At 34.2% G+C, this 144,179-nt stretch overlaps 12 protein-coding genes and 1 pseudogene across 16 annotated transcripts in view; 8 read left to right on the top strand and 5 right to left on the bottom strand.

Annotated features, from left to right (window-relative positions):
• Nucleotides 1-6,032, top strand: part of LOC131602700 (pentatricopeptide repeat-containing protein At5g14770, mitochondrial) — an 8,463-nt gene extending 2,431 nt beyond the window's left edge. The window contains exons 1-3 of the mRNA XM_058874871.1: nt 1-1,415; nt 1,775-2,699; nt 5,719-6,032. The exon at nt 1-1,415 is cut by the window's left edge and continues 2,431 nt beyond it. Of these exons, the coding sequence (XP_058730854.1) occupies nt 1-1,173 (1,173 nt within the window). The 3' untranslated portion in view covers nt 1,174-1,415; nt 1,775-2,699; nt 5,719-6,032. The remainder of the gene's footprint in view (nt 1,416-1,774; nt 2,700-5,718) is intronic.
• On the bottom strand, nt 2,276-4,573 carry LOC131602701 (probable glutathione S-transferase). The gene is made up of 2 exons (XM_058874872.1): nt 3,853-4,573; nt 2,276-3,692 (listed from the first exon to the last, which is right to left on the bottom strand). Exons 1-2 carry the CDS (start codon nt 4,159-4,161, stop codon nt 3,333-3,335), a joined length of 669 nt encoding a protein of 222 aa, XP_058730855.1. The 5' UTR covers nt 4,162-4,573; the 3' UTR covers nt 2,276-3,332.
• Nucleotides 6,033-17,606: 11,574 nt separating the features above from the next.
• On the top strand, nt 17,607-21,007 carry LOC131602699 (clathrin light chain 1-like). The gene is made up of 3 exons (XM_058874870.1): nt 17,607-18,045; nt 20,065-20,218; nt 20,315-21,007. The coding sequence occupies exons 1-3, from the start codon at nt 17,729-17,731 to the stop codon at nt 20,774-20,776; spliced, it is 933 nt and encodes a 310-aa protein (XP_058730853.1). The 5' UTR covers nt 17,607-17,728; the 3' UTR covers nt 20,777-21,007.
• Nucleotides 21,008-23,236: 2,229 nt separating this feature from the next.
• LOC131602696 (putative serine/threonine-protein kinase) lies at nt 23,237-28,041 on the bottom strand. The gene is made up of 7 exons (XM_058874867.1): nt 27,676-28,041; nt 27,087-27,202; nt 26,469-26,581; nt 24,534-24,744; nt 24,199-24,436; nt 23,914-24,064; nt 23,237-23,795 (listed from the first exon to the last, which is right to left on the bottom strand). The coding sequence occupies exons 2-7, from the start codon at nt 27,160-27,162 to the stop codon at nt 23,481-23,483; spliced, it is 1,104 nt and encodes a 367-aa protein (XP_058730850.1). The 5' UTR covers nt 27,163-27,202; nt 27,676-28,041; the 3' UTR covers nt 23,237-23,480.
• Nucleotides 28,042-37,630: 9,589 nt separating this feature from the next.
• On the top strand, nt 37,631-54,200 carry LOC131602693 (mediator of RNA polymerase II transcription subunit 16). 4 transcript variants are annotated; one of them, XM_058874862.1, is made up of 16 exons: nt 37,631-38,274; nt 38,635-38,703; nt 38,919-39,007; nt 39,987-40,099; nt 40,168-40,269; nt 40,871-40,961; nt 42,774-43,364; nt 44,719-45,337; nt 45,508-45,587; nt 46,789-46,871; nt 47,647-47,883; nt 50,166-50,337; nt 51,041-51,549; nt 51,718-51,894; nt 52,281-52,655; nt 53,482-54,200. In XM_058874862.1, exons 1-16 carry the CDS (start codon nt 38,000-38,002, stop codon nt 53,626-53,628), a joined length of 3,729 nt encoding a protein of 1,242 aa, XP_058730845.1. In that variant the 5' UTR covers nt 37,631-37,999; the 3' UTR covers nt 53,629-54,200. The 4 variants fall into 4 exon arrangements, with proteins under 4 accessions (XP_058730845.1, XP_058730846.1, XP_058730848.1 ...); XM_058874863.1 differs by lacking the exon at nt 37,631-38,274 and having other exon boundaries at nt 38,651-38,703; nt 40,197-40,269; nt 40,876-40,961; XM_058874865.1 differs by lacking the exons at nt 37,631-38,274; nt 38,635-38,703 and having other exon boundaries at nt 40,197-40,269.
• An 8,159-nt stretch (nt 54,201-62,359) lies between these two features.
• Nucleotides 62,360-68,548, top strand: LOC131602694 (uncharacterized). Its single transcript, XM_058874866.1, has 12 exons — nt 62,360-62,834; nt 62,929-63,013; nt 63,312-63,442; nt 63,548-63,650; nt 63,940-63,954; nt 65,296-65,441; nt 65,810-66,005; nt 66,341-66,415; nt 66,645-66,761; nt 66,939-66,983; nt 67,790-67,888; nt 68,023-68,548. Exons 1-12 carry the CDS (start codon nt 62,563-62,565, stop codon nt 68,041-68,043), a joined length of 1,305 nt encoding a protein of 434 aa, XP_058730849.1. The 5' UTR covers nt 62,360-62,562; the 3' UTR covers nt 68,044-68,548.
• Nucleotides 68,549-69,042: 494 nt separating this feature from the next.
• On the bottom strand, nt 69,043-70,659 carry LOC131602698 (uncharacterized; annotated as a pseudogene).
• A 1,635-nt stretch (nt 70,660-72,294) lies between these two features.
• Nucleotides 72,295-74,596, bottom strand: LOC131605546 (uncharacterized). The gene is made up of 5 exons (XM_058877891.1): nt 74,361-74,596; nt 74,066-74,257; nt 73,869-73,979; nt 73,690-73,765; nt 72,295-72,408 (listed from the first exon to the last, which is right to left on the bottom strand). Exons 1-5 carry the CDS (start codon nt 74,519-74,521, stop codon nt 72,295-72,297), a joined length of 654 nt encoding a protein of 217 aa, XP_058733874.1. The 5' UTR covers nt 74,522-74,596.
• Nucleotides 74,597-95,688: 21,092 nt separating this feature from the next.
• LOC131602697 (E3 ubiquitin-protein ligase AIRP2-like) lies at nt 95,689-99,330 on the top strand. The gene is made up of 5 exons (XM_058874868.1): nt 95,689-95,997; nt 96,292-96,442; nt 96,526-96,592; nt 96,764-96,998; nt 98,706-99,330. Exons 1-5 carry the CDS (start codon nt 95,918-95,920, stop codon nt 98,914-98,916), a joined length of 744 nt encoding a protein of 247 aa, XP_058730851.1. The 5' UTR covers nt 95,689-95,917; the 3' UTR covers nt 98,917-99,330.
• Nucleotides 99,331-109,318: 9,988 nt separating this feature from the next.
• LOC131602691 (general transcription and DNA repair factor IIH subunit TFB2) lies at nt 109,319-115,612 on the top strand. The gene is made up of 15 exons (XM_058874860.1): nt 109,319-109,813; nt 109,992-110,159; nt 110,770-110,838; nt 111,170-111,263; nt 112,163-112,263; nt 112,384-112,429; nt 112,513-112,572; nt 112,659-112,727; nt 112,875-112,958; nt 113,131-113,214; nt 113,897-113,982; nt 114,304-114,394; nt 114,863-114,943; nt 115,020-115,094; nt 115,179-115,612. The coding sequence occupies exons 1-15, from the start codon at nt 109,701-109,703 to the stop codon at nt 115,311-115,313; spliced, it is 1,356 nt and encodes a 451-aa protein (XP_058730843.1). The 5' UTR covers nt 109,319-109,700; the 3' UTR covers nt 115,314-115,612.
• Nucleotides 115,613-116,210: 598 nt separating this feature from the next.
• On the bottom strand, nt 116,211-118,748 carry LOC131602692 (uncharacterized). Its single transcript, XM_058874861.1, has 5 exons — nt 118,600-118,748; nt 118,463-118,516; nt 117,217-117,320; nt 116,897-116,935; nt 116,211-116,541 (listed from the first exon to the last, which is right to left on the bottom strand). The coding sequence occupies exons 1-5, from the start codon at nt 118,736-118,738 to the stop codon at nt 116,404-116,406; spliced, it is 474 nt and encodes a 157-aa protein (XP_058730844.1). The 5' UTR covers nt 118,739-118,748; the 3' UTR covers nt 116,211-116,403.
• A 6,583-nt stretch (nt 118,749-125,331) lies between these two features.
• On the top strand, nt 125,332-129,364 carry LOC131602690 (uncharacterized). Its single transcript, XM_058874859.1, has 5 exons — nt 125,332-125,880; nt 125,996-126,983; nt 127,076-127,600; nt 128,087-128,551; nt 128,655-129,364. Exons 1-5 carry the CDS (start codon nt 125,426-125,428, stop codon nt 128,700-128,702), a joined length of 2,481 nt encoding a protein of 826 aa, XP_058730842.1. The 5' UTR covers nt 125,332-125,425; the 3' UTR covers nt 128,703-129,364.
• Nucleotides 129,365-137,821: 8,457 nt separating this feature from the next.
• LOC131607491 (stress-related protein-like) lies at nt 137,822-142,639 on the top strand. Of its 2 annotated transcripts, none has more exons than XM_058879493.1 (2): nt 137,822-138,380; nt 142,465-142,639. In XM_058879493.1, exons 1-2 carry the CDS (start codon nt 137,933-137,935, stop codon nt 142,524-142,526), a joined length of 510 nt encoding a protein of 169 aa, XP_058735476.1. In that variant the 5' UTR covers nt 137,822-137,932; the 3' UTR covers nt 142,527-142,639. The 2 variants fall into 2 exon arrangements, with proteins under 2 accessions (XP_058735476.1, XP_058735478.1); XM_058879495.1 differs by having other exon boundaries at nt 137,822-138,425.
• Nucleotides 142,640-144,179: the final 1,540 nt, after the last annotated feature.

The following is a 144,179-nucleotide window of genomic DNA, read 5'->3' as shown; positions in this document are numbered from 1 at the left end:
AATGCTTTGATTAAGGGGCTTTTGAGGCTGGGGAAATATGAACCTCAGTATGTTTGTTCAAGAATGATAGAATTGGGCTTGGCTCCAGATTGCGTTACTTATAACACTATAATTAATACATACTGCATAAAAGGTAACATAGGAGAGGCTTTGGATCTCTTGAATGAGATGAAGAGCTACGGGATAATGCCAAATGAAATCACTTATAATATTCTGATTGGTGGGCTTTGTAAAACCGGTGAAATTGAAAAGGCAATAGATGTTTTAAATGAAATGTTGGTTATGGGGTTTGTGCCTACACCAATTACTCACAGGTTTCTTCTTAAAGCATCTTCAAGGAGTAAAAAAGCAGACGTGATTTTGCAAATTCACAGGAAGCTTGTCGCCATGGGCCTCGAACTAAACCAAACTGTGTATAACACACTAATCATTGTATTATGCAGGTTAGGTATGACTAAAAAGGCAAAAGTGGTCATTGATGAAATGGCAAAAAATGGAATTTCAGCTGATTGTGTTACTTACAATGCCCTTATTCGTGGTTACTGCACAAGTAGTCATGTGGAGAAAGCATTTGATACTTATTCACAAATGTCGGTTGATGGAATTGCTCCGAATATTACTACTTACAATACCCTTTTAGGAGGTCTTTCAAATGCTGGTTTGATGAGAGAGACATATAAATTAGTTAGTGAAATGAAGGAAAGTGGATTTATCCCAAATGCCGCTACTTATGACATATTGGTTTCTGGCCATGGTAGAGTTGGAAATAAACAAGATTCTATAAAACTTTATTGCGAAATGATAACGAAAGGTTTTGTTCCCACTACAGGAACCTATAATGTGCTCATTAGTGATTATGCTAAAGCAGGAAAAATGCGGCAAGCTAGAGAACTTTTGAATGAGATGCTGACGAGAGGAAGAATTCCTAACTCTTCAACATATGACATTCTAATCTGTGGATGGTGCAAATTATCGTATCAGCCAGAGATTGACCGGGCACTTAAACTGTCATATCGAAATGAGGCGAAAAATTTGCTGAGAGAAATGTGTGAAAAAGGACATGCGCCATCTGACAGCACCCTCTTATTTATCAGTTCCAATTTCTGTATACCAGGAAAAGAGGCTGATGCTAGAAGGTTGTTGAAGGTATTTTCCCAAAAGAAGAATGTGTGACAGATGAAGTGAAATGGTAGCTACAATCAACCCTAAACCATACCCGGACCAAGTGTGGTGAGGATCTTGTGAGATGATCGCACAAGAATAAACCACAAACATTCTCCACTTGTCACTTCATGTTTGATAGATTCTCTGCAGTTTCCTCCCCAAACATTCTCTTCTCAATGTTTTCATGTACTGATGTTTGGCATTCCAATTTTTGTCTTTTCTGCTTCGTTGCAATCTTCTTTGCAATCATTGTAAGTATTTTGCCTCTGTTATATTCATCATTGTATGCCTATATATATAACTTTATTTTCTATTAATTCCCGTTTATCATTCTGTCAGTTAATTGTAGTCTTCTTACAGCATGCCTGCACAATTCTTATGATCAGTTTGTCATAAATTTATTCTGCTTCTTTATATCAAAGACTCCTAAATCTTGGAAGCAAAAATCAGAATTGAGTTTAATCCTCCTCTGGCATGTTTCAAACTGATTTGAATTTTTATTGATAGGCCTGGTTTGCATTCATTTAGAATCGATTCCTTTTATTCTTTCACTGAACAAGAATTATCAAACTGATTCCAGCTCTAAGAATTGTGTTCCCATTTTCTGCAGCCAGGGTATACTACCTGAGATTGATGCAAGGACCTTAAAGTTTTTGGTTTCAATTAGTTCTATCTACAAAAGTACAGTAGACAAAAAAATAAAGGACCATTCTCTTTGGCTTTTTGGTGAAATTCTAGTGATCATTTCATATCTGAAACATCTGTACACGTTGAATGATATTGAACAAACCATAGTGGAGATTGAAAATATCTTTATCACGAAGCCTCCAGTCCTTCTGTACAAATGTAAACCGCAGTTGGCTCGCTTCCTCACGGGACTTGTTGACATGGAGTTTTTAGAAAGTGATGCCTCTGATGCAAAAAGCCGCGGTGCATGGAAATTATTTCAATTGATCTTGACAGATCGGCACTGGGCATTCACTCACTTGGCAATAACCGCATTTGGACATTTTGCTGCTAACACAAATTGCACTCAGCTATGGAGATTTCTTCCACCGAATGCAACACTTTCATATGATATAGTTTCAGGATTAGAGGTAACTAATGAGGGATTTATGGCTGTGCTTAAAGCATTTTATAGTAAGCAAATTGCTCTTCTGACAATCGCACCAAGTCCTGAACAGCTTGAGCTGCTACAAAGAGAAGGTCTTATACTAAAGCAGATGGTTCATAACATTTCAGTCAGTGCTGTACAGAGAGAGGGATGTGAGGGCATGGAAATTGATGACAAGAACCAATCAAATAGCATGGAAGTTGACGACAAAAACCAATCAAATAAAAAAAGGAAACTTCCAGATGGAATTAGCAAAGGAGTGGAATTGCTGAAAAGTGGTTTGAAAATTATTAGTGACGGCCTTTCAGAGTGGCAACTTAATCAATTTGAAAGCAATGAACTGCATGTCAAATATTCCACCCAGTTTTCTCAACTTGAAGATGCAATTATGCACTTTGAGGAATTGGCTGGGAGTGGTGAGGTATGTTTATCTCCTATTCAAAGCAATTTGCGGGGTTGATTGCCTGTTGATGCATGTTTTATTGTAAAGAAATCTGATACATCAACAAAATCTACTGTATGTTTCTGAAGTGTCAAATGTTAAGCAAACTTTAATTCTTGCTTACCCCTTTTTATCTTACATTCTAGTGATTTAGTATTTATGTAGCAACTACTCCCTTTGTTCGTTAACTTGATATTTAAGTTAAGTGTGCACATTAAAAAATGATGAACAAATATTTAGTTGGAAATAATAATGATAATTAGTCAGACTTATGAAGTAATCTTGTGTACCAAATACCTCTATTTTGGTGGAAAACAAAAGTATAAGACAACAAAACTATAACTATTGCTCTTAATATTAAAAGAAAGAAAAGTATAAGGCAACAAAACTATGACTTTTACTCTTAATACTAAAAGAAAGAAAAGTATAAGACAACAAAACTATGACTTTTACTCTTAATATTAAAACAAAAGTATTCAACTAAACTATAACTTTTACTCTTAATATTAAAAGAAAGAAAACCATATTAAAAGAAAACCATTTTAATCTTTTATTATTGTAGACAACAAAAAGAAATACTAATGCTTTGTATATATCAATTCATAGAAGCCATCATTTCCTTGCAAATTTTTTTTCAGTAAGTGGCTTTAAAAGAGCAACCAATTTCTCTTTACTAGGAGTGTTTTCTTTGATGATTGGAACATCCTTGAAATTATTAAACCATAATTTCAATCGTGGGAACCTCTCACTTTGCAAGATCTCCATTTCAAACATATCCTCTTGAACATCAATAACTTTGACAAAAGATCCAAGAGCTATGTCTACAATGTTAATGGTGTCTCCCCTATAGAATTTCCTCTGATCTCCCAAACACTGATCCTCAACAACTCCGAGTCGCTCCCATATACTCTCTTTGGCCTTCTCTCGTTCTTCATCACTTCTGCTATCAAGGAGTGCCCCAATTGCTGTAAACTTTAAATATTGATCAAGATATTGTTGTTAGTTTTAATCAAGCTGGTATAGTTACAACAATAGAGTAAAATAAATTATTCATGATTATATCTATAAAATGATCAGAACATGTATTGTGCAAGTATACAAATATGATGATTAAGCTTTAAAAAATGGTTACCATGTCATCAACATATTTAACCCAAAACCGGGCTTGAGCTCTGTCATAGGGATCAGTAGGAAGCAATGAGTTCTGAGGCCATATCTCATCAATGTATTCAACAATGAGCATGGACTCACATATGGGTTTTCCATCATGAACTAGCACTGGAATATTTTTGTATACCGGATTGTATCGAAGAAGTTGAGGACTCTTATTGAAACGATCTTCTTCTATGTGCTCATATAGTATACCCTTCAGATTTAGGGCCCATACTACTCTAAAATTAAAAGGACTATACCAAAATCCATGCAGTTTCACCTCTGCCATCTTAGCTTATGTATTCCTAAACCAATTCTAGCTCTTTTGTAGATGGTGATTCATGGACAGAAGAATATGGGAAGAAATTTTCTCCCATGGAAATTTCATCAAGTGATAGCCTAACCACATGAAATTATAACAGATAAAAAGATAGCAGAGTAATTAGTCAACTTTTTTTTAATAAGATTCATTCATTCTTCAACTACCTTTCTTGGGGCATTGTTTTCCACACGTTTATTTTTCAGCCCCACCGGCATTAGTATATTTTCATTTTGGTAACAAGTATTATTTTTGGTGTCTTTTGAATCGATGTCATAAGTGCTTGCATCACTAGGAGATAAATACTTGATAGAGATAGGAGTACGTTAATTATAGAATTCATACTAGGTTTCTTACTACCATAAGGAGTACATCTATTAGAGATTAGATTTATTTGTAACTTACTAATTTGTTTCTATCTCAAAGTTTGTTAGAATAAGTTAGTTGCTATTTTAAATTAGTCCAAGCTTCTCCTAGTTTATATAGTTTATACAAATATGGAGAAAATTTAGATATAATTCTTTAAGGGTCTATTTGGTTCAAATGAGAAGGAGGGGAAGAGAGAAATTTTAATGGAGGAAAGGGAATGGGAGGGGAGGGAAAGAGAGAAATTTTAATGGAGGAAAGGTATTTTCCCAAAAGAAGAATGTGTGACAGACAGATGATGTGAAATGGAAGCTATAATCAATCCTAAACCCCAAACCCTACTAGGTCCAAGTGTGGTGAGGATCTTGTGAGAAAATTGAGATGCAGTGGACCAACGATAAATTTTTGTGGCATAATTGTGGTCAAATGCTACCAGGATGACGAAAATATAGCAATCAGTGTACTGAAGTTGATCTTAAACCGATTTTTACGGCAATTATGATGAATACTACTTATTGATGAAATTTCGGAAGACTTTGTTTTCTGTGATTTGATTTGAAGGGACCCAAAAAAAATGTATAAATCGGTGGTGTATCAAGGGTCTGGTGTTGGTGGTGGGGGGAACAACAACAAGGACTGCGACATGAAGGAAATCCAAATTACTCACTTTTCTCAACCCAGTGAGGTGTCCACAACTTGCTGTGCTGGTTAAGGTTTTTGGTAAAACACAATTCAAATTTAATGAAGATTAGGGAGGGTTACTCTCTAATCTAAAGTGTAAAAAATGATTGTTTTGGTGCTGACTTGAACATAATAGCAATTCTGTCCACTGTGTATCATACTGAAAAGATGGTTGGGTTCTTTATGATATCAAATTGTTTTGGCACTGTGTGCTTCTTTGGCATTTCCCAAACTCTACTGGCTTACAATGGGCCCTGCCTTTTCTGCGCTGACTTACTTCAATTTATTCCTTACTTTTTAAAACTTATTCTGTCATCAGTTTTACCTTTTACTTCTTTTTTTTTTAAATTTTCTTGTTAAATATTAATAATTCATTGCTTGCTATTGTTGTTTTGTACTTCATCAGAACCATATTTTTGTTAACCTCGGTTCAAGTTTGTGCTTCTAACATGGTATAATTTCTGCGTTTAATTTCTTCAGTGCATGATGGAGGATCTTGGTGTCAATTATCTATCAGTGGTCTGAACTAATGTCATTGAACTGCAGAATGATTATGCTTTATTTCTAAACCTGTGAGTTTTAGCTTTTCATTCCTTTGAGGGGCAGAAGGAAAAGATTAGAAGACATCTTTTGTTGAGATTTCAGAGAAAAACACTCAATTCTGATATGCACCAATTTTCATGTATATATATTATATCCAATTATTTGATTATCTTCTTGTATCTACTTTGGCATCTTGTATATTGTCCACCTTCTTATATAGTTTCTCTCATTTGATATTTCTAGTCCCCCCCCCCCCCCCCCCCCCCCCCCTCATTTGGTCATGTAAAATATATGTTAGTCTTTAGTTGCTTTGTCAATTACCTCTTCTCCAAACAGTCTCACAAAACTTTTGCTAGTAAATAAACTCAAATTATTTAATCCAAACATGCCATGAAAAGGCACATTCAGCAAAAGAGAGTACGGAGAGAGAAAAGAGACGATTCTCATACACCGTAAGCTTAAGCACAACAAAAAAGACTTCAAATTTGATCCATTTTTCTAGTATGAAGTTATGCCACATTATTGTAGTAACTAAAATTTTCTACTTCCAATGAAAAGTTTGTGTTGTTTGCTTTTGTTGATCTCTTCTTCCAATGCAGTGTAATGCTGAAAAACTGATCTTGAAGATGCAACTGGGAGCCTCACATATTGTACTCATTTTTTGTGGCTATCTGAATGGACATCAATGCAATAATGCTTTACACTTGGTTGACCAATAACACTGTTGGATGTTGTCTGTATTCTCCAACCTAAGAAGCTAACATTGTTTAATCCTACTAGCTCTCCAACCTAAGAAGCTAACATTGTTTAATCCTACTAGCGGGATACCCGTGCTATCGCACGGGGCCGTTTGGGTTTAATATTACGTGGATAAGATTTATCTTATAAAGTTATTCCGTATATATTTAAACAATACACATATTAATTGGATAACTATCGGAATAAAATTTAAACATGTAGTATGTTAAATAATAATTAATGATGTAAGAGCTAATAATACATCCAAATTTTAGCTATTTAACTAAAACAACAATTACACGTCGCAATATGTCATTTGTCAGTTTTTAAATTTGTTTTACGGGTCATAAACATTCACATAATCACAAATATAAACAAAAAATATGTAGCAACCTTTATGCATTGATTAAAGTAATATAGCAACACTATACTTATTTGATCTAATATAAAAATACTTAGAACTCGTTTATAAAAATAGTTAATAGATTTTTCTTGTTTATTAAAATATTTGTAACTTGTTTCCGTTTATAAAAATAATTGTATCACCAATATACTTTTTCGCATTTATGAAAATATTTTTAACTTATTCACGTTTATAAATATAATTGTATTAATAGTAGACTTTTCCCGTTTATAAAGTTATTTGCAATTTATTTTCGTTTATAAAAATAATTGTATCAACAATAGTCTATTTTCGTTTATAAAAAAGATTATATCAACAATATACTATTTTTGTTTATAAAAATATTTGTAACTTATTCCCGTTTATTAAATCAATTTTATCAATAGTTGACTATTCCGGTGTATGCAAATATTTGTAATTTATTCCGGTTTATAAAATCAATTGTATAAACATTAGACTTTTACTTTTTCCCATTTATAAAAATATTTGTAATTTATTCCCTTTTATAAAATCAATTGTATCAACAATAGCTTTTTTTCCGGTTATAAAAATACTTATAACTTATTCCAGCTTATAAATATAATTGTATCAATAATATTTTTTTTTCTAATTTATTAAAATATTTGTAACTTATTTCCCTTTATTAATATAAGTGTATCAACAATAGTATTTTCCCTTTTATAAAATATTTGTAATTTATTTCCGATTATAAAATAAGTTAACGGTAAACTTTTCTCCGTTTATAAAATATAAAATAAAATATAAAATATTTATAACTTATTCAAATTTATAAAATATTTGTAACTTATTCAAATTTAAAAATATTTGTATCAACAATAATTTTTTCCCTTTATAAAAATATTTGCATCAAAAATAGATTTTTTTTATAAAAATGTTTATATCCAAGATACATCTTTTTCCGTATTTAAAAAGAATGTCGTTTTAAAAAAATTGGATCAACAATATACATTAAAAAATAAAGTAACACTTAGGGTGTGTTTGGATTGGCGGTGGGGAGAATTGATTCTAGCGGAATTGAGTCTGATAGAATTGATTCTAACAGAATTGATTTTAGCAGAATTGATTTATGTTTGGATACATTTATGTAAAAGTGAGTTGAACAATAAATTTCAGTCTAAAAATTACCCAGAATCAATTCTGGAGGCAGAAGCTACAAATTGTAGCTTCAAGTAGAATCAATTCTGGAGGCAGAATCAATTCTACTTTTGTCTAACCAAACATATCAAAATCACCCAAAAGCAATTCTACACTTCTAGAATTGCTTTTGGCCATTCCAAAAGCTAATCCAAACATGCACTTATAAATTGGTTCATTAATTGAGGCTAAAATTTTTAAAATAGATGGTAATGTTTTTAATTTAAACGTGTTTCCCATATACTTATTAATTTTCTCATAAAAATCTAAAACATTAAAAAAATATCTTTTATTTTGAAAAAAGAATCTCTAATTTTAAATTTGTATAAATGATTAAAACAAAACTAATTTGTAGTATTAAAAACATAAGGACCAATATACGTTATAAACGTATCACATTAAAATAAATAAGTAAGAAATTGTAATTACAATATTAAATGATATTTTAACCTTTATTATAGTTGTTATAATTTAATTGCATTTAAGATCTAAACTATTAAAAATTGAAATTAAAACTTAAAAAATTACATTGAAAATTTGCATTTATTAAATGATAATTTGACCATTATTATATTATTAATTATTTGAATTTCCATTGAAAAGTAAGTGAATTATTCATAAATATGGTAATTTACATTTTTTATTTTTTTAAAAATGCTATAATATCAATAACATTAATAAAGTTTTAATGATATACATTTCTTCCATTTTAAAATAAATATTTTTCATTTTAATTTTTAAACGTATTTTAAAATAGAGTATGTAATATTATAAATTATATATTAATTTTTAATATTTTTATATCTATTTAAAAATAGAAGTATAAATTTATATTTAAAATTATCAAATTTTAAACTATTTTTAGTAAAGATGTTTCATATATATCTACAAAAGCTCAAAATAAATTAATCAAACACTGTTTTTGTAAGATTTATTTTTTTTATATGATTAAATACATACATAAAAATCAAAAATTATATTTAAACTTCATTTCATAAAAACGATTAAATTCTTTTATTACAACTTTTATTGTTATAAAAATAATTTATTAAATTTTGTAGGAGTAAACTTGTTATTATCAGTCAAACAAAACAAATGAACGTGATATATAAATCAAAATATTTTGACAATTAAAATTGTTTAAAAAAATAATTAAACTATAATTTTTAGTAATAAAGTCTATATACAAACATCATAAACGGATTGATTTGCATAAAAAAAATAACGCGTAAAATTACCATAATATGATTTAACGGATTGATTTGCATAAAAAAAACAAACGTGTGAAATTATTATAATATAATTTAGTTTCCAATTCAATAATAATGGTTGAATTTTTATCGTATATAAAAATACTTGTAACTTATTTCTATTTTAAAAATAATTGTAAAACTAAATATTTGTCATATCATCTTAAATTTATTTATTCAATAGTGATAAATATATATCTCATAATTAAATATGTTTATAAATAATTATTGTCTACTAGTGATAAATATTGAATTTTTTATATATAAATAATTATCATCTATTAGTGATAAATATTGTTGTCAAATAAAACAAAGATTTTAACTAATTAAAAAAATATTATACAGAAAAAAAAGACAAATTTAGTCACTTATATTTTTCATTATTTTATAAAATTTTATGGATGAAATAAAATATTATTTTTTATTATATTATGAAGATAAAAAGTAATTTTAATCACTTATTATTTTAATTTGTGAATACATTTATCTATTGAGAAAGTATGATTAATATTTGAGAATAATAATTTTAATAATACATTCAGTTTTGCTTTAATATAAATTTATTATAGATAATAAAAAATTACATTATTAAATAATAATATAATATTTATTATTGTAGATATCAGTATGAAAAAAATAAAAAATTAGATATAAGAATGTCAAAAAATAAATTATAATATTAAATAATAATTTAACATTTATCATTGTAGATATTAGTAGAAAAATCACAAAGTAGATCTAAGAATATCGAAAGAGAAAACGAAAGAAAAGAGAGAGTAAAATTGTTTTTATTGATTACTAAGTTTTTCTTCTTAATAATAATTTATTATTTCTTCTTTATTTAATTTATTTAATTTGACAATTTATTTGTAGTGTAATTTAGAATGGCTCAATTAAATAGTGGCTCAATTTTTCACATTGATTGTAGTGTAATTTAGAATGGCTCAATTAAATTATCATGACTACCCATTAACATATTTTTAACATGATTACAATTATAAAGTTAATTTGAAAAAATTCTGAGAAGTTTTAGATATTTCATAAGTTTACAAAAATTACAAAATCTCAATTGATTTTGTTTTGTTTTATTAACCTTTCTATAAAAGTCTAAATAATTTTAAAATATATTTTATCTCAAATAAGGATCTAAATAATTAGAAAATAATTTTTATTCTTATATTTTTATAATGAAAAACTAAATATTTAACTTTGGAATTATAAAAGTTATAAGTTGTAGTAAAAAGTTACAAATCGTTAGATATGAGTTACTACTTTCTTAAAAAAAAACACTTTTGCAAAAACTAAATTGTTAGATATTTGATAGGATTATAAAGCCTTATTTATTGGGAAGAGATTTTATAGAGTGCCTACCTATTCGGTTCCAAATACAAATACTAAATGTGATTTTAATAGGGTTTAAATGTTATATATATATATATATATATATATATATATATATATATATATATATATATATATATATATATATATATATATATATATATATATATATATATATATATATATATATATATGACAAAAAACATCTTGCAAAAATTCAATTTTATAATACAAAATATATAACTTTATTAACTATGATGCATTTAGAAATTTAGAAGCAAATCTAGATTAAAAAGGTAGGTAGATATTACCAAAAAAAATTAAAAAGAACAATTTTATGGCCTAATATTATGTATGATATGATTTTTCCCGTCCATAATAATTATTAAATAAATCCATAAAAATCATTTTTAATTATCATTTTTTAAAATTATTATTTCTATATCAATAAAGAATACCATAAAAATAAAACAATTTTGTGTTTATTGTTTTTTTTAGTATTCAACACTTGCACTTTGAAGAACAATTTGGCAGAAGCATTCACACATAAAGTGTTTCACAAGAAAAATCAAGTTTTTTCAAAAACCAAATTGAATCTTTTCAATTATAACAATTTGATATACCATATCAAACCGGAATTAAAAGTTTCTCTCATTTAATTATACAAACAAATTTAACAATCAAATTAAGAAATATCTTCGACTCATCTGATTTATATGGTTCAATAAAATTGAATTAAATTCAATAAATTTATTTTATAACTTTTAAATTATAGACCCGTATAATTTATAAAAACAAAAAAGAATTAGTCTAACCCGTAAACAATATTCTTATTATAATTCTAAAACATATAAATATTTTATATTATGTAGAAAATAGAAAATCAATATATTCTTCACGTTACTCGTTTTTTTCTCAATTTTAGTAAATTATTGTTTTTTTAAATGTAAATATGTATGATTTGTTTATTCTATAACTATTATCATGGATAAAAAAAACTTTTAAAATAACATTTATGTCTTGATAAAAGCTTAAATTAATTTTGAAGTTTTTTATTGGCATTTAAGATAATCTACTATTTTTTATCTTGATATATTACCGTAAATATATATATTATATTATTACTATAAAAGAAAAACTAAATTTATTGCAAATAAATGAAAATATTCCAACTAAAAAATGGTAAACATTCCAAATTAATTTGTTTAATTCATTTTTATTTTCAATACATTTCAATATTCTTTAAAACATTTCAATATAACAATTTTTGTCATTCAAGTTTTAACACAACACACACATCTTGCAGTTCCAATATAGAATCCAAAGTCTCCTTAGACGATGTTATCAAATCTGCATATGAAACTCTAATTGTCACGTCTGATTCACATAATGAAGCTGCTAATAATTCCTGTAGACAATTTAATGTTGCTTGCTCTAAAAGATCTTTCACTGCAAAAACCTTAATGTTGCTTGCTCTAAAAGATCTTTCACTGCAAAAACCAATGAAGCTGCTAATAATTCCTGTAGACAATTTAATGTTGCTTGATCTGTTTCACTGCAAAAACCATGTCATGCAAGATTTTTATTTGCTACCAAGACAAAATTCAAAACTAAATTATAAAAATAATTTGCAGTAATATTATTAAAATGGATTAAGTTACTTGAAGTGATGAACTGCAGAGAAAGTATTGTTGCTTCGTCGTATGAGTTTCCCAACTTCTATGTCATCGCTAATAAAGCGAATATTTCAGCCTCTGGATCTGAAAATGGAAACAAAAACATATAAATTAGTATTTAGACGAATAATCTCAATTAACCACCAAATTATTTCTATTCATAGTGTCAATTAATCCCAATTAATATAAATATTATTATTAAACTTATGTCAATTAAATAATACATTAATTAAATGGGAAAAATAAAAGGGGATTAGGGCTTAACTTGTTTGTGACCATTGAAATCTCCTTCTTCCTTCTCACGAACGGCGGCCGACGCCACTCCCATCTCTGTCTCGACTTCAATCGATCTCCCATCTCCGTCTCATTTTTCTCATCTCTCTGATCTCTCTAATCTCTTTGATCTCTCTGCTCAAGCTCACTTCTCAAGCTTCTTCTTCAGACGGACGTGACGGCGTCGGAATCCTCAGGCTCTTTCGCCTTGATTCAAGAATAGGACGCCTTCGTCCTTCATCTCAATCTTCTCATGAACCTAACGGCGCTTCAAAGTCGTTATCGATGGAATCGGAGATCCACAACCTTTGATAGAGAGTTAATATAATTTATTTAGTATTTTTATATTAGTTGTTATTTTGTAATAATTCTAGAATGTTCTTAGGATCTTTAAATGTTGAACTGGGCTTTAACTAGTATGGGCCTTTAGGTTATTATCCATTAGTATTATTATATATATATATATATATATATATATATATATATATATATATATATATATATATATATATATATATATATGTAGTGTGTGTGACACTTGAAAATCAATCAAAGAAATCAAAGTTTATCTTTATCTTTATTTTTATCTCTCTATTTTCTTAGTTTATTCTAATGTCTTTATCTTTTTATTGTTGAAACCCTAATCCTATTGTCTTGGTAGGAATTTCTTCCTATCAACCTTTCACAGGTGCTCAGATATTTCTTTATGTCTATCTTCTTCCTCTTTCTCACGATTTCCTCTTCTTCTTCTTATTTTCGTTGTTGCTGAAGTTGTTGCGATGATGATGATTGTGCCGATGATCTCTGTTATAATATATTTTTTCACGTTTCTTGTTTCCCTGCAAGTTGAAGGTTGAACGGAGGTAATGAATTGGTGGTTCCAGATGAAGGTTGGAGATGCTGAGAGTTTGAAGGAGATTAAGAGAAGAATGAACTCTTCTGGTTTTTGTTATTGCAGAGAATGAAAAAGTATGCGATGAACAGATGTTGGAGATTGAAGGTTGGTTATTGAAGAGGTGATGAAGATGTTGAATTCAGAGGATTAGAGAAGATGAAGTTTGTGGTGATTGAAGGTTAAGGAGAATTTCGGTTGTGTGTTTTCAGAGAAATTCAGAGAGTGAAGTTTGATTGATGAATAAAGTTAGGATAATGATAGCAATAACTTAGGAAATGACAAAAAATTTGAAAAACGTGTGGGAAGTTGTGTGCATGTCTTTGAATACTGTGTGGAACAGTTATTCACGCTAATATTTATTGGTCTGCAGACTAATGAGTTTTTTTTGCCCCAAAACCTTGATTATTTTGTGGGATAATGGATGTAATTAAAATAAATTAAAAAGGTATTAAAAAAGCAACAAAAAATACTATCTTGACATGTCAGCAAATTTTGAATTACAATCAACCATATTGCATTATTTAACAAAAAGACTAAGCTGCCCTTAATTATTAGATTAGTTTAAGTTAGACTCGGTTTGGGTATACTTGGAAATTCCAGGTACTTTAACTTTTATATATTGTTAATAGATTCAATGAATAATTCACCATTTATCTCTTTCAAGATCAACATAAAAGGTGCAGATTTTGAGGTTAATGAATTTGAACAATATATTATCATTGGTGTAAATGTAATTTAATCTTCAGTTATATGTATTTTTTTATCCAATGGCTATTGCAATATGAATGGGGCAGAGAATGATGAAACTTGTTTCAATTTGTACAAGATATTAAAATAAATGCTGAAGATGAGAATGAATCTGAATCATTAAATTTTAAAATAGATGGTGAAGATTATGTATCATTCTTAGGATTAAATGACACTAATGTGTCAAAATTTAATTTGATATCAAATCTCAACTGTTAATAGTACTTGATCAAACGATCATATAAATAATATATTTTTTAGGAAAAAAAATAGGCTAAATGTATATTTTTTAGTTTTTTATTTTATTTAGTATTATCGTTTGATCAATTCTTTTAACGGTTAAGATTTGATGTCAAATTACACTCGAGAAGTTAAACTACAAGTTGCACTCGTTTGTAACTTCATTTCAAATAAATATTTCTTTAAATCAACCATTGGATTAAAACATAATATATTTTTTAGAATCAACCGTTGGATTAAAACATAATATCATCAACTGGGAAAGACAACAAGAAGGAATATGCGAAAGACAACAAGATAATTTACTGTAAGTTATAATTTATATGTTTTAGATTTTGAGTATGAAGCATTAGTGTGCCATTCACATTTCCTTTATTTTTGTTTTGCTGCAAATGTGTTTTGATTTTATTCAGATTTGATATAACCATAAAATGAAAGTTGATAGATTAGTATGTATGAGAAATGAGTTCTTGAATTCTTTGAAATCATAGAATAAAAGCCCTAAATTAATTGTAACCTTAAATTGATAGATAAAAAACCATAGAATAAAACTTTCCTTAAATAATCTTACAAAAGTGTCATTTTTTATTAATCATATTTAAATCTTCTAGTTGAGAGAAAGTTTGACCAAGTATAATCTGCTTCATCATCATCATCATCAGAATCGATGACTGGCCTTTTCACCCTTCTTCCTTTATTCTGGGTCTCAAAGGTTGGGTAGCAGGGTCTCTATCAATGACTTGGATCTCTACAGTCACAACAACTTATGTTCTTTCAGCATTTGATGAAGTACTCATTTTGTGTCTTGGTTCTTCCTCTTCTCTGATTTCTTTGGATGAAGTTTTAGCATAAGTAATCATTTTGATTCTTCCTCTTCTCTGATTTCTTTAGATGAAGTTCTTTTTGTGTTTTGGTTCAACGAGGTTTTCTGCTTTCATATTGGTTATTCTGATTCTTCCTTGTCTCTAATATTTGAAAGTCTATAAGTCAAAAGATTTCACGCATGTCAAGTTTCCTTCTAATTATTGTTTATTTAATTCTCCACCTTTTCTTTTCTTGGAAGTTGGAAAGATCTTATGGTTGACTAGCTACCTCGAGCTGTTGAATAATTACATCTCCTTGTCTTTTCAAATTTCTTTTTCCCTTCTTTGATATCCCTTCCACTCTTTACGCATAATTTGATGTAATGATGTGTACATTGTAGGTTGTTTGCGCCATCCAGTTATGAAAATAATAAAAATGTTGATGTTGGGAATCGAGCCCACATGCAGTTAACTTTACCCCTTGGTGTTTTAATATCCGAGGTGATAAGGGATAGCTTTTCATGACACCCTTCGTTACCTCGCTTCCGTAGTCGAGGTCAAATGCATTCGCGTCCGACGTTAGATGTGTTGTTTGTAGTAGAAGAAGATTTCCTGCATAACGATTCATTTTAGAAATGGGGTGATGCACCTCCTGCTTAACACAAAGAAATATGTAACAAGTCAAATCAATGCCTGAACTTGTCACTAATGACTGACTGGTTTGACCAACATATCAACGACATTCTCTGAAGTAAGAACCTTTTCAAGTAATGTTTGTCTAGATGCAAGTAACTCTATGATAATGTGAAATTTCAAATCAATATTTTGGTCCTGGTATGATATACCTGATTGTTTTCCAAATAAGCGACACTCTGACTATCACAAAGAAACCAAACTCCAACTTGCCCGACATTCAATTCTCTCATCAATCTTGTAAGCAATAAGGCTTCTTTGACAGCTTTGTCTGCCACCATGTACTCTGCTTTAATTGGGACATCATGGATTAAACTGATGATTTCTAACAAATATGTCTTCCTGCTAAAGTAAAGACATGTCGTGTTGTAGTCTTCCTATCATCCATATAACCAGTATAATCCGAATAAATATATCCTACAACTGAATGATAACCATGTTCATTGCTAAACACGATACCATAATTCGTAGTACCCTTCAAGTACGTGAAAATCCAGTTGAATTTTTCCTAATGATGCTTTTCTTGTTTGGACATAAATTTATATATTTGACTTAGAGCTTGTGTTAAATATGGTTTAGTGCATACCAAAACATACATTAAACAACCAACAACGCTAGCATAAGGAACATTTGACATATACTAAACTTCTGCATCTGTCTTTGGACAGTGATCCTATAAGAGTTTAAAGTGATTCGCCAATGAAATACCCACAACTTTCGAATTACTCATGTTATACTTGTCTAACACCTTTTCAACATAGCTTTTCTAAGAGAGCCATAATTTTTTAGCACTCCTATCCATGTGAATTTTCATACTAAGAATCTTCTTAACAACACATAACTACATAAGTCTTTCATGTCAAACTCCTTTCCCAACATGATTTTTAGTTCATTTACATAATGTAAATGATTAACAACAGTCAACATATCATCAACATACAATAATAAAAAAAAAAATTAAAGAGCCATCATCAAAAAGCATGAAAATGTTTACTATTAGGAGCATGAAGTGCTTACTTTGAAATAAGAGAAGGAGAACTTGCAAGCTCGTTCGAAAAGATTGATAGAGTGAGTAAATAATATAAAATTTAATTAACATAAACCAAATATTAAAGCTCTTCAAATCGAAAGATGAAGACAAATTTAAATATAGATATCGAGAGGTTAAAGCCTGAATTTAAAAAAAAAAATTGAATAGAAAAGTTGAGAAATCTCTTAAGACCGCTATAATAGAGATCAAATATCTTTGTTAGAATAATAGATAATTGAAAGTCTATGAAATTCTAAGAAATTAGAGTGTGAATAAGAACCCTTAAAATAGAATGTTTAAAAATTGTATTTTAAAATAAACTTAGAATTTCAAAAACAATGATAATAAATTTTTTTTTTAAATGTGTAGTTGTAACTTCATGTTTTTTAATCAAAGAAGATAAATATGTGTAGTGTAACTATCTGTATATATCTGTTAATGATGTAGCATGAAAGTAAAAAAATTAGAGATAGCAAGATATAAACAATTGTGTATAAATTAAATCTACCTTAAAAAATATATTTACTCTAATACTAGTGTGTGAAAATTAAATTAAAATAAAAATGGAAAAACTCCTTAGGTAGATGCACTGTATTGTTAAAATCAAAAGACGATTCTCTTCTCTCAGTCTTTCTATCAACTTTCTCCATTCCGTTCAAACCGTTTTATCATTATAGAAACTGAGACACCGCAAATCGCAACCATGTCATTCACCATCGACGAACACCACTTCGCTGCCGGTGACGACACTTACTCCGAATACGGTGGATTCTCCAGCTTCTCCGGCGAAGAAGTCCCCGTAGATCACACACCCGCTGCGACGGAATCGCCTGAAATATTCGGATTCACCGATCAGGATTCAAGTTTCGCTCAGTCTCCCTTCGAACCGGTGCACGTAGTGGAAAACGGAAACGGTTACGGAGGTCATGATGAGGATATTTTTGCTTCCGACGGACCGGTGCTTCCTCCTCCCGCCGAGATGGAGCCAGAGGAAGGTAACGTCCTTCGGGAATGGCGCCGGTGAGTATTTCAGATTCGTTCTCTGTCTCTGCTTTTGTTTTTATGTTTGTGGAGTTGAGGATCTCGTTTGAATCTGCCTAGATCTCGTTTGAATCTGCCTAGATCTAAGCAAATTTTGCTTTCATTGCTAATTGCTTGATCCCAAAGTTTCCTATTACACTTTATGTTTTCGCTTGATTGCTTGTGATGTGAACTGTGATGTGATAGCTTAGGATTATGAATCAGGAATTAGGAAGTAGAAAGAACTGAATTGAACTTTGATTGTTCCAATTTCACTTAAAGTAGTTACTTGAGCTGTTGTAACCGAAAAATATTGATGGTTGAGATTTAGTAAACTATGTGCTGATTTGCATCCACCGGTTCTTACTGTTTGCTTCACCTATATGGAAGATGGATCTCAGTGTTTATTGGGTTAGTTTTGGAGATGGATGTTTGGGTGGCAGTTTGGAGTTGGACTTAAAAGTTCAAAACCAATCATTTTTGTCAATTGAAACATTGGATGAATATATCTGTTGGCCAATTGAAGTGAGATTTAAACTTAGATCTAGCTAGTGATTTCTGAGTAGCAGTTGATGATAGAGCTTGATGAGAGAATAAATAACATCGAACCGTCCTGAAAACTTTTTTTTTTGGTTATAATGAGAGTGCTGAGGGAAATAAGAGAAGCATGTATGGTATGTTTGAAATCACAAGACAAGTAACTATGGACAAAATATCCATTCAAATCCGCAGGAACAGTGGAGTTCCTTTTGCTTCAAATAGACGATTGTGTGCTTCTAACAGTTTTCCAAACATGTTCATGGTGTGTGTTTTATAGTAATTTTCCGCGTTGGCTGAATCTTGTAAGACTTGGTAATGCATGCATATGCATATTCATCAAGCATGAATTTCTCATTCAGTTATTCCTTGTGTGATTTTTGCATTGAGTTAGTCCCTTATGTAGTTTTACCATTTTACGATATTCCTCTCTTTGTTACTGCACATTACCCTTTATTTCTATTCAATTTTTTTTCCTTTGGATTTGACTTCATTGCATGAGGGATTCACTTTCAATGGAAAAGTATGGATGTGTATCCATTGATTAAAAAAATGCTATTGACTATCAATAAAAGGTTGGACCCATTATGGATCTTTTGTAGGCAGTCTAACCATGCATTGGTGAGATGTGGATTCCATGACTCACTCTTGACCTCCAAACGCATGCTAGAGACTCTAAAATTGCACCACAGCTCCACTCAACTAAAGCACAAATTTTGTCTAGTAAAAAAATGGGATGCAAGTTAAGCCGTAGGTACCAAAACTTTAGTATAGAGGTGGAAATTAGACAGCATACCATATCACAAGTCTCATGGTTTCAGTCCATCATATAAAATGATGGGAGATAGACAAAGACATCAACCATAAGATTAAAGCAAGATAGATGAAATTAAGGAATGCTTGGAATATGGATTTAGTAGTGTCACTTGAGCATAAAGAAAAACTTGCCTCACAGCTATAAGAGCTGCAAAGTTGTGAATTTAATGTAAGATGGTAAATAGCCCATAATTTATATTTTTTTGCAGAAATAAAATCATTAAAATAAAAATTGAAGTAGGTCCTATTGTAGGGTTTTTTTTCCTTAGGTGGTTTTGAACATGTGTTAAAAGGCTTCATAAAAGCATCTATAAGAAGGGTTAAGCAAATGAAGGATAGTCCAATAATCTAAAGTAGAATGGAGTCAAAGTAAACTATATGTCAAATGATTAAAAGGGATTTAAATGGTCGATCTTTAAACATGGTCTATGACAAGATATTATGGTATTGTTTGATCCATGTAACGAATCCCACTTAGTGAGTAATTGATTTGGTGGTTGTTACTAATCATGAATACACATACTATTTGTTTGGTTATTTGAGGCGAAATTATTCTCAACCTAAATTGTAGTACAAGTATTTGCTTGCAATCTGAAATTTGGAGATTTAAGATCTAATATATGTTTGCTGTACTTGGTTGACAATGAAAATGAATTCATTATGCAGTCAAAATGCCATTCAGCTAGATGAGAAGGAGAAAAGGGAAAAAGACATGAGATTGAAGATTATTGAGGAAGCTGAAGACTATAAAGTGGGTTTCTATGAGAAAAGGAAGCTCAATGTTGAGACTAACAAGGTTCAAAACAGAGAAAGGGAGAAGGTAAAATTTACCGATTCCACATTAAAATTACTTTCCACAATATGATTCTTGCTTTGTTCTTCTAATCTTTAGAGATGAACTGTGTTTGTGGAACAGTTATACTTGGCTAATCAAGAAAATTTCCACAAAGAGGCTGACAAAAATTACTGGAAAGCAATTGGGGAGATAATTCCTCGTGAGGTTGCCAACATTGAGAAGAAAAGAGGCAAAAAGGATCAGGATAAGAACCCATCAGTTACCGTCCTCCAAGGCCCAAAGCCGGGCAAACCCACTGATCTTTCTAGGTTGCGGCAGATATTGTTAAAGTTGAAACATACACCACCGCTTCACATGATCCCTCCTCCACCTGCACCTGCTAAAGACTCCAAAGATGCACCTGCTAAAGACTCCAAAGATGGGAAGGAAGGAAAAGAAAACGGAAAAGAAACAGCAACTAAACCTAATGGATCAGCACCAGAAGTTGCACCTGAAACACAACCAAAGGATGCTGCCAATATTGAGGCCACAGATTTACCTCTGAAAGAAGCTCCTGCCACTGAGGAGCAGGCTGCTACATAACTTTGTGTATCATACTTGAGTTTTCACAATCTTCTGTTACTTTATCCTTTGCATTCTTAACTTTTTTTTTTTCATGCTTATAGTTTGTATGGCCTTTTTTGGTTTTATTTCCAACGTTCTGGTTTTGTATCAATTAAATCCATTATGTCTATTATGACCTTGGAAATTCAAATGCTACATTGGTTTTATTACATTCTTTATAAATAATGAAGTGTGTGTTTTTTACTTTTATGATTAAGCTGCGTTATAACGTTATTCGTTGAAAAATAAAGGACAGCGCGACACAACTTCAGCTGTAATGTTTTTTATTTTAAAATTAATCATGAGATAGAACGGAAGGCAAAGGACTAGACAAAAGTTGAAAATTTTGTCCCACTAAATCATGAGGCTCGTATGCCGATACAAATTGTATTTGAACTTTATTATTTAAAAAATAAATTTTTTGATTAGTTCCGTCGTTCCGATATGGTGGCGACATGTTGCAATACATTGACGGTACTTCAACGATTTCGAGCGGATTCATGAGTATAATTGGGGATCGCTTGTTTGGTCAACTTGTACTCTAAGTTATCTGAATGTTGAATGTGAAAGACGAAACAGGTCAGAGACAACATCACACAATTGATGGTAATATTTATTGGTCTTTTAGTATTTGAATGTCATTAACGATGTAATTAATGATTCATGTGTTCTAACACTTTTCAGGCTTGGATCCTCTAGCACTTCTCACGCATCTCCGACTGGTCATGTGTACCGACCTATATTGAGGATATGCCACGTGTTTCAGCATTCGCCCCGCTCAGAGAGAATCAGGCGACAGAGTCGTTCATAGTGTATCTTGATCACTTGGTAGCAAAGCATATACACTTACATACTTACGTCGATCACGGTGAGACGCGTCCTTTGACGACATAGTCTTATACTCAGGATGGTTGGCTTGCGGTTCACGTGTGATATTTTCTCATATGCCTGAGTGTGTCATGCGCCTGTTCGACTACATGCAATACATTCCCATAAACCCTTATGTGTTTGCTCCTCTCGTTATGACACATAGAGATATGTATGCTATATTTGCTTATTATCTTAATCATCTAATACCGGGGGAGGCATGAAGTATCATAGCCAAGAGCGACTGGAGCTACACACATGGTTACATCCGGTGGTTCTTTAGGGTGTCACATTCTTATATGATACATGATCCTCCATAAGATCCACCAAGGTCAACTCATTAGGAGATACTATAGGAGGAGCAGGCTAGGGCATATCATGATGTTGATGTCTTGCCTATATGTCATCGTATCATGGAGATTAGGCAGACGGGTACTGATAGATGACTCTTTTCAGATGGCTTTGAGGCCACGGACGTTGTAGATGCAATGATGATGGAGGCACGAAAGACACTGCAATATAGGAGGCAACTTAGGAATAGGGGGTCCGGAGTCGGAGTCTATCAATACCCAGTAGTTTATAGTATCTGTACTCTGGATTTATTTTTTGTTGTATTTTATTTTGACACTTTTCAACTTCATTATTTACTCATGATTTATAACTTTATATATGTCATTTTTTGCGTATCGATTGTATGGTCTAATTCATCATAGTATACATTTACTATATTGTCAATTTCATCTGAGCATCGCTAAAACAAATTTGAAGTTTGCTGTCTGATTTAGTTACGAAGATGCATCTTCGAATTTTGTCTAGTGTGACTATGGAGATGCATATTCAAAATAATCTATGATAGAAAGGGGCGTTTCAAAGAGGAGTGTATAGGGTGTAAGTTGAACTATTACGGAGATGTATTTTCGAATTATTTATTGCAAAATATATTATATGTGGCTCAGTCTTAACATGTTGATTGAAAACAATAATGTGTCCGGAGATGCGTCTCTAAAATTTGATGGACAGTTTTGAGTTTTTATAAGGTGTTTTTCTACAATTTAGGTTAGAGTTTATTTCTCAAAAATAAATTGTATTCATTCAAATTTTAATATTAGTTAGAAGGAACACTAATTATAAAATATTCTCTCATGTGATTAATACGTATAAAGGTCAAACTAAAATATTTTAATTACAAGTCAAGAATAAGATACCATTTAAGGCTATGCTTGGTAAAAGGTGGCGAATGAATTTTTTTTTTTTGCTATTTGCACCGGTGTCGACCCACCACAGGTGGGCCACTAATCCGGCTCGTGCGGAGAGGCATGCGCACTGGCCAAACAAGATTGTTCCGCCTGGGAATCGAACTCGGTATTCCCCGAATACGTCCTTGGACGGGGCTCCTTGCCAATGGAGCTCAACCGCTTGGTTGGTGGCGAATGAATTTATAATGAATAAATCAGTTAATGTGAATTTAAAGCATTGTGTAAAATTTGTGGATGAACTAACTCAAAAATCTTAAATGCCTAAAAAAAATTCTAATGTTTAAAAATTTTAAACTACGATAGTAATGGTAAAAAGGACTGAAAATATGATTCATAAACTCAAATGCTGCTTGAAGGAGCATCTAAAGAAAAAAATATAAACCCGTGAGAGAAAAACGTTGCTATAGATAAACAAAAGGGAAAAGATAGATAAAAGAAGACCAAAAAAATCTATTAAACTAAAAATGAAGATGGAGAAATCTCCTTTTGATTTTTTTTTTCTTTTCACTTTTTCATCTATTTATCAACTCTGCAATTCACACAATACTTTGATTCCGGCATCACCGCGGGCTGACCTGAGTAAAACTGGCAGGTACAGAACTAAACTGATGGCTTGTGGACTCAAAGGATGACTTCTTTAGAGAGGATTCTCCTGAAGCCTGGAAGAATCCTGGTGCTGTTAATTGCTTTTCATTAAGCCTTATATTCTTGGAAAGCATATCAACAACCTGTGACATCATTGGTCTTCTGCTTGCAGCTGCTTGTGTGCAGAAAAAAGCTACTTTCATGTACCTAATCACTTCATCCTTAGGATATTCAACCATGTCTGGATCCACTAGCTCCAACAGTTTTCCCTCTTCATGAAGTTGCCAGGCCTGTTATTGCCGAAAAAGTATCATTGGTGGTATGTACTGTCAGTGTAGAAAAGTTATACTCGTATCTCACTGTGTACATATTTGCGGAAATATTTAAATACTAAAGCTGAAAACGTACCCATTCCAAGAGGAATTTATTCGAGCCTCCCCAGTTTGTCTTGGCACTGCTTTGGCCGCTAATTATTTCAAGTATTAGAACGCCAAAACTATATACGTCAGCCTTCAGGGTTAACTGGCCACCCATTGCGTATTCGGGCGCTAAGTAACCGCTGTGCATATTGAAACAAAAGTTGTTTTTCATGAGTTTGTGGTGCAACTGTAGATTGAACAGTTTTCAAAAGATCGAAGCCATGGCAAAACAAAAAGCGTAAAAAATAAAATGCGGATCTGCTATATAACTTACGTTGTTCCAGCAATTCTTGTGCTAATGTGGGTGATGTCGTCTGGAAATAACTTAGCCAACCCAAAATCTCCTATTTTTGGATTAAAGTCTCTGTCGAGTAATATATTGCTAGCCTTGATGTCTCTGTGCACAATGCGAGGAACAACTTCTTCATGAAGAAATGCAAGACCTTTAGCAGTACCTTTGCATATGTTAGATCTTTTTCCCCAGTCTAGCTTAATGTTTGTGCTTGTATTTCCTACAAAAGAAAATGGGAGAGGAAAGTTTATGTTTTCTGATCTGCATATGGATCTAAACTAGTGAATCCATAATTCACATGATTTTGTTAGATTTACCTAGTAATGCACGATCAAGGCTGTTATTTTCTACGTATTCGTAAACTAAAGTACGATTAGGTTCTTGAACGCAGCAACCAACCAATTCAACAAGGTTTGGATGCTTAACATGAGATATAGTTTTAATTTCAGTTAAAAATTCACGAACTCCCTGCTTTGAGCTAGCTGAAAGGCTCTTCACTGCTACTTGTCTTCCATTTTTTAAGGTTCCCTAACAAAATTTCAACACGTGTATTTAGTATTAGCTTAACAATCAATAAGATCATAACATGATAAAAGTGTGACATTATAAATAAAATAGCCTATTGGTTTATAAGCATTACAACACAATGTGTGTGCATATACATATAACTGAAATAATACAAGTGAAATAATATAACTGAAATAATAGAAGTTTGAATTAGCCTAGATTAGTTAAAAACTGATTCAGATATGATTTATTTTGTTTTATCTCTAATCCTTTATATTTTTGTTTTCTGAACTGTAGCAGATTGTTTGGTATTTTCCTATCCAACTCAGCCGATATATTTTATCCTTGTATAACCTCGAATTAACAATACCTAAAATCAGCGTTTCTTTTCCACAAATTACATGGTACTGAAGCTTCATGCTGTGTTCCTGCGACATATAAAGGTGTCTTTTTTAAATTTAAAAAAAAGTTGTGTACTGTTGAAACATATATTAATGTGGTGTAGTAAAACACAAAACATGGTTGTGCAGACTCAAAGATGATCATCAGATACTACACATTTATGTGTGATAATTTGGTCATATGGCAGAGTAAAACACGGAACATGGTTGCAAGAAGTGCTGAACCAGAATATAGAGCTATGGCTCAAGAAATGTGTATAAAAAGGACTCTTGAAGAATTTCAATTTCCCTATAAATCTAGCTTTGTGATATTAAGACTGCTACAAGTATGGTTCAAAACCTAGTGCAGCACAACTGAGTTAGAGAAAGTTATGATCCTAATAATTACATACTGATCACAACATCATTAATATGATGTTAATCTCATGACCTTAATTGTAATGATCTAGTCCCTGCGTGTGTGCAGCTATCAGATGCAATATGCGTATATAAACACAGTATGTCAAATGAATATACAACAACTTCAATTTTCTACACCATTTTCTATTTAACCAAAATTATGAAAATTCAGACACTTAACAAAAGGGAAAAAAGATGACAGAGCTATATGCATTTCATTTGTTCCAGCCACTCAACAGCTAGCACACACCCCTTGCCCACGGGGTTATTTCAACCTAACTTTGAACTTCTTGAAAGCATGTTGGTCAAGATTGAAATCTATCTATTCACCAACTTGAGAGGGTATAAAGATAGCTTGAAGTTGAACTAGTGTAGATCAGTGTTACAGAATATCGGCCATGCCCATGGCGGCATAATGGCTGGTATTCGTGGTGGTTTCTGGGCTTGCCTCAATGGTAAATATTGGCTGATATCGTTGATTTTTCCGCCATAACCCACTACAATGGTGCCACAAAGCGGACAGTTCAGTATGGATTAGGTTAAGATCTGAACTATTTGATTCAGCTCTTGTAATTTACTTTGTTTCATATGGTAAACTTTGTATTTCTATTTATGCATCCTAAGCTGTAGCAAATTAGTTTGTATTTTATAACCAACTCTGCCTGTATATGTTTTTATCCTTGTATTTGTATATAACCACAAATGAACAAGATATTAGTTATAATTTCTTCTCTGAATACTACAGCGGCGAGTGTGTCTCCTCTCCCTCTCTCAAACTAGTTTGCCATATGAGCCTTTATCTCACAGATTTTTTCATAAAATTACAAATAGCCCTCTTGTAGCAGGAAGCACCTCAGAAGAATCATTATGATTAAGTTCAACTAATTAACAAGCAAACTAATTCCATAATGTTGTAATTTATGCAAGAATGGGTGACCTGAATACCTGGTAAACTGTGCCAAAACCTCCCCGTCCTATCTTTTTGCTTGGATGATAATTATCAGTGGCCAGTCTCAAGTCTTTTTCAGAAAAATGCATAATATTATCAAGTGGATACCCTGAGCAACAACACCTTGCATTAAGTATAGTGCTAAATGGGAAAAAGTTCTAGTTACAAAAAAAAGAATTGCTATCAGAACATTTCTGAACATCGTTGTTATAATACATGTCCAATAAAACCTAACTAGTAAAAAGATCTACAAAGGAGGTCTTTGCCAATACTTAAATTATGTTTCCACTTAAGTATGAACTAAATGAACACAATTAACATTTTGAAGTCTACAACTTCATGGTAACTTTTTTTGTTGCTCTTGTTAAACCTTCACATGACATCTTGATGTGCGCTAATCAAATTGAAATACTACTAACTATGTCTCTTTAAAACAAGAGAACAATTTGTCATGGTAAACCTAGATCCTCTCCTTCTCTCCTAATTGATTAAATTGTGAGCATCTGAGTTATTTTCTCAGGTAAACTAGTCAAAGTCGTCAAAGGGAAATTATACAATGGTCTACCACTATTGATGCGTGCAAAATATTAAAATTATAAACCACAATCCCTCACCATCAATTTCATTAGGAGTATTAGGTGGAGTCTTTTTCTTCTTGAGAGTTGAGGCTCCAAAGCAGCCACAACTCATAATGATCCAGGTATGTAATGTAACTACTCTTCTGATATGCCTGCATTATATACCGTATTACAACATAAGCAAAGTGTCATTCATTCATTCATACATTTTAATTCCAAACACAAGGAGTTATAAGCAATAGCATGCAAACTGCAAAGACATGGGAATCTGGAAGAAAGAAACTCAAAAGCACACGGCAACAACTGGGAAAGCAAGAATATGAAGTTTTTTCCAACAAATTGAACCCGATTAATAGATTCCAGAACAGAAATTTCAACAGAAGTCAACTAATTCAAATTTATTTAATAGTTCCTTAGAATCAAAGATAGTGCCTTCAAATGAAAACATGAAACAAGAAACTAAAATCTAGGTTACAAAATGTTCCAATTCCATCACAATTTAAGTAGTAATCAAACTATTTAGCTTAAACCCCAAAAAGGAAAGAAAAAAAACACAGAAAAAAAGTCATGAAACTAAGCTGATGATATGAAATCAAAAGATATGAATAGGATGGGGAAGAATCACCTTGAGAAGCTAAACAGGAGAGACTGAATGGGATGAATGAGAAAAAATGAATGTAGAAATGTGAAGAGTTGAAATTGGAAATGTTTGAAAGAGGTAATTGTGAGTGTTTGGTTGGTAGTAAGGTGGGGTCAGATGAAGACTAGTTATGTTCTTCGTTCCATTCTCACTCGGTTATTAACAACTGTGGCTGAAAGTGATAGATTCTGAGTTCAGTTAGACAACCTACGATTACAGAACGGGCTTGTTTGCTGAAAGATTACCTTTTGATGCAATGAAATTAAATTCACCGCAAAAAGGTTGTTTGTTTCTTAATTGGATTCATTGTTTGTTGTCTCTGTCACTCGAAATATAGACTAGTAGTTTCTTGCATTTGACCAACTCCGTAAAAATACGGGATAAGTCTCCATATTTTATGTTTGCAGTATTATTTATGTTGCCCCAAATTATATATCTTATTCAATTTAATACTACTTTTGTATTTTTGTTATTAAAAGCTTTTACATTAAGTCATATCGATAATGGTAAATTGAATTTCCTATTTGAATCGGGTTCTCATTCTTATTTATTGTTTACCTAACCTCTTAAGAAATTTATGGTGGATATTTAATGTCAATGTCTTTTGAATGCATGAGTCTATTGATACTTCTTTGACTTCGGATTCACTAAGAATTAATATTAGAGTTATCATTAGATCTGGTGATCGAAAGTAGCCGTCGGAGTTTGACATTAGATCCGTGATCAGAAGTGGTCATTGGAGTTTGTTTTTGAGAATTTTGATGATAGTTTTTGTAACCTATTTTCTTTTCTTGTAACAAGTCTTGGAAATTTGGATTCTATGCATGGGAAAATTCGTGAAACTATATTCCTCATATATGTTTTCATAGTCAAGGTTATAAACTTCTTAAAATTTTTATCATAAAAAATTAACTTTGAAAAAAAAAGTAAAGAATGGTCCATGTTTAAGTTTGTCTATGTTGTGAACGAGACAGGCCAATTCAAGTGTTGTCAATATTACATAATGTATCATACCAACGTGTCATCCAATGGAAATGTGGAAAATTCACGACCACAAGTTTTAGAAGGATTCCTTACAACACAAATACGTACGAGGAATGTTTTCCCCCATATGAATATTTTATGTTTTCCTCTATATATCTATTGTTGTTACATTCACATAATTTGCGAAAAACTAATTATTCGCAATGACATATTCTGCTTCAGTTGCAATGCTTATTTATTTCTTATTATGTCAAGAGACAAACGAGTTTTCAAATAAATTATACGTATCACTTGAATTTTTTCGAATCAATTTACAATCAGTTGAATTACAATTAGAATACTCAACTAAAATACATTACGTCTCTTTTGGATACCATAAACTCATAAGTGATGTGCTAGTGAGGTATCTCATAATATGTTTGACTCTAATAAAATGTGATTATTTGCTGTTTGTGTAGCTTTTAGGACAATAAGCAGTAAAATAAATAAGAAAGCTTATTATACCTCAATATCTACTTTCTTTAATGGGGACAACTTTTTTACCCACTTCAAAAAGTTGGATAGTGTACATTCCACCAATTACATTGCATCATTTAGTTTTATCTTATTTAATTAATTATTAAATAGTATATTTTTTAGTTGTTTCTAAAACATTTTACATTGAAGGTAACTTTTACCCAACTTTTTAAGTTGGGTAGATAAGAATTCACCTTCTTTAATTGACTTTTCTTCTTTGTCCTTATCTAAAATGCAACAATAACTTTTATTATTCAATATGGAGGCTATTGCCTTGATGAGAAATCTACATGCCATTCTCTTTTTTATACTTGCTACCCCCCAATTTGCGATATTTCCAAAATACTTCTTATACTATTAACTCAAATTTTTTACCATTTTTGAAAAAAAACTACTGTTGGGAAAAACTAGCCAAAAAGTAAATTTCCGGTACCCTTATTTGTGCGATACCGGAAATTATTTGATTTTAACAAATTTTTGGTACCTTATTTGTGCGATACCAAAAATTATTTAATTTTAACAAATTTCTGATATCTATTTATCAGAAATTCCAAATTTCCGGTGCAATTTACCAGGTATTTTAAATTTCCGGTACTTTTACGAAACTCATTACCCCATACCGGAAATTTCCCAAATTTCCGGTATATAACCAGCTACCGGAAATTTCAAATTTTCGGTGTGTACCTGAAATTTTCGATATATATGACAGATGAAGTTTTATATCTTTGCGGTCCTGAACCGGCAGCTTCAGCTTCTTCTACAGATTCTTCATTCTTGCAGTGATCTTACGCAGTGCTTTGTGACAGATATTACTTCATACACATTTTTTTTGTTTTTATAAATTAATGCAGTTATGTAATTGTACGTTTTTGTGATTGTCAGATTTTTGAATCACGAGATAAGGTTCTAAAATGGACACGTGCTATTAGAAGAACTCGTGGTGTTGTTGTTGTTACAATCCGATCCGATTATGCTAATGGAATGCGAGGGAGGAAGGATAAATTAATTATGGGTTGTGACCGAGGAGGAATTACAAAAAGAAAAATGAAGTTGCGGCCCCTTCTGATGGCAATTTTACTATGAGGCTTTGATGCCCATTTAGAATGAGATTTGCTCTGAGTGGTGTTGGTTGGAAGGTGGTGGTTAAATGTGGAATGCATAATCATAGACTATATAAGGATATGTTAGGTCATGACATCTTGGGGTGTCTAAAAGATTATGAGTCCTGGCGAGAGCAAGTGGGATTTAGAAGAGGAGTGCGAAGAGTTGAAGCGTCAATTCAGTACTATGAATATTGTGGGTCAAAGGGCGTTGAAGAAAAAAGTTCGTGATATTGCCTATTCATCCACATCTTCAATGTGTCCACCGCGGTGAAATACAAGCCAAAGAGAGGAGTTAAGAAGAGTAGAAAATGGGAAGAAAGTGATGTGCATCGTGATCCAAGTCAATGGGAATATGTTGATGCTTCGCAGGGGAGTCAGACTACAAAGAGATCATGCACACAACCAAGTGGGAGTCAATCGTCAATCATGTCGATTGGTAAGCAACCTTCTATCAATTTTGCAAAAGCCAAGTACTTGTCACAATTTTCTGCTTTATATCATCCATACATCGATGACATTGTTGATGTTGAACCGGATGGAAATTGTGGTTTTCGTTGTATTTCATTTGCATTAGGATGGGGAAGATGCATGTTATGATGTTCGAAGACAGCTGCATACTCAAATCCAGCAACACACAAATTTGTTTTCCAAGTTGTTCTATGACACTGCCTCTGATGTTAGTAATTCATTACTCGTAAAACACTTGGGTCTTCAGGGTTAAGAGAAATGGATTATGATTCCCGATATAGGTTATCATATTGCTTCTAAATACAGTGTTGTATTTGTTTCTCTTTTCATGTTAATGAACATAACATTATTCCCGCTTCTCATAGCTCCACCCCCATACACGAGTCGGCATACGATCATTGTTGTTGGTTTTGTCAACGGTAATCCTTGGGTTCAGATAAAGTTGAGACTCGATTGTCCACTGCCTCCTGTTACTGATCATTGGAGGAATAATTATTCTAATAATGCAAAAGTTTGGGAATTAGCATATGCGGGGTCCGTTCAGACACTGGAAGAATTGGCTGGAAAGTCAGACATTGCGAATAATGTTTCTAAGGATGCAAAAACTATTATAATGTTGTAATGATAGATATGTATGACATTTATTCTATTTATATATTAAGACGGTTCGTTATTTTACCGATATTTATTCTATGTTATTCAAGTTTTAAAAAAAAATTAAGTCCCAGTATTACCATAAATTTAAAATTTTTTGGTATTTTTCTTTTACCGGAAATTCAAAATTTTCCGATAGTTTTATACACTGAATTCATACTGGAAATTTGAAATATCCGGTAAAATTTACAGTACCAGATATTTCAAATTTCCGATATGGATCATCATGCGCAGTAATTTGGTAAATCCAACCAAATATCCAGTACATTTGTGAAATTTCCGGTACGGAACCGAAAATTTAATAAAATTTGGTATTTTGCAGGGGTAATATGGTAAAAACTTATCCCTTATGGGATGACAAGTATAAAAAAGGGGTGACATGTAGATTGCTCCTACTTTGATAGTTCAAGAACAGTTACAGACCTTGTGATACAAAAGACAACAACAATGACAAAAGTAATAGTAATTGCTAATAATTTCTCTTGAACACCTCTAAAACTTATAGAGTCTACATTCACCCAAACCACACCCAAAATAACAAAATTAATGACTAGTAAATTATAATTCTTATTATGTTTAAACACAACTAACCACCTTAAATGAGATTAATTATGCTGCATAGTTAGAAGGTTGAAATTAACCTTCAATACTACAAAAGGAAAATGAATACAAGTACATCAAGATTATAATGTTATTAGAGCATGAAAAACTATTTAACTTCATGTGCAAATAAAAAAGTTACCTTGTCTAAAGAGGCACATAATTACCATTATTGTTTGAAAAATTGAAGAGAAAATAAAATGTGAGATAATGTTTCAAAGCTTGCAGATCCACAAAATGAAAATGAAAATACAAGCACACAATTATAAGCAAAATAGGAGTGTACCTTTCCCATGAATATAAACCAGACCACTCCCTTGACTAAAATTCACACCAGGGTTATACTTCTGCAGCAACTCAATATCAACTTTAGTCTTATTGGAAATTAGTTCCAAAGAATCCTCACTTCTAAGAGGATAAGTAATAAACAAACCACTTTCTATGATTTTATTAGCACCTGGATCCATTAAGTAACTTATGTTATGTGCTGAATTATGTTGATTTTTTATTTTGGGGATCAAATTAAATTTAAATAACTTAGATAAAATTTAGGGGAAACTTACAAAACTCAACCTATGAACTATTAGACTCAATGAGGGGGCTTACAAACCTCAAACTCTTAATTTAATTTGTCAAGTTATTAAAACTAGTTTAAGTAACTTGGATAAAACTTAGGGGAAACGTACAAACTCAACCTATGGACTATTAAACTTGGGGGAGCTTAAAACATCACTCTCTGAAGTTGTTAGTTTATTAAAATTGACCAACCATTGTTCTTAAATACTTATGTTTGTCATCATCAAAAAGGAGAAGATTGTTGGAACAAAATTTGTTCATACTCCTTGGGTTTTAATGATACTTCTCAATGCTTAACAACTTAAGAGTGAGAACAAAAACTCAACTAATTACCTAAATTTTTTTGAGTGAGAACAGATAGCTTGACAAACAGTCGAGCAACATACAATCTGTCACACAGTATCAGAAGATACGTGGGAGACTTGAAACACAAGAGACTCTCAAAACAACAAACCTATGACTTTCCCTAATTTGCTATTGTTAAGTTGTACATTTACATTAGGTTAGAGTTCTCTTTAAATAGTCTGTTGCAGTCCATGAGCTTCAAAACCTTTTCCCTAATTCTTCACTTAATCCACACGCTAGAGACTGCATCAAATCTACAAAGGCATATTTTAGAATCATGGAACAAATCTTCAAGTCTCCTAAATTGTTTAATCAACCAATTTTAGAAACTTTAATTCCGACTTGATTTGATTATATTGTTCCAGATTAAATCTTCTTGACCTGCGAGTTATATTGAGATATATCTGAAAGAAATATCACAAAATCAAATCAAATCTGTTATGATTTAAAATAACTTGTACTAATGTTCTGGTTCAGAATATCATGACATCTGTTAGAACATTTGTCTTCAATATAAGCTCAAATTCAGTTGCATCAGTATAGTTAAGATGTTACCACATCTTGCTCATCATCTGTCAAGAACCGTGTTTTAGCAAAATTGTTGTCAACCCCAAAATCATGAAACTAACATTATTGACCGTTGGTTCATCGTTAACTGGTGCTTCCTTAAAGATAGTTTCTTCATCATTATTTGTTAGTACCTCATTGGCAGTTTGTATCATTGATTGTTTGTTCATCATTAACTGTTGCTTCCTTAGTGACGGTTCCTACACCATTATTTGTTCCCAATTTTTTCTTCTTTTACTAACCTGTGCCATTGTTGACAGACCCCTTAGGCCTCCATTATTAGAAACAAATGCACGGTTATTACACACAATCTTAACAACACACAAGAAGAAAATCAAAGATTTAGTACAATACACTTTTTTTGGTGCCAAATGGACTTTGCTAGTCTGACTGACCTATGTAGGTAAGGGTGGCAAACGGGCATGCCCGCCCCGTTTAGGCCCGCCCTGCAAAAGCTCGCGAAAAAAACGGGGCGGAGCGGGGCGGACATTTTTTAGAGTGCGGGTCTAAAACATTGCCCATCCCCGCAAAAAAGTGAAGGCGGGGCGGGGAAAGCCCGCGGACATTCATCTTTTTAGGCCTAAAAATAGTAAAATTCTATGAAAAACTAATGCCCGCAAAAGCCCACAAAGAAACGGGGCGGGGCAGACACATTAAAGAGAGTGGGCCTAAAACCTTGCCCCGCCCCGCGAAAAAGTGCAGGTAAAACGGGCTTTCCCCGCGGGCCGGGCCCGTTTTGCCACCCCTATATGTAGGCATCTCCTGTCTAGGAAGACGATCTGTTGTATTTGCAGGCCCCTGTCTAGGCACTTCATTTATTGTATTTCCAGATGGTACAACGAAAATTTGCTTATTTTCCTTGCAAGTCCTTTTGTTGTGGCCTAGATCAAAACATGTTTTGCATCCATAGCTAGTATTTGTTCTTTGCCATTTTGCTTGGTTTACCTCATTAGATTCTCTCTTACGTAGTTTTTTGGGCCTTCCTGAGCCACATTTGAACAAGGGTGATAACATAATAGGATTATATGCTCTAGGTCATTTGTTCTGACCATTTAATAGGGTGATCATTTCATTGTAGCATTTTTCATATGTGCTCCTATGATAGCATTTATGCAGATATAGTTATCTACTTTATATGTATTGCAGACATAACATGTCTGCATTGTACCCCCACTAGTTCTCAAAAATTGCATGAGCATTTTTGTTTTTTCTAAATCCACTACAAAGCTACCAGTGAAAAGGACACGTGTAACTTGAAAAGTTAACCTACCAACATAAGTTAATGTCCAGCTAGCACTTTTCTCAATTTCTCCATCTAATATCCTTAATGGTTTGGTCATTATCTGCCATGTATAACCATTTACCTTTTCTCAAAGGGTTGAAACTTTTCCATTAGATAATTCCTAATCCACACAAACATTGTAATTATTGGTTTGTCCCTTTGTAATAGAATTGTTGCATTAAGAGTCTCACTTAGGTTGTTCATTAACACACCACAATTTGAGAAAAAAAAGGAAAAGCATGCTTACACCATTCGAGTTTTGGAATAGCCTCCAACCATTCATAAGCATCCAAACCGACCTCCTTTATCACAAGTATTTTTGCTTCACGTGCTTCAAAATAAGTAGCCTTGGCAGTAACCATTATAAGATCCATACACAATGTTCCTCCTCCAAACTTGTTTTTGAAGTTAGCACATAAGTGCCTTAAACATAATATGTGTTCAAAACCTTGATATTTCTCTTTAAACACGTGAACTATACCCTACTCCAACAAAATAACAAGTCTTTTAGTGAAAAAAAACACAATTATGCAACACAGTTAATGATAGACAAATTTACCTTTTACTAGTCAGCTATGAAACACCATCTGCCATCTCCAATGTCTTCTAGCAGCAATTTAATGAACCAACTCCATGAATCTTTTGTTTCATTCTCAACAACACCAAAAACAAAAGGCAAATATTGGTCATTTGGATCTCTTCCTACAACAATTAGTAAGATACCACCGTATTTGTACTTCGAATGACATCCATCTAAGCTAATAAATTATCTACATGCTTTTGCCAATGCTTTCTTGGTCCCATTAAAGCATATATAACACCTCTCAAATCTTGGTTTTAAACCTTGAGATGGAGAACTAGTGTTGATATTGAAGGTATTTCCTTAGGAAACCCTTCTCAACTCAGCACCATACGATCGTAACAAGCTAAATTGTTTGCTAGAGTCATTTTCCACAATTTTCCTAGCAATATGCCTTGCCTTGAAAGCTCTACAACCTGGGATTTTTGTGGCATACCTACGTCTAACACATGTTACCACATTATTTAACTTCATCTTTGTGTTATTCTTCAACTCATCCTCAATGACCTTAGCAACCCACTCAAGTTAGCACTTTTATTGACGAATTATCTTCCACACCTATACTTTGAAAATAATGTTTTATCCTAAATGTTGTGGAGGTTAAAACTCTACTACACAAGACAATATAGTTACACTTTTTTGTTATCCTTGCATACCACCCCACATCTACTGACATCATTTTTCAAACCTAACATCCCTACCACTCAAAATATTATGCTCTAGTATAACAATTTTTTAAATCTTTTAATGAACAAAACTCCATTCCAACCTTGAAATTAAAATCCTTACTTAGAGCATCTTCTTCATTGAACCTGGTTACACACGACCTTTCATCACAATTGTCATCATCAGCCTCACTATCTAGTTCACCAGTCATGTAGTCCTCTTCAATGACGGGTGCCTTGCTCATTTCTTTTGTGATAACATGTTCTTGACTAGTTCACCTGGGGGCTCACTATTAGCAACAATTTCAATTCTAAGTTCACCATCAATACATGCACAAACCCCTTCATCAAATCCATTCATTATCTCCTATTCACTATCATCAAAGTGTACACCCGTCACAGATTCATCACTTGAATCACCACTGCATTCACTTAATTTTTCATCCTCTTCATCACATGTATTACCCTTGCATTTCTCTTCAACCCCATCCATAAAGATAACCTCTTTTTTATCTGGCTTTGACTCATAAAATATCTGAATTTCACAATTACTTCCAACCACATACATAACTAACTCAGAAGCATCTCCATCATCCTTAAGTGGTTTTAAATCTTCTTCACGAGATCCTTCATCATGTTTTCACCATATTTTAATAGCATTAACATCACATTTTGGGCCAATTGATTTCACTAAGTCACAAGCTTTAAAAAAAAGACCAATAATCAAGATCTTGACTACTAAATGCACATACTTCCCCACCACCTTATCTTTGGTTAGGGTCTTTTACAAAATAGCCCTTTGTATAGAAAACAACCTTAAATTTACTCGTTTCATGTACAATTAATTCACTTAGGTTTTAAATCTACCAAATTAGGTCAAACAAAAACGATAAGAACTAGAAATACTAGTTATCTACGGATACAAATACAAAATCGTTATTATTAACAGAGGAATTATTTTTATACACACATACAAATACGGAACAAAGTGAAATACTTGAGACCACTGAATGCAACTAACCTGGACCATGCTTGCTTGCAAGTGAAAGGAGGGAACAAAGACAACGACAGACTTGTTCTTGAGAACATATGAAAGAAGCTTTGTTTCGGGACCACATAAAGGTTTTCAACGCATATGAAGACTTTGTTGTTCTAGGGCTTCACTCACTCTATCTCTCGCGCTGGAAATGTTGGTTTTGTTTAAGTCTATCAAGATGATAAGTATTATAAGATAATAATCTCATAATGTTATCAACATATCCACGTTGACGAATTAGTATTATAAATATCCATGTGAGCAACATAAGATGTTAGGCGTAAACCTCCGTTACTGGAAGCTAAATAAGTTAAAAAGTATCGTATTAGAGGAAATAAAATCAACATTTATTTCCTTTTTTTTATTTATTTTTAATTCTTTTTATTTTGATTGGCTAACTAAATGAATAAAACATGAGAATCTATATTTATAACTTCCACACAAAAGTAAATTTTACTACCACAAAACAAACACATTTATTAGTATCTAACCAATGAGTGTTTATTACTATGAAAAGAAAAGAAAAAAACCATTCTTTGGCTATCCATATAGTGTTGTTCATTTTTCTGGTTGTTAAGTTGCTTGTAAGAAACAAACTCGCATCAGAATTTCATTTCATCTCATTCCACATCCACAAACCTCAACCGACCAAAAGTTAAAAAAAAAGTGAAAAAAACACAAAAACAAGACAGTCTCAACGCAAGAAAGCAAATCTGGAATCAGTGTCTGTGGTTTGTCCACCACTAACACCCAGCACAAAAACCCTAACCTCAAATTCCCTCCTTTTTATTAAACTAATCCCTTCTTTCTCCCCTTTCCCACTAACCCCACTTTCTCAATAGTCTCATCTGTCGCCTTCAATTACGACTTTCCTTCCCACCACTCCCTCTCTCTCTCTCTATATATTAAAATTAGGGTTTTTTATTCTTCGCTATGAATCAAACTACTGCCACTAAAGACTCTGAAGAAGCCGAGCCCTTGCCTCTGTCTATGCCCCAATCTCAAGAGCTTCCTAACGAATCCGATAACAACGAATTGGTCTCTGCTGAAGAAGAGCAAGAGGTTGTTGAAGAGGACAAGTTGCCAATTGATCAACCAATGGAGGAGGATTCGGTTAGTCCTTCCACTGTTTTCACTATCAGGCTTAAACAGTCTAAGTCCAATTTGCAGCATAAGATGAGTGTTCCTGAGCTATGTCGCAATTTCAGGTAGGAAAAATGTTTTTTTTTTTTTTTTTTAATGTTTAATGTTTTTTTGCATATAGTAGATTTTAACTTTGCTACCATTTATGAATTGATTGAGCTGGAAATGTTAATGGATTGTAACTTGATTGATCATTTGGTTTATTTCCACTTGAGGATGATATCTACGTGGTGTTGAAATTGATTATATTGAATCAAATTTGGTTATTTGTGCTTCTTCTTACTCTAGGTTGTGATACTTTAAGAATCTATTTAGATATAATTTAGATTTTGTTTATTTTGGTATTGTGTTGAGTTTAAGTTAAGTAAATTTGTTTGTGTATTATTTTAGGTTCAATATGGTAAATAGTTTTCCTTTTTCTGCAGTGCTGTTTCCTGGTGTGGAAAACTAAATGCAGTAGCTTGTGCTGCCGAAACGTGTGCCAGAATTCCAAGGTTTGTGTTTTTTTAACCTATTTGGACAAGGTCTCTTCCTGGAAATCTTACCATGTGATATACATGTTAAGATAAATGAAGGGAAATTTTAAAGTAGAAGAATTGATTTGCATCATACTCTATTGGCAAATTCAACCAACTTAGTTTAGTGAATAAACATTTCAAGCTTTATAATTCTATTTGTAATGCTTATCAATGTTTATCTTTTTTCATAGTTCAACAGCTAATCCACCATTTTGGATCCCTATACATATTGTGATCCCAGAGAGGCCGACTGAATGTGCGGTATTCAATGTCATAGCAGGTATTTTTTATGTAATTGCTTCATTCTTGTTCCATTATTGCTGTATCTTTTGACAAAATTTTAGGAAGTTTAAGTTAAACTGGTGTGAAGTTTTCATAGTCCTCTTTTGTTATCAATTTAAAGCTTATGCTAATACGAGGCAATCGGACTGTATTGGCTAGTATTCACAGTATTTAGATTTTTTGGTAAAGTAGGAGTTAAGACCTGTATTCCTTTAAGAAGAAATTTTGTAATTCTTGAATACATTGAATCAGAATTGTCAACTACAAATCACGGAAAATAGTGGGTTGTTCAAATTCCATTATGAAATAGTGTTATAGCACCACTACACTACGGCTTCCATTTTACAATATTTTGTACAAAGTAGCGTATCATGGAGCAATAGCAATTTGTTCTAATTCCGCTACGCAATAGGGCTAGAGCACCACTATTGCTGATTTTAACAACAATGATTGAACCCGGAAAGATCCTTGATATATTTAAACTTTATGAACATTATACATCATATATCTGTCTGTCCACTTGTTTTAATTGAATTACTGTTGGAAAGTTATTAATGGCATGTCCCTTCGAACTCATTCCATTTAAATAGGATATCCAAGAAGGTAGTTTAATTGATTAACATGCAATTCTGAAGGATTTTTCTGATGGAAAATGCAAATTTATAGATATAATTGTTATTACACTTACTAAAATGTAAATAAAACCAATACTCAAAGCTTTCATCATGTTCAGATCTGAAGAGGGTCAAGGCCATTACAATAAAATGCAAAATAAAATCTGAATAAAAAGTATATACTAGGATTCCTAAACTGGATTTTGAGCTCCTGTATATGACTATATGGCATAGCTGAAGTTAACTAGAAATTAGCTGATGTGTATATTTTTCTCTTCCCTTAAATAAGATGGTGCTTAATTGGCATTACTTTTGTGGTTTTGTTTTCGGAAGTATAATTTTTTATAATTACATCTTCTGCAGATTCTCCTCGTGATTCAGTCCAGTTTATAGAATGGTCCCCCACCTCTTGTCCCCGTGCATTACTGGTTGCAAATTTCCATGGGAGGGTCACTATTTGGACTCAACCTTCTCAAGTAAGTGCTAGCTCTTGTATTCCACCTCTGTGTTATATATTTGTTCTTCTGATAGTTTCTTCATTCAGGGTCCAGCTAATCTTGTCCGTGATGCTAGCTCTTGGCAGCGTGAGCATGAGTGGCGGCAAGATATTGCAGTTGCTACAAAGTGGCTATCAGGAGTGTCTCCGGTATGCAGCTATCTAGTCTTATGCTGATGGCATGTTCAAATATTCTGTACATTTCTTTTGGTGAAATCCTGTGTACATTTTGATTTGTCTATCTTTCCCCATGAACCTTTGTGGTTTTATAAGGGATAGATATATGTTCTTTTTCTCTCCTCTCTTCTCCTTTCTTTCCTTATTTGGTACTAGTAGTTCACAACTAAAAACTCTCAACGGTAAAACCTTTGACCAAATAGGCATCTGGATCTCATCATTCTTCAGTATAATAGACCATAGTTTGAATTGCAATATGAATCTATTTTCATGATAAAGATCTTAAGCATTGCTTGAGAGACGGTTAGAACCAAGTTTTGCTTACCCTTAAATTGAAGAAAAATAGGAAACTGTTGTATTTCTGTTCCTCTTATCACTATTTCTCTTCTCTTCTGGCCTCCTCTTACATATCGACCCCTCCATTTACCCTCTGTACAATTAATACTTGATAGTATATTTTGGATATCATTTTTTTGAAATTGTGGAGATTCTAATCCCATATGATTTAAATTGAGCAAAACTATTATTCAATAATTCATTTTTAGTCTGAAGCAACTGTTTTATGAAAAAATAGTATAGGTGGCTATCATCCAAATCGAGTGCTGCTACAAATCCAAAGCTTACATTTGAGGAGAAGTTTCTCTCACAGCAATCTCAAACTTCAGGTGATTTGTCCTGTGTACACTGTTTCTGTTTGCCTTTTTTTAGGGTACTTGAGAGATGTAACTTTTGGGGAGGGAAATAGTTGCCCAGTTGGATTGTTGAACATCAGATTCAACTTTTAAAACTTGGTCTGTTGTGGGCTACAAACTCGTTGACTACGATTGATTTTTTCTTACGTCAAACTTTGTTAGTTGTTGGTGATAATGCAATGTATAGATGATATACTACTTTTTATATTACTTTTGAATTATTGCCATTAGCATTCCATGTTTTGACATAGGGAACCATATGAGAAGTCATCGACTTAACCTTTTTCCTTTTTTTAGTGGATTTGACTTTTGAGATTTAATGTTTATAATATTGCTTTTATGATTTATAAAGTTTCTTTATGGTTTCTTTATGGAGGTTAGAACCAAAAAACAAGTTTCTATATGGAGGAAAGGAAACTCATACAAGACTTTTAGAAATTCATGGGTTTTGTATCTTTATTTTCCTTTCCCCCTGTTTTGTTGATAATAACTTCTCCATTGGATCGTTGTATTCTGTGCATTTATGTATCCCCGATGTTTTGAGGTTTTTATTGCTTATGAAAATAGGGAATTCTGCGTCAGGCCAAGCCCTCACTTTAAGCCTCTAAAAATTCATTTTTCCTAAGAAACAAGGCTCCCAAATAAAAATATTGTTTAATATTAAAGCTTGTAACTTGTCTTTTTATCATGCTCAACTCAACTATAGTACAAGCAGACTTGTGAAAAATATAAAAACAGCACTGCAAAAGTCTTACACCGAGTTTGAACCCTAGTTCTAAACTTAAAGCAAAGTTATTTTCCACTGTAATGACTTACTACATTTGAAATATTCAGAACACTCACTAAAATAAGCTTCACTTGAAAAGTTTGCTTTAGGCCTAGCCTACAAATGTGTTGGGCCAATCCTATGCATTTGTGTTTAGGGCATCTCGAACTTATCTCTTTCTGATTCTGCTACCTGGTAAGGTAAAGGGGGCGTGTGGCATGGTAAATGGTCAAACCCCTGGATCCTAATCTTACCCTAGTCTTTACCAAAGGCATGAAGGATAAGTTGATGCTGGTTGACATAAGCTGTCTCAGAATAAAGGATAAGTTATTTTCGACAAAGGAAAAATAAAAGAGAAATCATGGGAAGAGATAGTATCTGGTTGCAAGGCAATTCATATCCAAGAAATTCCCTTCCAAGAATTAGAGGGTTTGGTCTCTCCCAATCAATATCCAGTCACAGTTAATTGCTTTCCGATTTTTCTGTCAGCATCCCTATCTATTCAACTACTGTCTAATGACATAATTGCTGTCTAATAAAATTATAACTACCTTATTGGTTTGGACCATTCACTTTAAACATCTATGCAGCCACTCATAATGTTTTTCCAATAATAGACCTAACACTGTCCCTTTAAATGTCTAGCTGAATGGAAGTATTGACTAGGTGTCATAACTCATAGTTGTGTCCACACCGTGTCAGAGCCAACAATTTTCCATGTTCCGAACTCCAATACTGGAATAAATTTCCTGATGCGTGTTTTATGGATTCCGTACTGCGTCTAATGTTTGACACCTGCACATGCTGATGTTCGACATGTATTGTTTACTTGTCACACCTCAATCTGAAGGGTCAGTAGTGCTAATTAGATTGCCATTTAAAAAGTACTACTTAGAAGCCACAATGGCATATTGAGTTTCTTCTATTTGATTGCACGTTGCTTGGTCATTCCTTACTATGCTGTACATATTAAATATTATATCCTTGTGTATCTGATGCATGCAGTTATTTTGTTTCAGCTAGATGGCCCAATTTTCTCTGCGTCTGTTCTGTGTTCTCATCTGGCTCAGTTCAACTTCACTGGTCCCAGTGGCCTCCTAGTCAGAATGGCTCAACACCGAGGTGGTTTTACACCAGTAAAGGACTTTTAGGCTGTGGGCCCAGTGGCATTATGGCTGGTGATGCCATCATAACAGATAGTGGTGCCATGCATGTGGCAGGTGTACCGATTGTTAACCCGTCCACCATCGTTGTCTGGGAGGTCACACCTGGTCCTGGAAGTTTCCAAGCAACTCCAATGACAAGTATCACACCTGGTGTCCCACCACTTATCCCACCCAACTGGGCTGGCTTCGCACCTTTAGCTGCATATTTATTTTCTTGGCAAGATTATCTATTATCTCAAGCAAAGCAAGGAAATAAGCTGACAGACATTAACATCAGTGATGCTTTACTTCTATACTGCTCGCCAGTTTCAAATTTTTCAGCATATGTGAGTCCTGAAGCTGCAGCTCAATCTGCTGCAACCACCACATGGGGTTCTGGTGTAACAGCAGTCGCCTTTGATCCAACTTGTGCTGGTTCTGTGATAGCTGTTGTGATAGTTGAGGGTATGAAGCTGCTTCTGACTATTTTTTTTTCTGGTTTTGTTCAAACAAATTTGAAACTTACTTTGTTGTTAACATGTGTGCCTCAGCTGACAATGGTTCTGTTCCTCCATCTTCAATTTTTTGCTGCCCCCTTCCCTGTTTATTGTATTTTGCCCCCTCTCTTTAATATTGTAAATTTCACTGAATTTTATTGTACTTTTTTTTTTGAGGAGTTGTGATGAAGGTAAATAGGTTCTGTGAAGTTCAGTCATGTTTATCCTTAGTTATCAAAAGTTAAAATACACTTTAGGCACTTGGGACCCATGTTTCCCCCACCAGAAATCCTCTAATATTCCTCCATTTGTTTTACCATCTACTTTTGCACTCCATTATATCCCTCAATTTAATTAATTATGAACTAATTGGTATGGATATATATGGGGATAATATGATTAATCCATTACTCTTCTATCCTTTATATTTTTGCTATACAATTGCCCTTTCATTATTGCTTCCTTCTTCTATAGAAAAGTTGCTGCTTTCTTGATTTAGTGTTGGCTTTCGGCCTACCACGGTCTTTGTTCTTCCACCCCTGCCTCAAATCCAGGTCTTTATCTTGATATGATTTTAAGGTTTACAGATGATTTGAGCATATCGGTGTGGAATTTGGGATTTGTAACTTCAACCTATTTACATACCTTATGCTGTGGTTAAAGCCATTTGTTGTCATTTGGAAAGTAGTCAATCTGTTATGAAGCAAATCAATTTGAAGTATCCCCAATTGACAAAGAAAATTTGAATGTCAAATTACTGCTAGCTAATGGACCAGAATTCATAATTATGCAGTTCCATCTCTTTTTAGCGATGCTTACATTCTGATATATATGTTTGTGTTCCTATTCTCTTCTGTTGCTTTATGTTTTGTGCTGATGCCTTGGTCCATTAAGCTAGGTACATTATGGATATTTTGTGCAGCCTCTTGCACATAATACTCTTTCTTCTTTTTTTTTTTTTTTTTTTTTTCTGGTTAGCATTAGTTGTTAGTTATATTTTCTGTTGTATTTAGTTTATAAACTGAAAGTGGATAGAACCTCTACAAAGAGAGGCACATGTTATTATTATGAATGTTAAAAATTATAGTTCAGATTGGACTGAAGTTTCTCTCATTCTCTCTACATTTCCTCGTTTTGACTTTTTCTCACACTTTCCACTCACTGATTCAAGCTTACAATGTTTATCTATCTAGACTTCTTTTCACCTTGAGGTTGTGATAATGCTGATTATAATGCATGTTTGACAGAATATTATACCAGAGGTTTCATGTGAGCAGATAATTGAACTGAAAAATGATGCATAACTGATTGTACCTTTACAGGACAGTACATGTCTCCTTCTGATCCAGATGAAGGCCCGTCAATTACTGGATGGAGAGTGCAACGCTGGGAATCGTCTTTACAGCATGTTGTTCTCCATCCTATATTTGGAAGCCCTACCTCTAGTATGGGTGGACAACCTCCTATGCAAACTGTTTGGCAATCTAAAGTGAACCTGAGCATACCTCCAACAAACGATTTCAAGAACCATCAATCGCCTGCTAATGGAATTGCTACTGATGTGCAAAAGGTATCTGAACCTATTCCTGATAAATCAAAGCGGGTCAATTTTGATCCATTTGATCTTCCAAGTGATGTTAGGACACTTGCGCGAATTGTTTACTCTGCTCATGGTGGTGAAATTGCAATTGCTTTCCTTCGGGGTGGCGTCCATATCTTCTCTGGTCCAAATTTTACACCAGTAGACAACTATCAAATTGCTGTTGGATCTGCAATTGCTGCTCCTGCTTTTTCTTCGACAAGCTGCTGTTCAGCTTCTGTTTGGCATGATACTAGTAATAATTATACAATATTGAAAATAATTCGGGTTCTTCCTCCTCCCATTCCTGTTAGTCAAGTAAAGGCCAACTCATCAACTTGGGAGCGTGCAATTGCTGAAAGGTGAATACTTTATCCCGTTTTATTACGCGATAAGTTCTCTATTTCTTAATACTCTTTTAGATTTACAGCTTCTGCTTATTTTTTATTAACTGTGTCAGGCAGTGGAAGTTGTGATTTGTTTATTTTATCAATGATTTGCATGGATTCACTAATATCTGTTAGTAAACCAGGTTTTGGTGGAGCCTATTGGTTGGAGTTGATTGGTGGGATGCTGTCGGCTGCACCCAGAGTGCTGCTGAGGATGGTATCGGTAAGGAATTGCTTCTTCTTTGTAACTGAATTCAGTTACTGTTTTGTTTGCTAATTGCTAAGAACCTGGCAGCCTGCCCATCCTACTGCAGATTATTTGTGTATCCTCCTGATCTGTTAGTACGCATATAAATAGCTAGCTCTCCATGGTAAATTTGCATTAATGGGCTATCTTAGATTTTCCTTTCCTTTCTAGTACTTTCTTTCACAGTTCAGCTTATAGTATCTGAACAACAGTGATCATTGTTTTGCTTTCTAGAATCTGTTGAGCTCAACAGCTTTTCATTCTTTTTACACACTCCTTCAGCTCTCAAAAACCTTCTCATAGTTCCTGACATAACTAAAAACATACTATTAGCAAATATATTTGGGATAAGTCAGGATTTCTCTGAGGTACTGTTGGAAGGCTGACTTTGTTAGGATGACCGTAGTTTTTCAGTAATCTCATGATTCCTTATGCATTGTCTACTGTTGATAATAACTCCTCCCTACTTATTTCCAATTAAATGCTCAACACTATGCCTATGGCACCCATTATGCAAAGAATGTGACTCTAAAGACTTGTTCATCCATTTTATCCGGGCATGTTCTTTAGACAAGTCCTAAGACAATGAACAAACCCTCAGGAAATTCCTGAGACAATGTAATCTGTGTGCACTTACATGGTTAAATTTTTTTCATGCTGTTTCTTTCCTGCCATCTTCTACTTAATGCTGTTCGTACATTGTATTGACTCACTGCCCGCTTGAACCTCCTACCGCAGAATAGTTATAGATATAATAATCAGTGAGGACTCTTTATGAATATCCATTTCCCTGCATTTGAGACTAACTTCAGTAATCTCCCTTCCATACAGTCTAGTGATTTTTCATCAATCATAAACTAATTTGAGATTTTCCTTTCTATTATTTTCTATCATTACAAAGTTTCACAACTAAGTCCTTTCTGTTTTTTGATCTGTTCTAGACTTCTAGTTTGTTCTTGAGAAAGAAACAATGATATGATTTCACATTTCCTATGTGAGCTGTTGGAAAGCATCTGCAAGATCTATACCATTCTAAAGGGTTGATACTGTTCATTATCAGAATGAGAATTTGAGAGGGAGAGGGGGAAAACATTCTTGTATTGATAGACACACCAGCAGCTACTAGAATAGTATATTCACATACATTGACAAGCAATACTTTCTTTTCTGGTTTCAGTTTCACTTAACAGCGTCATTGCGGTTTTGGATGCGGATTTCCATTCTCTTCCTTCTGTGCAGCACAGGCAACAATATGGTCCTGTATGTTATTGTTAACTATCACTATTTCAGCATTCTGTTAGTTGCTTCTATAGTTTTCCCTAATTTGTTATTCAACTTATTAGTAGTTAGCGGTTTCATTGCTTTTCTGTTACCTATGATGAGATAGTACTTTGTTTCATATTAACTGTTCGAGTTTTTCATGGATATTGCATAGCCTGGGTTCAAACAAATATTAATACTGACAATCTTTTATTTATTTGTTGAAATTTCTACATCATTGGGCAGCATATGTATTGTTTGTTCTCAATCATTCCTCACTAAATAACTTAAAGATGATTCGGATCTAAATTTGATGTTTGACGTCAGTTAAATGCTAAACTCTTTTAAAACCCCCATGTGGATTTTAGTGTGAATATAATTTTCAAATTCCAGATAATTTAAGGTCCAAATTTCTAATGCCTATGTTTTTTTGATGAGAGAATTCTCATTATAATATAAACAAGGGTCATGCTAACGTGTGCCCTAAGGGCACATGTTAAAGATACTATAATTAGAAAAAATTAAATGTAATTAAATGCAATTAAGTCATATTTAAAGTTTCGATACATTGAATGCACGCGTTCCAAGAAAATATTTCTATAAATATTTCATTATCTTGTGCCCTTGGGGCACATGTTAGCTTTTCCCTATAAACAATATTGATTTTCTTCTAGTTAAGGTACTAGTATATACTATTTTCAGATAGGCATGTTATATTCTCTTTTCTATGTTACAGCTTTTTAACTTAAGTGAACTTGTTTCTATATGTTTGCAGAGTCTTGACAGGATAAAGTGTAGGCTACTGGAAGGTTCAAATGCCCAAGAGGTCAGGGCCATGGTTCTGGATATGCAAGCCAGGTTGTTGTTGGATATGCTCGGGAGAGGGATTGAGTCTGCATTAATAAATTCTTCAGCATTAGTGCCTGAGCTTTGGCAAGCATCCAGCGAAACATTGTCCAACATTGACCCTGAAACAATGGCTGTCGAGCCTGCATTAATTCCTAGCGTTCAGGTCTGTTTTGGTTACAGTATGGAAAGTTGTGCGTTTTTATTTTATTTGTTGATTTATAAAATATATAAAATGCAATTTGCTGTGCTTCATGGTTGGTCTTTGTCATTCAGCATACTTCTCATCTATGCTTTCTCCAGTCTTCCAATAGCATAGTTGTCAATCTTTTGAGTAGCAAAGTGTTAATGCAAAAATGCTAGCCAGAAATTACAAAAGTACTGTAACTATACTTGACATAATAAATACTCAAATAAAAAAAAGGAGAATGCTATCCTGTGTCCAATTAGCCCTTAGGGCTCAAGTTAAGCAACTCAATATAGTTATATTCTTCTTAAAAGCCGTGCATTCAACTTTTTAAAATCAAATATTGTTTCTTTCAATGGTAAAGTTCCACTTTTGGATACCTTAACGCACAAGTTAGCAAGACCCATATATAAGAGTCCAAAACTGAAGAATACAATAATCAAGATTCTACCAGTGTCAATATAAGGCAATATAAGGCATAAGAAGCAAGTCCATTATGATGAAAAGAGACTACATTTGAGGTCATGAAATGCTGTGTTGGGTTGGTTGTGACTGAGATGATGTCACGGCTGCACCAGCAGAATAAGGGAGTCCCAGCTTCAGTTTCTTCAGGGGTGATGAGGAGAGAGAACCGCAATCTGCATAATTCTTTAAATAATAATGAAGGGTTTTGAACTCATTTTAATTCTGGTGGGGGAAAACAAAAAATGAGGGATAGTTTTATTAAAGTGGGGGAAAAGGGGGATTTAATGGTCTGCTAACCATAGCAGCTGACATATGCAATTTATCTGCATTTTGCCCATCCCTTAAATCAAGCCACTATCTTCATTTCACAAGATGTGACATGATACTTCACACAGTATTGTACTCCATTATCATGTTAATGATGCTATTTTGTTAGTAACTGCTATATGCCTTTACTACTACGGTTTTCAATCATATGCAGTAGCTGCGTAATGGTTTGTACTGGCCCCAAGCTGCTGCAGTGCCATTTGTAATGTCGAGGTTCATTGTTGTGAACATTGTGACCGTTTCCTTGACAAAAAAATGCAGGAATTGCAGAATATTAGTGCCACACCGTAAGTTCAAACTGAAATTTCAAAAAAGCCCTGCAAAATTAATGTTTGAGCTTTTCTGGGATATCGGAAGAAAAACTAGAACAAGAACCCCCTCAGGTTTGCAACTGAGGCTTAAATTTCAGTTTCTCCTTTCCTCTCTCTTGGTCCTTAGACCAACCAACTTTCTCTGACTACCAGCCATCTCAGAGAACTGGCTTTCTTTTGTTTGCGTCTCCTTTCTCTCCCGTGCTTTTCTCTCCTGCAAAAACTCACTGATTTTTTAGTTAGATTTTTAGATTGAGTCTGCATCATCCTTACAAAATCAACTTGAAAGATATTGGGTACCATTTCTTAAAGAACTCTAATGTGAGACTTGGATTTTTTCCGATACACCTCCGCACGCCGAATGCTGTTAGGCTTTCATGGATAATATTTCCGCGTACCAGAATCACTACAACACACATGATATAGAAAAAAAATAATTAAAATGCACTACTCCTGGAATAACAATCTACTGTCGATGATGAAAAAAGGACAGTGCTGTAGATAAGTAGATCCCATATCTACATAGCAATTCTCTTACAGGAAAAGGTATCTCTGCCCAAACCTTCTAAGGTCGTAAATGAAATTTTCTCAATGATCCCTCTTCTCTCTCTCTATTCAGTCCCTATGTGTTGGAAAACATGCACTCCCCATGCCCTGCCACACCAGCATTCCCTTTCTTCCATCTTTGATTTTCTTATCATAAATTTCCACAGTGGGCTAGGATATATGTGTCATATGAGCCTATGTTAGCCTTTTGCATTGGGCTGACTCATCCTTAAAAACTAGGTTGTAAGGTGAGAGGTGTTCTTTATAAACTCTAATGTGTGGCTTCGGTTTTTCCGTATGTTGTTATAATAAATGTGATGAACAATAATTTTATCATTTTTGAGAATGCATATGTATATAGTTCATAAGCTCTAGATTTTTTTGGAATAGTTTTCTTGGGGTTGGCAGGATCAGTAGCATTGGTTATTTAAATTTTTAGTATGCTTGCATTTAATTATACTTGTTGTAAATGAATATGCTTATCATCCTATCTGTGTGTTTGTACATGATGGAACCCTTTAGAGTTTTTTGCTTCTTTATGAGTTGTTCTCTGAGGTGTTCTACATTTGATTGTCTGTAGCTCTCGTTTCTCATTTGTTTTAATCTTTACAGGCTTATGTTGATTCAATTCTTGATTTAGCTTCACACTTTATTACTCGTTTGCGACGTTATGCAAGTTTCTGTCGCACATTGGCTAGTCATGCTGTGACTGCAGGCACCGGAAGCAACCGCAACATGGTTGCCAGTCCTACCCAAAGTTCAGCATCTCCTGCAACAAGTCAGGGTCAGTGCTCTTATCCGATATTATTTTTTGGAGTTTAAATTGCAGATTCCTTTTTCTTATTAATTTTCTGTTGAATTCTAATATTATTAAAGCTATAATTGGATTCCCTTTCAAAAGCTTGCTCTGTTGTAGGGTCCTTGAATCCAGTCTCCAGTTAAAGGCTTTGAAACTATACGGACCCATTTAAAGATTTTAAAGTATAAAGCACCTGTTTGAAAATTCTTAAAAAAGTATTAGGATCTCCAGATTAAAACGAATTAGGATCTACAGATTAATTTAAGTTATATACAGTTTTCCTTATCATGCCTCCGAATGAAGATTCTATGCAGCCAATGTAACTGTTTTATGGAGTAAAAATATATATATACTTGGGGAAAATCCTCTGGTTGGGCTTGGGCTTGTCCCTCTGGGATCTTGACATGTCAGAGGCTCTCTGAAAAATAATCTGAGTAACCTATCCGTATTGCTGTTCTGTTTTTTGAATTGTAGGTTGGCTCAATTTGGTTTCATAATGGGTCCTTTTTGGTTTGTTTTCGAACAGCATATCATAATGGATCTACGTTAGAAGCATAGATTTAGTGCTTCTCTTCTAATGGTTGTATAAAATAATCAGTTATCTTCTCTGAACTGCATTAATAATTTCACCTTTGGTGTGATCTTTTTTGTCTTACAATTTAAATATCAAGCTAACAATATTTTCCAGGAGGTCAAAATGGCGGCACCAGCTCTATGGGAAGCACACAGTTGCAAACCTGGGTACAAGGGGCTATTGCCAAGATTAGCAACACAACTGATGGAGGGTCAAACCCAACTCCTAACCCCATCAGCGGCCCTTCATCATTTATGCCTATTAGCATTAATACAGGAACATTTCCTGGAACACCTGCAGTTAGACTCATTGGGGACTGTCATTTCCTTCACAGACTATGCCAACTTTTGCTCTTTTGCTTTTTCTTTCGTCGAACACTACTTCCTCGCTATATGGGGGCTGTAAATAGAACTACTGATACAACTGTACAGAAGTCTAATGCTCCTGCTTCTGGCAAAGTGGAGGAGAATGCAAAGCCAGTTTCAACCGTGGCCAAGTCAGAAGACGGTCTGATGGGACGACCTGGTCAGCTTATGTCTGGGCCAAAAGGAAGTGAAGAAGCTCCTTCTGGACGTTCAAGATTGGGTAGTGGAAATGCTGGCCAAGGATACACGTTTGAAGAGGTATAAACTATACACAGATAAGTTTTGTGACTTATCTGAATGACTCAAGTTTTTTTTGATTTGTGACTTACATCAACGTGTTTCTAGAGTTGTATTCTTACTTTTACTACCTGAGACTATAAAGTAGATTGTAATTTTACTTTTCTTTTCTCACTGATTTTAATGCAGGTCAAGGTGCTTTTTATGATGCTTATGGAACTATGTCGTCGAACAGCTGGGCTGCAACACCCACTGCCAGTATCTCAGGTTGGGAGCAGCAACATTCAAGTTCGGCTGCATTATATTGATGGAAACTATACTGTACTGCCTGAGGTTGTGGAGGCATCCCTTGGTCCGCATATGCAGGTAACTTCAGATTTTTCTACTTAGGGTGCGTTTGATTTGTTAAAAAATAAGGTACTGGAGAGGACAACTTTTTTTGTCCCCTATTTGATGTATAAATTAATCATGGTACTGGACAAAACATATGGCAAGGGACAGAACAAAACCATGAATTATTGTCCCCCTCTAAACCATGGAACAACTTTTTGTCCCCAGGATTTTTATTTACAACACAATTTTATTTCTAGTTCGTTGATACTAGATAATTTGTCTGATTATTTGGTGCTGTTGATGATTGGAAGTTAAGCTTTTATTCCTAGTCAGTTGTTTTTGTTTGGTTCTCTGTTTTTTTTTTTTGGTTGTACAACCTTTCTTTAAACTCCCTTGCTGAAACAGAATAAAATATGCAGAATATGCCCCGTCCCAGAGGTGCAGATGCTGCTGGTCTTCTACTACGCGAGCTAGAACTTCACCCTCCAGCAGAAGAGTGGCATAGGCGGAATATGTTTGGTGGACCATGGTCTGATCCCGAGGATATGGATTGTGCAAATGATCAACCTAAAGTTGTTTGTTCTGATCCACTTGATTTTAGCTCAGCGGAGCATTGTGATGCCTACTATGGAACCCATCACTTATGGCCAAGGAAGCGCAGGCTGTCTGAAAGAGATGCAGCTTTTGGGTTGAACACTTCTGTGGGCTTGGGTGCTTATCTTGGTATAATGGGATCTCGAAGAGATGTTGTTACTGCAACTTGGAAAACTGGCCTGGAAGGGGTCTGGTATAAGGTTAGAAAAATATATCTTGTTCATTTGTTATTGTTCTATGTCCATATGTGCATTTATAATTTCTGTAGTATGTGAAACACCAAGCAAGTAGTTTTCTTTGGTTCGTAACACTCTAATGGACATATTGGAGAAATATAGATATACTTTTTACTGGTGATAGATGTTCTTGCGGCGGTGTTCTACAATGGTAGTGCTCGTGAGTTGAAAAATAATTCTGATGAACCTTGTAACTTGACATACAGCAGCTTTAGATTGATATAAACATAAAAGATGGAATATGTGACTGCGAGCATCCTGGTTTTACTCTGTTCAACTTTGTCTAACATTTAAACACGGGGTTGAAAGTGTTGACATTTGACTCTATACCACTTTCTTTCAGAGATTATAGCTATAGTTGATAGTCCGATGATGGCTTTTATATATCCAACTTATTCCTCAATCTAGAAGGAAAATATAGTTGAAATATATATAAACTGTAAGCTCAGTGCAGTTGTTTGCTGAAATCCAAAATAACTTTCTGGTGACTTGGTATAGTGAGTTCAAACATTACTTGACCATTTGTTTAATATTATATGAAAACTACTTGAGTACTTGACTTTTTTACTGTTTTTAAGTATTATTAGTGACTGGTAAATCAAAGTGTCAGACTTGTTTTTGTCATCAGTCTGTCATAATCAATTTTGAAAGCAAAGTCATTCCCTTGTTTAAGATTTTAAATTCGTAGAGGACTCTTGTTTATTTTTTAATTAAAAAAGATGTGATATTTTTAATTAAAAAATCTGCCCGTGTTTTCTTCTATGTGACTTTGTTTACTTCCATTATGCAGTGCATAAGATGTCAGCGGCAGACTTCTGCCTTTGCTTCTCCCAGTTCTACTACATCTCCTAGTCAGAGTGACAGGGAATTCTGGTGGATCAGCCGATGGGCATATGGCTGCCCAATGTGTGGTGGAACATGGGTTCGAGTTGTATAGATACTTCATTATGGTATTTTTATATTAAGTTTCATCTTCCGGAAATTGGAGGGATGGGAAATATTTGTGGCTAACTATGAAAAAATACAGATACTCATGGAATGCTGACTGGATTTGTACAGGAGAGTTTTAGGTTTGCCTGCCAAGTTGGTTTTCTGTATATATTACTACTGAAGGTGGCCATCCTATTTTGGATTTGAATATTTTTTCTACAATCATTCTGCTGGGGCTTCAATCAGTCAAAACTCCATTCATTCATATCTGGGTTTGTTATAGAGGTCACTAGACATTAGGTGTACTTCACCATTTCATCAATGTCCATGGTCCTACAGAGTAGTTTGTTCAACAGAAATGGTGTAATAATTAGCTTAGTTTTGCAGTAGTACATTAGTTGCACTTATATTTACTGCAGTGACCAATATGGATTTTTTGTCATCAGGTCTATTGCACAATCTAATGGTTCTGGTTGTTAGTTGGACATAAAATCCAGTTCTATTCTGGCCTAGCTTAAGTCTGATGGTTGCTTTCTCTGTTGTGCAAAACTGAGTTTAAATTGCAGTGTTTGAGGGTCATTTGTTGGTGCTATTAATTTGATATATAGTCACATGATGTTTCTTTTGGGAAACAACATTTAGTATATCATAGACAGACGGCTACTACGATGCGCGGTCCTAATAGGTTTCATACCTGTACAATTTATTTCAGTCCTTTGGTCTATATCACACTACAATACGAGAATAAAGTGATCATCATACTCTTACCATAGCATAGCCTTGCCCCATCACCAAGCTTGAAAACCTCAACAAGTTCTTGGAAATATATACAACATTCCATGAAAATCAATGTTAAATGTTTAGCTTAATGAAGTATACTAAGAAATCAACATTTTGCATTTCGAATAAAACTTATAATGAAATAGTTCATTTAGTTATTTCGAAAGATACGCTGAGAATCTCATTCAAAAGTATAATATACTCTTTGGATCAATATAGTCTTTAAGCTTTCATTGTTCTTGGAAACATTTTTTTAAAATTACTATGATTCCCACAATAATCGAAATTTAACCCTTCACCTTTTTGAAATTCACACCTTCGGCTTTTGGACAACTTCACTACCGCGTGAACAATTTGAAGTAGAATGATCCATAATTTCAACTTATAGTAGAAATACAAATTTTCAATATTTTCTTCACTATTCATTTAATCCCACAATTAATATTTTGAATCTATCTCTTAGTGTTGATTTTTTTTCCCATAATGTTTTGTATCCCTTAAAAATCTTAAATTCTATAATTTTTTATTAATGAGCTTTCAATAAGATGAAGAGAGCTTGAAAAACTCGCAGAAGTATTATGAGAGAAAAATAAGTACTCGAGAATTTAGAAAAAGTGGTTTGGATATGCATTTTCGTAAACACCCAAAGACATTTTGAAAGTGTATAGTCGAAAACATGAGGGTGGCTTGAATCCTTTGGGGATGGGCACTTTCCATATTTCGTCTGAAACTGGTCATGGATTCAGCACTTATATCTCTTCTGAAGGTTAACCTCTTGTTGAAGTTGTTGGATTTTGAGGACGTTATGCTCGAGACTCTGATTCTGACAACGGAGTTTGTCGAAGGCAGGCACATCTTCATGGGATTGACATCACTTCTACCTCAGAGACATAAGCATTTGAAGAGACACATGTTTTTTAAATTACACTCACAGTGTGTTTTTTTATAAAAGTATGATGGAGGGTTTCATTCTTTACTTTCACACCGTTTTAAATGAAACAAAACATAGTTTATATGACTTTTTTTTATAGTAATTGTATTTTGATAACGCGAAAACGTATCGCATTTTAGACTTAATTTATATGAATTATTTATCCGTTTTTACCGATTATCTTGCTTCACGTTGGTATTTCTCTCTGATTTCAGGTATTTATTTATAATTCGAGCTTATATAAGATATTTGAAGTTATGTGAAGAAATGTGAAAGAAACAGACAATATAAACACTTCTGCTAAATAGCAGAAGTGTCCTGCAAGAAACTCAGAATTCTCAACCTGTTACGAGTGTAACAGGGGCGTCGCGACCGACATTGTTTTAAGTTGTGCCCCTCGACACAACAATGTCACGAACGACACAGGCTATTTCCTACTGAATTGCGAAGCCCATAACAGAAGCACGTGTCAGTAGCCCACTTCTCCTATTTTCACTCAAGCTGAAGACTCCTTTTGGGGGAATTGACGTGAGTGCTCCCTAAATTGGTGGAGACTTAGGTCATACTATTGAAACATATATATACTAGTCAGTTACCAACTGAAGACTCTCTCCGCTCTTGCTTCAAGTTTCTAGTTTCCAAATTTGTTTTTCTACAAGTTTTAGTTTTGACAGCAATTTCCTTTTTGCAACCCTTTCATTTAAGCTCTTCTATTTCACCATCCAAAGCAATAATCCTTTGCATTGAGGGATTATTGCACTTTAGATTAGTTTGTAGTTTCTGCAATTTCAAATTCTATATCGAAGAATACTCTACCGTTGGAGCAATCTGGCAGTTGAAGTATATTCAATTTAAGCTAATTTTACGGGTTCTTATTTATATGCTAAATTCGTTTTATAATTTGATTGCCATGTTATTATTATCATCTACGTACTATTTATTTTGCATGATTGAAATTTATAACATGTCTGGCTAAATTAATTTATACCGGTATGTAAGTCATGGTACTGAGGGAATTCGGTAATAGTACGGTTTAATCTTTAAAACAAAATAGTTTTTCGGTTTTAGATTTCTATGCTAAATTTAACTACCCTTGTCACGAGAGTGAAAGGATATTTAACACGATTTTGTCACGAGAGTGAAAAATTAATTAAGGCTAGAACCCGCACACTAAAGCGTGGGGATCGATCCAGATAGTAGTAAATCGAACATTAGTTTTTAAATACACGAGAGTGCTTTAAGAGTCTAATTAGTTTTTGTTGGTTTTCAAATAGTATTATTAGATTTAAAGTGCATCCACTAGGTCTAGTAACATAACCTTTTCTATGGACATGAAAATGCTAGTTAATGGTTTTTAAATGAATAGTTACTACTGAAAAATATTTTCACAAATTACTAATTAAGCCGAATGATTTATTGAACTACCGAAGTCCGACTTTTGCATACCAGTATCTTAATATCTATTTATTTAATCCTATCTTTATTTAATTTCTGTTTCCCCCAAAAATCAACAACTCGATAGCTTTAACTGAATTAGTAACATAGATCGCACATTAGTGATTCAAAGTATCTGGATAGACACATTAACTACAAGTTAGGCATTTAGGATTTTCACAATCAATTCCTTATTTGAAAATATTTTTCCTATGAGGTGTTTGTTTGATGGATTCAAATAGGATTCCCAGGAATATGGGGTTAGGAATCTCATATTCCCATGTTTGTTTGAAGTTTTAACAAATTATTCCTAGGTACGTTTTATTCCTTGGAATATAATTCACTCATAAAATTTTAAAGATTTATTCTCATGTCAAATTGTGAGAATCTTACATTCCCACGGGAATAAAAAGTAATAAACTATAACTACCCACTTATATTTTATTTTAACACATTTGTATTTATTTTTAAAATTATAAATAAAATAAATTTTAAAAATATTTCTAGGAACCTAAATAACTTGTCAAACAATTTGATGGGAATTATATTCCCAGCAATAATATTTTTAGGAATAACATTCTCATGATTGTAAATTTAATCCATCAAATAAACACACCATTAGAGTTCTCATATGACTCATGATATAGGTAAAACATTTTTGCATTTGATTTATTTTCTCTTCAAGTTTCATTCTGTAAAGTTCATATTAGGAGTTAATGTGTCCACCTTTCCCCTTTTACCTCAGTTGTTCCTTAATGAGTAATTTGGAAGATATCCTACATTTCTTTTGCAGTCTCTAGTGAGAAACTAGCAAAACTTCATCAAGATCAAGAGCGGGAGTGATTACAATTTTTGCCTCAAAACTGTGATGTATATTTCGTTATCATCTTTGGTTAAATCCTTTTCAACTTTATTTACTACAACACCATTAACTTCGTACGGAGGAACAAATGAGCATTATGTCACAGCCTTCCAAATATCATAACATGTCCATTTTACGAAAAAACTTCTTTTTCATTTTCCACAAACTATACATTTCTCCATTAAAGAATGAATGTATAGTAAGATAATAACTTGAAGTAATTTTTCTTCTAGAATGATTAGTCTTTAAGACGAGTTAGACTCTAATGCCACTTGTTGGACAAGTGACTTCAGGCACAAGAGAATGAGTGAATTGTGTTATTCAAATTTCTTGATTAATTTAAAGGTTTTATTACTTAAAAAGTAAATTGTGTTAGCATCCACAAAAATCAAAGATAAAAGTAGTGGAAAGAAAATAAGAGCATAAAGTAAATAACAATATTTAAATACATCGATTAAAAGAGATAACACTAGAGAATTATCTAGGTTTGGTCTAGTGTTGGCCTAGTCTTTTCTCCAAGAGATCTTCTTGATATTTCACTATAGTATTGAACTTTTACAGGTTATACACATGAACCATTTTATAAAGGTGAACTCACAGATTAAGTAGAGATTTTACCTGCTAATCACAATAACCAAACAAAACTTTTTCAGACTAGGTTCTATAACTAAGAAGTAATTTTACAATGGTTGTACCAATAACCAAACCGAGTTCTTCAAGAGTATCACACTCTTAAAAATAAAAATTCTAACACAACGCTAGCATAATACTTTACTCACAATTAGTTTTCACTCACAGAGCACTAATTCAAATTTAGTGAAGAAAATATTTAAATAAAAATAGTGGCACAACATAGTACAACACTTTATTCACAATTAGTTCTCACTCACAAAGCATTAAGACAACATCTTAATCGATTATATAATAGATTTTGCTTATTCTAATCTATTAACTTTAGGCTTTAATCAATTAGATAGTTCAAAAAGTTATCTTTGATGAAGTGACATTTTCCTATTCAATTGGTTAAGACTTAAAAACATTTTAGGTGTTTTGTTAGTTAAAAATAAGTTTCAAAAGATATTTTAAGTGTGTGTATGAGTTGCCTTAATATCTTAGGAGTTGCTCACCTACTTTCATAAGACTCTAGTCACTCAGAACGACACGACCATTCGAGTTTTCACACTTCCTCTCTTTAATAATTCAGAGACTTTTAAGCTCCTTTGACATATATATCGGTCAAACAAGCACTTAAGTGGAACCTTGAGTCCCTTTGTGGATTATACTTGAGGTGTATTCAAGTTAATCACCATCACCAAGGAGTTGAAAAGATGTTACCACTGACTTCAACAATGATTAGTGTTATTGTCATCAAAATTCTTCTAGGGATTTTCTGGAGATTCATTGACTTCATACAAGCAAGCACATAGATCCAATGTTTCTTCCATCTTCGCCTTGTCGCCCTCAAGCTTAGTTTGGGGGCTTTCTTCTAGAGACACATCAAGTTTCTCAGAATGTAAAATTTTTCCTTCCTCCACCAATTGGATGTCGTATATCACTTTGAAGATATCCAGTTGGCTCAAGTCTATCTCTAGATGGAGGAATGTTACCTGTTCCTTTGCCCGATTAAAATATACGTCAGAGGTATCCATTAACTCGTCTTTGAGCGTAAACACCTCCTTATCTTCCAGTATCTTCTTGGAGCAAAGGGCTTCCTCAAGGGACTCCTTAAGGTTCTTTTTAAACAACAAGATCCCATGCATTTTACTCATCAATCTCAAGTTTAGTTGCCAAATCCTCCTTCTCCTTAAGCAAGGTATTCAATATTGCATGACCTTAGGTGACATTCCCTTGGGAAACCAAGAGATTGTACTTCAGCCCCTTCACAAATTTGGCATGTTTATCATGATTACCCCACTCCATCCACAAGACGCTCAACAAATGATTCTCCTTCAAATTAGATAATTTTTGAGGTGTCTCGTTGGAAATGTTGCTACCTAGAGAATATTCGTCAAAAGGAAGGATAGTGCTAGTGAATTTTATGTCGTCAAATGTAGGATCATTCCACATAGAGGGATGATGGGGTGGATCCTTCCTCGCTGACGATGAATGCTCACCCGCCTTGTCGTCCTCGAGGATCAAGATCACCTTGTCCTTTAAAGAAAATAACAATTCGAAAAATCGTTTGCAGTGTATGGGTATTAACTTGGGGAAAAACATATGAGATCCAAGTCGAAGATGCATTCAATGACTCCTCACATCACACGCTTGAAGAATAGCGGGTGGTCACAACTGTTCTACTATATAAGTGGAAAACTGATCATTCTCTAGGTGTACATAAAATATCCTTTAGAAAATAAAGATGTCAAATTAATTAGGATGCATGGTCTTACGTCATTAGATTTTTTTTGGGTATGTAGATGAAATGTTAATAATCATTAGGGGTGTTCGTAGTGCAGTTTGAATGCTAAAAGTCATCCAAACTGGAAGAGAAAAAACGTGCGGTTCAGTTAGGTTCGACAAACTTTTAGAATCAAACTAAACCAAATCAATGGAGTTTGGATTTGTTTGATTTTTTTACAACATTTAAATTTGACCCATACATACACATATATAGGACAACATAACTTTGTGGTTTGTCATTCACACATTGCCAAATAAAATAAACTCAACATATTTTGACAATAACTTTTTATTTAATATGCAAAAATTATATTAGACAAAAGTGAAATAAAAACGTAAAATAGTAGCATAAAACAATATAAAAACTATTGTAATAAAAAAAAGAAAGGAGAGAGAGATTAGAGAAGAAGAAAATAAAGAATAGAAGAGAGGAAAGATTAGGCAAGAAAAGCTACGATAAAAACAAAATTTGAAGAGAGAACAATAATATAAAAATGAGAACATGAAAAAGAAAAAACATAAAAGATGAGAGATTAGATCAGAAGAGACAAGATGTATATGACAAGTAAGGTGCAATATTGTCCGGAGAGATTTAAAAAGGTTGAAACTGAAACTATAAGTGTTAGTTACATAGTTTTAGGTTGACAACAATTTTGCTAAAACATGGTTCATGATAGATGTTGAGCAAGATGTCGTAACATCTTGATCATACTGATACAACAGAGTTTGAGCTTATAGTGAAGACAAATTTTCTAACAGATGTCATGACATTCTGAACAAGAACATCAGTACAGGCTGTTTTAAATCTTGATAGATTTGATTTGATTTTGTGATTTTTTCAGATATATCTCAATAATATTCGCACGTCAAGAAGATTTATTCTGGAAGTATAGAATCAAATCTCCAACAGAATCAAAGTTTCTAAAATTGGATGATTGAAAAATTTAGGAAACATGAAGATTAGTTCCAAGATTAAAAAAGATCTCTCTGCAGATTTAGTGCATCTCTCAGCTTGTGGGTCATGTAACATTTGGAAAAAGGTTACGAAGCCTATGGGCTGCTGAAGAGTATTTATAGAGAACCCTAGACCTAATGAAACACAACTTTCACAATAGTAAAATTATGGGAAGTCTTGGGTCTGAAGTTTTGAGAGTCTCTTGTGTGTGTGTGCAAGTCACCCACGTATCTTTTGATACAGTGTGGTAGACTGTTTGTTACCTGACAGTTTGTCAAGTTGTTGTTCTCACTCTTGAAGCTTTTAAGCAAAATAGTTTATTATTGTTCTTGATTGAAGATTTTAAGCAAGATCAAGTATTGGTCTTAGTTGATGTTGTGAAGCAAGACTAAGTATATTGTGTTGGAAGTTTGATCTTCTTGTATCACTTGTTTGTGATTAATTTTGTCACTAGATTGTGACTTGTTTTGAAACATTAACTATGATTGAAACTGTTTGTTTATCACTGTGGTGATCGGAGGTTAGATGTCGATTTCTCATATTTAGATGTTGATTTCTAAGTAGAAGTTGCACTGGGTAGGAATTAGGAGAAAAGTTGTAAACTGAGACTGTTTAGGCTTTGAACTAGTATTGCTAATAATGAGTTTCCTTCCTAGATTGGTAGCCCCCAGATTAGGTGTTGTTGCACTGAATTGTGTTAACAATTATCTGTGTTATTTACCATTATGCAACTGTATTATGCATGCTCTTCTGTTTGGTAAATATGTGTTGTTTCAACTGACGATGTTGTAACATCTGTCTTGACATCATGTTCTGATGTTGGGACATCAGTAGTGACATGAGATACAAGTACCAGAATTTCAATAAGTGTGAAAAAGAGAAAATCGTTCGTAGTTGTAAGGTTAATGCATAATAAGTTTGAGTTTAAGTTGGACGTGGGTTAAGATCAGTTTTGGTTGTAACATAATGGGATTTAGTTTGGTTTGCTTCAGTACAAATCCCAAACCGAATCAAAACGTGCAATTCTGTTATAAAATGTCTGAAACACATCCGAACTAAATGCAATTATTTTGCGATTTTCAATTAGTAATTTTTTTAATGGATTTTTTCGATTATAAACACTCTTATTAGTCACTAAAAATTCACACACACAACCTTGAATTCCAAGATTCAGCACCTAATCTAACAATATCGATTTATACGAGTTGAACGTTGAACTAAGATTTATGGAGTTCGAGTTCGTCTCTAGATTTAGATGTAAAAAAATACATTATACTTGATTAAAAAAAAAAAAAAAACATTAATCGTATTCTTTGAAAAATTGACATTAATAAAATCATGTATATTGTGGTTCAAATTATTCTTGTTTGTTTGAATATATGATGATTGACATTCTCTTGAGTTCAGAACCCCACATTTCATCAATCCATCAAAGTAACAATTTCATCTTGAGGATAGAAAAACCCTGAATCCAATTCCATTATCATTTTGAAACAAACACATTGCAAACGATCTAGGTGTTGATTCTTATGTGACTGCAACACATTTACAATTTCACATTTGAATTTCTTAGAAGAAGATGAGTCAAACTGGAGGATCTTCATCTTCTCATTCAGTTGCGTTTAGGGTTATGAGACTTTGCCGTCCATCCTTCAATGTCGATCCTCCCCTTCGTATCGATCCCGACGACCTCTTCGTCGGTGAAGACCACTTCGACGATCCTTCTGCCCCTTCCGCCGCAGACCTCATCGCCCCCGATTCCGATCCCAGTTATCGTGAACGCTTCCTCCTTCATCACTTCTCCGATTCCATGGGTCTCTCTGGCCTCCTCGTTCTCCCTCAATCCTTCGGGTCCTCTCTCTCTCTCTCTCTCTCTCTCTCTCTCTCTCTACATTTTCAATTACATATTTTTCATGTTATTTACTTTCCAGTTTGCTTGTTGCAGAGCTATTTACTTGGGAGAGACTTTCTGTAGCTATATAAGTATAAACAATAGTTCCAACATTGAAGTCAGAGAAGTTATTATCAAGGTTAGTTAACCTTCATACTGTTCAATTACCCTTACTTGCATTGTACTCATTAGTTTCTTTTTGTTTTTAATTCATCTATGTTGGATAAGTAGATGTAGATTCCCTTAACCCTTGCTGTAAGCTGTTTTTGTATGTTATCTTAAATAGTTTAGATCAAACCCTAAAACTGTCTTTAATCAACTTAAGTACCAGAAAATGCATATGCGTTTTATTCATAATAGTGAGAGTACTGAATTTGCATGTTTTTATTTCGTTTGAAATTTTAATCCAATTGGATATTTGAAACTGTTACTGCCAGGCTGAAATACAAACAGAGAGACAGAGAATACTTCTATTAGATACGTCGAAAGCGCCAGTTGAGACTATACGTGCTGGTGGGCGTTATGATTTTATTGTAGAACATGATGTCAAAGAGCTTGGACCTCACACGTAAGTTTTAACCCTCAACAATGTCCTTTTGTTAGGGACTAGGGTATGCTATGCTTCTTTCAAACACATTAATTTGATTGACTGTATACTATATCTTCCTTTCAGGCTGGTTTGCACTGCATTGTACAATGATGGTGACGGAGAGCGTAAATATCTTCCCCAATTTTTCAAGTTCATCGTTGCTAATCCACTTTCTGTCAGGACAAAGGTATTAATCTTTTTCTTTTGTTAATCATATTGAGTGAGTTTTAATACTATTATATAGTAACTGGGTTATTGAATGCTTTTTGTTCTTGTTGTTACATCCTAGTGGTTTGACTGTTAGGACGTTTTATGTGAAATTCCGGGTTCAAACCCAAGTCACCACATCCCCCCTTCCTACAAGCGTTTCTTTGAGTATGTATGTATTGGCTGCTAGGCCAATAGTTAAAAAAATGTTTTCAAACTTTTCTTTATGCATTTATATGCTCACCCACATTCTGAAATTTCTTTTGCAGGTCCGCGTTATCAAGGTATGTTGATGATTGAATATTCTACATACTTGTAAGTTTTTATTATTTTCCTAGACTAGACTAACACGGGGTCGTGTTGTGAATAGCATAGTGTAGCCGTATGCAATGATGCAGTATATTTTTGTTGGTATTAGCAATTTTCAGGTTACACTTTTTAATTGATTGGGTTCAGTATTATTTACAACTATATGTTCTTGAAATGGAAACATATAATCAAATCTATGTTTAAAACCAACAAAATACCAACTCCTCAGAAGCATTATCCATTCACCAACTTTCCTTTTATTTGTGGTGTCAAACACACTTTCATTCAATGTTATTGAGGTCAGTAACAATTAGTTCAGAGACATAGATTTTCTTGAAAGGTAAGATAATCAAATATGCAACAGTATACGTCTATTTTTCCATTTAAGTCTTATCCTCCTTTAAAATATCATTTTTTGTAGTTCAATGCACATCATTAATTTGTTGATGGCATCCCAGGGAGCATAAATTGGATTTAATTATATACTCTTTGTAGTGAATCTGTTTAGCCAACCATAAAACACCATGAGCTTACAATATATGTTTTCACATCCACCTAATAATTACAATCATGTCAGTATTTTCATTTTTCTTCCTAGTTCCATGACTTTGTGGAGAATTTGGTAAAAACAATATTTCCAGTTTTTCACTATTTCCTTTGCAAAAGGTTGACAACAGGAAATAACTCTGACCTTATCAAAGAATACATCCATAGTAACTAAAAATGAGAATAGAAACAAACTGAACACCTCATAAGTTCTTTAACCTTTATTCCTTTATGTATTGATTAGCCAGTAGCCACCTTTCCCTTTTTTATGTTTCCAGGAGAAACTTTGACAGATTAAGCCCCCTGACTTTAGGCAAACATATTTATGAAGTTGAGTCTGTTATCAGTATTAGGTTTGAAAATGTCATGTTTTAATATTTGATTTTTAAGACTTTTAAGGAAATTATACCTGCTTTGTAAAGTGAAGTGCCCATCCTTACCTACTATTAAGAGAACTGGTTCAGTAAGATATAGAAGAATCTAGAAAATCTGACTACTGTAAGTATTGTGCACTAGCTGCACAGTACAACTGCCTAGCATAACTAACCTCCTAGCTTTCAGGAATTTCCCCAAAATTTCAGGAACTAACTAATAGTAATTAGCTACTAGTTAATGCCTTGAGTCTTATAATAGACTACACCCTTAGTAATTCATTAAGAATTGAAATTCAAAACAGAAAAACAAAAGTATTCAGTTGAGATCTCTCTCAACAATTATGAAGCTCATAGAATTCTGAAAGTGCTTCAATTTACCTCCTTGATTTGTCTCAGGAAACTACCTTTTTGGAGGCTTGTATTGAAAACCATACTAAATCTAACCTTTTCATGGACCAAGTTGATTTTGAACCTGCTCAGCATTATGGTGCAACAATACTTATAGGTGATGGACACCATTCTAAGAAAGATAGTCCTACAAGGTCAGTGCTTTGTATTTCTTTTGGTGTTAAACATTACTCCCTCCGTCTCATAATAAGTGTCCCATTTGCAGTTTTTCCTTGTCTCAAATTAATTGTCCATTTACAATTCCAATGCATCAATCATTATTATTTTTCCACTATTATACCCCTATTTATTAACTTTCACGTTATTCAACTATTATTAATAGGGGTATTCTAGTAAATGACATTAACTTTTTTACTAAAACCAACACATCCAATCATTTTCTTAAAAACCGCGCATTACTCAAATGGGACACTTATTATGAGACGGAGGGAGTACTAAATAAACAAACACCATGTTTCTATTTTTTTTATTGTTGTTTGATTATATATTAGCTTAAATTCAGGGAGACATTTAAGCCCCCAGTACTAATAAGATCTGGTGGAGGAATTTACAACTATCTCTATCAATTGAAGTCATCACTGGATGATTCTGCTCAAACTAAAGTTGATGGAAGTAACGTTCTTGGTAAACTCCAAATAACATGGCGAACAAATTTGGGTGAACCTGGTCGCCTGCAGACCCAGCAAATATTGGGGACTGTAAGTGTTTTTTCTTCTATAATGATGATCCATAGATGAATTAATTATCTGGTGTGATGTAACCTTGTTAAGTATCAGTAAACAATGACCGCTGATGGTCAATCTTCTTTGTTTCTGCACATCATTTATCTGAATCTAGTATGATGTATTTCATTTTTCTCCTTCACTTTCAAAACAATAAAGCCGATTACATGTTTAATTTTCAAATCCTGTTAGATGCACGTAAGCTTAGTAATTGAAGTTTAATGCTTTTAACGTGACCTTCAGTTTCTTACTTATGATTATTTAGTTCTCATACACCAGTAATTAATTAATCTTGAAATGTTCCTTTGCAGCCAACAACAAAAAAAGAAATTGAGTTGCAAGTTGTAGAAGTTCCATCTATCATTAATCTTCAAAGACCATTCACGGTAATTTATGACCAGTCTACACATTATAAACCTGAAAACTGCATCTTAGGTATTCTTGGTTTTGGGCCATGGGCCATTTTTCATCCTATGTAGCACCTCTTGGTAGAGTTTATTCACCATCTTAGGGTACATGCATTGCTATTTTTAATCGCCCTTGACCCTCTAGTTTAGTGTACTAAAAGAAGAAAATATAAAATGGAAGCTGAAGTTTATTGCTTGTTCTTTGCAGCTAAAACTGAATCTTACAAACCTGACAGAGAGAGGGGTCGGCCCGTTTGAAGTTAGTGTGTCCCAAAATGGTTCACCTGGGGAGACAGCTGTTATGATTAATGGTCTTCAATCAATGGTAATGTATTTTGTGTGGATCATCTCTGCCTTGGATTGTCAAAAGTATAATTTTGCCCTCATGGTGTCTTTGTATCACAATTTGTGTTTGGTCCGGAGTTTAGATATTGTCATAATCCTGTTATTTGAATTTTTCTTGCAGTTAACTCTAACATACGATGTTGAAATCTTTGCACAGGTTTTATCACAGGTTGAGGCTTTAGGATCCACTAATTTCAGCCTGGTATAAATTTAAAGAATTCTGCTCTTATATCATATACCTGTTATAGTGGAAGTGGTATAGAAATTTTGAAATCATACTACATAACATTTGGCCGGTTCCTAACCTAAAAACTTCCATTTACTCTCTTCAGCTTTCTTTTTTATAAAATATTTTTTCTAGTAAATTGCTTTTAGCTTATCATGTCTGCAACATGTGGATTAGTCATTATCAACTTTTTGTTATCTTTTCACTTCTTTTATAACTTTGGGTCCTTTGAGTTCTGATGCAACAAAAAATGCATGTTGAGGTTTAGCAATAAGGAAGGTCGTAGAGCTGGACATTTATATGTAGTCTTCATTCGCTATTGATAATGAAACACTTTCAATGGTGTAATCATAACAGAAGGGCGCATGAAATTCGTGAGTGGGAAATAGTGGGGAAGGGCTGCTGCAGGCCACTTAAGGCCTTAATTAGTCTGCAGTCATTTCATTTCATTTTTGTTAGTGCTTTGGGGCTTATATCTGTTGTGATAGCTCTTTGGAATTTGGGTGATAATTTCTGAGATCAATTGCTAGGATATTTTTTGAGATTTTAATAAAACTAGCCCTCGAGTAATAATGATTTATCCATTTAGGCCTCATTTTCAGGTAATAATAACTAATAAAAGACAAACAGTTGTAGTTGTAGTTGTACAATGATTTAAAGAAGTTTTTGTTCCAAATCACAATTCAGTGCATTACATGAGTTGCAACTTACATTACATCTCACTTCTCCTTAGAGTGTGATAATTTTGTGTTTAATACTGTTAGCAATGTCATGACATGCAGAATCTCATAGCTACTAAACCTGGAATTCAGAGAATAACAGGCATTACAGTGTTCGATACAAGGGAGATGAAATCTTATGAACCACTTGCTGATTTAGAGGTTAGTTGGACACGGATGGATTGTGTTCCATGAGCAGTTTGGCATTGGTATTTGATTAATTTTTCTAAAAACATTTGATGCGGTGCAACCCCTTTGCCCTTATAAAAACATTCTGGTTTCTCGTGTTGTTGCAGATTTTTGTGGACATGGATTAAAAGTTTGGCAACAACAAACAGTTTGATCAGAAGCAGTTGACATCTTTTCAAAAGGTTGATCTGCTGAACTTCGCAGGTCGTATTCTGTATCATTGATGCTCCTAATCAGATCGACCAAGTCCCTTATTTATATCTTTGATACTCTAGGCTCTGATTGTCTTCCAACTCAAGGTCAATGAATCCTACATGATCACGGAGCCTTATTGGACTGTCTACAAACATATGTAACTTAATTGGAGTAAGGTTGTTTTTATTGAATCAAGGGGCACAGTTGTTTTGATTACCATTAAAAAGTAAAAAAAACAATCTTTTGTTACAGTCTATCTCCCCAACAGCTATACAAAGATTTACATCATAATTTCTCATCTTGTAATAATTTCTCATTTGTAATATGTAATGCAAGTCCCGTGAATTTTAACGCTAAAATTATCAATTTATTATTGTATTTTAAGGAAATAATGAGGTGTTATGCCATTTGTAAACTATAATTGACATAGATGGGGAAGTTATACAACACATTTTTTATATCACTTTATAAAATATTTGGTAATACGAATATGTATATTTTTATATATCAATCGTTAAACTCAACAATCCAAGTGCAAAACTTATAAAAAAAATCACAAATTGAAAGATATGCACATCATTTTTAAAATATAATGTCTTTAAAACTAATTTACATAAGTTTAATTGTATTTCGGTCTATATTCCAAATAACTATATAGTATGGGACTAGTAATTAGAGACAAATAATTGAATAAATTGTAGAGTTTAAAAAGCATGAACTGTCGGTGTAAACCAACTTCGGACATGTCATTCCAAATAACTGATGTCATTGTAAAAATAATTTATACATTGACATAGTATGTTGCTTGATCTACATTTAGCCTTCCATCGGTGCAATTATGTAAAGTATGTTCCAACATATCTTCCACAAAACTTTAATTGGAATAGAAAGTAACATTTAAGAACATAGTAACGAAACAAACATTGCAAAACTGAATTCCAAATTTAAACTTGTTATTATTATAATATTATAATATTATTATAACCTATATACAAATACAAGTAAACAGAAAAAGGAAAAGGAAAATCACAAAGGATTTTACCCTCTTATAATAATAATAAAGAAAAAGAAAATGCTTATATACATTTTTAACTGCAGGGAATCTGGGTTCTTTTGAATGCAGAAACTTTTAACAGGGAATCTGGGTTCATGGTGATTATATGAATCAAGCTTGTGAGCCCCAAGTAGCCCAATTAGCTTCACTTCCATTACGTGGCATCATTGGCTTCCTTGATTGGGAGTCAACAGAGAAGTTGGCCCCACACATAGCTCCTTCACTATCAACACGTGGCATTGACTTCATTTTTTTCATTGGATGTTCATAACTTGTTAAACCATGCTCACTGTGAAACATGCACCCTGCAATGCAATCCAATATTCATTATGTTCCTTTTTGGACAGTGTATGCTTAGTATCATGGTAAATTTTGTCAGAATCACGTCTTGATCCGTGATTCTGACAACATCCTGTGATACTAAATTTGCACTGAAAATATATTAACAATTAAACTCATTTTGCAAGGGAAAAAAATGTATATACCAGGTGGGAATTGTGCAAATGACTTAGCACAACTTGCTTTAACAAGTTCCACATTCTCAGAAATAACAACAGAACCATCAGCTGCAATACCCCAGAAAAGCTCAATCTGTCCATTACTATCCTGCTCAAACACAACCAACATCCTAGCCCATTAATACCAACACCATACTCAACAACATCCCTAAACTGATTGAAAAAGAAACTTACCGAAGCAACAAAAACTGTTTCAGCTTTGTTATCAAATATCACAAATCCAAAACTACCATCAAGTTCTTTGATGACTTGATCCGCAGGAAATGGACCTCTGTCGCGAAGTGTCCTATAGGCTTCAATGACGAAATTGGCCTCATTAGTTCCCTTTGATAACCCATATTGCTTTATTAGCATACTCAAATTGTTCAAGCTACCCATGAATGCACAATATATGTTATCCAAACCACAAAACATCCTGCAGCATATACATGCATACCACATTTGTAAATTTTCATGAGAAAAAAATATATAATTTCATATCCAATTCATTGTTACATACCCTTGATGGTTGTTTGAAGGAGAATAACCTAGAATAGCATCATTTCCAAAGTTCATGGAGTAAGCATGGGAAGGATTGAATGATATGAAATGTTGAAGGATTTCATCAGGAAGTTTAGATTTTTTGGATGAATTCAATGGAGCTGGACAATTCAGCTCTTGAGGTGGATTCACCAATTTTTTGTTGAAAATTCCCAACATCTTTGCTTCTATAGCAAGATCCAAATTCTCTTCCAACAATGTGTTTGTTTTATGCCCTCCTCCAACAAGTGTATATAATTTCTCAAAGAAATGAACCAATATCAATAGAGCAATTAGCTGCAAAAAGAACATGAAATCTCAAATTAAGAATGAACAAAAATATACCATCTAAATGTGGGAGAGAAAAATAGGACATAGAAAGTGGGAAAGAAAAGAATTTACCAATGAGATTTAGTAATGTCCTTTGAAAACGGTGATGGGTAGAATGAGTCATTCATGGCTAAATATATATATATATATATATATATATATATATATATATATATATATATATATATATATATATATATATATATATATATATATATATATATATATCATGCAATGCTGGCAGTTTTATCCAAACTAATTAACAAGAAGTAAAGAGCACAAGTTAAAAATAGGTAATAATTTATTATTGTTATTACATAAATAATCAATAATGTAACTAATCTGGTGATAATAGATGGTTGGTAAGAAGATAAAGATGAGAGACTCAGGCTTTGTATTATCCAGATAGCTAAAAATGGAGTATGAGAGTGATCTGAGTCAGCATGAAGCAATGTTATGTTTACCTTTGACTATGCTGCTTATGGATCCATAGATTTATTTCTGTTGATTTGTTTAAAGTGGAATTTGTCTTTTGTATCTTCTAATAAAGTGAGCTTTGAATTTTATACTTGGAATTTTATAGTTTTCGATAAGATCATTGTATATATATTTTTGGGAAGACTTGTTAACTTTTAAAAAAAATAGTAAGATTCAATCTAGTCTTGACAAAATTTAGATTTTTTATGTATTTTATTTAAAATTAAATCTTGATAACTTAGTTATTATCTTACTTACACTTTAATGTAGAGGTGCAATTAGGGGTGGCAAAATGGGTCCGGTCCGTTGGGCATGTCCTTTTTGTCCGCACTTTAGTGCAAGGTGAGTCAAGGATTTAAGCCCTCAGCCTCTTATGTGACCGCCCCGTCTCGCTCCGCCCCGCCCCGTTTTTTATACGGGCTTTTGCGGGCACATGCATTTACATGAATTTTTGTATTTTTAGAACTAAGAGAGTAGTGCCCCGCTCTCACTTTTAGCGTCGGGCGGGTAAAGATATTAGGTCCTCATCCTTAAGTATGCCCGCCCGCCCAATTTTTTTGCGGGCTTTTGCGGGGCGGGCCTAAACGGGGCGGACATGCCCGTTTGCCACCCCTAGGTGCAACGACCCCGTCGGAATGACCCGTTAGACTCGTTATTTTTTGCCACCCCTAGGATTTCTTAACACACCTTATGCTTTTCTAGTGTACCGCGCAAAAGTACTTAAATGTCCTTAGATTCTAAAGATACATCTCCGGGATGCACCAAGATGTAATAAATCACAAACTTTCTTGGAGTTGCATTTCTGATATCCAACGACAATACAATTTCAGAACAATACCTTACAAAATGCAGGAAAACTAGAATTGAAGTACAACAATTTCACAAATCAAAATACCATTGATATCATAAAATAACAATATATAAGGGATTTTAACATATATCAAACATTACACTTCAACATTCTGGTGGACGTTGCAACATCTTGATAATATCATCGATGATCTCGAAAAAGTCACATCCAGTTCGATCGAAACATTTGATTTTAAAAGGAAGAAATTTAACCACATATTTATGATGATAATATGAAATTTGTTCAAAGCTGGTAGCTTTAAAGAGACCTTTATTATGCCTGAACTAGGGGTGGACATTAAAAAGACCATCTGATGATAACTAATCAGACCGAATTTGAAAATAAGCAAACGGTCGGTTTTATTTGGTTCAGCGGATTGAGAGGGTGAACTAAACGGTCTATTTTGGGTCTGCATGGTCGGGTTCAGTTGGATTGATTAGGCCATTTGAACCCCAAACCCGACCGATACTATATTACTCCATGTAACAGTGACTGGTAATAACCCAGCCCAGTGCAAAGAGTTCTCTGGCCCAATCCATTTTCTCAAACTCTAACCTTATAAACATGACACACAAAAGCCATGTCTCAAAAAATTTCCAAATCGTTTCATCTTGTTCTTCGCCACTGTCACCATGCCTTGAAACCCTAACCCTAAACAATCCATGCATAGTTGTTGTTACCACCAACCACGTTGTTCCTTGCTCATCCTCACGTACCCATTAATGAGAAGTTGAGAAGCACTACGCCGTACAAGGGCTTTTACAGCGCTTATTTTGGTCTTTTAGAGCGCTTAAAAGCGCTGTTAAAGGCTGCGCTGGCGTAGCCTACAAAAGCGCTTCTAAAAGCGCTCTGGTAGGCCCCCCCTATAAGAGCGCTTTTCTGGAAAAAGCGCTCTCGTAGGTCCCCCTATAAGAGCGTTTTCCTGGAAAAAGCGCTCTCGTAGGCCCCCCTTTAAGAGCGCTTTTTCCAGAAAAGCGCTCTTATAGCCCCCTGTGAGAGTTAAAAAAAAAAAAAAAACAACATACGAAAGCGCTTTTGGAAAAGCGCTCTTATAGGGTGGCCTTTAAGAGCGCTTTTTTAGGAAAAAGCGCTCTTAAAGCCCACCCTATAAGAGCGCTTTTACAGAAGCGCTTTCGTATGTTGCGTTTTTTTTTTTAATTCTTTTTTATTAATCTTTGGCAGCGCTTTTACTTAGAAGCGCTTTAGTAGGTTTGTGAGGTTTTTTAATGTGCAGCCTGTAATTTAATCCTCCCAGTCGACCTGTAATATTTTCGACCTGTAATATTTTCGACCTGTAATTTATTTTCGACCTGTAATTTATTTTCGACGATATTATTTCAGCCATCAGTAAGACAATATATATACCAAAATAATATCCAAAATTATATATATACATCATATATTACAACATCAATAATGTTATATAAAATTGTAAGTAAATCGACACAAATCCTACATGAAAAAGTGCTTAATGTAAAAATGACTCAAATCCTCTTTTATTTCTTCCAACTTAAGTTTCGGGTATGTAGCGGCACGGAATTCGTCAAGGTACTACAAAACAAAAAAAAAATATGAATGATACATTTAGTTAAATGTAATAAGTTATATGAAATTATCTTAAGTTATAAATTCATACCGTGAGCGGAATCTCTAATTGATTTGCCTGAAGGATTTCTTTTATATACCTCAATACAAAGTATCCGCACTCGTAACTGTTTCGCTGTTGCGGACACTACATAGAAAAACAAATAAGATTCTATAGTTGTGCATTGTTTTATCAAGTAGCATAAATATATTATAAGCAACATTGTGAAAAATAATGTACCTGCACTTGGATCCAAGTAATGTTGCTAGATTTAGTTCGGGATACCTGTGCGTCCCGTTGACTTCGGAACACTTGTATTGATCTAATTAACAAATATATAAAAGCATATGTTTAGATCAATCCCACAAATAAGTAAATATATATATAAATATACACGAATATATATTTAGAACGATCCCACTTACAAATCAACGATGTCCTTCATGGCCTGATAATTGGTCCATTCACCGTTTACCGAATTCAGATAATACACGACTTCCCTTATAGGGTTGATAGCAAGCAGCAACCAGTGTGCTCTATAAATAAAAACAATAGGTTATATGAAAATTTTGCTATACACAAAAGAAACAGAGATTAGATGAACAAAGAATGAGAAACTAACCCTACTGGTCGGGTATTATACGCCCAAAGATGCAGACATTCTGTGTTGCCGGTGGACATGAATCTATCGACTAATCGCTGTCTAACTGATTCCCGTTCCGAAGCAATTGCCATTCCGCTGCAGTGGGCGGAAGACACGAAACGGAATCTGTTAGACAACGGAGTCCCGCGCAACACTCTGTCATACAACAACCTTAAATAAAAACATAACAAACATTAGATTATTTTCATTGAAATGTGTAAATAAATTATATTGTGAGACTAATTAAATAATATATCGGATGAGGGAATATTACCGGATGTATGAGTGCATGTTATTGACGCCTAGTTGATCATGCTTAAAAATCTCCTCCAAGTCATCAAGTTCAATAAGTGACTTGAATTCAATACCGAAGACACTCTCATCCATAACGATTTCACGTAAAGCACCGTCCTTCAAATCGGACATATCAACCATTGTTGCGAGCGTCGACCGGTACCGAGGCACAAAAGCACCGCCTTTTTTTCCCGCTGGCTTCGGAGGACCAGTGGGTGGTACGGTACAAACATGCTGCGTCACTTGTTGTGACTCCCGAGCGGATGCCTAAAAATCATATAAGTTAGGTAAAATATAAAATCATGCAGATTTAGATTCAGATTAATTATTAACACTTTAAATGTACCTCTTTTAGTGATGCAACAGACTCCTCCTCCTGTAAAATCCCTTTACCCTTATTTGCGGGTTTTATAGGAGCAATCTAAAATTAAAATGTAAAAAATAGTTAATAAACGGTTTAGAATTGACATTCGAAAACTAAATGATTTCTTAATCGTTTTCAATATACCTCATCACTAATGACAATGAGCTCCGAGGGCCATGCAACAAATGATCCTATTGCATCTCGCAGCAATGTCGTCTCTGAGACCAAGTCAGGTACCGGTAGCATCGCATCATGATCTACTACAACATCCACCGATACTTTCAGGTGTCCATCCGGGAGCGGTCTATGGTGAAGTAAATCTCCCACAGTGTTGTGCACTTTTCCCTTGCCAACTAGGCGATAACACGGTGCCGATAAGAATAGTTGGCAAGAAGAAATGCCCTAAACCAATAGTAAATATAAAGTCATTATCGTTAACAAAATAGAACAATTTGTAAGGAAATAGAACAATTTGTAAGAAATACCTCGGGAAATTTTCTTTGACCGTTGAAACTAGCTTTATCACTAGTTTCTCTCACCGATGCAGTATTGCACTTTTCTCTCATATACAAATCTTTATCTTTTTGCAATGCAGAGACTTGTGCTTGCAATTCCGCCAACTTTTGCAACACTTCTTCATTTGAAGGATTTATTCTCCTAGGATTCTTGTAATAAGAGGTTGGAGTCACACCATGACCCTTACCCCTCACCCGACCGGGATACTCAGGAGCATGTAGGGCTCTACTAAGTACGCTCCTATTGTAACGCCCAGACTGCTTTTAGGATGATCGACTGACCCCACAAACCAACACGGGTCTTTTCAGCATGCTTTGACCTCACTCGCACGCTTTCTAGGAAACTTCCCAGAAGGTCACCCATCCCAATACTACTCCAAGTCAAGCACGCTTAACTGTGGAGTTCTTATGGAACGGGCTTCCGAAAAGAAGATGCATCTTGTTGGTATAGGTAGTACCCATCAATCCTTATAAGCTTTCCTTCAACCATGCAGTCCCATACCTGCACGGCCTCAGGATCCCTCTCATTCCGATGTGGCGACCACCCTTGCCCTCTTTGGCCTCGGGTGTTACATGCGGTGCAACCACCCCCTCACCTTCTTTGGCCTCGGGTGCTACATGCCCACCAGCTTCCGCATGGTTTGTCCTCGAACCACATCGTACTGGGAGAGGTCTGGCTCTGATACCATTTGTAACGCCCAGACTGCTTTTAGGATGATCGACTGACCCCACAAACCAACACGGGTCTTTTCAGCATGCTTTGACCTCACTCGCACGCTTTCTAGGAAACTTCCCAGAAGGTCACCCATCCCAATACTACTCCAAGTCAAGCACGCTTAACTGTGGAGTTCTTATGGAACGGGCTTCCGAAAAGAAGATGCATCTTGTTGGTATAGGTAGTACCCATCAATCCTTATAAGCTTTCCTTCAACCATGCAGTCCCATACCTGCACGGCCTCAGGATCCCTCTCATTCCGATGTGGCGACCACCCTTGCCCTCTTTGGCCTCGGGTGTTACATGCGGTGCAACCACCCCCTCACCTTCTTTGGCCTCGGGTGCTACACCTATCATCATGATCCTCACCGGTGAACACCGATTGCGACAAGGTCTCCTGTAATTCATTTATATTTCAATAATTATTAGTGGAGATAAAAAATCATTTATATATTAAAAAACATTTGATTTAAATAAAGACACAGTATTATACTTACACATTCAGTATACACTCTCTGAACTTCGGGATCGACGACTTGATTCTTGCCCACCCGAGCTTCCCTCCACAACACATGTACAGGAAGTGAGGTTTCCTCACTTTTAGACTCCTCCAACTATGCATTGACACAAATCGCAAAATCGTCAAATAAAACACATTTAGACAATTAATTAAAACGCATTTCTATTTACTTACAATTTTATCCTCCAAGCGTGCATATCCCATACGCCCTTTTTTGTATGGATATGCGGGTTTTGATGCTCTCGCGCTATTTGTGACACTCCTTTTCCGAAAAGCTTCATCTCTTTGATTTACAAACTTAACCCAATCTTCTTCATCAATGAAGATCTTATACTTTAGTGGTCTTCCCGGCGCCTCTTCAAGAAAGTTTCCATCTTTATCCTTAAGATAGTTATTTGTCAAAAAAGCTTTCCACCCTCTATATCTTTTTCCGGCCAAACTAAGTATGTACTTTTTACGCTCATCTGGTATGTCAAAGGTCCTCTGCAAAAAAACATACGCATAGTGTGTTAGTATAAGTAATGTAAACAATTTATCGTCAATATAATAACAACAACCATATATGGTATATACCTGAAGCTCTTCCCAAATCGCCTTTTTTTTATTATCCAAGTCGTCATTTTTCATATTCCATTTAGCTACGGAGATTGGAATATGCATACGAACAAGTGTACCAATGTAACTTGTCAACTTTGCAGAATTAGGACCAATTGGTTGGTTTTCAGAATTCCATTCCAAAGGGTATACTAATCCTTGGTCTCTATGTCGTATGATTCCCTTCATAATCGTGATGCCTCGTGCAACTTCTTTTGCTTCAGTATCAGGTGGAGCATTTGTATCCGGAGCATCTCTTTCTTGTGAGTTTTCTTGTGAGTTTGCAGGTGGAGCATCTTTATCTGAAGCCATTGAACCTGTATCAAACAAAGTAAAGCACATTAGTACACTATTAATAAGCTTACAATCTATACAAGTCAAACCATGCATGAACAAGTGTATCGGAAACGAAATCGGTACAAATCAAAATGAGCGTCAAAAAAGAAAGTTGTCGGAATTGAACGAAATTTACATGGCTATGGTAAAACGTCCCCACGGACTCAAAAATAAAGTCGGTTTTCCGAAATTCAGACCCTAAGCCCGACTTTTGATTACGGGCAGAAGCAAAACCGATAAAAAAACAGTCCCGAAATGTAAAGATAAGTGCATGAGCAGCTCCGGAATCGTCAAAATAGTATATTTACATGTAAAGAAGTCGACAAACGGATACATGGTTCAAAACAAATTAGTCGGTAAAATTTGAATAAAATAATCGGTACAAATTGAATAAAACAATCGGTACAAATTGAATAAAACAAATTGAATAAGTACTATACTATTGAATAAAACAATCGGTACAAAGTGAATAAAACTATTACCTTTATCACTAACGTCTCTTTCTTTTCTTGGTAGGATTGTGTTCAACGCGTCTCTTAACAACGCGGACGGTTGGATTAATCCAAATACCCTCATTATGATCATTTCTAGTACAAGATTCATTCTCATTTTGATCGCTTCTTGTACAAGAATCAATGCCAACACCAATATCACCTTGATCTTCAATGTTTTCATCAACTATTTTGTTAGATAAAAGCACTATAGACCATTTCGTACTTGAAGGATCATTGACATAGAACACTTGTTTAGCTTGAGAGGCTAGAATGAAAGGCTCATCTTTGTACCCTACCCTATTGAGATCCACTTGCAAAAATCCTGACTTATCCATTCGTATGCCACTATTATTTTCAACCCACTTGCAACCAAATACAGGAATCTGAAACTTCGCGTAATCAAACGCCAAAATGCGCTCGATAACCCCAAAATATGACAAATTTGCAAATTTCGGATTTAAGTCATTCGCACTTGATATGTGCATTGCTTCAGCCACCAAGGTAACACCACTATTTTGCATAGTACTTTTATCATCCTGTTCTTTGGTATAAAATGTGTATCCATTAATTGCGTATGCGCTATAAGAAAGCACAATTACAGTTGGACCATAGGCTAAGCATCTCAACCTTTCTGTTACTGAAGCAGGATCTGAACGATACTTTGAATAAATATGATCCCTAAACCACGGTATGAAACTTCGATTGTGCTCTCGTACTATCCAGTTCTCATTTCTATTTGGATTTAAATCTCGGAGAACAATATTGTGCATTTCAACATACGGCTCAACCTCAATCTCATTGTGCAGAACATACAAGTGCGCTTGATCCCGTTCGACCATTGATACTGTCACAACTTTATTTCCAATTAGCCTTTTTCCTTCTTTTTTTCCGACAATATGAGACTTAGGGAGTCCAATAGATTGAACATTTGACAGATATTCAGTACAAAACTCAACCGCTTCTTCAACAACGTATCGTTCCGCAATACAGCCCTCCGGTCGACTTCTGTTTTTCACGTACCCTTTTAATATTTTCATATAACGTTCAGCAGGGTACATCCATCTCATATAAGCTGGTCCGCACAATTGTGTCTCTTTCACAAGATGCACGACTAGATGAACCATTATGTCAAAAAACGAGGGATGAAAATACATTTCAAGATCACATAAAGTAACAACTATCTCTTTTTGCAATGTTGGTAAGATCGCGGGATCGACCACCTTACTGCAAATTGACCTGAAGAAGAAACACAGCTTAGTTATTGCGCTTCTTACTTTTTCTGGAAGAATAGAACGTATACCTATTGGTAAAAAATGTTCCATTATAACATGACAATCATGCGTCTTCAAACTCTTTAACTTGAGGTCTTTCATGGACACAAGTCTTCTAATATCTGAAGAGTAGCCTTCTGGAACTTTAACTTCACTGAGAAACTTACACAATGTTTTCTTCTCCTTTCTAGATAGAGTGTAAACAGCAGGTGGCAGATATGTTCGTCTTCCTTTCGTCACGGGTCCCAATTCAGTTCTCATTCCCATGTTTACCATGTCCTTCCTTATGTTAAGGCCATCCTTAGACTTTCCTTGTATATTGAGTAACGTACCTATGACGCTGTCAAATACATTTTTTTCAATATGCATAACATCCAGGAAATGTCTTACGTACAACGACTTCCAATATGGAAGTTCAAAAAAAATTGACTTCTTCTTCCACCCACCCTTGACAAGTGAATGTGCAAAAGGCTTGCCAAACTGAGTGCTCACATCTTTCACCTTTTCAAAAATTTGATCACCTGACAAAAAAGGCGGGGCTGTACCGTGTTCGGCCTTTCCGTTGAATGCTTTTCTCCACCCACGGTAGTGATGATTAGAATTTAAGAATCTACGATGGCCGAGAAAGACATTCTTCTGACAAAGCTCCAATCGTGTCGTATCGGTTTCATCTTCACAAACGGGACACGCCTTTTGACCTTTATTGCTGTACCCGGATAGATTTCCGTATGCTGGAAAATCATTAATTGTTCCAAACAACATCGCCCTCAAGTTGAAACTTTCCTTCCTATACCCATCGTAAACCTCCACACCGTTCTCCCACAAAAACTTTAAATCTTCGATTAAGGGTGCCAAGTATACATCTATGTCATTCCCTGGTTGTTTAGGCCCAGAAATTAGCATAGATAACATCATGTACTTACGCTTCATACATAGCCACGGAGGTAGGTTATAGATCATAAGAATCACAGGCCATGTGCTATGCGAGATACTTTGAATACCATGCGGGTTCATTCCATCAGTAGACAATGACAACCGAAGGTTTCTTGCTTCTTTTCCAAATTCAGGATATTCAGTATCAACTTTCATCCATTGTGATGAGTCTGTCGGATGTCGCAACTTTCCATCAATAATTCTTTCATCTGCATGCCAAGTCAAGTGTCTTGAATCGGTCTCACTACGATACATGCGTCTAAATCTCGGAATTATAGGAAAATACCATAAGACTTTAGCAGGAGACAACTTTTTCTTATATCGAGGGGCACCACATTTAGGACACTCATTCAACGCTGCATACTCGTTTCGAAACAAAACGCAATCGTTTGGACATGCATGTATCTTATCATAGCTCATGCCAATAGAGGACAACATCTTTTTGGCTTCATACGTTCGATTGGGAAGAACATTATCCTCTGGTAGCATATCTTTCATAAGGGCTAATAACTCTGTGAAACTTTTATCCGACCATCCATTGTCCGCCTTTAAGTTGTACAACTTTAACACCGCAGACAATCTTGTGAATTTTGAACAACCATCATACAACGGTTTCTCTGCATCGCTTACCAACCTCTCAAACATTTTGGGACAATCCGCAAGATCTTCTTCAAGCGCTTCTGCAATCTCTTCGACTCGATCGCAATCGTATGTGTCTGTGCAATCGTCGTTTGAAGCATACTTCCTATTACAACTCGACCCAGCATTCCCGTTACTTTTCTCACCATGCATTGTCCAACATGTATAACTTCTATCAATTCCAAACCGTAGTAAATGGGATCCCAACTGTTTCCCGTCAACCTTATCCCCATAACAGCAACCCAAGCAAGGACACGGCATTCGAAGCGGGTCTTCGGAGTGCTTAACCGCAAACTCAACGAATTCCCATACCCCTTTCTCGTACTCTTTCGACAATCGGTTTGATCTCATCCATGTCTTATCCATGACTTAATTAAGCTAAACAAATGCTTCTTGGTTTCTCTATCAGGTACTAAGGAATTCTGTCAAGATAATAAATAGCTATCATCATAATAGAATACCTAATCAGAATACCCGATTTCTTAAAGAAGACATTACCTTATTTCAAGGTAATATAAGTCCACAAACCAAAAAATTGGTTGAGAGACACTAAATTGATATTAAATAGAACCATAAACAATAAACTATAAGCAGAAAATAACAAACTATAAGCAAGAAGAAAGGGATAGTAACATGAATTAGACTTGATGTGGGAGATGGTAGGTTTGAATCGGCGTTGTACAAGTAGAAACCAGAGACTTCAAAGTAACTGTAAAATTAAACACACACACACACGATGCAGTTAAATACAAATATTATAAAAGTGAAGGAAGTATATGCAAACTGTAGCATATTCAACTATTTATTCAATACCATTATTAAGACCAAAAACTACCCTCTACAGAGGAATAAGAATATATTAGGATTCTAGTTCTACAAAACATTAGTTAGTGGTTGCATTTGCGAAAGCATTTATGAACTGCCTTCAAAATATATGGTTGTTGTGTCTCAATGTCTTCAAGTATTAATAAAAAGAGATAATACTAGTACTGCTAAGCCTCAAACTGAGACTTATCTATAATGAAACAGTGTGCAATTCTCATTAAAAAAACCCTATAAATAGTACCATAAAATATAATAGAAGTAGACAAATCTCACTTTCAATTTCAAAAAGTAAGAGTGGCTAAGCATAGATAGGATAAGGATGGCCACGGTTCAGTCAATAATATTTTATAAGAAGTTTAATTATCAAATACCACTAGGTGGAATAACTTAAACACGTACAGGAAGATGACTGACCAAAATTTATTAACTCAAATAAGTGCTTTTTATTTTATCAAATAAGTGATTTTTTAATAGTCACTAAATCACGAAAGTAACGAGAATTAACATATCTTTTCCATGCATGCATGCTTTGAATTAATAAGAATGTTATTCTATCGTTAATTTCAAAGGATACTATTAAATCTTAATAATCAATAAGATAGCACTCAAAATATCTTCACTAATTTGTCGGTGTCGTGTTGTATTTACACACAACATAACCTACAATCACTCAAATTATCTTCACTCTTTTATGAATATATTTCAACAAGAATCCAATTTCCAAACCAAATATAATCCGGGAATTTTCAAAAAAGAGTCATTAAAATGCAATCCTATCAATTACTATTTCTCTTCCCTAAATGCACCTGGACATGTTATAATATCATCAAGTGTAACAAGAAAATTAGTAAGTAAGCGTCCGGTTCATTCACCATAGATGCATGTTTCGGCATAACCGATCCGATTGTCATATTTCGGCATGATATCTCAACTTCACCACTCAATCGACACTAGTAAAAATAACTATAATGTTTCAGCTTAATTGAAAATGATTAAAACCTAAGCAGTATGAATAAGAAGTATGAAGAGAACACTAGAATACAGAATCCTCTCTCAGCATATTCAAAAACCTAAGCAGTATGAATAAGAAGCAGAAGAGAACACTAGAATACAGAATGATATGAACCAGATGATTCAATATGAATAAGAAGCAGAAGAGACAACATAGAAATTACCTAAAGGGATGCAGCAAACCAGAGGCGGAAGGAGAACGGAGAACGACACTGAAGCGGCGGAGACGGCAATGCACTGAAGCGGCGGAGACGGCTGAAGGTCGTGGCAGGTCGTGGCGGAGGTCGTGGCGGAGGATTGAAATTGATTTAGGGAAGAAATTGATTTAGGGATTCTGTGTTATGTCGCGAAGGAGAAAGATACTGAGAAGCGCTTCTGAAATTAATTGGGGCAAGTTTAATTTGTTTTATTTTAAAACACCTACGAGGGCGCTTCTGAAAAGCGCTTTAGAAGGGCCACCTATGCCAGCGCTTTCTCTTAAAAAGCGCTTTTGTAACCCCCCCCTTTAAGAGCGCTTTCAAAAGCGCTTTCATATCCCCCACTATAAGACCCCTATAAGAGCGCTTTTGAAAAGCGCTGTCATACCCCCCCTTTAAGAGCGCTTTTAGAAAGCGCTTTCATAGCCCCCCCTATAAGAGCGCTTTTGAAAAGCGCTTTCATTACCCCCCCCCCCCCTTTAAGAGCGCTTTTTTAGCGTGTTTTTTTATTTTGTTTTTAGTGCAACCTATAACAGCGCTTTTTACTAGAAGCGCTTTAGTAGGTGTGCTGCTAAAACTTAAATTTGGCGTAGTGAAGGGTGGATCTACCACTTTAAAGCCATGAACTTCTTCACAAGGTTAATTTATTGCTTCTTTTTTAGGATTGTGATTTAGATTTTGGGTTGTTGTACCTTATAAAAAGATTCATTCTTGGGTTTTTTAGTAATTTTGTTGGAGTTTTGAAAAAATAAAGTTTCATCTGGGTTTGGCAGTAAGATTTGTGTATCTCTTAAAGTGATTTAGGGTTAGAGATAGAAAATTTGTAATTTTTGTGTTTTTCGAAATTATTTTGAGATTAGTTCTGATGAAGTTTTGTATTTATAAAAATGATTTATATTTTCTCGTATGAGTTTTTGTAATATTTTATTTTATGTAATGATGGTTTAGAATATTGTGTGTGCAAACCAGATCTAGTGTCTAGAAGATATTCAGAGTCAACTAATTAAATACAACCATGAGAAGCATAAAAAAGGATCCCCTAGATAGAGAAGGATGTTTCTGTGGGACATCTCAAATGTAATGTTTTTTCCTTTTCTTATTTAAATTAATTTTTGTTTGTTTTATCTCATATTCTTAATTTTGTATTTTCCAGAAAAGAAGCTGAAAATATGAGAATCTAAGAGTTTTTGCATTGTTATTCTAGTTTTTTATTGAAGATTTATTCGCAAACTTATAGTTATTGTTTTTGTCATTTTTATGATTTTATCATTTTGTAGTTATTGTTTTTCAATTTTATTCAATATTAATTTATTATTAATAAATTGTTATTATTGTTAGTTTTGATTAGTTTTGTTTACTTTTTCAATTTCTCATTATTAATTTATTATTGATTGAATTATTATTCACTTGTAATTAAATTAGCAGGTAATCTAGGAGTCCATTAGAAAGAAGAGAGAAACTGCATTTAATATTTAGTGAATATTATTAAAAACTATAATAATATTATACTATTTAAATTTCATTGAATGTTGTATTTTTAATATGTTTTTCTAGTACAATTTACTATGTTTTTTTAGTTTTAAAATAATTTTTAAAAAAATTTAGGTTTAATCAACATTTTAAGATAATTTTGTTTTAATTGATAAATGAAATATTGTTTTTTCATGAATGAAAAATAAAAGGTTAAAATAATCTATTTTTCTTAATATGAAAGTTGGGTAATTTGATATGGGTCCTAATATAAGGCCGAATAAATGAGCATTGTAAATAAATAAATAAAAAAGCAATTTTTTAATCCACCACTTGATACTTTTAGGTATCTAATGCAATTTCAGTTATGTACCATGCTTTCGTAGATACATATTCGGACACATCTTCTTTAGTTAAAATTTGGTTTTTACCGGAGCTACATCTACAAAAGTATTTTAAACTTGTAAACTTTGAGAAAAGCTTCAAAATAATTCAGTTTAGGGAAATTTCCGTATATGCATATTCGGAATGTCTTAGTGCAAGACTTTTCCGTAGATATAGTTCCAGAAGTTTCTGCTACATTTTAAACTTGTGTGATCGCTCCCCAAAGGGTGAGGTAAGAAATCCTCTTAAAAAATTTATTAATTTTGAATTTGGGCAAAAAATGTGATATGGACCAACATGTTAAGCAAAATAGACTCACTTAACCGAACCGCTTTAAATCGAACCTAAAAAAAACGACAGGAAAAATGATCAGAAATAGGGTTCACCCTCCCACCCGTGGGTTGGTCCGGTTTCAGGGTTTGTGTCCGAACGCGAATCGTTGTCCATCCCTAGTGTGAACTTTGGTGTATTTTTAAATCTGAGAATTTATTAACCAACTTTTAAGTTGCATTATCCAAATTTTTATACACAATTAACCAACTTTATTTTATTTGTAATTTCATATCTGGAAACTCATTAACCAACATCTGAGTTATATTAACTTGTTTTTTACACACAATTAACCAACTTTAATATGTCTGGAAACTTATTTAACTAACACGTAAGATATATTAGCCAATTTTGAACATACAATTAACCTACTCTGTATTATTTGTAATTTTTTATTTCAGGATTTTAAAGTGGAAGAAATGTAGAGCTATCTGTGTGGGAAGATATTAAAGTTTAACCTAACTCATCTTTACCAATATTCTCTTTGGGATTGGTGCATGGATATTAACGGTGGTCGGGCCATGGTCCGATCGATAGACTCTAATATCATATTAGAGTTTGACCTAACTCATCCTTACTAAATTGGTTGGTAAGGTGAAAAATATCACTCTATATAAACTCTTTCAATGCTCTATCTCCAACCAATGTGGGACTTTAGAATCATCCTAATAGAAGAAAATGTGTTACCAAAAGAGAAAACAGGTGGATGATGAAAGGATATGAGAGAGAGAGAGAGAGAGAGAGTTTAATTACAACGTCCCTTATTGCTTTTTACAATGTAAAGTTAGTAATAATAAAAAAATCATGCATTTGAAATGGTAGTATTCCACGTAGTGTAAAGTTTGGTGTCAGCATAGCATTCCTGATATATATTGAACTTTTATGTGGTGACACTGAGTGAACTTGCAAGATTAACACTCTAACGTCTAAGTTAATTACAAGGTCCAAGATAAGTGAAGTGAAAAATAAAAAAATTCAAATCTTTGTAGGATAATTTCAATTGAACTATGCATGGTCGGATTTTTCCACATTGAACGTATAACCAATTCATATATATATATATATATATATATATATATATATATATATATATATATATATATATACATATATATATATATATATACATATATATATATATGGACACTATGATTTATTACCTTCAAACTCTTATTTAATTAATTTGTATAATTGATTAATAAACGTTATGTAAACGGTTGGTCAAAGTTAAATAGAGTGGACCTTGTAGAACCTCTGGGGATCCCTACTCTGAAATTTTTAAAAACTTAAAACGGTTAGTAATAAGCAAGATAAAAAATGACGCAAATAAAAAGTAATTAACAAATAAAATGTACCTCTCCATCCCATATACGTATAGCTGCATGCTTGTCATGTCAAAAGGGATGCGTCTACTGGACCCTCAAGGTACCAAATAGGCTCCGGCACCGGCTCATCCTCGTGGCCCTGCGTAGGTGGCACATCAGATTCTGCATCAGGAGTAGAAGTAAAAGTAGTGCCACGACGACGTCTACAGGGTGGTGGCATCTGTGAGGAACCCTCAGGATCATCCCGAGGCGTCTGTGGTGCAGTAGTAGAGGGGGCAGGAGATGGTGAAGGCCCGACGGGTGAAGGAGCAGGCCCGACAGAAGCGGGTGATGGGAAGGTATGGCTGAGGCGGGTGTATCAGATGCCGTAGGTGAATCTGGTGGAACAGCTACTCCATCAGTGACCTGAGATACTACACGCGACCGTTCTCGTCGGACGGATGCGTGTTGTACGGTCCTCCCATGAATGTCTCTATCCGGGCCGTGGGTCATGATGTCTACATTATGATACAAAAAAGCTCGATTTAGATACTGCATATTTATAAATAAACATCAAAATAAAAATAGAAAATTACTCTTTCGTAGATGCATCTACGGGAGTATGTTATTAACAAAACACTGAATTTTTCCGTAGATGCATCTACGGAAGTACCTTTGTTTCAAAAACATTGGGTGCTTTCGTAGATGGATCTACAGAAGTAACAGAAACTCAGAAACGCAACAATGGCGTCTGAGTCAGTCTAGTCACTATAAAACCTATTTTTTGTGGCTCGATCATCCGTGTAAAACGTCAAACAAACCCTACATTGTCTCTAAACACTATTGCTAAACCTATGAACTCATTTCTACTCCTAAATATCACATTCCAATTCAATTTCAAAACTACTCTAAATTAACTAAAAATTTGAAAAACTTACTGATTAAAGTTGATGTCGATGTTGCTAAACCTTGTTTGAAGTTGATGTTGACAAGAGATTTGAAGTAGAACTTGAAAGAGATTTGAAGTTGAGAGAGTATGAGGAGAGTTTGTGTTTGTGTTTGAGTTTGAAATGAAGAGAACGAGGAAGGGGAAAGGTCTGGCGCGAGCTACAACACCAATCTTTTCCGTATATCCACATACGGAATACTCCGTAGATGCATCTACAGAACAAAACAACATTAAAAAAAAAAAATGCTTCCGAAAATACATCTACGAAAATACGAGAGCAAAATAGACAATTCGATGGTGCGTAAGAAGGCCATAGCGTCGAGGGAAAAATTCCCATAAATTAAACCATCTAATTTAGTGTTGAAATTTGATATAAAAACACGATTCTTTATATACATATCTATAAACATTTTTTTAAGCACATATCCATAAACACTTATATTTTAAACCGAAAGAAAAGAAAAGAAAAGGCTTATTTAGTCCTGAAGTCCCATAACTTAGTTTATGTTTTCACTTTGGTCCCCTATGTAATAAACGTTACATGTTAGTCCCATAAGGAAACTTCCGTTATGAATGTTGATCCATTCCGTTACTTTCAGTGTGAAAACGTTAAATTTGCTGATCTGGCATGCCAACAAGGATATTTTTTTAATTTCTGACTCAGCATAGTGCATTATATTATCCTATTATCATGTTTGCATTTATCAGAATCCATTTTCACGTTTTAGGGCAAACTTGTGCCTCCTCTCCTTCTACATTCATCACCTTCATCTCTTGTTCTTCTTTGTTTCTTTAGTGACAAGGAAATCGAGCGTGTGAAGATGTCTACGAACTCCAGTCACTACTCAAAATCAAACACCCAGATTTGTGGGTCATTTGGGTTTGTTGTGCTAAGAAGAAAAAGGATTGATTGTTGGTGCCAAGAAGAGTGTGTGATGCGCACGGTTACAGATCTAAACAGTGTTAATGTAGGGAAAAAGTTTTAGGGCTGCAGGAATTACAGGAACCATATGGAGAAGGGATGCAATTTTTTCAAGTGGGTTGGTGATGAGGTTGTTGATGGAAGGGATTTAAAGATTGAAAGGCAAAGGAAGAAGATTTTAAAGTTGAAGAATGAAGTTCTGAGCATGAGAGGATTGTTGAAGAATGCAATAGTTTTTGCTGTTATTAGTCTAGGTTTTAATTTAGTCTTTGTAACTATGTATTTGAAATAGAGGTGTAACAAATCTTGTGAAAGTATGTAAGTTTGATGTTGGTTGAATGAATTGATTTCTAGCAATACTGAGTGTTATTTAACCATCTGTTATATGTTATATACTGATATTGTAAAAATTGTTGCAGATTGATAATTGTTGCAGATTGATAATTATTGCAGATTGATATTGTAACAATATGTATACTTGCATTGATATTGTAACAATATGTATACTTGCAGATTGATATTGTAACAATATGTATACTTATAGATTGACGGCTATATGTATAGTTGTAGATTGATGGCTATATGTAAATATTGACATAAGGAGTTAAATAAAACACTTTGCATTATAAAAGCTATGTGTTCTGTTGACACAAACATAATTGTTCAATGACACAAACATAACAAAATGGCATGAAAGCCTAAGTACTTGCTCGATGACAGAAACATACAAAATGACATGAAAGCCTAGGTTTTTGTTCAGACTAGATAATACACAAAATACATAAGGGCATAAAAGCCTCATTCACAATTGCTTCAGTCTGGGTTGATTCTTGCTGAGTAGCTTCAGGTTGAGTAGCTTCAGGCTGGCTAGGTCCATGCTGAATTGGCTCAGGCTGAGTAGTTTCAGGTTGAGCAGACTGGCTTGGTGGTGGCAGTTTGCATGTTGATTTGTTGTGCCCCATCATGTGGCACCTACTGCACTTAATGCCAAAGTTTTCTCTTTTGAGTTGAGTCTCATTCCTTATACTTTCAGATGGGTCTCTAGTTCTCTTCTTCTTTGGCCTTCCTGGCTGCCTCTTGATAGGTGGTGGTTGCAATTCAGCATAGTCCTTCTTCTCCCACAAATTTTCTCCATTCCCTTTTACCTTCCCCTTCCCCTTCCCCTTCTCATTCCCCTTCCTCTTAGCTTTAACTTTTCCTTTACTTTTCCCTTTTCCCTTACCCTTTTTTGTCCCATCCTCAGATATTTCAGCATCATCAACTGCCACTGCTTCAGTCATCACCACATCATTATCAGAATCTTCAAAGTCTATTCCTATTGCACTATCTTCACTACCACTTTTCAGTCCATCAGTATCTTTGGTCCCCTCAACATCACCACCTGGTAACTCCTCTTCAAAGTTCAGTTTAGATTCAACCTCCTTCTCAAAGTTCAGATCAACTTCAACATCTTTGTCATAATTTAGTCCATCAGTATCTTTGGTCCCCTCAACATCACCACCTGGTAACTCCTCTTCAAAGTTCAGTTCAGATTCAACCTCCTTCTCAAAGTTCAGATCAACTTCAACATCTTTGTCACAATTCAGTCCATCAGTATCTTTGGTCCCCTCAACATCACCACCTGGTAACTCTTCTTCAAAGTTCAGTTCAGATTCAACTTCCTTCTCAAAGTTCAGATCAACTTCAACATCTTTGTCACAGTTCAGTCCCTCGGTATCTTCCATGTTACAGTTTAGTCCCTCAACTGCTACTGCTTCTTTGGTCCCCTCACTATGTCCTGATTCCATGGTCCCACCAACTTGTTCTACCTCTGTGGTCCCCTTGTCTCCATATTCCATATCTGTGTCTGTACTTTCAACTTCAGCTTCTATATTAAGTGAATCTTCAGTGGTCCCCACTACATTCTCCATGTCTCCTAAACTATCAGCATTTATCTCTCCTTTATTCATTGTGTTTGTTACATTAGTTTCAACTCCACCAATATCCTCAATAATATCTGGTTCTAGCACAGGATGCAAAACATATAAATGGACTTCCCCAGTCAACTCAGCTATTACATGCATCCTCCTAGTTCCTATGTCATCTGTCAACTCAACAATGCTATTACTCTCCATTTCGTCATGATACCAAAGACTATCTATGTCTGGATAACCTAACTCATTTAACGCATCTAGTACTTCGAAATAACTCCAAAAGTCAGGATCCACTTTCCAGATTTCCTCTAACCCATCGTACCCTAATTTCGTGAACTCAGAAAAAAAACCCCGTGATGAACAATGCATTCAAAACGAGTATCCATTACCTAAACACGGATTATGTAAAACCCTAAATGAGAAAAACAGGTAACGTATCAAAACTATAAATGCAAAACATCATTCATACCTTATCTTAGATTGTAGAATGTCTTCTTGTTCCACAAACCCTAACAAATGAAGACGAAAGAACCATCAGTATGATATATGAACGAAGTTCCCGTAGGAGATATGAAGGAAAATGTAAGAAATCAGTACTGATAACATATAACGCGTGGTACCTTACTGCACGAAGATGAAGCTGGGAATGAACTATGTATGAAGATGAATCATTCACGAACCCTAGTGAATGAAAGGGGGTTGTGGGAGAAAACATAAAATGAATATGATAGATGAGAAAGAAATAAGGAACGTCAAAGAGGTTCCTTCATTTTTTAATCATAAATCCATGTCAGCTACTGATGCCCAGCTGGACTGCCAACAAGGCAAAAACTAACACAAAAACATAAAACTTAACAGAAAGGACAACATGTTCTAACAGAAGTACAAATAAGGGACCATGATAGAAGAGTATTATAAAATTTATATTAATAGTTATTAGTATTGTTATTGGATTCTAGTAATATTTGGGCCTTTAATTAGTTATTGGGCTTTTAGTTAATATCCACTTCTACTACTATATATGTAGTCATTGAGAGGTGAGAAAAATTATCAATGAAGTCAAAAATTATTTTTTATCTTTTATTTTAATTTTCTTTACTTTTAGTGTTCTTCCCCTTTTAGTTAGAAAACCCTAATTTTATAGTCTTGATAGGAATCTTCCTATCAATTGGTGCTTTCATCATGTACTCAAATCCTCCTATGGATTATCCTTATCCTCCCCCTTCAATTCCATCCTATCACTCCACCTTCGATTTCTATTCTATGAACACCACTCCTATCACACCTTCATCTCCATCTTTTCCATGGGAAGTTCTTTCATCTTATTCCACAAATACTCATGTTACATCTCCATCACCAACTATGCATTTTAATCATGGATATACACCACCTATGATCAACCCATCGGATTCAACATCTTTTGGCTACAATAATGGTCACCACCAGCAACAAACAATTTGCACTCCACACCTTCAACCACCATATACAGCGAAGACATCAAATGCACACCATAACTCCACCCCCATCAACAACTTTACCTTTCAACACCAATCAGAAGTCATAGTCAGTGCTGAAAGTGAATTTTTCACCGTTACAGATTCAATCTCTCAGTTTGTTAGGGAAGACACTCTAAATCCTTCTCCGTTCAAGATATCTAATTTTGATGGCAAAAAAGACGCTTATTGGTGGATCCTTTGCTCTGAGAAATCTTTCATCATTAGAGGAATATCAGAAGAGGAAAAGATGATTGAAACTGCTTGTTCAATGAGAGGCGACGCTCTCACATGGTGGTGATCGGTCACCATTTCTACTTAATTTCGTCATAAATTCGGCATAAGATCGTCATACTTGGTAACACTTTGTGGTTGTTTTCAAGAGTTTTTCGTTGATTCCTTTAATATTAGTTAATTGCTTGCATTATGTTTTTGTTCCCTTTATCATGTCTTTTTAGATGCTTTTGATCTCTCTACTTGGTGGTTGTAGGTTAATTCTGGATCAGATGGAAATTGCACAAGTGTTGGTGTAAAAGAAGCTGAAAATCGTGACATGCGTGTAGTATTTTGATCATAACTGGAGCTTCGTAACTCGGAATGACGCGGTTCCGGTGGCAAAATTTCGCTAACGAAAAGGGCTACAACTTTGATTTTGAAGTCAAAACCAAAAGAGGCAGAGACAGACACTGTCAGACTGTGTCAAGTGACACGGCCGTGTCAGCTGTGCGGACAGAATTTCTGAATTTTGGTTTTTTCCAATTTTTAAAGTTCCAGGGGCAGTTTGGGTATTATGGCTGATATCTGAAAACCTAGAGGGATTAAAAGAAGATTGAAAGACAAGGAGAAGGGACTTTTTTTTGATCGTACGATAGAATTCCAGAGCAGAGAAAGATAGCTTCATCAAGGTTGTGGAAGACGAAGAGATTCAACGGTGGAAACCATTGAAGATCAGAGTTCTCCTAATCTTTTGTAAATGTCTAAACTTTCTGATTTTGGTTTCTTGAATATTATGAGAGGCTAAACCCCCCAATGCCAGGGGGGTGTCCCTGATTTGAATTGTAATGACTTTTGAATTCCGTATTTCTTTAATCAAGTATTAGTTTTATGCAATTTGATTGTTTAATGTTTTTATGCCTTCTTTGTCGGAAAAACAAAGATTGATCTACGGTTAACAATTTGTAGGACTACGGTTGTTAAGGTTTTTAAACAATTTGATCTAGTAGTTATCACCTAGGACTAGGGATACCGAAAGGTTATTTCAACATTCTTGATTATTTACATCTTTGGTTTGCAAACCTTTGTTTCTAAGGACTTAGGAAATAGGATTGCAAACCAAAAGGTTTTCCACTAAGGACTTAGGGAAACACCCTTAAGAACAAATAGTTGCATTCTATGAACTTGTTAAAGAGATCTTTTTACAGAGTCATTATAAGGAAGATCAAACACCTACCCTGGCATTACCTCAAATTACATCTAAAAAGTCAAACTTTAATTTCAGCTTATTTTTATTATTTCTTTTATTTAAATTTACTTATTGCATTATAACAAAACACCTATTTGCTCTTTTGTTTAATTGACTTAAATAACTTGTGTTTCCTACGCAATCCTCGTGATCGATACTTGGGGTAAAACCCATTATTACTACATCGGTGAAAATAGTACACTTGCTATTTTTCCGATCAGGTGGCTATGGTGGTTTCACCTCCACCCATAATCAAATTGGGATACATTCACCACAGCTTTGCTATGGAAATTTAAACCTGAATGGAGGGAGCTTTTACCAATAGAAGAGGATGAAAAGTCAGATCTGGAATCTATGAAATCCATCGAGAAAAGTTCATTTCTTGAAGATTTAGTTGTTGAACAAATCCAATCTCCTTGTTTTAGGGCATCCTCACCTTTTTCTAATCTGACACATTCAACTTGTAGTCCAGATTCTCTCTTCAAACACATCAGCTTCAATGGTGATGTTAAATCTGTTAAGGAGGGCCTAGAAGCATCATCAAACTTATACAAAACACAGCCGGAACAACCAAATCTGATGACAGAAGAGGATGAAGAAATAGAGTCACGGGGAGAGAAATCACCACCGGAGCCACCACCGGAGTCAATATTTGATAAGCCTCCAATACCACCGCCACCTCTGAACTCGTTTTGCTATGAAGATAATATGACGAAAAATATATTTACGGGGACTTCTCCGGCCACCCTTTCGACAATATCTTCCATGATATCTCAGCTGAAATCTCACGCAACAAAGACAACTGCATCTGTTTTCCTACAAGAGCCACCATATCCATGTTTGCAGAATGAATTAATCAAGCTTTCACCACTGTGTAATGCTGGGAAAAAGCATCCAACGGTTCAATTAAAGCCTGCCACGCGCCTGCTGCACTTCAGTCACAGCAGCCCCACGCGCTTGCCACCTGTCGCACCGTCAACGCACTCTCCCATACTGCAAAAAGATTCCTTCTTATCCTTTGAAAATAATCATCCACCTATACACTTCCCTCGATTCATTCAGAATTCATCACAACCATTCATTCAAAAAAATGTCCCACCTATTGCTATAGTGATCACGTGTAGCTCCCTATCACCACTCACATCAATTCAGCAAGACTTTCTCTCTCTCCATACAAAATCATATCCCAAACAACTTTTGGACAAAGGCAGGCTGCGTTTCCAATGATATTTGTTTCCTTCAAGAACACGAAGAACAAGCCTTTTCTTTCACCCGACACCAAAAATAATGATAAGAAGGATGGGAGTTTGAATGGCGATGATACTCGGAAATCTTCGAAAATTGATGAAGATGAGTCAACCCGGGTTGTCGAATCCCCGCGTGCTGTTGGTAAATGCAGAAATCGGAAACAAGGTGGCGGTGCTTCGTTGAAACAAGCTTCTTTGTCAGCGGTGTTTCCGGTTAGTATGGTTTCTGGAATTGAGCCTTTGGTGCCGTTTAAGGATGTTCTGAATGGTGAGAATGATGATGATAACCCGATGTTTGATCTGGCCTATTTAGGTTCTAATTCTGATTTTGTGGCTGATACTCCATTTTATAGCTCATTGATCTTCATTCTTGGGAAATCTGGTAGCTTAAAAGATGCTTGCATTGTACTTGAAGATGTTGATCTTAATTTGGTTGGTGCAAACATCATAAAAGGAGGTTTTTCATACAGTGGTCAGTGGTGTACTGCTGTGAAGGTTGTACCGGTAATAACTGATGCTTTAATCGAGAAATTGAAGGTTAAGGTAGCGAAACTAAGTGTTGGACCACTCGAGGATGACTCTCATATGACACCAGTTGTATCAGAATCATCGGCCAATTTCATCGAAGGCTTGGTGAATGCTGCGAAAGAGAAAGGTGCATTATTCTGTCAGGAATACAAGAGAGAAGGGAATCTCATTTGGCCTTTGTTACTTGATAATGTAAGGTCAGCCATGAGAATTGCAGGGGAAGAGCAATTGCGGTCTGTAGTCTTTCTCTTCATTGTGTGGGATCCAGGAAAGAGTAATGTAGCCACCACAATTATGCAGTTTAAGTGTTATTTTACAACCTTGAGGACAAGGTTGTTTTGAAGGGGTTGGCAATGATAGAAGAGTATTATAAAATTTATATTAATACTACAGACCGCAATTCTTGCTTTTTTACCATCTCAATGTTGGGCCTTTAATTAATGAGTAAAGTGGATATTAGCTATAAAATGAGAGGTGATAAAATGAAGATCTCGGTGTTTTTTACCATCTCGGTGTTTCCGGTTAGTATTGTTATTGGATTCTAGTAATATTTGGGCCTTTAATTAATTATTGGGCTTTTAGTTAATATCCACTTCTACTACTATATATGTAGTCATTGAGAGGTGAGAAAAATTATCAATGAAATCAAAAGTTATCTTTTATCTTTTATTTTAATTTCCTTTACTTTTAGTGTTCTTCCCCTTTTAGTTAGAAAACCCTAATTTTATAGTGTTGATAGGAATCTTCCTATCAGACCACAACGTAACGTTTATTACATCAGGGACTGATCAGGGACTGAATTGAAACCTAAAATTAAACTAAGGTACCAAAGGATGTATTAAGCCAAAAGAAAAAGAATAATAGGGGCGAGAATAGGAGGGTGTTGATGCTTACGCGTGTCCTGACAAGCTTCGCCTCTTGGCTTTGAAGAACAGTATAGAACCAACACGAATCAATTCAACCACTCCCCTTCTCTCTCTCTCTTCTTCTTCTTCTTCTTCTCTTTTTCACTCTTGTCTCATACATATTCTAGTGAGAGAAACTAAACCCCCAACAAACCAGATATTTCATCTTCTTCTTCTTCCATTTCAAAAGGTTGCTTTGGTGACTGACAGAGAGACATGTACGTGGCTTCCATGCGCAAGTCTTTCAAGGATTCCTTAAAAGTCCTTGAAGCTGATATCCAACACGCCAATACTCTGTTCGTTCTTCATCCTCATTTTATTTCTTCATTATATTCCCTTTTACTTTCCCAAAATTTCTATTTTTCTTGTTTAATCATTTATGGTGCTTCAATTCTACTTTACTCATTTTTATCGTCAATTCTTGCTTTTTTACCATCTCAATGTTGTATATATCATCTCCTGCTTCAGTTACACGCTACTTACCTCCTTTGTTTTTTCTCATTTAATTTAACGGTTTCTTCATTTTTTGTGTTTTTCATATACCTTTGGACAACAATTCTTCAGTATACTAGTTTAATTTGTATTTGTAGGGCATCAGATTTTCCTAGGGAGTATGATGGTGCAAGCCTTCAGATGAGGATGTCCTATAGTCCAGCTGCGCACTTGTTTCTTTTTTTTGTTCAATGGACTGATTGCCATCTTGCTGGAGCTCTTGGATTGTTAAGAATCCTAATTTACAAGGTAAGCTGTGCTGATTTTTCATTCTAGGTTTTGAAGTGAGTGACTTGGATTAGGTGAACAATTTTGCTATGTGTTGTATGTAGGTGTATGTGGATGGAACAACCACCATGTCTACCCATGAAAGAAAAGCAAGTATAAGGGAATTCTATGGTATATCATTATATCTTTCCCCTGTGTCTTAACTGTATGTTTGTATCTTCCAAAATTGTGGTGGCTCACTGTGATTCTGCAATCCAAACATGCACTTGATTATTAGTATTGGGTTTGTTTGCGTTTTGTTTTTGGTTGGCTGATGATATATTGAATTTCTGGTTTGAGCAGCTGTTATTTATCCCTCTTTATTGCAACTTGAAAGAGGTGTCACTGATTCTGAGGATATAAAACAAAAGGCTGTATGTATGGAGAGGTATCGTCGAAGAGATGATGATGACTACCGGCAATCTTCTGACATAGACATTGAAAGAGAAGATGAATGTGGGATATGTATGGAGATGAATAGTAAAATTGTGTTGCCCAACTGTAATCATGCTATGTGCCTCAAGTGTTATAGAGAATGGTACTTCCTGCTCCTTCTCTTTCATTGTGTGTGTTCGTGTGCGTGCAACTCCTGACTCTCTCATAGTCATATGACATTTTTATAGATGTCAAGAAGTGAAAATATTTGGGGTTGTTTGATTTGTTTGTACTTCGTGTTTGACTCTTGGTATGATTGTTCTTTATTGGTTTTTGGTGATTTCACGCATTATTGACGTGGTCAGTACTAAATGACTATGGTGTTTCAGTAATAGTATTTAATCATTGAGCCTGATTGGATTTCCCTGGGTTTTGGGTTTGTTCAGTTTATCTAGGTCATATTTGTTAGCAACCTTGCAAGCTAAAATGTTTATTGCCATACTTGAGTATGTAAGTAGTGGAAATCAAAACTCACGGTAATTGAACTGGTTCTAGAATCCTGTGCTTGATTGCAGGTGCAATTTCACCTATAGGCATCATGAATATGAAGGTGAGTTGTCACTTTTCCTTACTGCTACCTGAATATGAATATGCAGTACATTAGAACAAAAATAATATTAGGGTTTGGAAGTATTGATGTAAACATATTGGTGTGGAACTAACTGGTTTGGCTTGCAAGCTTATGTTGCTAGAAAGATGTAAATTGTATGACTTTTGAGTTCCTTTTGGCTGATAAGTACTTCAGCTATTATATTCTATTTGACTTGTTGGAGTTGGTTAGGATGGAAGTATTGATTAAGTTTTCCTTTATCTCAACTTGTTGATGTGTTTCCCTTCCTTGCATATGCATATGTTTTGAATGACAGAGTCTAGAATACCATTGCGCTTTTCCCGTTTATATAGACTGCTGTTCTTATGTGAGGAAAATGCAAGCATCAGGACTCAAGAGTTTTCTTAACTAACAAAAATGAAATGTGTTTTAATTAGTGAGACACTATTATTACTTTAGTTGTGTTCATGCTTTGTATGGAATTCTTATGAATTTATTTGTATTTAAATGTTTTAATTGGAAGTGAATGACAAAGAAAGTATTAGCCTGTGAAGTTTTATTAGATTGAAAAATTGGATGAAGGGGTCAAATATCCACTGTCTATCAGGAGGATGGCTGTGACACTTTAATTTTCTCTATTGATGAAAAAAAGGCATGCTGTTTTGGCTCCCCAATTGTGATCGTCGTTATTTCACTTGAGTCATACATTCTGCTTGAATGGAAGACCCGTTTCCATGTTCTTGATGGACCATGTCTGCTCCATTGTCTAATTGCTTAATCTGCTCATCAGCTAGTGAGATGAGGCTTATAATGGTATTTACAAAACAATCCCCACCCACAAAGATTCAAACCCAAGATATTTTGTTTTACGCGTTTGATTCAAACCCAAGATATTTTGTTTTACGCGTTTGATTTTACCAGTTTGATAAACCCTTGGTGGTTTCTGATTCATAATTTGAATTAAATCTGCGTAATTTTGATGCACATTTTGGGTCTGGGGGGAATTATTCCACTCTATGAAGAGGAATGTTGGCTCATATGTAAGATTTATTTATGCATGACCTAGTTAAAAGTTTGAGTCTTTTGACTAGCCTCTTGCCAAACCAAGGTAAGACTGTAGACTAGTTCTCAGAGATATTTGTAGTACTCGCTTTCTCTTTATCATCCCAGGATATGAAATTTTAGCAGATGTCTCATGTCTCTTATCATGGGTTCCAAGTGTGTTTTTGGTTCTGATAACTGATTTGGTATGTTTTGCAGGCGAACAATATCACAGTCGTGCCCATTCTGCCGTGACAGTCTGAAGAGAGTGAACTCAGGGGATCTCTGGGTATTCACTGATAGAAAGGATGTGGTTGATATGGCAACTGTGACAAGGGAGAATCTCAGAAGGCTTTTCATGTACATAGATAAGTTGCCATTGATTGTTCCAGACTCTATCTTTGACATGTATGACTCTCACATAAGGTAAGTCATTGCAACAGACAGATTTTAATGTATGCTGTTGTCTTGGATTGATAGTTGTTACGCCCTTTCGATGCGAAGCTAGTCATATAAAGTCCGAATCTGATTCACCAAATTTAGTTTATGTTATATATGTAGAGTTGCAGTTGTTGCTTCCCACTTCTACCAAAAATATCCAACCCTTTGTTATTGTGGGTTGGTGGTGAAGTTGTGATGGTAAATTTGTATCTAGCTAGCTTATATGTATATCCCTGTACAGATTGAATTAGGTAATAGGTACTACTTAACCAGAGATTTGCACAATCTACTCTTGTCTGAGTTACTTGAATTGTTTCTTTGGATGTAATGGCATATGGAAATTGTTTTCTATTATGGCTTTCGGTGAATTGTTATGTATAAATTATCAGTGTGAATTGATGTATGTTACTACTATTTGATGTATATAAATGATATTCTGGGGAGGTCAAATTAGAGAGCAGGAAACTTTAAAGATGAAAGTATTTTAATAAAAATAGTATTATTTTGTTGCCCTACCAAATTGTGGTAGTTAGTTGCACTCAATTCATCTGTTTATATGACATTTCACCAATATGATTTAATAGCATTTAACATCTACATCTACCTCTCTCTCTTTCTTTATCTGTCTTTCTACCCATGCACAAAATTTTCCTTTGAGTGTGGCATTCTTTCAATGCTCAATTCTGTTGGTTCCAACTCTTTAGTCGCAAAAATACTTTTTATACCTACCAATAGACTTTATGAAAATATCAAATTCAAAATATCACAAACGTACCAAATTGAGTAAATCATGTGAATATATATTTTTTCTGTAACTCACATTGAAAAAAGTATCTATAATATATGAAATTGTCTCACTAAACGAAATAATATGAAGCAAACCAAATTTAATTGTCATCCTCTTGGACATCAAACATTATCTGACTTCTTTACTTATTTTTGTTGAAAAGACTAAATCCTAGCACGCAAAAGAAAAAGATATAACTTTAGGACTAGGATAACTCTAAAATTGATTAAATTTGAGGACATCGATTTGCTTTCTACCTGATTAATATCAAAATTGATATAATGTAGAGTGTTGTGAATTCAATGTCAAGAACAAAGTATAAAACAAGGGATGAATAAAGGACAAGGAAGAAGAGAAGAACACAAATATTGGTTATAACTGCTATTCTTTTACTTTCTCTTAAAACAAGATTACAAGTTTACAAGAATAACAAATAATCTCTCTCACCCTAAATTAGGATTTGCAGCTTAGCAATGATGAGAGACTAATATGCTATTTATAATAAAACCTAACATACTAACTAATGGGCTTTTTCAGCAAGGCCCATTACACAAGCCAACTTAATAAACAAGCTAACTTAACAAATTAGGGTTTAAACACTAAAACCTAATTTAACATGCTAACAACCCTAGCATCTTCGACATCTGCATGCTAGACCCATCTTCGACTATAGCATGCACACTTCGACACCAGCATGTGAACAATCCTTCGATTTCATGCTTAACTCTGTCGAACTGTCGAACCAAGAAGCTACCCTTCGACAATACTAGAGTTCGATCCAATATCTCACAAATCTCCACCTTGGACCTAACTCTACAACGTCAAGGAACAAAATAGCTTTCTTCATGCAGCTTTATCAACTACATACAGTGGAAAAACTTGCAACTCGGCAATGTCTTGGTGATCATATCAGCAGCATTGTCTTCAGTCGAAACCTTCAGCACTTGGACTTCTCCACGCTCGATTACTCCTCTGACAAAATACAGCCTCACATCAATGTGCTTAGTTCGCTCATGATAGGCTGAATTCTTCGACAGGTGTATTGCACTTTGACTATCACATTTAACAGTGATACCTCGACCTTGAAGTTTTAGCTCCTTCGCAAAACCTTCAAGCCACAATGCTTCTTTCACAGCTTCAGTTAGGGCAATATACTCCGCTTCAGTGGTTGATAGAGCAACAACCTTCTGAAGTGTTGCTTTCCAACTAATTGCAGTGCCAAACATAGTGAAAACATATCCAGAAATAGATTTTCTGGAATCCATACAACCTGCATAATCAGAGTCGACATATCCTTCTATTACTGCTTTACTATCTTCACCCAAGGCTCCACCATAAATTAGGACTCTATTCAGAGACCCATTTATGTACCTTAAAATCCACTTCAATGCTTGCCAGTGAGCCTTTCCAGGATTCGCCATGTACCTGCTTACAAGACTTACTGCATATGCTATGTCGGGTCTAGTACAGACCATAGCATACATCAAAGAACCAACTATATTAGTATACAGAATGCTATTCATATAGGCTCTTTCAACATCAGTACTGGGACACTGATCAATACTCAGCTTGAATTGAGGGTTTGTTGGAGTCACAACTGACTTCGAATTCGACATACCAAACTTTTCGAGAATCTTTCGTAGATATGCCTCTTGAGATAAGCATAACTTCGACTTCTTTCTATCTCTTTGAATGTCAATTCCAAGAATCCTGGAAGCAGCTCCTAGATCCTTCATATCGAACTCCTTATTGAGTTCAGCCTTCACCCTCGTCACATCTTCAACATTGCTTCTTGCTATGAGAATATCATCCACATAAAGCAACAAAATAACAAATGAATTACCAGGTCGAAATCTGAAGTAAACGCAGTGGTCGAACTGACTTCTAATGAAACTTATGCGTGTCATGAACTTGTCGAATCTCCTATTCCACTGTCGAGGAGATTGATTCAGCCCATACAAAGATCTCTTTAACTTGCACACATAATCTTCCTTCCCCTTTTCGACATACCCTTCAGGTTGCCTCATCAGGATCGTTTCATCTAGATCACCATACAAGAACGTAGTCTTCACATCCATCTGTTCCAGTTCAAGATCGAACTGTGCTACCATGGCAAGTAACATTCGAATGGACCTATGCTTCACAACAGGAGAAAACACATCATTGAAGTCGACACCTTCTTTCTGAGTGAAACCCCTTGCAACTAACCTTGCCTTGTATCTTTTCGACGTCACTCCTTTAATTCCTTCCTTAACTTTGAAAATCCATTTACAACTGACTAACCTTGCCCCAACAGGTTTCTTGATCAGTTCCCAAGTATGATTATCATGAAGAGATTTCATCTCATCATCCATGGCCTTCAGCCATTCAGTCTTATTTCGACTCCTCATAACTTCCTTGTAGTCTCTAGGTTCTTCGTCTAGAACCTCACTTGCAGAGATTAAGGCATAAGCTATAAGATCTGCATACCCAAGCCTCTGAGGTGCCTTTATGACTCTTCTCGACCTATCTCTCGACAATAGGTAGTCATCATCAGTTTCCTCAACTTCCTCAGCATCTTCTCCTGCTTCTTCGACTTCATCACGGATATGCAATTCAGCATCAACATGCTCCACCTCTACAGAAATCTCTACCTGTTTCAGCTCTTCGTCAGATGTTTCTGTACTTCGACCAACATCATCAGTTTTCTTAAAAGCCATTTCAGCTTCATTGAAAACTACATCTCGACTGGTGATACACCTCCTGTGACCTGGCTCTAGGCACCATAGCCTATAAGCTTTAACTCCTTCTGGGTATCCCATGAACATGCATTTCAGAGCTCTAGGTTCGACCTTGTCTTGCCTAATGTGAGCATAGGCTACGCAGCCAAATACTCTCAGTTTGTCGAGATCTGGTGGATGTCGCGACCAAACTTCTTCAGGTGTCTTCATATCTAACGCTGTCGAAGGACATCTGTTTATCATATATGTTACTGTCGAAACAGCCTCAGCCCAGAACACCTTCGTTAACCCCGCACTAGTCAACATGCATCTGACTCTCTCCAAAATAGTTCGATTAAACCTTTCAGCCAAACCATTTTGCTGTGGAGTACCTGCAGTAGTTCTATGCCTTGCAATACCAGAGGCAGCACAAAAACTGTCGAATGCCTCATTGCAAAATTCAATGCCATTGTCGGTTCTCAACCTCTTGACCTTTCTGCCAGTCTGATTTTCAACCAGAGTCTTCCAACTTTTGAAATTCTCAAAAGTTTCATCCTTAGTCTTCTGGATGAATACCCATAATTTTCGGGAATAATCATCTACTATGGATAGAAAATACCTTTCTCCTGAATGTGATGGACACCTTGCAGGCCCCCAAAGATCAGCATGGATGTAATCAAGGGATCCATGTGTTCTTAGTTTGCCTTTGTTGAACTTCACTCTGCAAGATTTTCCAAGTACACAGGGTTCACAAAGCAGATTTTGTTTCCCTAATTCGACCAGACCCCTTTCACTGACATGGCCCAATCTCATGTGCCAGATTTCTGTCTTCGACAAAGGTTTCGTGGATAAACCATTTGTCGAACCACTTACAACTTCAGCCTCAAGGGTATACAAGCCTTGTTTCTTCACGCCTCTCAAGACTTCCTTCGACCCCTTCATGACTCTTAGGATACTTTTCTCTCCTTGGAAAACATATCCTTTCTTGTCGAATTCACCAAGAGAAAGCAGATTTCTCTTCAAATCAGGAACATACCTGACTTTAGTCAACAACCTTATTGACTCATCATGGAGCTTGAATCTCACAGATCCAACACCTGCAATCTTGCAAGCCTTGTTGTTTCCCAGCAATACTGATCCACCATCTTGATCACATAATTCCTCGAACAAGTCTTTGTTTGGAGTCATGTGCCAAGTGCAACCTGAATCCATAATCCACTCTCTTCTCGAGTCACTGCTTGAAACCACAAGAACATCAGATGATTCGAAATCATCTGGAACAATGGCTGCATTGCCATTATCCTTAAATCCATGATCTTTCAGGCGTTCAGGGCACACCTTTCTTGTGTGACCCTCCTTCTTACAATGATAGCATCGAATGCCAGATGCTTCGCCACTGTAAGACTTCGACTGGCTTTTGCCCTTCTTGTCGAACTTACCATTCTTTCGCAAGAATTTTCCTTTAACGGCCAAACCTTCACCAACAGTCGAAGGTTTATGCTCCTTTCGTTCGTTCAGGTCCTTTGAATATAGGGCTGATTGAACTTCTTCAAAGGTCAGTGACTCCCTTCCATACAAGAGAGTTTCTTTGAAGTGAGCATGTGATCGAGGCAAAGAACACAATAGTAACAGCGCTTGATCTTCATCATCGATCTTCACATCAATATTTTCAAGATCAAGAATCAGCTTGTTGAACATATCCAACTGCTCAGCCAATAATTTGTCTTCAATCATCTTGAATGAATACAAAGCTTGCTTCAGGTAGAGTCGATTTACCAGCGATTTGGTCATATACAAACTTTCAAGTTTCACCCATAACCCTGATGTCGTCGTCTCCTTTGATACCTGCCGGAGAACCTTATCACCAAGGCTCAACAAAATTGCGTTGTGTGCTTTCTCGATCATATTCGTCTTCTCCGCTGCCGTCAATTCTACATTCATGGTTGCCTCTCCCTTCAACGCTTCCAAACAACCCTGCTGAACCAGTAGGGCTTTCATCTTCAAGCGCCACAGATCGAAATCATTCACTCCGGTGAACTTTTCAATCTCATACTTTGTTGAAGGCATCTTCTCCACGCTCACCGCACCAATTTGTTGTGAATTCAATGCCAAGAACAAAGTATAAAACAAGGGATGAATAAAGGACAAGGAAGAAGAGGAGAACACAAATATTGGTTATAACTGCTATTCTTTTACTTTCTCTTAAAACAAGATTACAAGTTTACAAGAATAACAAATAACCTCTCTCACCCTAAATTAGGATTTGCAGCTTAGCAATGATGAGAGACTAGTATGCTATTTATAATAAAACCTAACATACTAACTAATGGGCTTTTTCAGCAAGGCCCATTACACAAGCCAACTTAATAAACAAGCTAACTTAACAAATTAGGGTTTAAACACTAAAACCTAATTTAACATGCTAACAACCCTAGCATCTTCGACATCTGCATGCTAGACCCATCTTCGACTACAGCATGCACACTTCGACACCAGCATGTGAACAATCCTTCGACTTCATGCTTAACTCTGTCGAACTGTCGAACCAAGAAGCTACCATTCGACAATACTAGAGTTCGGTCCAATATCTCACATAGAGGTTACACACTAAAGGTCAGCAACAATAGTTTTTGTGAACTCCATAAATATTTATTCTACTGTGATGCAAACATAAATATAAAAAAGTAAAATTTATGAGGAGTGCTAGCAACACTCTCTCAAACACTAAAATTTATGAGGAGTGCTAGCAACACTCTCTCAAACACTAAAATTTATGAGGAATGTTGAAAAGAGAGTGGTTTTAGCATTTCTCAAAATTTATTATGTTATATTTTTCATACAAACCTCTTTATAAAACAGTTTCATATATTTTAAAATTAATTTTTAAAATGTTAATAGTTATAAACTAATAAAACATAGTGAAATTTTTAAGATGTATTGAATAGAAAACTTCGGTGATACTATTACATGAGCAAACTTTTTTAATAAAAAAATTATGATTAATAATTCAATTTGTTTTGTTGTGAATGTATATTCAAAATGTGTTTGCAAATAAAAGGGCTTTTTAGAATGATCTTGTCAGATGTAGAGGTAATCTTTAGGGTGCGAACTGGTGTGTGATGAGTGATTTCAACTTTGTTTGATATGTGTTTGAGAAAGTGGATATGCAAGGGTCTCAAAACCTCATTGATTATATTGAACATTCTGTTTTCACTAATTTCTTTGATCAAATGAAGCTTGTGGATTCACCACCTCTCATGAGGAGGCGCTTTACTTTGTATCAATCTAATGAAATGGCTACAAGTCGTCTGGATTGGATTCTTGTGCCTGGAGGGTGATGGAACTGAGAAGAGCGGCTTCACAATGGATTTTACATTGTAACTTGTCAAGTCATTGTCCATTAGTGCTTAGGTATTCAAATAAGCTTTGGAGTAAAAAAAAACTTTTTGATTCGATAATCATTGACTTATATGATCATAGTAGTTTCAAGTATATTATTTTGAGCAGTTTGACTATTTTAATTTTTGTTGACTTGAAGACTCTTGTCCTAAAAGAAAACTCATATCTCTAAGAGGAGATCATAAGTATTGAGGGAGAGGAATGTTTTGGGCTATGGAAGTTAGAGAAAGTGTGTTGTTGGAAAATATTAGGGCTTTTGATCATAAAGTTGAGGATGGTTTACTTATAATTGCAGATATTGACCCTAGAAGCAGGGATATTATGGATCTTTATACCATTTTTTTGTCTAAGCATGCTCAATTTGCTCAGATATCTATGGACAAATGACTTAAGGAGGATGACACTAATTATGACTATTTCCATGCATATGTGAAGTGAATATTAAGGAGAAATATCATCACGACCTTACATGTTGGTAATTCTTGAGTGGATAAGGTGGTTGGGGTCCGAGAAAAGGATGTTAGATTTTTTACCAACCAATTTTCGGAACCCTATGACGATCATCCGACTTTGGATGAGTTTGGTTTTCAGAATATTCCTCTTAGAAGATCAAGGTGTGCTATGTGTTCCCTTTAACCTTTGTCATATTGATGTTGTGGTTGTTCAATTAGAGGAGAATAAAAGTCCAGGTCCATATGGGATCAATTTTACTTTTTTAAGAGGTTGTGACATATCCTCAGAGAGGATGTTGGGGTAATGTTTAATAAGTATTTTGTATCGGCCACCTTACTTAGTCTTTTTCCTCTTATTTTGTTATGTTGATTTCAATAGTGGAGTCTCCTGTCTCTTTTGGGGATTTCAACAAGTATTTTGTTTCCTTGGTTAGTGATTTTACAAACTAATAGCTAAAGTGTCGGCTTCTATACTTTCCACCATGATGGATAAGATTATTTATCCTAATAAGTCTGTTCTTATAAAAGGTCTCTTTTTGGTTGATAGTGTGGTGGTTGTTAATGAGATTGTTGCCTTGGAGAAAAAATTTAAAAAAGGATTGTCTTATCTTCAAAGTGGATTTTGAGAAAATACATGACTCGATCAATTAAGATTTTACAGACTATTTGTGGGTAATTTTGGCTTATGTGGTAGATGGCGTGTTTGGATGAGGGTCTGCGTGTTTGTTTGGAAATTGGTTCTCTTGGTCAATGGATGCCTTATGAAAGATATAAATATCCAAAAAGGGCATAGGAAGGGTGATCTTTTAGCTATACTTCTCTGACTCTTGGTTGCGGAGGGATTGAGCAGGATGCTGGTGATACTTTATTTTGAGGGCGACAACTATTGTTAATATTTGGGCTATTAAATTGGTTTTTCATGGTTCTAAGGGTGCTTTTGGGTAGTAGGTAAATTTTGCTAAGAGTAGTTTGATATGGGTTAATCTCGATCCAAACTTCTTTTTATGGTTGGAGGATTTATGCACCACAAACACGAATCCCTTCTACTTAAGTGCTTTGGGCTTCCACTCGGTGCTAAACCTTTTCTTAGAGTTACATGACCACCATTGGTTAACTTTATCTAGAAAATGTTTAAGTCTTGAAAGAACAAGTTCATTAGCGTGGGTAAGCGAGTGATTTTGTTAAACTCTATTCTTAACTCTATACCTATTTTATACTTTTCCTTCCTTAAAATGCATATTAAAGCATGGAGATTTTGGTTAGACTTCTTAGGTGCTTCCTTTAGGGAGGAATCACCCGTAAAGGCAAGATTATTGGGGTCCATTGGTCAGGAGTATGTAGGCCTAATAAGGATGAAGTTTTAGGGGTTAGAGATATATGTTTGGCTAATTTGGAACTTCTTGGTAAAAGGATATGGAGATTATTGGAAGGTGGGGAACTATGGGTTGACATTCTCTCATCAAATATGGGGTCCTTATGATCAAGTTCACCATTGGTAGGTCATTTTATTCTCAAAGAGCCTCAATAAAATTTGGGAAATGGCCTCTCCACCTCCTTTTGGGATTAACCTTTGTTGGGGGTAGATTATGGAATTGAATGGCATGGGGGGGGGGTTGAATATAACTTTTTAGAAATATACTGATTTTAAAAAATAGGTTTTGAAAATCAGAGTTTGAAAATTATTTTGCGAGATGAATGATTTAGGTACACAATTTATATGTTAGAAAGAATTTGTTGTTTGGTTCTTGAGATTAGCTAGGTAAAAATTCTATTTGATTTGTGAGCTAAGTTCGTTAAAATTTCTCATTTGGTTATTGAGTTTAGCCGTAAAAACTCTATTGGTTCCTACGCTCAAACTAGGGGTGGCAAACGAGCATGCCCTCCCTGTTTAGGCCTGCCCCGCAAAAGCCCATAAAAAATGGGACGGGGTGAGCATATTTGAGAGTTCGAGTTTAAAACCTTGCCCCACCCCAAAAAAAAGTGAGGCCGGGGTGGAGAAGGCCCACAGACTTTGAACCTTTTAGGTCTAAAAATAGTAAAATTATATGAAAAAGTTATATGTCCGCCCCGCCCGCAAAAAAATGGGACGGGGCGGGGCGGACACATTAAAGAGAGCGGGCTTAAAACCTAACTCCGCCCCGGAAAAAAGTGTAGGCAAAACAGGCTTGCCTGACGGGCTGGGCCCGTTTTGCCAGCCCTAGCTCAAACTAGTGTAAAATCTTTGTTTGGTTATGAAATTATCCTGGTATAAAATCTCACATTTAGTTTGGGGATTATCCAATGTGAAATTTTATGTTTGGTTGTAAGAAGGTTCATGGACATAACATGTGAAAACCTCACATCTGATATATTAGAAACTCTCAAGAAGGAATTCTTGGGGACATGAGTTGGCTAAGTGGTTAGGCTGAACCTGTATCAATCTTTGGTGCATTTATCTCTTCCCTTCTCTCTTTATGTTTCAACTAGTACTTTACCCCGTGCGATGCACGTGTTTAGGCGGGATTTTGGTCTAAAGTTGGCGCCTAAACATGTATTCTGTTTTAATATATTAAAGATTCTTAATTTCTTTCCAATTCATTGCCATATCTTCTCTTTGATTCTCCTAATTTTAATTTTTTGCTGCTTATTCTCTGTTTGATTTATAAAATTGCTTTAAATGTTTTTGCAAATCAAGATTTTATTTAACATCGTTTTTCAACCTCCACAGTTTATCCCTCTTATGCTTAGAGTCACTTGTCCAGCAAAATTCTACCTACATGTAAAATCATTTTTAAAGACAAAATTAATTTTATTTTAAAGACAAAATTAATTTTATTTTAAAATAATTCAAAATCATTCAAAAACTAATTATACAACTCTAAAATTCTTTTTTACTCTTCCAAAATTAAACCAAACATACATATTTCATTTAGATAAGATCCATCTTCAATATCATAATTAGAAACAAGGAGTGTGTTGCTAGTATATATTTTTGGCCATTTATAAAAGAAGTAGTGACACATGCTTATTAGAAAAAGTGATACATGTTTAACCAAAATAAAAGAAAAAGAAAATGTAATAATTTATATCCTTGTGATTTACCGTTTTTCCACAGTAATATCGTGCACCTTGCACACCTGATCATTCCTCTCTCAAACCACTGATTCTCAGCCTCCGTTTACATCTTCTTCCTCTTCCCTTCATTCATTCAAACTGTCGTCGCCGATTAGGTCACGTGCCGGTTACCGATTCGCTATATTCAACCAACTATTATTGGGGTTTCATCTCATTCGTTTCAGCAGTATTGTTGGGGTTTCATTATTCATTACAAACTAACTTTTTACCGGATTCTCTACTGAAGCTCTTAGTCAAGTTTCGTTCTTTTTTTCTTTTAGTTTCATTGTTTAAGCTCCAATTGAAGAAAAAAACGGTATTGGTATTTAGTATCAAAATCAGAATGCCTGAGGTTAGGATCATTGCCAAGAATTTCATGGACATGGTGGCTTCAATGCCTGCCATGAAGCTTGATAAACTCTACGAGAATGGATTCATATGCGAAGCCATTCTCAGGTAAGTCTTTTCAATTTTCATAAGCTCTTCCAAATAGCTTAAAAGTGCTTATTTAAGTTGATGAATTCAAATTAGTCAATCCAAATTGTCCTATTTGGGTTAAGCAAATTGTATTTCTTCTTGAGTTGTGTATGTTTTTTATAGCTTTAACAGATGCATATATATCTTGAAATGTTAGGTCTCTTCCGCCTCTTGCCAAGAAATATGTTTTACAGCTACTGCATATTGATCAACCAGTGTCAGCTAGATTATTTGCTGAATGGGTGCTTCCAGATGGACTTTCAAAGCACAAAGTTGCCATTGATAGATTGGTTCAATTGAGAGTTTTCGTTGAAGCTCTTGATAGGTACTTGAGATTATTCTCGAAAATTTTAATTTTCTATATCTTCTATGAAAATGAAAAGTTGACATTTGTGTTTCTGAAATAGTTCAAATGGATTCGTTTTGTTTCAAATGACAACTGGATAAATGCTAACCTATACTGTGTAGTTTACACATGTTCTACACCTTGTAATGTATTGAAGGGTCTTTTTGTGATAAAGACTTGCTTTATTTTTCACATTCTCACATGCTGTTGCTCGATGGAAGTTATTAGTTTTCCTCTATATGTGCTAAATCTCTTAACATAATTGCAGTTGGCCCTTTTTTTTGCTTTTCATTTGTTTCATTTATGACACTTATCTGTGTAACTTTGTAGAGTTATCAATCACCAATATAGCTTGACATGTTTAATATCGATTGCGTAGTCTGTTATTGACTTCTCTTAAAATTTTAGAGGAACAGGGTTTGATGTCACAATTTGGTTCCTTTTTTATAAAAAATCTTGACTATGTATATTATTTGCCACATTTTTGCGTGTCTTTGTTTCAAGCTTTGACAGTATTGAAACAGCGTCAATATCACTTTGGACCCTTATTTTATCCCAGTTTAGTATTTTTTTTCTCTCCTTCTGGCAGGAAGAACGAAAAAACTTACAAAGTGAATTCAACATATCAAAGAAGTCTCCAGCAACTTTTAGTTCATGGGTGAGTAGTACATTATTTTGTCTTTTTCTTTTCCTTCTGTTCATGTTATTCTATATTGTTCCCTGGTTGCTATGAAGGTACACAAAATCGCTAATATGAGTGGTGAGAAAACCTTTCCATGTCGTGTATTATAAGTTAACAAACCTATATAGATGATAGGTGGTGTTTCATGAAATTATAGGACCAAAATGCTGTTTAATAGTCATTCCTGAATTCAAAATTCATTATAAAAAACGGTTACTATAATGTGGTTATTAAAATGTAGACTGCTGTCATACAGCTGCTATATTTGCTTTAGCTGGTAACTTATCCTTGTGATTAAATATGGCAGTGGAACTTTGCCAAGGGAATCAATGCCTTCTAATATTACTGTGAGGCTCCCGACCTTGGAGGATCTTGAGACTTATGCTCTGGAACAATGGGAGGTGCAGTGTTTTATCTTTTAATTCCATTTTCTGTTTACTCTGTACATCTATTTAGCATTTATATAACTAATATTGTTTGTTATATAAGTAGATTTAATTATTTGAATTAATCTATGAAGCGCCGACGCGCCATTCAGAAGGCGTGTCGCCGCGTCGGACATGAATACTCGTACTACACGTGTACGACACGTATCTGACACATTTTTGCAGTGTCCAACAAAAAATAATAATTTAATTGCAGCAGAGACGGATACGGATACGACACCTTATTTCAAATAAAAGACACACCCAACTCAAAAAAATTTAGTTTTTTAAAAAAAAAAAATCCCAACTAAATAATTATCATATTTTTATTTATAAAAATAATAGGATTTTTTTACCTTTCATATTTCACTTCACTATAAAAATAACACAATTAGGATTCCTTATTTTTTTTCTTATTCCACAATTTAAAGGCTGGTTTTATGAATATGGAGTGAATATAATATGATTTGTATTATTTTGTTTAGGTGAATTTATGTCTTTTTTTTGTTGATTGAAAGTTCTAAGTTTAAATATATATATATATATATATATATATATATATATATATATATATATATATATATATATATATATATATATATATATATATATATATATATATATATAAATTTTGCTTCTCGTTTTAGACTCTTTATAAATTATGCTCATACATTGCATTATTATATTAAATTATAAAATATATATACCCGTGTCCGTGTCCTATGTTTTCTATATTAGCGGGGTCCTCGTGTCCGTATCCGTGTCGTGTCCCGTGTCCGTGTCCGAGTTCGGGTTTCATAGGACTTAATTAATCAATGACATGTTTAAATTTTGACTAAAATGAAGTATAAACTCTTTGTTTTATGGTGAACTAGTGTTTCTTGTTGCAACTTGTAAGCCCAAGTCATGCTGACAAGACCTTAAATATAAGCTCTTCTTTGATGAAAGTTTTCCAGCGGCGTCTCCTGAGTCAGAGGTTCTGTTTACTTGGCAGTGTTACTTCTCATTTGTAACAGTTGTTTGCACTATGTTCATGTGTGTGTGGGTGTTGTAAATGCATCTCATATTTGATGTCATTTTTTATGTACCAATGCAGAGACAGAGAAGCTCCAAAATTAACCGAAAGTGGTTTCCAGTTTTTGGTATGCATCAAATGATATTAAGCCACATGAACTCATTGTAATGCATTCTTATAAATATAGAATTTGTTTGTTATGAACAACAGCTTATGGATACAAATGCACAACTTTGGTATATCATCAGGGAATATATCTCTAATTCTGAGGTAGCTCTAACAGTTATATATCGCTACATGTACATGTTTTTGCTATTTAATTCCCACACGCTCTTCATCATCTTCTCTTGATGCAGGAGAGAGGTGTTGATGCAGGTGACTTGATCTCATTCATGCTTGAGCTTAGTTTTCATGCCATTGGAGAGGTAAGACGTTCTTGTACCTTGCTGAGAATCTGTTGTACATGAAACTACTATGTTCTATATTGTCATTACTTCTACCAGTTTTGTTCTGGTCGCTTTTGTAACTGCAATTTAATGCGCCTCTGACACTTGATTTTTTTCAATGATTAGGCATATAATATAAACACATTGACTGATTTCCAGCGGAACATAATTAAGGACCTAGCAGACCTTGGGCTGGTCAAACTTCAACAGGTTATTGTTTGTGTACTTATATTTGTAGATAATGTGATGAGATACATGATTGTTGAGATATGATATAATCTGTATATAATTATTATATCAATCTCAACAATGATGATGTTGCTCAGTGTATTTATTCATCATTATTATACCCCTATTTATTATTTTTTTGATAACTTTACAGGGAAGGAAAGAAAGTTGGTTTATTCCAACGAAATTGGCAACAAATCTTTCAGTGAGCTTTACCGAATCATCATCAAGAAAGGAGGTCTCTTCTTCACTTCAGAGTGGATTTATTCTAATAAAAGTTTAAACGTGGCCTTGTTTATGCATGTGATTTTGTTTAGGGAAACTCCTTAGACATGCCAAGTGGAGGCTCTGTACTGTAGTGAATTTTTGTCTGACCTGCACTTTTCCTTCTGTGCGTTGTTCACTGTCTTATTGATGTCCTTATATTTCTTTTTTCCTTTTAATAAAATTGGTTATGTTATCAAAAAGAAAAAGGAATCTCTGAACACATTTAGATGTTGCTTTATAATTTTGTTCCATTGTTTAGATGAAATTTTTGGGGTGGGTGAGGGTGCGTGTGGTAGACTCTATACTGTTAGTATTGATTTGATTTCTCTCAATATGTTTAAGTTGTTTTGCTGACATATCCATGGAAGTTTTTGTTAGACAGGTTATCGGGTTTTAGTTTCTTCGTCTTGCTTATTCCAACTCAGAAAACTCATGTTTGTAGGAGTTTTCAAAATTTTCTCTTTGAATCTTTTGTCAAACTTATTTCCCATTACTACTTCAGACTAATGACCTCTCATTACATGTCAATTGTTCATTGGTTGGCTTTAGTAGATTTGTTCTAATATATTACTCATTACAACAATGAATATGTATTTTTTCAAAGGAAAATGTTGACAGTTGTGAATATAAAATGTCATTATATTTTTTTTCAGGGATTTGTAGTTGTGGAAACAAATTTTAGAGTTTATGCTTATTCTACTTCAAAATTACATTGTGAGATATTGCGGCTATTCTCAAGGTTTGCTGCCGAATACATTATGCAATGCTGTATTCTATATTCATCAAATAAAGCCGTTAGTGTTTCCTCATGTTCCCCTTCCCTTTGGGTTTTGGCACTTCTTGTGAATATTGAAATTGGAAGTTTTCTTTCATGGTTGCATTTTTATTACCCTTAGTTTATCTTAGACTATTTTTAAATGGTATATACTAAACCATTAGTTCAGCAATAGAGCTTTAAATGACCTATTTCACCAAAATATTATTGTTTGGTCTTAGTACAGAAAGTGTTTCTTTCATCCATTTACAAATATCTAATAGCGAATAGTTGCAATGTATCCAGGGTAGAGTATCAGCTTCCAAATCTTATTGTTGGAGCTATTACAAAAGAAACTTTGTATAACGCTTTTGACAATGGCATTACAGCAGACCAGGTAAATATTAAAAATCATATTGGATAACATCTGCTTTTTAAACTGTGGTACTCACTGTAGTTAGGTGTAGTCAAAACATTGTTTTTACAATTTGTTTTTCATCATTTGACTTTTGTAAAGGAAAGTCTTAATAAGTATTCTCCTGAAGTAGTGAGCTATTCAATTTGAGACCAGATATATGATGATCAACTTCGATCCTTCACTGATAAATGAATAGATTTGTATTAGTTATTTAATGTTTTTTAGTATTGCATTTGCATCTAGTATCTATGTCCAAGTTTTTTGCACTTTTTACCATATTCTACCTTAGGTTATCATTTTTCCAACAAAGAAACTTAGAAATTCTACTTGAACTTGCTTTACTTTTAATTAAATATTTAAGAAAAGCTGTTTGTGTGAGTTTGGCTTTTAAGCTACTTAGTTCAGACCATATCTTACACATCAACCGTGTGCATTATGATGTTGCAGATAGTCAGTTTCCTTCGGCAGAATGCCCATCCTCGTGTTGCACAGAGGATACCAGCCGTGCCGGACAATGTCACAGATCAGGTTTTGAGTCTTATTAGTGTATGTGTGTAGTTTCTTTATTTTCATTTTCTGATTCAAAGAGTTATGATGGTGACAGATTAGGCTGTGGGAATCAGATATAAACAGAGTTGAGATGACAGAAGCATATTATTATGATGAGTTCCCATCCAGGGTAAGCAGCTTTGATGCCTTGAGTTCATGTTGTTGGGATCCCCTATCATGTCTTTATTCATTTCTTATGTCATTTGTGTGGCAGGATGTATTTGAAGGTGCGTGTGACTGCGCCAGAGAATGGAATGGTTTATTATGGGAAGATTCAAAGAAGATGCTTTTGGTGGTTAAGTCTGAGGTTCATTCATATGTGCGGGATTTTTTACGCCGCCAAAAGTAGTAAGAAAGCCACACAACCCCATGCATCTTATGGTTGGGCAAATATGGAACGGAAACTACAATGGAGGAAGCAATGTGGTCGTCACAGTTAGCAGCCACAACCATTCTTTTTCTCTTTCCATGTTTCATATATGCTTTTCCCTTTAGAAAAGGGTTTTGTTGTTACTGTGAAACTTTTCATATTTTAATATAGAACTACATAATTAAAAGAAGTTTATAATTGTGGTCAAGCTATTACAGAGCTTTTTTTTTTTCTTTTCAAATTGTTTGATTAAATATACACAGCATTAAGATTTGGGATTTCCTTGCTCCTTAGAATTTGAAGATTTAGTATGCTAAATAACAAGTATTTCACTCGTCATAAGACATGTATGCCATGAAGATCAAGAATTGTGTATAGCTGAAAATATAAATTTGAAGTAAAATTTAGTGTGAAATAGGAAAAGAAGGTAGTCTCAAACTGCTATCTGCTATCAGTCATATAATGATTTTAGGGTTAATAGTCATTTACTCCCTACCATATAGGCGAGTTTTGATTTATCCCTTTTAAAAAAAAGTTCAAAAAAATATATTTTATAGGGGTAATTTTTCGTCTTAGGGGGCAAAAAACTTTAAATTTTAAAATTATAGGTAAAGGGGGTAAATCAAAACTCGTCTATATGACAGGGGTAAATGACTATTATCTCATGATTTTATAAAAGAACCGTTGATTGGATAGAAACTTAAAATCTAGGTCAACAACTCTAATAAATCCACGGCATCCGGTTACAATCTAATCCAACTATAAAACTTTCCAATACATGCTGCTTACGCCAAAAAGAATTACTAAAGCATTAATCATGCTATTGCAATATCATGCTGATAAAAAGCATTAACTAAGATGAAAAGAAAACATAAATTCCTGCAAGTGTATGTATAGCAAATAAAGAATAATTAGGGGTCTCATTGAAAAAAATATTCTGTTTGTCTTTCTATTTTCTGTCCAAAAATTTGAAAACACAAGAAAAATAAGTGATATATTTATACTTAAATGTAAAAACAAAATATTTTCTTCAGGACACATTCTTAGTTTAAGCTTAGGTTGTCTTGGACTATGCAGAAGTATCTGGAATATCAGGCGGGTGGATGTGATCTACAGGTTTCCGCTTCGGCTTCTGAACAGGCTCGGGCTCAGACTTCGGTGGCCTGTTGGGACTGACTTTATCAGCCTCGTCTGGTTTAACTTCAAACTGCAATATGCAAATGTTTACAATTGGTTATTTACACAAGAAAGTTTCAATATATCATTGTTATGTAGATTTCTATAAACATAAAAAGAAATACTTCAGTAAACAATCACAGGACAGTCATATATTATATGTATGCAAAGAATTTTCAATGAGCAGAAGTAAATAATCACAATCATTATGTGGTTCCTTTCATTTTTTAAACAAATATGTAGACTTTTGAAGCAAACACATAGTAGTTCAAAAATCACAATTCCATCCTGTCTTTCTAATAGTCCTTTCTACGTATTCGTTTTTTAGGGGTAGTATGCATATGATTTGTTAACTAAAAAAATGATCAGTACCAAACCAAACATACCTTGTAACCACAGCCAGACACACAAGCATGGAAACATTCCTGCATAGGAAGGAATAAAATCATCATTAATTTGCAGATATCCCTATCATAACTAATCTTTTGGTATTAAAAGTTAAAAGCATTAAAAGCATGTTATGATTAATTTACTTCCGGGCCATGCCTTTCCAAAATTATCTCAATTTCAGAGCAAAAAACTAAAATTCAGTTTCAGAGCAAGAAACTAGAATTCAGTTTCTGGATAGATAACTAGTTCAATAATCCTTAAAAAAACAGTAAAGATAATCAAATGTAACAGTAACGTAGGCGAGAAAAGAAAATACCTCTGAATAACTGGCAGATCCAGGAGAACGATCAATATAAGCACTCCATTTTTGGTCCTTTAGCACAGGATCTTTGTAGCATAGTTGATTACAGTCCTCCAAACCTGGTTAAACATTACCTAATACTTATCATTTGTAAATCAGAATCAATTTTTGTTCACTTGCAAGTAGTACAACTTTGGCCACCATACATTTTCCTCTCTTTTTCATAGAATCTGCTAAGAAAAAACTAGTACAAATCTAGTGCCTTTAAATATATTTTCCTTGCTCACAGAAATACCCTAATAATAAGTTTGTAAACATTTACGGAGAAGTTAAACGAGAGAGATGCTAATTTTTTTGTGTAATTGTCGATTTCAACTCACAGGAGCAGTTAATGGTTTAAATCGTTATTATTGCAAAGATCATTTCAACTCAATGGAGCAGTTATTGGTTTAAATCGTTACTATTGCAAAGATCATTTCAACTTTTTCTCGTCTGCGAATGCTGAGCAAAGTCAATCCAATTCCAAAATGGCTCTCGTTAAGCCAAGCATCATTGTATTTTGCTTCAATAACAAAAACTAACCTAACCTAGCCAACGGAGGGGCTAAAAAGCACGAGTTTATCGTCCAAATAATGTTACAAAAGGGAAATTGTTGCAGCCAGGCAAAAATCCACCATTGCGGCTTGTGACCTATGGAAGCGGGCATAGAATCCACCATGCCATAATGCCATGACAGAAATTCTACATACATAACATAAAATTTCTAATTGCCATAGTGGTTTATCAAATAAACAATAGAAAGCACTATAACACCGCCGACACCTTTAAAAAAAGGCGTGTCCAGTGTCAAACACGTGTAAGTGTCTGACACGACACATGTGTTTACTTTTAGTTTATTCATTTTTTCAAATTATTACTAATGTCATATCCGGTGTCCATTGTAATAAATTAATCAGAATTTCCTATTTATGCCGGCAATTAGTGTGTTTAACTAGAATTATCAAATCAAAACTTATTTGATCAAATTTATGAAAGACAGAAAATAGCAAAATCCATGTGACAATAATAACAGTATTAAAATAGTTGCAGGATAGTAACCAAAAAAAAATTGTTGCAGGATATACAGAGTCATTAATGAATATCTCAACAGACAAAACAATAAATGGTGAAATAGTACAAGATATTAAAAATATATAGGTTAGATTTTGAGTACGTAAAAATTGAAGGAAAAAAAAAGAATGAATTAGAATAGTGATCTTACATTCTTCCCATGTATCTCCATCTGAATCACATCCTTTTTTGCAGAAAACTCGCCCTAGAGTTAAATAACAAGTAGAGGATTTGTGAGAATGATTGAAAATTAGAAAAATGAAAAAGAATAATAGAGAAAGAAATTACATGGAAGTTTGGTGAGGGCTGCGTATTTATTGGTGCATTGTTTTCCGCATGGAGGCGCCCATTGCTGCGGTATCATCTTTCTTCTCTCTATTCTCAAAAACAAAAAAAATGGAAGGAGAAACCAAAGAGAGCCGTTCATGTAGAGAATGTAATTAAACAAACAGGGGTACTTTCGTCACTCCAGTGTGTGTACACGTAACACACCGGTTTTCTCCTATGTTTTTTGACCGGTGCGTCTCTTCTGTTTACAATACAAAACCAACCCTATGTTTTTTTATTTAAAAAATCATTTTTACTTTTTTATTTGTTAAAAAACTTTTGACTTATTTAAAATAAATATTTTTTATTCAAAAATACTTAAGTAAAAAAATATATTTTTCAGGATTATTATTCTTAGGAATAATATTTCAATGAAAGTATTTGGTTAAAAATTATATATTTCAGGAATATTTACAAATTTTAAAAAATATAAAAAATTAAAAATAAAAATAAATATGAGTATTAATGAAAAATTATGGTTAGTACTTAGTTGATCATTATTTTTATTGGAATGTTGAATTTTCACCGTCAAAGCATTAATTAAGTAGATTTCATCTACATATACGACTTAACATGCAAGGGAGGGTAATCTATCTTCTTCTTACCCAAAAAAATATTAGGATTAACTAATATGTTACATTCACAAATACAAATAAAATGTTATAACCCCTTAAGTTCTATTAGTCAATTATCTTTAGGTATTCACATTTTCCACTTTTGAATATCTAGACACTTAAACTAAAAAAAACTAACATATTTATATTTTTATTAAAATTAAGGTATTAGATTAAAAAAAATGACACATAATTTTCACCATTTATTTTAAAATCTAATGGTTCAGATTCATTTTCATGTTTTCACATAAAAATAACATTCTCATATGATATGATATGATATATATATATATATATATATATATATATATATATATATATATATATATATATATATATATATATATATATATATATATATATATATATATATATATATATAAAAAGCATATCATATGGCGATTAATCGAGTTGGAGATGACATACTTTGTCGAGAGAAGCAATCACGTGAACATAATTAACATAGGATGCATAACAACAAGTTTTTAATGAAAAAAATGTTTGCAACAACAACAAGCATAAGGCCATGTCATGCTCAACCCCCACCACAAAGATCCCTAACTGTGTTTTCCTCACATTTCTTAAGATAAAGCCACCGAGATTTAGGGGAAGTTAGATTCCTTTGAGGGTTCGTACATGAGTGAATCAATTGACTAAGATACTTAGATTGGTATCATGTAACGAAGATAAAAAATGTGTTATTTTACACACACATATTGGAATAGATGCAGAGAGTTAATGGAACATGACTTGGGAGAATTTTTGTCCATCGTTATTGAGAAATTATTTTCCGCCTAATATTTTAAAATAAAGGGAGATAAATTTTACTCATTTGCAACAAGAGATAAGACCGTGACAGACTATGTGGCAAAATTTGAACAATTAACACAAATATATCCTCATACAAGTTATTCTTCATATGACCAATGAAAGATTAACCAATTTAAGTGGGGACTGGATCTGAAAATCAGGACTCTTTTATCCTTGGTTGAAGTGACGTCATATTCCACTTTAGTTAATTCGAGTTATAATGCAAAATAGGCCTTGCAAGAATAAAAGAAAGATAGGAAATCAAGGTCGCATTATAAGAACAACATAAAGAATTTACAACACTTAAAGGTTGAGACATCCATTAGTAAGGCTATGCAATCGCAAGCTGCATAAATGACTAAAGCCATTAGAGTAAGGAGTAATGAAAGTCGTGGAAGTCTCATGTTAAAAAAAATTATTTTTCAAAAATATACTAGTTATTCGTTTAAGCAGTCATGTGATTTTTCTAACGAGTGTCCTGAGAGGAAGAAGAAAAGAGCCAGTGACTCGAGAAATCAAGCCACTAAGAGATCCTACACCTTCTATATAAAGAAGTTTAAGGGAAACAACAATTTGATTGTAGATAAATTTTATTTATTTAATAAATCCTTAATGGTATTATTTGATTCTAGTGCTTCATTCTCTTTTGTTTTTGTTGAATATGCCACTCAATTTAATATTCCATTTGATGAGTTAAAATTTACAATGGTCCTTTCCACGACAACTGATACCAATATCAAGAATTCTATTATCAGTAAAGATTGCCCGTTGTATGTGTTTGGGGAACTTTACCTAGTAAATTTATTTTGTTTTCCCTTGAAAATAATAAAATTCATTTTATGTATGGATTGATTATAGGCCAACCACACATTCTTAGATTGTATGGAAAAGATTGTCTATTTTTGTTTTGTTCTTTCAAACAGTGGTTACCTTGAGTCTATCTTAATTCACACGTTTCTCACCTCATACAATGCCTCAATATATAAGATTACGAGTTTTTATTAGAGTTACCTTCTAGTCCTGACTTCGAAATTATTGTTGGCATAACTCTTATTGACAATGAATTTACGAATTTTTTTCCTAGTTATACAAGTATACAACATTCTTACCACTTAGGAAAAAGATAAAGTTTTTCATATATATGATTTTTGCGTTAACCAACAGAGGGGAGTGAATTGTGATGTTCTAAAGTCGTGACTAATTAAAAAATCTTTTTACTTTTTGAAAACATTTATATTAGAGGTTAAAAATAAGATAGAAGAAAGAAGAAGATGAAGAAAGCAACACAATACAGATAAGAAATATAAGAGAGAAGAGCTTAGAGAGAGTGCACCCGAGATTTATACAGATTCAAATCACTTGGCTTACTCCCGTCCTTAAGAGTTTCCTCTTGAGAGTTCCACTAAAGACACACTTGAGCTTTTCATAGGTTATCCCATGAGCTTTCTTACAATCAAATAAGATACTTTACACTAGCTAAACTCTAAACCAAACACGAGCTTTTAATAAGCTAAGCTCAAGAATCAAATATAAATTTTAACACATGACAAACTCAAGAATCAAACTAAGATTTTAAGATTGAATAAGCTCAAGAATCTACAACCATGATTTTATCAGGTTTATCCTGCATCCTTTAAGTATTTAATAATACAATCCACAAGAGAATGACAATTTTAAATAAATCAAATGAAGCACACCACTTATTGCAACAAAACATTCAGAAGGGTTTTTCGGTCTTTCGGCACTATGATAACTCTCGTGAAAAAGAAATTTTAGAAATAAAAGTAGAAGAAGAATAGAGATTTCCATTTAGAAATTTAGTGTGTAATGAAACGATGATAAATCCCCTTTATATAGGAAAAATTTTAGCTCAAAAAGAAAATTATACATGAGCCATTTTAATGATTTAATCGATTAAACCTATATGCTAAGCGATTCCAAGCTTTGAAAACACGACGACCACAATCCAGAAAAGGAAAACCTAAAATAGCTACATGGTTTAATCGATTACAAGTTTTTCTATTTGATTAAGAAGTCATTTACCTTGCTCTAATCAATTAGACCTTGTCCTTAATTGATTAGGCAGTGTAACAACTTTTTATTGATTAGCAACGCCCTGATACACAACCCCTGCACTGGAACGGGAAAGTGTGAGTTGTCGCTTGGAAGACCATGAAATTAGGTTGTCACAAAAAAAACACAATAACCCGAAGTAGATCGACGAGTGTCGGGACATCCACCCCAATCAGCATTGTGTAGGAAACAAGCTTCTCGATGGGAGAAGGATAGAGATGCAAACCATATTGTAAGGTGCCCTGAACGTAACGCATGATGCATTTCAGTGCAAGCATATGCTCAGTGCAGGGAGTATGCATGTGAAGACCCACCTGTCGAATAACATAAGAGATGTCAGGGCAAGTAAATGTGAGATAATGCAAAGCACCGACAAGACTCTAATATTATGTAGGATCATCCTATGTTTTGTTCTGTGAAACTCTAATAAATATACAAACCATAAATTAAAATCTCTATTCCATTATGTTCTTTTCCACTAAATCCCACCGTGTTTCATTCTTTCCCTCTCCGTTTTTGAGTTGAAGTGCTGATTGTCTCTTATATGATAAAAACATATTTTTGAAAAAGAACATTGGAAAAATTTACAAAAGAAACTAGTCAGAGACCCGTGCTGTCGCCCGGGTGCATTATTTATGGTGTAGTATTTTTTGAACGATACGAAAAATGTAAAGTAAAGAAGTTTGACCAAATTGCATATATAAAATGGAAATTAAACATATAAAAAAAAGTCTTACTAATAAGATATTAGTAATATGAAAATTAGGTATTGTGTTAATAATGACCCGTAAAATAAAAAGTTAATTGTTTGCATGGCTATTGAGTGTTATTTAATTTAATAAAATAAAATAATTTTATCAAAATGAAAAATTATATTAATTAACATTTTTTAGTGATATTAAACAAATAGAATTGATATGATGTGATAAAAATTAAATAAATAAAAAATATGTATTTTTGATTAATGCTAAATTACACTAAAATGCAGGAGCATTTATTTCAACTTACTGTTAGGTTGTTGGTTCATAATAAATGATAAAATATATAAGCAAAATAAAATATTAAAAATAATTTTGACAAAGACAAGATATATTTAATTAATCATATTATCAATTAATTAAAAATCACAATAAATCTTTGAATTTATTAAGATATATTGTTTATTTTATACTAAAAAAAGTGAAATTGCTATTCACATTCAACTCACGTAGCTTGTGTGACTGATGTCTAATCTAAATATATTTATATTTTTTTATAAAAAGTAAAAGAAAATAAAAAAGGTATTGTGGTGATAGTGACCCGTGAAATTAGTGAGTTAAAGTAATAAAATTCACAGGAGTTAGTAAAAGTTATATCGGGTCTAGTACCTAAGGATTTGCAAATCACCAACATGATAAATCCAATATGTCTAATATCTATAAATATTTATAAATATAACTAATAACTATAAATATTTATAAATATTTTGTTGGTTAAAATAAATAAATATATTGTGGTGTTAGTAACCCGTGAAAATAGTGAGTTTCAGTGAAAAAATTCTATAAAATTTATAACTATCATTCTCATTATTTTGTTAGAATACAATAAATTGATATTTTTAGTGATATCACTCTCAATTGTTTTCTTAAAATTTTAAAATATCACTCTCAATTGATATCACTCTCATTATGTCCTTAAAATTTACAAACATCACCCTCAATTGTATTAAATTAAAAATAAAATAAAAAAGTGGATTCGAGACGAAGCAATTTTTTTATAACATCTACAAATAAAGATTTTATCGCTCAAAGATTTTATGCACATAGTTATTAAAAAAAATCGACTATATATTGTATTACAATTAAAAATACTCAAATCTCATCATTCTAGTATACTATACTATAGATGGCAATAATTATTTTAATTAAAGATAAGTTACAGAAAAATGTAAAAGAATCTATTCTAAATAATGGGCATGTTTATTTTGAAATAAATAGTGAAAATGATGGAAAGGAAAATAATTAAAATTAATTTTGATAAAAAAATATTTTATTAATCATATACAAAGTTAACATATTAACTTTGAATTTAACAATTTTATTATGATATACTAAATTAATTAATTTAGGTACCATTTTAATGTCCAAATGTAATTGTATGATATCAATTCACTGTTTAAGTGGAGTTAGTATAGGATATTTATAAATATATATTACAATACGATTAAAAACTTCCAAATCTAATTATTTCTATCAATTATTCTACAATAGATGTTACAAGTTGTTTTTCTCATTAAAATGCATTAAACTGAATTAATAGCAAAATACTATAGCTCTCAATAATTTTTTTCTTCATTAAAGTACATGAATTAAATTACTAACAAAGTTTTTCAAGAAAAGAAAGAAAAAAAATCCTTCATTAAGAGTAATCAATTCAGGGCTAGTAAATAAAGCAGCAGAAACTTCAGGGCTAGTATAAGATCTGTTCCAACTATCATAGATATAGTAGTCAATTCCAATGTATTACAGATTCTTGATATTTGTGATATAGTACCATACAACACCTCTAGGAAAAATAATAATAATAAGTAATAGTCAATACAATAAACCCAACCCATATCAGTATCATTCTAACACCAGCAAACCAATAAATAAATAATAATAATATTAGCCATCAGTACCAATAAATTCATATCAATACCATTATAACAAACAAAAAATAATAGTAATGAACAATAATCAGTAGCAATAAACTGATATCAGTGCCATTACAAATTTACAACACCATTAAAGAAAAAAGTAGTAGTAAAGAAATTATTAATAATATGAACACAATTAATTCACTGTTTCATAACAACTATTATATCAGACAACTCATCTCTATTTCTCTGCAGATTAAGACATTTGGTTAATAATCTTAGATATAACTAAGATGAACATATAAACAAATATTACTAAAATTAAGTACTCACTTTGAACAGCAAATATCCATAAGTAAACCATAATGAATATCCAAGCCCTACAACTTCAAACAGTTTCAAAATCTGGTATAAGAATGAACCAAAAAGTTTAGTATTATATGTGCTGATTGTCTCTTATATGATAAAAACATATTTTTGAAAAAGAACATTGGAAAAATTTACAAAAGAAATAATGAAAATTGTTTCACATAAAATAAAATAAACATTTATAAGTTATAAGTATACAATTTTGTTATAACTTTGGATAATTGCATTTTCATCCACCTGTTTTTAAATCCACAACGAAAGGTAGTAGTAGTAGTAATCTGCTCGGAAGCGAGTCACCACACCGATGCAACTCACCTGCAATCTCTTCATCCCCGTCAACAAACCCCCAATCCCCAGACTCTCCTTCAAACCCCGTTTCTGCTACTCCTCCGACTCCATCTCAGTCCAAGCCGATAGCCTCAAAACTCTGGAATGGAACTCAATATGCAAGCAACTCTCCCCCTTCACCTCCACCTCAATGGGCGCCTCCGCCGCCAACAACGCCCGTTTACCAATCGGCCGTACCCCACACGACAGCCAAAAGCTTCTCGATCAAACCTCCGCCGCCAGACTCATCATCCATCAACAGAAACTCGACTTCTCCGAAATACACGACTTAACTGACATCCTCTCCGTTGCCGTTTCTGGTCAGTTGCTCACTATACCCGAGCTTTGTACCGTTCGTCGCACACTCGCCGCCGCTAGGGAATTGTTTCATACTTTGACACACTTGGCTTCCGAGGCTAATCATTCACACAGGTGTGTGTACAACTTTTTCAAACATTTTTGGGTATAACTATAATAACTGCTTCATTGTATAATCAAAAGTTAACAATCAGAAATGGTAATGGTTGATGCAATTGTTTTGAATTAGGTACTCACCTCTTCTTGAAATACTGCAAGATTGTAATTTCCTAAAGGGCCTGGAGCGGAAAATAGAATTTTGTGTAGATTGCAATCTTTTGGTTATTCTTGATAGAGCAAGTGAAGACCTGGAGATTATTCGATCAGAGAGAAGGAGGAACATTGAAATTTTAGATTCTTTGTTGAAGGAAGTATCGTCTCAAATTTTTCGGGCTGGGGGTATTGACAGACCGTTTATAACTAAGCGTCGATCGAGAATGTGTGTGGGTATCAGGGCTTCCCATAGGAATTTGCTTCCTGAAGGTGTAGTTCTGAATGCCAGCAGCTCTGGAGCAACGTACTTTATGGAACCGAAAGAAGCGATAGATTTGAACAACATGGAAGTTAGGCTTTCGAACTCTGAGTCGGCGGAGGAAAGAGCGATTTTGAGTATGCTTGCATCTGAGATAGCGAATTCAGAATCAGAGATAAATTGTTTATTGGATAAGATTCTTGAGGTTGATCTTGCTTTTGCAAGAGCTGCCTATGCTCAATGGATGAATGGGGTATGTCCAGTTTTCAGTTTAGGTACTCTTCAAGGCCGTGATTCTGTTGAAGAAGACAATGACATTTCAATCGTGCAAGAAGATGACGATTTAACAGTAAATATCGAGGGTATGCGACATCCGTTACTACTGGAGTCGTCTCTAGAAAACTTTTCAGATAATCTTACACTTAGGTCTGGAAATTCTGCTGAGTTGGTTAATGGAAATGGAACAGTGACTTCTACAGACACATCACAAGGCATAACAGAGTTCCCTGTGCCAGTTGACTTCAAAATTAGAAATGGAACTAGAGTGGTGGTGATCTCAGGACCTAATACTGGTGGGAAGACTGCTTCCGTGAAAACGTTGGGCCTGGCATCACTTATGTCAAAAGCCGGAATGCATCTACCTGCCAAAACAAGTCCAAAACTTCCTTGGTATGACCTTATCCTAGCAGATATTGGAGATCACCAGGTAATATCTGAATTCTGAACTTTTTTTAATAATATAGACTTCTAATTGATACCATGTGGTTGGTTTCATTTTTCTCCCTTTCAAAATTGAAGTCCCTCGAACAAAATCTCTCAACTTTTAGCGGGCACATGTCACGTATTCGTAACTTTTTGGAAGTGGCCTCAAAACAATCACTTGTTCTCATTGATGAAATTGGTTGTGGAACTGATCCTTCAGAAGGTGTAGCTCTTTCCGCCAGTATCTTACAATATCTGAGGGATCATGTTAACTTGGCTGTTGTGACCACTCATTATGCTGATCTAAGTACTATGAAGGAAAAGGACAACCGTTTTGAAAATGCAGCAATGGAATTTTCACTGGAAACCCTGCAACCAACTTATAGGGTCCTCTGGGGATGTATTGGTGATTCAAATGCATTAAGCATAGCACAATCTATTGGGTTTGATAAAAATATAATTGATCACGCACAAAAGTGGGTGGAGAAGCTAAAACCAGAACAGCAGCAAGAGCGGAGAGGAATGGTCTATCAGTCATTACAGGAGGAAAAAAACCGATTAAAGGCTCAAGCTGAAAAGGCTGCTTCTGTTCATGCAGAAATTGTGAAAGTGTACTCGGAGGTATAATCTAGCTTTTCAGTTAAAAAGAGATACTTTGTTTCTTTATTATAGTTTCTTCTCCTTGGTCGATACAGTATTACAATCATTGTTGTTCATTTTCAAGTTTATCTGAAACTTGCATCCTTCATAATTAAGAACTCATTAAATTGACCAGAAAATAAAAAATTGGATGGGGATGTTGTGTAGGTCTGTTGACTAACACATCATGCAGTGCCTTTTTACTAGATGTCCAATACTTGGGATGGCCAACAGCTGTTAATTTCCATATATTTTAGGGAGCAATTTCTAAAATATGACTTTCTGATTGACTGTATTATATTCACATTTGAAAAATGAGTACAAAAGCTGTAAATTTTGTTCAGCAAAACAATTATTGAGCATTTGCCACCAATCTTCAATTGAATATCATCATATTTGCTTGCGGTTTCTCATTACATTGCCTTTTCTCCCACCTTCTCTTTCTCACTCTATTTTTCTTTTGCAAAGATCCAACGTGAGGCAGAAGACCTCGACAGGCGAGAAATAGTGCTTATGGCAAAGGAAGCTCAACAGGTCCAAGAAGAGTTAGAGGGTGCAAGATCTCAAATGGAAACTGTGATAAAGAAATTTGAAAAGAAAATAAAAGATTTGGGCCGTGACCAACTCAATTCACTTATTAAAGAATCTGAAGCTGCAATTGCCTCCATTGTAAAAGCTCATACTCCTGCTGTTGGTTTTCCCATGAGTGATGCCGATCGCACGGCATCCTATACTCCACAGTTTGGAGATCAAGTCCGTATCAAGGAATTGGGAGGGAAATTAGCAAGAGTTGTAGAATCGCCTAGGGATGACGGAACAATCTTGGTGCAGTATGGTAAAGTGAAAGTACGTGTGAAGATAAATAGCGTCAGAGCTGTTCCTCAAAGTGCAAAGACTCCTGCAACTAGTTCTGCCACTCGTCAGAGGAAGCAGGTATGTAATAGAAGTTTAGATCTTTGCTGTCATTTAATTATATTATCTAAAATGTTCTTCATGGAAACTGATGGATTTGAACATTGTTGATTTGATAATGTAGAGTCCGCCAAATGGAAGATCCCAGGGAAACTACAGCAGCAACGACTAACCTTCATATGGTCCAGTGGTGCAAACATCTAAAAATACTGTGGAACTACGAGGTATGCGAATGGAAGAAGCTGCTATCCATCTTGAGATGGCAATTAACGCAAGTCAGCCATATTCAGTTCTCTTTGTCTTGGGATGGGCACCGGTGCTGTTAAAGATCGCGCGCTTGCTATTCTGCAAAAGCATCCTTATGAACCAGAAAGTTCAATGAGTTATGGTTGTACGATTGCACATGTCAAGTGAAGTGAACCATCGTTCCCTTATTGCTATAAACTAATGACAGCTTAAATCCACTTTTGGTTTGGGTGTTTTCCTGCCATCTTCTTCCTTACCTGATCAATCAGGTGACTAATTTTGGATGTATATACATACATTATACATACACGTAAACACATTTGGTGGTATATTTAAAAGAGAATTTGTAAAACTTAGCAGTTTTAATCTATTGAATTTGGCTCTAAAATTGTAGTTTGCATTTCATTTGTCCTTTGTTTTATTGATGCTTTTTATGGAGCATTTATACGCATATGCCAAACTTAAGCATGGAGAGAATAGAGCCTTTGTTTATGCCTACTCATTCGCGTCACCCACCTATGAAGAACCCAAATCAGATTCTCATTATTATTTAAAAAATATGATGAAGCAGATTATCATTCACACCCAGCGTTTGTTCTTTTTTCTTGCTTCAATTCTTTTTCTTCCTTGTTTTGCAGGGGGGGAGAAGAAAAAGGAAAAGCAAGTAAGAACTCATCATGCGGTACACCATAATCTACGGTTTAGCCAAGGAGTGCTCCTGTGAGCTCAAGCCGGGTATCAAGATCGTCAAAGAAACCGTCAAGAGTGTGGTGGGCTCCGTCCATGAAAAGTTCCGCCTTGTCCCCGATGCGATCCTCCACCAAATCGATACCAATCAGGACCACTCTTGCACCAGACACCATACTCCCGTTAGCCAGTGCGAGCATGTATCTTCGACGTGGCCGAAGATGAAACAGTCTCCGGTCTTCCATTGGGTGGGGAATATGGTTGCTCCAAACACAGTCTATTTACGGAGCAGCACAACAGAGCGGCTGTCGGCGCAGCAGAGAAGGGTTGCGAGGCCTGAGTGTACATGCCTTTGGTGCATGCAGACAAGGGTTGCAAGGCCTGAGTGTACATGCCTTTGGTGCATGCAGACAAGGGTTGCAAGGCCTGAGTGTACATGCCTTTGGTCCATACAGAGGAATTTGAAGCATGAATAAATCGATCTCTTCCTACCTTTTTTTTTTTTTTGTTGACACGGTTAGCTAATAGTTATTTGTTTCTGGCTGTAGTTGCAGTTACAGAATTTTTTTGTTATATAAATAATGAAGTTTTTTTCATAGAGAATAATAAAAAATATTTATTAATAATATATTTTAAATTTTAGAATATTATTAAATTAAATTTAACAAAATTTACCTCAATTCTGTAAAACAAAAACAGAATCTTTCCACCACTATGATTGTTCTGTTTTTGGAACCAAAATCATCAGTGCAACTCTACAACGTCGATGAGGCATCGCGTCTTGCTTTGGTGTGGTGATGTGGGTGAATCTGTAATACAACCACCCGTCTTGCTTTGGTGTGGTGATGTGGGTGAATCTGTAATACAACCACCCGAACTTTCAAGTTAGTTTTTGAATAATGGGGATGTAGTGAAATCTAAATTAAAAAAAAAGTACAAGTTTTAACATTAACAGAAGTATTTATAGGGTGGTATGGATTGGGTCTTATGGACTTTTGGGGTCTAGAAGTGACCCAGAACACTTGCCCACGCACTTGCTATACCGTGATGCATATGAAGTCTTCTAAAGTCAGGTACCTTGTTCGTGACCTAGTGTTGATGAGTGGGAAGGACTCGAGATAGTTTCATTAAATGCATGACCAATCATTGAAACGTTTCGCCGAATGTCTTACACGTGACTCTAGGCGAATAGGCTAGGGGGTGTCGTGCTTGTCTAGGTCATTCGAGTGCACTTGAGTATGCTTGTATGTTCGAGACGTCATTTAAACCGTTAATTATTGATCTTCCACTTTCTCAAGCTTTATGACGTTGGTTCTTCTTCCCCTTTTCTTATATAAGACTTTCTTTGACAATTCTCACAATTTTCGTTTCCTTTCACTTTTGCCTTTATCAATTTTTGTTTCCTCCTTCTTTGTGCTGTCATTTTGGTGATTTTTGTTTCTAGTTGCCTAAATCAGAAAAATCTTACATGTTTTAGCGCCAACGGATGATATTTATATAGTGGTATGAATTGGGCCTTCTGACTTTTTAGGCCTAGGAGTGGTTTGAAACAGTTGTCTACAGGCTTGTTAAGCCGTAATGCATAGGAAGCCTTATAAATTCGGGTTGGGTCTTACCTTGTTCATGACCTAGTGTCGAGGAGTGGGAAGGACCTGAGACAGTTTCATTATATGCATGTCCAATCATTGGAAAATTTTGCGGAACGTTCTACACGTGGCTCTAGGTGAAATGAGGATAAAGATTTCAATGTGCGAATCTTAAGAACCAAACAGAGCTTTTAACTTGTTATGCTCGGGATTCAAATTGCAACTTCTTTCGAAGATATTACACGAAAGACAAAACTTTCTTGAGTAAGTTACAAAAAAGCACCATACCAGCTCAACAAGAATCTCACTGATATTTTTCACTCTTAAAGAACTAAGAAAACATCGTGAAGAAATATAGAAAGATGAAGTAGGGAGATTAAAAGTGAGAAAGTATTATTTCAAACACGTTTTCTGGTGTATTTTGAAATGAGGATAAAACTCTCTATTTATAGGAGAAAAGTTTGGCTCAAAAAGAAAAAAATATCCATGGGCCTTTTGATGACTTAATCAATTAAGTATTAGGTTAAATCAATCAAGAGTTTCAAAAAGAAGACAAACCTAATACCAAAATAGAAACCTTACAACTATTATGTGTTTGAATAGATTATAAGTATTCCTAATCAATTAAGGAGCCTAATCGATTAAGTAGAGTACAAATACTTCCCACATGATTAGGAATAATCTTAGTTAATTTCACATGCATCTTGATAGTTGTTCCTTAGGTTTTAAGGTGTTTTAACAAATTTAGAGAGATTTAAAACACTTTTAAGTGAGTGCGTGAATTTCCTTAACAATTCAAGAATTATTCTTATACCTTTACAATACATTGATCACTTAGTCACAAGATTATGCGAGATTTCATACTTTCTCTCTTTAACAACCTTGAAGCTTTAAGATCCCTTGCTTGATTCATCCTTGATTAAACACTTCATTCAGGACTTGATTCTTCTAACTGATGATGATTGGTAATCATCTTTGATAGATGCCATCACCATGGCTTACTAAATATGAGATCATCAAGGACTTCACCTAATGTTGTTTAACATTAGGTGTTGTCATAATTGAATCTGACTTGATATCTTGATCTCAAATAAGCATTTGGATTGAACATGTTAATTATTGTTTCTTCTTATCTGGCGAAGACTTCAGACCATTTTGTTTGACATATAATGTTGTCATCATCAAAATCATTGTGAACAAATGACTGTTGCAGATAGTTGTACCTGCAAGCACATAGACTTACACTTCCCTGCTAATCACAAAATAATAATCATAGCACATAAACCTAGCTTTCTCAAGAAGTGTATAGTTCAGTCTTTCCACGACTATAGTGTTTCATAAATCCTTTCTAGTAACAGAACTTCTTGAAATCTCCCATCATATATTTTGTACCATTGTCATACCTTATAGTTTTCAACTTTCTATCCATTCTATTTTTCACCATTTATTTACAACACTTGAAAAATATCAAATACCGTAATCATATGCTTAAAAAAATAAATCCAAGTATACCTAGAATGATTGTCAACAAATGTAAAAAATTACATTGAACCAACCTTAGAAGTAGCTTTAGCTGGACCCCAAACATTAGTATCTTATAGTCCAGCAATCATATGCGTTTGTACTTATTTGTGAAAACTTCAAGCAATGTGCTTTTCCATATTGACAATGTTCACAAAATACCATGCATGACTTCTTTATGTTCTTCAACAAACCTTTTCCACTAAGCAATGATAGACCTTTTTCTAGCATATGCCCAAGGCGCATATGACATATCCCCGTGCATTCTATTTGATCTTTACTTCCATCGATTCCAACTACCAAATCTTCTATGAGAGTTTCAACTTAAGATAATAAATATCTTTGTAACAAACTCCCTTCATCACAATCAACGAACATGAAGACTTATTTTTGTTCTTTCCCTACCAAGGTTTGATGAAGCTTTTATGAAACAATCTTATGAAGACAACATCATGCTAAATATTGTTAAAATCTATTAAAAAGGTTTGGTATGAAAAAAACAAAACCAATCTCAACTCCAACGATTACTTCATGTAGTTTAGATAAGGACTAATAAGGACAAGTTGTTAAAGAAAGCAAATATCGAGGTATGACTAGTTCTCTTCTTTATTTTACTGCATCCCGTCCTGATATTATGTTTTTTTTGTGTCTTTGTGCATGTTTTCAAGCAATCCCCAAAGGATCACATCTCTCTATGAGCAATTGCATTATGAGATATCTCACTAGCACACCACTTATAGCTTATTGTACCCTCTTCTGTGAAGAGATTAACCCACAAAGACAGCTTAAATGTACGAGAATCAAACTTAGTTCAATGTTACTTACGGGCATGGACAAAAGTTACACAACCAATACTCGAGATTCAAGACCATGCAACATAGAAGCATAAGGAAAAGTGAGGTCATAGACTTAACAAGACTAACATTGCACATAATATGAGATGACATTTGATTAACTAGATAAGTAATTGCCAAAACTGCTTCACCCATATATGATTTTTTGGGAGAGACATTTAAAAAAGAAGAGCTCATGCAACTTGAAGTAAGTGACACTTTTTCTTCTTTCTACGACACCATGTGTTGAAAATTTCTTTAGCCACCTCCCTATGGGGGTCACCCCCAGCGAAAATCCCAAAATACCCCTGCTTCGGAAATGAACTTCCAAAGCGCTTTTTTTTTAAAAAAATTTCCATAATTCGGAAGTGCATCTCCGAAAACACCTCATGGGGGGTGAATTCGGAAGTTCATTTCCGAATTATGCAGAAACTGTGTTTTTTTTTTTATGTTTTATCTAAAACAGTCTCGCATTTTAATTAAACGTAAACGCCAAATAAAATAAGCAATAGATAAACTGAAAATACTAATATGATAAATAAAAAACAAAATACTAATCCGATGAAAATAATATATACAAACCGAAACAAATAAAAATAGTGTGCTAAAGATACAATCCGAAAACAAAAAATAAATAAACCCGACCACTACTGGGTGTGCCTAACCCTCTCACCCTGGGCCCTCCTCTGCCGCCTGTACCCCGCCGCACGGCCCCCATCAGTGATGATCATCTCCATCACGGCGACTGCATCTGGACCGCCCTGATGAACGACACATCGATCCAACGCGTCCCGCCCAAGCATCTCTATCCGCTGGCAGATCGGCAGGAGATCAATGGCGTGGTCATCCTCGGCCTGCTGGTTCTCCAGGATCTCCTCATGTGCTGGCCTAGGAGCGCCGGGAACGTCGGGTCTCAGCAGAGGATGGGACACCCGGTAGAACCATGTGACGTACCCCTCCTCACTGTGCCAGTCCTGTGTGACCCGAGTGAGACGGTACTCCTGCGGTACCACATGATGCTGCCAGTCCTCCCATATGGCAGTGAGCTGCACTCGGGTCACTGTGTCGGGAGCTGCCTCAAAGGGTGACCTGGGTATCCGCTGCACGAATCCGAACTGACGCATGCACCGCTCAGGGAGATACCGGACCATGATGCTGGTCCCGCATGCCAACCAGCCTGAATATAGAGCAATGCCGTCAAAGGGGACAATCTGAGCGTAGTCGACGAACGGCCTCCAGGTGACGTCGTCGTGCATCGTGCGGTCCAGGTACAAACGGTATGGTCCCACCGCATCGTTCCCCCTCTGGAGAGCGTATCTGGCGGCCCTGGGCATGGCGTCCACGTATGCAGGATCGTAGCGGAAGCCGTGGATGCGGGAGAAGTAGGAGATGATCCAGCTCTGAAACACAAACACGATAATGTATTAAAAATAAATACGAAACATAAATAAATAAATAAATACGATAATGTGTTAAAATAAAACGTACCGTAAGTAGTGTGCAGGATCCGACCAACTGCCTCGTCCTCCAGTTGGAGGCCTCATTCAGCTTCTGGTAGAGGTATGCCAGAGTAGCTGCCCCCCAGTTCCACTGGTGAACGGTATCCAGGTCCATGAAGTAACGGAGGTAGGTCACGTCGACGTACCTGGCACTCTTATCCACAAAGCATGCAGCGCCTACCACATGCATGTACCTGCACCAGAGAGCGCAGCCACGGTGATACTGTGTGAATAGCTCGTCACCCTCACCCTCAGCCTCGGCAGCCGCGTCCAGGTGGTGCTCAAAATAAGTGCTCAGTGTGGTGAACCGGACATGAGGCCCAGATGTCGTGACGCACTCAAAGTGAGCAACCTCGTGCTCCATGCCCAAATAGAGCGTCATCAACTCAATGGCCTCGACCCTCTAGATCCGGGAGTGGTGCAACAGTGGCCCCCTAATAGGCAAATGGAGAAGACACTGCACGTCGTGCAAGGTGATTGTCATCTCCCCAACCGGAAGGTGGAAAGAGGACGTCTCCTTGTGTCAGCGCTCCACAAATGCCCCTTGCATGCCGGTGCTGATGGTGGTGTAACCCGTCATGCAGAGCCCGCAAAGCCCTGAACCTCGCACATGGTCGTTAAACCACTCAGCTGTTGGTTTAAACAGACTAAATATCTTCCGAGCGTGGTTCACCATTTTCAACGGCTCTCGCTCCTGTTGAAAAAAAAACAAATAAACGACATATATTAAATAAGCGACATATATTAAATAAGCGGCAAATAAACGGTTAAACTATAAAAAATGGTGACAATTAAACGGTTAAATTAAAAAAAATACCTCTCCCTCCCAGATCCGCCGAGCGACGTGATCGTGGTAGTGAATCAGCACAGAGGTGTCAAAGGGCCCTCCCGGATAGCCGTCCTCCTGCTCATCCTCCTCCCCGGCTGGAGGGTCAACTTCCGGTACCCCCTCCGGCTCGTGGTAAGTCACTGCCGCCACCTCCTCCTCCTCCTCCTCCTCCTCTCGCTGGCGGGAAGAAGATGCCCGAGCCAGCCGACTCCTAGATCCTGAACCAGATGTACCCTCTCCCACGTCCACGGGAAGTCGCACACGGCGTCCCCGGCCCTGCCCCCGTCCCTGGGTCGACGCCAGCTGCGCCGCCGCCCGCTCGCGTCTAGCCGATGCAGTCTGGAACTCTCTCCCCTGTCTGATGCATGCTGGTTGGTTGCCTGACATGTTCCTGTAAACAATCGAAATCGATTAATATGCGAGACAAATGAAAAAACAAAAAAAAATGAACTTCTGGTACAGTTCGGAAGTTCATTTCCGAAACGGGATGGAGGTGTTTTCGGAAATGAACTTCCGAAACACCCCTGCGCAGACCTTCAATACAGCCTCCAATGGCAGACCCAAAAAACCTAAACCAAAACTACTTTTATGCCTACTAAACATCCTAATATCAGTACTAACCTATCTTAATGTGATTTTTTCAGTTTCTAAACACCCTATTAGAGTTTATTCAAATAGATCTAAAACTTGAAAAAACAATGTAGAACTTACCAATTAGTGTTTGATGATGAGTTTGGAAGAAGACTTGGGAATGCTCTTTGATCTTACACTTGATTTTGGCAGAAAATTTGAAGAGGGGTTGTGTTTTGATTTGAGTTAGGGTAAATGAATGGGGGAGGGGGAGTGTTTTGTTAAATTTGCAGAACGCGCAGTATTTCAGAAGTGAACTTCCGAAATGTTGTTTTCGGAAATGAACTTCCGAAATAAGACAATTTTTTCAAAAAAAAAGCGCTTTCGGAGATGCATCTCCGAAAACGCCTTTTTCTTGCATTTCGGAAATGAACTTTCGAAGTCAGGGGTAGTTTGAGTTTTTCACCAGAAGTGGACTAGAAGATTGGGAGGTCTATAGAGAAATTTCCCATGTGTTTGTAGGGTGACAACACATGTGAACTAATTTTTGTTGTAGGAGAAATATTCTTTGATAGATGTTGAGAGTTGAATGTCATGTGATAAGTGACATTAGAACGAAGGATCCGAACACTCTTAAAACTAGTATAAACAATATTAAAGGCACGAATCACAGTATATTTATTTTCAACTATACTAGTTTATCTTTATAAAAGTGTCATTTAAAAAAACAAAAACAAAAACAAAAATTCAACAAATATTAATAAAGAGACACATAAGTTTCATTCTAATATTTTCTTTTTTTTCGACGGTGAAGTAGAGTTGCCACTTACCAACGCGTAAGCAGAGTTACCACTTACCAACGTGTAAGCAGAGTTATTAGAATGAATAATATCTCACGACGCAAAACGAACATTTTGTTATGATAAACAATGTTTTTTAATTTCAAAGAATTCATAATTAAAATGAAAGATAAAAAAAAAATAAACCACAATGATACAACTAAAGTTTAAGCGGAAGCAAGATCTCAAAATAAAAAATTTGTGACACACTTTAATATATTTTAAAACTAATATGTCTAGTACTAAAAAAATAAAATAAGTATAAATATCATTATTTTCTGTCTAAAATTTACAACCAAATGTTATAAGCTTTTCTCCCTCAAAAAAAGTAAATACATTGGTGGTATAATAAAATGAGAACTTGTTATACCACTATAGGACTTAGAGCTAGTTCTAAAAAAGTGTTGAGGAACCATGTGAACTTGGAGACCATGGTTATTAGTTGATTTGTGTGTCTAGTTTCATTTTTGTGCTGTTTGTTTTGTCTGTTTGTTTTTAAAATATGAGAACTTAAAATTTAAAAACTATATTTTATTAAATTTTACTCTAAATATGTAATTTGCATTTCACATAGCCGTAGTTATTGCCTACACATACGCTTGGCCCTTCTTATAACAAATAACCTAAATCATATTCCCATTATTATTCTCCTTTCTAAAAATATGATGAATCAAATTCTCGTTCAAACAACCGTAAGTTTATTCTCACAACCATGCACTTTCTTTGTTCTCCTTCATAATTTGAATCACATTCCCTTTTATGTAGGGTGAAAACAACAAGGAAGAACTCCTCATGCGGTTCAACACCATCTACGGTGTTGCCAAGGAGTGCTCCACCGAGCTCAGGCCAAGCATCAAGACCGTTGAAGAAACCGTCAAGAGCGTGGTAGGTCCCGTCAACGAGAAATTCCACCTCGTTCCCGATGAGATCCTCCGTCACACCGATCAAGACCACCATTACACTGGCCATCAAACTCCTGTTGCCAACATAGCCACCGTGTCAGAAATGGCGATGAGGATTTACGCGAAGTACGAGCCTGTGGCAGAGCAGAATGTGGCTTCTGCGTGGAGGAAGGTGAAACAGTCTCCGGTGTTCCATCGGGTGGCGAATGTGGTTGCGTCGAAGGCTGCGATTTGCGCGGAGAAGTACAACAATGCGGTTATCGGTGCCGCAGAGAAGGGTTGTAAGGTCTCAGCGTACACGCCTTTGGTGCATACAGAGAGGATAGCTAACGTGTTTGGTGAATTTTGAATAAACTTTTTTCTTTTTTAGACATTTTTTGCTGGTAATTAATTGTTCCTAGATGTGAATTGTGATTGCAGTTACAGACTTACAGATATCCTTTGTTCATAGATGAATAAATAAAAATTAATAACTAAATTTAAACATAGCACAAACGTATAATATGCTTATATTTGATTTTAACTAGATCACCGGCCCGTGCTTCGCACGGATATATTTGAAATAAAACTTCAATTATTTTATAATAGTTGATATTTAATTTTTTATTTTGATATAAAATTATTTTAAAAGTTATTTGGATTATGTTTGTAATTATACTATTAATTTTTTAATGTGAAAACATATAAAATAATCTTGTAGGCCATTTAGATTATGTTTGCAATTATACTATTAATTTTTTAATATGAAAGCATATAAATTATTTTGTACGCAATTTAGATTATGTTTGCAATTATACTATTAATTTTTATAATGTGAAAGCATATAAAATTATGTTGTAGGCTATTTAGATTATATTTGCAATTATACTATTAATTTTTTTAATGTTAAAGCTTATAGAATTATCTTTTAGACCATTTAGATTATGTTTGAAATTATATTATTAATTTTTTAATGTGAAAGAAAATAAATTAGATAAAAAATCTATTATGATAATTTAAAATATATAAATTTAAAAAAAGAAATATTAATCTACTAAAAAATATTATTTAATAATTCTTTGTAAACTACATTTAATGTTGTATCTATATCTCCACATTCATCATTAGTCACCAATATCTTCAACTATTTCCTTGAAGTAACCCTTGATATGGAAACATATAGTTGTCCATGAGAGAAAATTAGTTGTAGCAGATATAATATAACATGTTTGAGTGGATGTTCTTGATATGACAACCTATAGTTGTCCATGAGAGAAAATTAGTTGTGGTAGATATACTATAACATGTTTGAGATGCAGATTTCTATTTTTATTTTATTTCATTATTAAAACGATCGATTACAGTTCAAGACATTCGATATGTATTAATGTGTATAAGACCGTGAACCAAAACATACCAAAAAATTTAAACACAAATGTTAATTACATCGCTTCTGTAAAATATCATAAGAGAAATATTTGAAGAATAAATGATAATTTTTATATTTAACATTTTTTAGGTGATAGATGATTAAAAAATTTTAGTTTATATTACTTTATATGATGTGATCTATAAGATAAAAAAGAAAAAACACATATAATATAATCACAAAAATTTGCGAAATCATTATACTTATTCTACAATACTTACATCTATGTCGAATTGAAACATTACACTCATAAAATAACAAACTAACAAAAACTATATCAATAAAATAGGATTTTTATTGAGACGTATATTAGAGTTAAAGATATTTAGATATTCACTTATGTGGCCACATGAACGATCATTTCACAAAATTCTCAAGAAAGCAACAATGATGCACCAGAAATTTATGATCTTCTCCTGATTCAAATCAATCAATAAAAGATAATTAGATAAAAATATAAATTAGATAGAAAGATACAAAAAAAGACAAATAAAATTTGTATCAATATAAAAGAGAATTTAAATATTTATAACATAATAATTTGAGTCTCTATTATACACCAAAAATTAATGTTACGGAGTATAAATTAAGAGAAACTAAAATTTTTATTATACAAAATTGAAGAGCATCACAAATGGTATGTGTTTAGAACACAATGATAATGCAATATCAAATATTTATATATAGAATGATAACAGACTACATAATAACAAATAATGACTAATAAAATTATTAATTAAATTTTATATTAATACAATAAATAAATGATCATAATAATAAAAGAATATGAGTTACAAAATATTAACAAATATATATCAAAAGTTAAGAATATCAGTTACAAAATATATTCATTTATTGTATCAAAATCTTGTAGTAATAATCTAATAAACTACAAAAAAAATAATAATAATGTAATTAACTGTTTAACTTATTTATTTTTTTCTCAAAATATTATAAAATTAAAAACATTTTAGTAAATTATGAATAGAATTTTTTATAGTAATAATGGTAAATTATAAAACTAAATTCATTATATTATAAAAAAAAATTCAAGTAGATAATTGAAAATTAATGAAATTTTACATTAATAATTTAATAATATTAAAATATATAATTCTAGATTTTAATAAAATCTTGTAATAATAATCTAATAAATTTTAATAAAAAATAATTTAATATATTGGCATATGTGGTTTTTCTATACAAATTATAAAATTTATAATATTTTAATAAATAAATTTGTATTATAATAAACTTTGAATTGATTTTTTTTACAAAATTTAACTACACAATTTTATTTATTAAATTTTAAAAAGTTTTTTATAACTCATTTATCATGTAACGTTCAGCAAATTAATAGTTTAGTGATGTTTTTATTATGTAATTTCCATGAATAAAAAGTATTGAAGAGTTTTTAAAATGGATCTATATTTAGTATTTTTTTTATTTCCTCTCTATTATAAATTATTTATATAAAGGATCTTAACACATAACTTCATGAGTATAAAAACTGACTATTGGAATTATATATGAAATTTACAATTAATTTATAATTTTAAGTTTTAAATTATGATTTATTATTTATATTTAAATTTAAAATGTATAAGAGAGAGAGAGAGAGAGAGATTTTTTATAATATATTTTAGAAATGATAAATATAAATTTAAATTTCATTTATATTTTTTTAATCAAAGGTTAAGAATATCAGTTACACAATATATTTATTAATTGTATCAAAATCTTGTAGTAATAATCTAATAATCTAAACAAAAAAAATAATAATGTAATAGTTTAACTTATTTATTTTTTCTCAAAATATTATAAAATTAAAAATATTTTAATAAATACATTTGTACTATAGTAAATTACGAATAGAATTTTTTATAGTAATAGTAATAAATTATAAAACTAAAGTCATTATATTATAAAACAAATTCGAGTAGATAATTGAAATTAATGAAATTTTACAGTAATAGTTTAATAATATTAAAATATATAATTGTAGATTTTAATAAAATCTTGTACGAAAAATCTAATAAATTTTAATAAAAAATAATTTAATATATTGGCATATGTGGTTTTCCTATACAAATAATAAAATTCAAAATAGTTTAATAAATTATTTTTACTATAATAAACTATGAATTGAATTTTTTTAAATATTTAACTATGTAATTTTATTTATTAAATTTTAAAATGCTTTTTATAACTCATTTATCATGTAACGTTTAGGAAATTAATAGTTTAGTGATGTTTTTATTATGTAACTTCCATGAATTAAAAGTATTGAAGAGTTTTTAAAACTAATTTACATTTAGTATTTTTTTTTATTTCTTCTATATTATAAGTTATTTAAATAAAGAATCTTAATACATAATTTCATGAGTATAAAAAACGGACTATTGCAACTATATATGAAATTTACAATTAATTTATAATTTAAATTTTGATTTATTACTTTTAATTAAATTTAAAATGTATAAGAGAGAGAGAGAGGGAGAGAGATTTTTTAAATTATATTTTAGAAATGATAAATATAAATTTAAATTGTATTTATGTTTTTTTAGTTCTTCTCTATTTTATATATATATATATATATATATATATATATATATATATATATATATATATACATATATATATATATATATATATATATATATATATATATATAATTTATTTATGTTCTCTAATATATATTTTAAGGAAATTTTTATTTCATTTTCATATTTAAATAAATATAATATGTATTTTAGTTATAAGTATAATAATTATTATTTTTATTATGTTTATGATTATTATAGTTATTATTATTATTATTATAATTATTATTATTTTTTATTTTCAATGTAAGGACAAATTAGTAAATGTCAAAATTAGGGTTTTTGTTTAGATTTAATATCAAGGTGACATGTGGCCAAGTTTTGTTTAGAGATATTACCAAGGTGACATGTGGCTAGGGTTGCCATCATGACAACCTTGGATTTATATATATTAAGATTAAGATGTTACAGACAATGATGGTTTCAGTGGGTTTGATGATAAATGCGACGTGCAATTTATTGGACACGGATGAATTCGCTTGTTGTGTTTTTTGGCTTCCGTTCACATGGTAAAATGAACTCCTTACTTCAGATAAAGCAAAAATAATTTAATGGCAAATATAATAATATATACTCCATCCTTACTTTTTAACTGTCGTTTTTAAGTAAAAAGCTGTTCAACCAAGATAATGGATTGTTAGATTTATTTTTTCTATTATACTCTAATTTATTTTCTCTTTTCAAATAAATTTAATCATACACTCTCTCTTTTTTAATAACTAATTGAGAAAATAATTAATTTTATAGAAAATGTGAAAACAAATGGTAACATTAAACTATAAAAACGACACTTAAATGAAAACAAAAAATGTCTTTTAAAACGACACTTAAAAAGGAACGGAGGGAGTAATAAACAGGGGTGAAATCAATAATATATTTTGAGGTGAAGAGAAGTATCAAACGCATGAGCTAGAATTAGTTGTGATCGTATTTACACACCAAAGTATAAAAAGATAGAAATCACTATCTTCTCCTTTTTTTGTTGTTTCTTGCTGATTACTCCTTTTTTTTGTTATTTCTTTGTTGTTTCTTGCTGATTTCTGTGTTTATAAAAGAAGAAATACATCTTTTATAAAAGTCGATAAAAAAGATGAGATAACATTAAGTATAAAATTAAGGAGAACTACATGCCTCCCAAGCTAAGAAGATATTTATGCTTCTAAGAGTAGAGTCTCTTTTTCAAAAAGTTAACTAGAGGATCCAAAGTAGCTTCAAAACCATGATTAATCCCCATCGAAAACCCAAGGTACTTAAAGCGAACATGATCTATTTCACGGTGGAGGTACTCTCCAGCAGATGAAGGAAAGACATAATTCGTATTAACCTCTATAAGACTACTCTTGAATAAATTCACTCGAAGCCCTAAAACCAGCTCGAAACCTTTGAGAATTTCCATAATACTCCACAAACTCTCTAGAGTAAAGGAAGACACCAGAAGATTATCATCAACATACTTAAGATGAGACATTAACCGCCCTGATGAACCCAAAATAAAGGCCAGTCTTCTATGCCTGGTGATTTACCCACTAAGCCTCTCAGCCACTAGAAGGAAAAGAAAAAGAGCTAGAGGATCCCCTTGTTTCAACCCCTTTGAATGTTGATCTCTTGAGTATGACATCCATTTACCAACACCGCTAGATTACCAACAAAAACACAGGATCTAGTCCAAGATCCCCACTTCTCATTAAACCTGAACAAAATAGGCATGTAATATAGAAAGTTCAAACTAACTGAATCACATGCTTTCTCAAAGTCTACCTTAAGAATAAGACATTTGGCCAAGTCGATCACCATATTGATCACCACGACTCCATCAACCAACATTTCTCCTTAAGAAAAGATAATTGATTAGGAGATATAAGCATTTCGACCATAAATACGAGTCTAATGGATAACACTTTAGCGACCAGTTTGTACAAGGATCACACTAGAGAGATAGGACTAAAATCTCCCAAGTGAGAAGGAGAATTAACCTTGGGGATCAATGTAATAAAGTAGGATGCAAAACTACGAGGTAGAGAAGCAGAACAACGGAATTGATCAAACATGATCCCTAGGTCAACTCTAAGCATATTATAGAACCTTTTGAGAAAAGATCAATTAAAACCATCTGGCCTTGGGATTTT

The sequence above is a fragment of the Vicia villosa genome, linkage group LG5 (assembly GCF_029867415.1).
Source record: "Vicia villosa cultivar HV-30 ecotype Madison, WI linkage group LG5, Vvil1.0, whole genome shotgun sequence".
Classification (NCBI taxonomy): Eukaryota; Viridiplantae; Streptophyta; class Magnoliopsida; order Fabales; family Fabaceae; genus Vicia; species Vicia villosa.
The sequence above is the reverse complement of the archived record's forward strand: the minus strand, read 5'-3'. Positions and strand labels throughout refer to the sequence as shown.

Bases quoted from the DNA above. Each gene is read 5' to 3' on its own strand.
- LOC131602701 (XM_058874872.1), bottom strand. From the start codon at position 4,161: ATGGCAGAGGTGAAACTGCATGGATTTTGGTATAGTCCTTTTAATTTT. The intron at 3,693-3,852 runs GTAACCATTTTT...CAATATTTAAAG, and splicing joins TTAAATATGTTGATGACATG to TTTACAGCAATTGGGGCACT.
- LOC131602699 (XM_058874870.1), top strand. From the start codon at position 17,729: ATGTCATTCACCATCGACGAACACCACTTCGCTGCCGGTGACGACACT. The intron at 18,046-20,064 runs GTGAGTATTTCA...TTCATTATGCAG, and splicing joins GTCCTTCGGGAATGGCGCCG to TCAAAATGCCATTCAGCTAG. The intron at 20,219-20,314 runs GTAAAATTTACC...TTTGTGGAACAG, and splicing joins AAAACAGAGAAAGGGAGAAG to TTATACTTGGCTAATCAAGA.
- LOC131602696 (XM_058874867.1), bottom strand. From the start codon at position 27,162: ATGAGTTGTGGCTGCTTTGGAGCCTCAACTCTCAAGAAGAAAAAGACT. The intron at 26,582-27,086 runs GTGAGGGATTGT...GTTGTTGCTCAG, and splicing joins TACTCCTAATGAAATTGATG to GGTATCCACTTGATAATATT. The intron at 24,065-24,198 runs GTAAGTTATATA...CAATATGCACAG, and splicing joins ACAAGAATTGCTGGAACAAC to CGGTTACTTAGCGCCCGAAT.
- LOC131602693 (XM_058874862.1), top strand. From the start codon at position 38,000: ATGAATCAAACTACTGCCACTAAAGACTCTGAAGAAGCCGAGCCCTTG. The intron at 40,962-42,773 runs GTGATTTGTCCT...ATTTTGTTTCAG, and splicing joins ACAGCAATCTCAAACTTCAG to CTAGATGGCCCAATTTTCTC. The intron at 45,588-46,788 runs GTAAGGAATTGC...TTCTGGTTTCAG, and splicing joins TGCTGCTGAGGATGGTATCG to TTTCACTTAACAGCGTCATT.
- LOC131602694 (XM_058874866.1), top strand. From the start codon at position 62,563: ATGAGTCAAACTGGAGGATCTTCATCTTCTCATTCAGTTGCGTTTAGG. The intron at 62,835-62,928 runs GTCCTCTCTCTC...TGCTTGTTGCAG, and splicing joins GTTCTCCCTCAATCCTTCGG to AGCTATTTACTTGGGAGAGA. The intron at 63,014-63,311 runs GTTAGTTAACCT...TGTTACTGCCAG, and splicing joins TCAGAGAAGTTATTATCAAG to GCTGAAATACAAACAGAGAG.
- LOC131605546 (XM_058877891.1), bottom strand. From the start codon at position 74,521: ATGGTTGATATGTCCGATTTGAAGGACGGTGCTTTACGTGAAATCGTT. The intron at 73,980-74,065 runs GTTAGTTTCTCA...TTTTATTTATAG, and splicing joins TATAATACCCGACCAGTAGG to AGCACACTGGTTGCTGCTTG. The intron at 73,766-73,868 runs GTAAGTGGGATC...TTTGTTAATTAG, and splicing joins ATGAAGGACATCGTTGATTT to ATCAATACAAGTGTTCCGAA.
- LOC131602697 (XM_058874868.1), top strand. From the start codon at position 95,918: ATGTACGTGGCTTCCATGCGCAAGTCTTTCAAGGATTCCTTAAAAGTC. The intron at 95,998-96,291 runs GTTCGTTCTTCA...TTGTATTTGTAG, and splicing joins ATCCAACACGCCAATACTCT to GGCATCAGATTTTCCTAGGG. The intron at 96,593-96,763 runs GTATATCATTAT...TGGTTTGAGCAG, and splicing joins AAGTATAAGGGAATTCTATG to CTGTTATTTATCCCTCTTTA.
- LOC131602691 (XM_058874860.1), top strand. From the start codon at position 109,701: ATGCCTGAGGTTAGGATCATTGCCAAGAATTTCATGGACATGGTGGCT. The intron at 112,264-112,383 runs GTTCTGTTTACT...GTACCAATGCAG, and splicing joins CGGCGTCTCCTGAGTCAGAG to AGACAGAGAAGCTCCAAAAT. The intron at 114,395-114,862 runs GTAAATATTAAA...ATGATGTTGCAG, and splicing joins ATGGCATTACAGCAGACCAG to ATAGTCAGTTTCCTTCGGCA.
- LOC131602692 (XM_058874861.1), bottom strand. From the start codon at position 118,738: ATGAACGGCTCTCTTTGGTTTCTCCTTCCATTTTTTTTGTTTTTGAGA. The intron at 116,936-117,216 runs GTATTTTCTTTT...CTTCCTATGCAG, and splicing joins GATCTGCCAGTTATTCAGAG to GAATGTTTCCATGCTTGTGT. The intron at 116,542-116,896 runs GTATGTTTGGTT...TGCATATTGCAG, and splicing joins TGTCTGGCTGTGGTTACAAG to TTTGAAGTTAAACCAGACGA.
- LOC131602690 (XM_058874859.1), top strand. From the start codon at position 125,426: ATGCAACTCACCTGCAATCTCTTCATCCCCGTCAACAAACCCCCAATC. The intron at 125,881-125,995 runs GTGTGTGTACAA...GTTTTGAATTAG, and splicing joins GAGGCTAATCATTCACACAG to GTACTCACCTCTTCTTGAAA. The intron at 127,601-128,086 runs GTATAATCTAGC...TCTTTTGCAAAG, and splicing joins TTGTGAAAGTGTACTCGGAG to ATCCAACGTGAGGCAGAAGA.
- LOC131607491 (XM_058879493.1), top strand. From the start codon at position 137,933: ATGCGGTTCAACACCATCTACGGTGTTGCCAAGGAGTGCTCCACCGAG. The intron at 138,381-142,464 runs GTGAATTTTGAA...AAGATGTTACAG, and splicing joins GAGGATAGCTAACGTGTTTG to ACAATGATGGTTTCAGTGGG.